At 51.5% G+C, this 105265-nt stretch overlaps 1 protein-coding gene across 1 annotated transcript; it reads right to left on the minus strand.

The window, feature by feature from the left end:
- Positions 1–413: 413 nt before the first annotated feature.
- On the minus strand, positions 414–70293 carry PRMT8 (protein arginine methyltransferase 8). Its single transcript, XM_065923458.1, has 10 exons — positions 70184–70293; positions 40022–40207; positions 32010–32165; positions 29366–29429; positions 22930–23072; positions 22253–22340; positions 13866–13981; positions 7761–7911; positions 1301–1422; positions 414–535 (listed from the first exon to the last, which is right to left on the minus strand). Exons 1-10 carry the CDS (start codon positions 70256–70258, stop codon positions 452–454), a joined length of 1185 nt encoding a protein of 394 aa, XP_065779530.1. The 5' UTR covers positions 70259–70293; the 3' UTR covers positions 414–451.
- Between the last annotated feature and the right edge of the window lie 34972 nt (positions 70294–105265).

A 105265-nucleotide genomic window follows, 5' to 3' on the forward strand; every position in this document is an offset into this window, starting at 1 on the left:
TAACCGGGAAGCTATCCGCGCACGCACACGCGCACCGCCGCACGCACGTAGAGTCTGGCTTATGCTATCAAAGACACTAGTCTCCAGGTTCTAGAGAAGCAATCTGACCTAGATGCCTGCAGCATGCAAAACTTGAGGATCCAAGAGTCACGGTTAAGGAGGACGATGGGGACACGCGTGGACTCCTCCATCGGGGCCCGGCTGCCGCGCTGGCCGTGGCTCAAGGTCAGGAAAACAGAGCCTCTGAGAAGGGCCCCCCGGAGCAGAGCCGAGGGGCTGGGGGCCCTTGGTCCAGGGGCAGGGCCCTCGGGAGGCCGGCGGAGTTCACCAGTCTCGAGGGCACTCCAGGATGGATCGTGTCGTCCTGCAAACAGGGTCCCTGGTGGCCGAGCTGCAGATGGAGGCGAGTTTCCGGGCTGGCTCGCTCACTCTCTGCAGCCTCCCACGTGTGCTAACGCATTTTGTAGTAATTAGATACAGATGTTTCGCACAGCTGTCCCTTAAAATCCAAGTCTACTGTGAAATCGAGGTCTCGCTGCAAAGGAGGAGGAGTTGGGGCGTCAGCGCCAAGGAGCCCGGGGACCACGCCCCTCCCCGCAGGCGGAGGGCCGGGCGCTTCTGAGCTGCTAAGGGTTTCCAGCTCAGGACACCCCACAAACAGCCCTCACGACCCTCTTCCAGAGGCTCCTGGGAAAGTCGTTGGTTTCTAACCTAAATCCTTCCTGTTAGAATATAGAGATGTCCCCTCCGGTTTCAACTCTGGAGGAGTGGAGCGGTTGCGTCTCAGAGGAAGAGGCCCCAGATGCCGCCCCACCCCAACCTTGGCATTTGCAAGGCCTGTACCCGCACCCGGAGAGTTAAGGGCCAGGCCCAGAGAAAACCACACAGCCTAGCCCACCAGGCCAGCTGGAGGAATGCGAAATTGTCTTTTAGGCCACCAGACACAGCGGTTTCCTGGCTCAGCTCATCCCAAACGAGGTGAAACCCATGGCCACAGCCTCTGTTCACGGAACCCCCATCATCAAGGGTTGGAAGCTGCCCTCATGGCTGGAAGGGTCTCAGGGGGCCCTGCAGGAGGGCTCCAATTCTCCAGTTTTAAGGGGTCCAGGTTGGGGTGCTTCTAGGATGCCATCACATCCACACCTGCCTTTCTACCACCTCCCCTGTAACGTTCCCCCCTGCCAGCCAGTGGGGGAACCCCCCTCCATGTTCCTCCTTTCTGCGCCACCCCCCACCTCCCCACCCCCCAACACCTTCCCACCCCCCCAACAACACCCCCACCCCCTGCCTCAGCACTCACCACGTTTTTGGCATTTGGCTTCATGGATATAGTCCCGTAGATCTCCTCCCCTCTCCGGACAGTGAGGTAATCTTCCAGGTAGAAGACAGTCTGCTTCCAATGGGTGTAGGGGGCATCAGGGGCTGAGGGAGAGAAGGGAGAGTCAGAGGAGATGCCTCCAGGGGCTTCCCTGGTGGTCCCCTGGCTAAGACCTCTGCACTCCCAGTGCAGGGGAAGGTGAAAGCCACTCAGCTGGGTTCAACTCTTGGCGACCCCATGGACTATACAGTCCACGAAATTCTCCAGGCTAGAATACTGGAGTGGGTAGCCTATCCCTTCTCCAGCGGATCTTCCCGATCCAGAAATCGATACAGGGTCTCCTGCATTGCAGGTGGACTCTTTACCAGCTGGGCTACCAGGAAAGCCCCCAGTGCAGGGGGCCAGGGTTCAATTCCTAGTCAGGGAACTAGGTCCTACATGCTGCAACTAAAGATCCCATGTGCTGAACTAAGACCTGGCGCAGTCAAATAAAGAAGTATTTTTTTAAAAGACAGAGAGAGATGTCTCAAGAAGGGCTGGAACCCCACCCGGAAGCTGCTGGGTTTCTTCTGGGACACTCTGAATACTCTGCCCAGCCCTCTCGCTGGGTCAGGTGCCCAGCGCCAGCGCCTGTTCCAAGTTCTGGCAGGTCTCCCCATTCAGCTCAGGGGCTCAACTTGTCATCGACTCCCCACGCCCTCCAGACTGAGGATCTCAGTGGAGAACCAGAGGAGAAACAAACTGACATTACAAGGTCATACCAAGGGTGGTATTAACACAAATGAATCTCAAAATGCTGCTATTTCATTGGTTCAACAGAGTGAGGACTTGCAGACAGGTTCAGGGGAGAGATATGGAGGGCAGTCCATCCAGTCTCCTGTTAAATGACACCACTCACGCCAACTCCACGGCTAAACCAGTTTCCCCAATTTCACGGATGTTCCAACGCTACAAACAGTTTTCTCTGCCTGCCTCTCTGTCCTATCAGTGGTTCCCAACCTTTTTGGCATCAGAGACCAGTTTCGTGAAAGATAATTTGTCCACAAACCGGGTGTGGGGGGATGGTTTCAGGATGATTCCAGTGCACTACATTCATTAGGCACTTTATTCCTATTATTATTACATCAGCTCACCTCAGATCATCAGGCATTACATCCCAGAAGTTGGGGACCCCTGCTATAACCCATCCTGCTACCCTTGGCTCAGGCCTGCCGTGGGGTTTTAGCCAAGCCTTCCTACCTAGATAGGATAAAAATTCAGAATGATTCTCCTTCTATGAACCCAACGCTGGTCTACAGTTCACACCTCATGCATGAACCAAAGCCACACTGACACTTGCACCTCCCGTGAAATCCCATCCATCCTCTGGGCTCATGACAAATCCTACAAATAGATGAGGGGTCCTGGCCCAGGAGCTGCCATCCCTGGGACACTCTTCCCTCCCTAAGCACCAGCCTCTCCCTTCCTCATCCTCCAAGGTCAATTCTCGGGAGAGCCTTACCTGACCACCCAGCTGGATTAAGGGTGTCCTGAGCCCGTGTGATTACTGTAGCGGTCACACGGCTGCATAACCATCTCTGTCTCTTTTTACTTTCTGTAGTCTCCACAAGACTGCAACGTCCATCAGGACAGGGGTCTGATGGACCATTACTACTATACCCTTGGAGCCCATCAGCACACTTGCTAGGTCTGTGAGCACCGAATACATGACAGATAGTAAAAAGCCAGAGGGGTCTATTGTGAGGCTCCAAGGTACCCAGGGATGTTCACCAACATTGAGACTTTGGAACCAAAGAGTTCCTCTTGTCCTGCAGGCTCTTACCTTCCTCCACCAGGAGGCGTGACTCATGAACACTGATTCACTCTTTGCTTACAACCAGAGCTAAAGGTGGGAAGCCTTGGGGAGGACGTAGTAAGTGCCTTTCAAATACTTCAAAGGCTGTCACCTGAAAAGTCTGTGGCCTTATGGATGGCTTTGGAGACAGAACAAAGGCTAAGCCCTGGGCACCATCAGAAGGTAGAGTTTTAATTCGCAGGAAGAATAGGGGCTGTCCCTCAATCATACTGGCCACTGGTGGTCCAGCCTGAAGGAATTCACACACAGCCTGCCTGGAGATTTATTGCACCCCCAGTGGGATCAAGATCATTCAACCCTCAGGATCTATTTTAATGGTGGTGAAGAGTCTGTGTCCTTCGTAATAGACTGGCTTGATCAAATGTCAGTGGTTTGAATACAGATTTGAGTAACCTTCAATGTGTGCATTTGGGAAATCGATGCAAAGTCAAGGTCATGGAGAGGGGAAGCAGCCTGAGCACTTGGAAAGGCTTGAAGGAGGATCATGAACATGGAGTCTGTGCTGCTCAGATTGTGAATCTGCAAACACATCCAGCCTTCCTGGCCTCCAAGGCATACTGCTGTCCGTGAGCAAAGTCCAACTGTTCCCAGTACCTTCTCTGCCAACGGCACCTAAATGAATTGTCAAAAGATAGTTTCTGGGGTGTGCGGAGAATGGCAGTGAGTGACTGACAGCACTCTCGCCCCCACCGCCACTCACATCAGCCCACACAGGTGCCTCTCCTGTTCTTAAAGACCTTCAGGCAAGGAGATTCCAGCAGCTTCCTTCTGTCTCCTAATCAGATGCCCTGGGAGACTCCTAGAGACTTCACTGACTCAGATCTGCCAGCCAGCGAGCCCAGACCATCCGCCTCTGATGCTGGCCCCCCAAAATGTGCCAGCTTTGAGTTGCAGGAAAGGGATTTTTTTCCTTCAACATCAACATCAAAAGGTTAAGAACTTGCCCAAACATCCCATTTCTGTGATGGGTCCACAGAATCATTGTCTAAAGCAGTTTTTTCAATCTGAGGTCTCCATCAGGGTCTCCAGGAGAAGCTGATTGCAATGTAGATGTTTTGACTCTGGTCCTAGGGGTTTGAAATCAGTAATTCTAGGGTGTGAGAAGGGGGCAGGTTTGCCAAGACATAAAAATCTTGTGTAGATAAACAAACAAGGCCACAATGGCTGTGCAGACCCAGTCCTTCATATCCTATACATCTTTTGGGTGGGTATCAGTGGAAAGGACATTTAATGAAGCAATAAGAGGTCCAGTGTCCAATCCTCTTCTGCACTGTGACCCTGGCACTCATGCTCTACATCTGCAGAAGGTTTATCTCCTGAAGGACTGTGAGGATTAGAAGACGGGAAGGGGGGTAGGACACATTGAGCGTGACCACCTCCTGTTGCGCCCAGGTCCATGTTCCCAGCGTAATTATCAAGAGCTCTCCTCTTTACTCTCAAACTGTCCTCAATTGAAAGATGAATTGCATGGTCACCATATATATATATGTATATATGTATGTATGTATGTATGTATATATATAAACATATCAGGCCCAGATCAGGGTATTGTTAAGCCATTGCATTAGGTGGTTATTTACTCTTTGTGGAAAATGGTATATCATGTCATTTATCCAACAACTATGGCTCTGGCTTATAAAGCAGGGCTGCCACACTATCTTGGTCTGGAATGTTCTAGGATTGATTCCCCAGAGAGTTGCTGGGCCCAAGGGTGAGAACTCAGCATCACTATGGACCACGACATCCAGAGAGCTGGTCAGGGAACAGGCCTTTCCCTTACTCCTTGCCTCAACTACAACCGTCAAGGTCATGTCAATGGCTTTTAAATTTCCGTTATGATGATACTGTCATTCATGCACTCATTCATGCATTCACTCACTCATTCATGCGTTTGCTCATTCATTCAGCAGACATCCACTCAGGATGCCTATCATCTGCTTGACATGGTCCTAAAAGTGGGGAACAGCAGCCAGCACAGCCTTGCCCCATGAGATCCGACAACCTAAGTGAGAAGACACTCGGGTAACTGGCCGTAACGTCCAGTGGGAGTTGTGACTGGTTGTCACAGAGGCTGGGAGTGGGGCACACAAGGGCCAGTGGGTACGAACAGAGGGCCCTCTCACAGGAAGACTTTTCCTGGTGCTTTTGGAGACAGAGTGGAATCCTGCCTCCCGGTCTCTTTCCAGTGGTTAAGGGGATGGTAGTTCTTTCTGGAATTTAATACTTCTTCTAGCTGTAAATTTGTAATTCTATTCCCTAGGGTTTTCACAAGCATTTTGGAGAATTCAAGACTATGCATGAAGAAGCGTCTTTGACCTGAGAAGCTGACTCAGTGTCACAGGGAAGCCAAGCCAGGAAAGGGGATGCCAGGCCATTGAGGTCCACCCAGCCATTTCACTCATGATGAGCCCAAGGCCCAGAAAGGGACCCACTCAAATTTATCTCCACTGCCCGCCGCCCTCCCTTGCTGATTCCTGGAAAAACTAGTACTTAACCCCAGGCCTGCTTCTACTCAGTACCGCCCGTCCACCCACACAGTCTCCCCAAGGGGCCCAGTTCACATTTCCTACCCCACACGCAGAGGATATGGCCAAGGGGCAGGGCCGCTGGGCCCGCCGGCTGATTGGCACAGCCCAGAGCTCTGAGTGGCTGTGCCCATTCGCAACAGCTTCTGCCCAAAGCTTCAAGGGGAAGACACGGGCAGAGCCATTAGCAGGGATGGTTTCCAAGCTGCACAACGTGATGTGCTTTCCAGCGTCTCCTGGAGCAGCTGCAGCCCCCGGGGGCCCATGAGGAGGAACCACTTAGAACAACCTGCATTTCAACTCAAGTTCAAAGCTACCTGAGACCAAAAATACCTTATTTAGGTCTACACATACACATGAAACAACTTTTTAAAAACAGCAGGGGATAATTAACCCAAAATTCAGGATAATGTCCAGCTGGAGGCGATGTGGGGAGTGGGATAAGGGGACTCCGAATTAATTTAGTCGCCTATGTGATCAGTCATGTCCAACTCTGTGACCTCGTGGACTTTAGCCCACCAGTTTCCTCTGTCCATGAAATTTTCCAGGCAAGAATACTGGAGCAGGTCACTTCCTACTCCAGGGGCTTTTCCCGACCTGGGGAGCAAACCCATGTCTCCTGCTAGGCAGGCAGATTCTTTACCACTGAGCCACCTGGGAAGCCTCCTGAATTAATTGACTTACATTTAGTAATTATAAACCTTATTGTATTATGCTTGTTAATAATGTATTTCAGTTTAATATTTATATTCTAATTAACAATATTTTATCTCTTGATATTAACTAATACATTTACATTCTACTAATAATAAACTTACTTCTAGTCACTATTTCATTTGAATTAATAATACTTCATTCACAATCTAGTTACTGAGCTAGGTGGCAAGTTCACGAGCGTTTGTTATATTAATTAAAACATAAGCAAAAAGTGAACCGTGCGTGGTAGTATGTCATAGTAATTTATCATGAGCCACAAGTTAGGATTAGTCTATTTCTGCACATCTGGGGTCCTTAAACACAAAGAGGAAATACGCTTTCCTCAGCGATCAGAGTGCAGAGGGTCTGAGTAAACCCAACTGCCAAACCCATACCAGCTGATAAAGATGGTAAGACATCCGTGACACGCTGGACCAAAACCCTACGCTGACATCCACCAGAAACAGACCATCTCAGGGAAAGACAGACCACAGCTGGGAGCTAGCCACAGGGCTTCAGCCCAGGCGTTAGAGACAGAGCTCTTTCCAGAGAATCCTTGCCCCCTGACTTTCTCATCTCCGGCAGCAGGGTGGGTGGGCCCTGGGGGAGGCAATCCCGGGGATGGAAGAGGGAGACACAGCCATGTGGCTCCACCCTTGGCCTCCAGTCATAGCCGTGATCCTCCAGCAGGCTCCTCCTCAGCCTCACTGCCCCCCACCCCTCACCACTGAAAGGCTGAGTCCCACCCATCTTTCAAGATCCAGGTGAAATATCCCACCCCCTGCGTGCTGTTCCCACAACCGAGAAGATAAACTGGTCTGCTGCTCCTAAAGGAAGCGGAGCAGCTGATAATGACGGGGGCCGGAGTCCTCTGGTTTTCCCGGGATGAGGAGGCACCAGGGCTGGCCTGGCTGATAAAGACCAGAGGACCCTGGTCTTGGTGGTCAGGAGACATCGACTCTGGAAGAAGCCCTCCTGTGAGGAATTAAGGTAAGTCTCTTGCCTGCTCTTTGCCACAAGGAAGTCTCACTCCCCTCCGTAACCTCTCCTGCACAGAGGAGGTGCTCAGGAAACACTAAATGAATAAGCGTGCATTAAAAAAGGCAGCCCAACACCTGCCCCTGCCCACCCGACACTGACCCTCAGCTCTGGCCACGGCCGTTGCAGTGTTTTACCTCCTCCTCTAGCAGCCTGAACTGTGGGGAACGTGCCATTCCTCCAGGGCTGGAGAGGCTTGCGAGGTGCCAAGTGAGGATCCCCGAATGATGCCCCCCGGCCCTTGGCCCATGTCCAGGCTGGGGAGGTCACGTCCCACAGGGCCTGGGCACCAGGCCGGGTGGGTCTGGAAGGCCAGCAGGAGGCTCACCTGTGGAAAACCCCATTTTCTTGTGGCACTTGGTAAACTCGATATTGAAATAGGTGACCAGGGCGTGGACGTAGTCGTTGCGTTGTACCTGCAGGCAGAAGGCGGACGTGAAGGACAGCTCCTCCGTCTTCACCGTGTAAATGTCCACCTCCTGCAGTCCAGAGGAGAGAGAGTGCGGGTCATCCCCCGGGGAGACTATAGACCGCAGACTCCCCTGGGTGTCACATTTCTTGGGACCACGTCCCAGGCCCACCTGCCACCCTCCCCACAGCCTCTCCCATCCTTTCTAGGGGGGAGTCTGCTCCGTGCGTGCATGTGTGCATGCTCAGTTGCTCAGTCCTGTCCGACTCTTTGCCACCCCATGCACTGTAGCCCGCCAGGCTCCTCCGTCCATGGGATTCTGCAGGCAAGAATACTGGAGTGAGTTGCCATTTCTTTCTCCGTGGAAATCTTCCCAACCCGAGGATCCAACCCGTGTCTCCTGTCTCCTGCACTGGCAGGCGGGTTTTTAACCACTAGCGCCACCTGGGAAGCCCCATACTGGGGGCAAATTCTAAGGGGTGGGGCAGGGAGGTGGGGCACCCCAGACCTACAGCATTAAAGCAGCCACCTGCTCCATCAAGCCCTCCCAGATTCCAGCAGAGCTGGCTACTCATTTCCCGTCAACAGGAGGCCCTGAGTACCGAGCCCACATAGTCACAGGCTGAGCCAAGGGAAATCTGCTGACCATTTATCACCAGTCGGACAGTTAAATACATAAAAAGAGGAAATAAGAGGCGAGAATTTTTCGGTTCTAGCTGGGAATGGAGAACACAAGGAACTGATAACTCTAACAGTTTCAGCCAGGAAGTGACTGAAAATCAATCTTGGCTGGCAGCAGGAGTCATGAATGATGGTTTGCAGTGCGGTGTTCTCTTTGGGCAGAGGATGCTGACCTGATGTGGGTCAGCCCCAGTGAGACAGCACAAAGCTCCCCAGGGATCCGGACCACTTTCGGGGAGGCCTAAAGGGGAACCTCCCCCTGCTGGGTTGCACAGCAGGGACCTCTGTCCTGAAAGCTCTGCGCGAGCCAGACAGACACCTGTGTGCCTGGAAATGGTTCCCAAGGGTGTGCCTGAGACTCGGATGATGGAAGATGCTGGGAATAAGCAGGAGAGAGGGGTCTCAGGGGAGGGGGTAGGAAAGACAAAGAGGCTTTTATCTCTACAGGTTTCTAGGATGAAGAAAGGAATCCCAGGACCTTCAAAGCCAAGTCCTGCCTCCACAGGGTGGACAGAGGCAGAGGTGAGGCCAATGCGGCGGCCAGCCTAGAGCTCTATTACGGTGCAGGGTGGCAGCTACAACACCCGATGACCTGTTGGCTGGGAAGAGAGTGTGAGTGCTGGTGTAGGGGACTGTGGGAGCCCTCGGTGTCAGTGCCATCACTTCAGATAAGCCACGCTATGCTTCTAGAGCCCAAGGACGGGGAAGAAGGACTAAAGGTCCTTGTGAGGCCGGTCAGGCATTCAGAATCCACTGGAGTTAGAAAGCTGGTCCCCTGTTACCCTGGGAATGCGAGAGCCCTAAGAGCATCCCCAGGAAGTCAGTGGCCCTGGACACCTGAGCACCCCCAGGCCGGATTCACTCACTGCCTACCTGGTGGCCAGTCCTCCCTGATGCCTCCAGTCAGTAGGTCCTGCTTCAAAACCATGCTCTGTAACTTCTACCCATGGAACAAGCCAATGCCCACTCCTGCTCACATGGATCCCCCAACTTTCTCTTCTCCAGTGTAAATGGCCTCTTCTAAGTCGTGATTTCCTTCTCCCTCCTCCCTGGGGCTTCCCAGATGGAGCTAGTGGTAAAGAACCCGGCTGCCAATGCAGGAGATGTAAGAGACACAGGTTCGATCCCTGGGTCGGGAAGATCTCCTGGAGGAGGAAGTGGCAAACCCACTCCAGTGTTCTTGCCAGAGAAAGTCCATGGACAGAGGAGCCTGGTGGGCTATAGTCCATGGGGCTGGAAAGAGTTGGACACAACCGGGGACCCACTTCTAGTAGCTGCGTGCTGTGTGTGTGTGCTCAGCTGCTTCCTGACCCAGGGATCGAGTGGGCATCTCCTACACTAGCAGGTGGACTTTTTCACCACTGTGACGCCTGGGAAGCCCCACTTCTAGCAGCCTCTGACCTCAAGGACCACCCATCCCGCTGGTCCCTATGGCCTTTAGGCAGACAAGACCCTCCCCCACTGAGTCCCTATCAGAATCTTCCCCCTTTCCTCCTGGGACCAGAGTGTGGGGGCTGGAGGCGAGGTGGAGGGGGGAGGGTCCTTCATTCTATGTCACCCTGTTAGCTTGGGCCATTGCCCCATCGGGGAAGCGTGTCTAGCTCCAGCACCTGTCAGCTCACAACATTGGTCATCCCTCCCACGCATGAGCCTGGAGGTCCCTCCAACCCAACAACTCTCAGAACACCGGAGCTTAACTGGGTTTTTGTTGAGGCCTTCAGCTCAGTCTCCAGGGCTGGGCTCATGGTGTCTACTCTCACCAGCTTCTCCATCTTTTTCTCCGTTGGGGCCAGCCCGCCTGTCTCCAGGCTCCTCCCAAGGTCCCTGTCCCTGTTTCTTGGGTGCCCTTGGCCACCAGCCCAGCCTGGTCTTTGTACACTGCTTCTTGCTCAGCTCAGAGGTTTCACCGCCTCTGCCCCCATCCCCACCACTAGACCAGAGCTCGTTGGACCCGGGGGCTGGACGTGATGGTCTGTGCGCCCTCCGTGTGTGACCTGGCCCCTAAAACTCATCATTTTCCTCCTAACACTGTCTTCTCGCCTGACGACTCTCCCTCCCATCCACCCCCAGGCCTCCCCTTCAGTGTGAATTTGTGCGTGCTCAGTTGTGTCCGACTCTGCATGACCCCACGGGCCATAGCCCGCAGCTCCTCTGTCCACGAGGTGCTCCAGGCAAGAATATTGAAGTGGGTTCAGACCAACCCACCAACCTCTCTAAGATGAATTCAGACTATGCCGCTCCCTGGATCTAAAGACTTCCAGAACTTTCCAGGACTCACCTATAAATATCCCAGCCTCTGGACCTGGACACAGTGAGGGACCTGGGAAGTAGGCTGTGTGACTCACCTGAACTTGGTCCCTTCCTCCTCTGGCCTCCCCTCACTTCCTCACCACTCTCAGCGTGCACAAGAGCACACATGCATGCATGCACACACACACACACACACACACACCACCCCATCTATCGGGGATTCTGTCTCTATGGGGGTCTCAGATGTCCATCAACAAAATGTCAGCTGCCAATGCTGACAGCATTCTCTAGGTCCTCCAGACATTTGCCTCTAAACAGGGGCCTCTGCAGGAACAAAAGCCGTCCAGACTGCAAGTCTGATATACATTAAAATGGGTGAGACCGAGGGGCAGCTGCTCTTTTGGAGTGACCCCGCCCTGCCATCTGTGCCTCAGAGACACAAGGCCCTCTGGGTTGGATCCCCCCTCCTCTAAGACTCAAAGTCTCCAGAGTCAGACCCATCACCTACCCCCCAGAGCCCTGATCCTTTTGCCGGAAAGCTTCCTTTTTCTGCAGCAGCAGCAGCTCTGAGACCCCGGGGGGGCCCCTGACTGGGCCTCAGGCCACCCCACCAAGCACAGGGCTCCGCAGGCGTCGGTGACTCTGAGGAGCCGGGCCGCTGCTGTCCCCACTAACTCATGTTATAAACGGACGTCTCAGAGCAGAAGGCTGGTCAAAACAGAGTCTTCATTATCATCAAGTGTCACAAGCCGCAACGTTAATAGCGATGAAAATAGCAATTAAGTGTGTGAAGAAGGGCAAGTGTTTTCCCAACAGACCCGGGAAGACAGTGCTGAGCACATTAGCAAGAGCTGATGGACGGCTCTCTTGGTGGCGGAAGCAAATACAGCCGACCTTGCCCTTCTCAGAGCGCGCAGGAAGGAAGGTGACTGGCCGGGGAGGGCCCGGAGCTCCAGTTTCTGCCATGCCCCCAGCCCAGGCTGCACTCAGGAGAGACCCTGGCCTGTTCCTAGCTGGGAGGGGGAGAGGAAGGAGGGGAGACAGAGCAGGCCAGTCCAGGACCAGCAGAGGACGTGCACAAGGGCTGTGGCCACCCCTGCCAGGTAGAGGCGGAGAGTGACCTGGGAAGGAATTTCATCCCATGTGGGCAAGTGCCTCATGGCTCCATGCAGCCGCCATCTGCCATTTGGGCAAATTCGATGGCACCAGGCGATTTCCACTCATACTACAATATTTGCAGGAATGTTTTGCACCATGGGTGAATTATTTGGGGTGTATTTTGCTGGACCTGGGCTTCCCTGGTGGCTCAGATGGTAAAGAATCTGCCTGCAATGCAGGAGACTCAGGTCCAATCTCTGGGTCGGGAAGATCCAGAGAAGGAAATGCCTACCCACTCCAGTATTCTTGCCTGGAGAATCCCATGGACAGAGGAGCCTGTCCTGTAGACCCCCATGGCTACACAGTTCATGGGGTCGCAAAAAGTCAGACATGACAGAGCAACTAAGCACGTGATAGTCTGCTGGACCTTGTTTGGAGCGCCAGAAGGAAGAAGCTTCATGGACAGAGGGGCTGGTGGGAAGAAATAAAAGGATGTTTACTCATCATCAGTCCTGCCTGGACTCGGAACCGGCCAAGCTAACAGGTAGCAAAACCCACCAGCGCGAGGCCAAGGTTCTCAGGCAGGGTGTTATAACAGGCAAGCATCCTTTATTTGATGGGACCTGTATGAGGTTCGCTAATTTTATTTGTCCTCTGGGGTCCCTTCTAAATCCAAGATGACAAGGGTTGTGCTCCTCATGAGGAACACAGTCCCCAGGCTCTCGCCTGGACAAAGCAGCAGTTTCATTCATCCTGCAGGAAGCTTCCCTTCCCCCAGGGGCCCTGGGCTCTTCCCTGGCCCAGCCACCAGAGCTCCTGGAACTGCAGTGATGCTCACTGGACCAGAGCTGGCAGGTGTGTTTCAGCACAATGAGGGCTGGGGGGAGGGCCGAAGACGACCGACAAGATGAACCCGCATACACAATGAACCCAGATTCTTTGATTAAAAAGTGAACTTGAACCCTGTGAAATGGATGACTTTCTGGACTTTAAGAAAGCAGTCAAGTACCAGGAGTTTTCCTCGGGTCAGGAGGACAGAACAGCATATGTAAATACAGATACTTAGACAAAGGGCTGGAAAGGTTAACCCATTGTATGGACAGTGGTTACCTCCTGCAGGAGTGTGGGACTGGAAGGATGGTGAGGTCAAGGGGGGGTTTTATCGGTACCCTAGCAAAAGGGGATTCCCAGGTGGCATTAATGGTAAAGAATCTGCCTGCCAATGTAGGAACCACAAGAGATGCCGGTTCGATCCCTACGTCAGGAAGATCCCCCGGAGGAGGAAATGGCAACCCAGTCCAGTGTTCTTGCCTGGAGAATCCCGTGGACCAGGGAGCCTGGCAGACTGCAGTCTATGGGGTCACAGAGTCGGATAGGAGTGGGTGCACAAGCACACAGCAAGGCTGGCGTGTTTGGAAATTTTGTAATAGGAATGCCCTGGAGGAGGGCCTGGCGAGCAGTTCTCCATCTGCACTGAACACAGAAAGCCGTGGAGGACAAGACGTGAAGCCGTGTACAAACCAGGGGGCCCGGGACGCGGTGAGCCCCGCTCGGCCCTGTCACAGGTACGCTTGGAAGTGGGGGAGTGTGACGCCAACTGCATAGCCGATTGAGGTTAGGGATTTCTTCCCTAAAGCCGCCATCCTGCCCTGAATGGAGGGGCTTCCCCCGACCTGAGCCTCCAGGACTTCTCTCTCTGATGCTCCCCAGCCCCCCAACACACAGCCCCGCTCACATCACCAGAAGAAACGCACTGACCACCCCCAGCTGTGCCACCGTGGAGTCCCGTGGTCCTCTTTCGACAGCTCTGCTCAGGGCCAGTGGCTGCTCTCATTGGTCACCCTGGGCTGCCGGAGGCTCCGGCCGGCCGAGATGGCCTTGCCTGAAGCCTGGGGCCCTGCAGGAGGCTGCGTGGCCTTGACCCCAGGCCCGAACATCCAGGTGGCACAGCCGGCTTCCCGCACCCCTGGGCCCATGCAGGACCCGTCTGCAGACCTTTATTAAACAGGCGTTGGTCACCACTTGCTTTGGATCCACGATGTCCACCAGGGGCTCCTTCATGGCAACATCCCGAATACAAGTCATGTCAAAGCCATAGACGTTCTCCCACCCTGTGGGGAGAGAGCGAGATGTGAGGGCCAGCAGCGGGACCCCCCAGAAGTCCCTGGGCCCCCCTGAGTCCTAGAGGGTGGGCGGCAGCTCATGTTCCCCAGTCTGACGACAGGAGAGGTGCTCGCCTGGTGGAGAGTTTCACAAAGTGCCAAACGTTGGTTCCCACCATCTAATGTGCACAGGTCCTGATTTAGGGATTGGAAAAGTAAAGGTCAGAGAGGGTGAGAAATTTCTCCGAAGTCACACAGCTAGACTTGCATCGGGCCAGGACTAGAACCCAGATTCCTGACTCTATCGTATCTGCTCTCCTCCCTTCTCTCTGAGCCTCAGCATCTCCTATGAACTCTCTCCTCCACCATCCCCACTTCTACCCCGCTGCCTCGACTCCATCCCACCCCGTGCCTAGAAGGCTGTCTCTCTCCTTCCTCTCATCCCCACCTGCTGAAGCTCTCATGAAGCAGAAAGGAACATGGGCTTTCCTGGTTCATGAAACAGGCTGCCGTCAGAATCCCAGTGCCACCTCTTACTAGCCAGGCCCTCATGCAAATCTCCTAGCCCCTCTGATCCTTCATTTTCTCAACTGCAAAATGTGAGGTAGGGATCAGGGGTGAGCTTTTCTCATACACCACAATGTCCTCACTAAGGACCCATCCTGTGAAACATACCCCCCAGGTGGGTGCAGAGCAGCCCAGCAGTGCCCCTTTGCCCCCGGGGGCTGTTCATAAGATGCTTTAATCAGGGAATGGATTCAGGGTGCAGAGTTGGAAGTCAATGAGTGCAAGTTTGATGGTCCAAGTGTTGGTCACTCAGTCATATTAGACTCTTTGCAACCCCATAGACTGTAGCCCACCAGGCTGCTCTGTCCATGGGATTCTCCAGGCAAGAATACTGGAGTGGGTAGCCATGCCCTTCTCCAGGGGATTTTTCCGACCCAGGGACTGAACCCAGGTCTTGTGCATTGCAGGCAGATTCTCCACCATCTAAGCCACCAGGAAGTCCATGATGGTGCCAGTCACTGGTAAATGATGGTCATCACCGCTACCACTGATTGATCACCCAGCCCTGGCCAGATCCATCATTGACTTTCTCCAGCAACCCCATGAGGATGCCTTGATACAGCAGATGAGAAAATGGGGCTGGCAGAAGCTGGTGCTCAGCTTACATGCATGTGGGATACTAGGCTGGTATCCCACAGCAGGAAAACCGTGGCGCTGGGGCGCAAACCCTGTGTCCTAACCCTTCAGCTGACTGATACAGTTGTGACAGCAAGCAGGAATGCCATTTGCTCTCCCCACAGTGCAGAGAGTGCAGTCCTCAACCATTTTGGCACCAGGGACCAGTTTAGTAGCTCAGCTGGTAAAGAATCCACCTGCAATGTGGGAGATCTGGGTTCGATCCCTGGGTTGGGAAGATCCCCTGGATAAGGGAATGGCTGCTCACTCCAATATTCTAGCCTGGAGAATACCATGGACTGTATAGTCCATGAGGTTGCAAAGAGTCAGACATGACTTAGTGACTTTCACTTTCACCGGTTTCATGTAAGACAATCTTTCCCTGGACAAGGTTGGGGGAGGTGGTTTCAGGATGATTCAAGTGCATTACATGTATTGGGTGCTTCATTTCTGCTATTATTACATGAGCCCCACCTCAGATCATCAGCATTAGACCCTGGAGGTTGAGGACCCTTGCTTTAGCGGAGTCTTTAGTTACTGTGGGGCTGAATCTTGCTTGTTCGTTTACTCAGAGGAGTTTAGAAATACATTGAAATAGACTTGCTTTTCTCTGAAATCTTACAGGATTAAATTATTTGTAAATGTTCACCAAACAAATGGAACCATAGGGAACTTACGTCCCTCTGTGTGTTTAGGAGATGGGGGTGAAATGAGGGAGGTGCGAACAGTCAGGGAATGCTGTGTTCTTTTCCTCAGGATCTTTTCAAGCGCACACAAAGACTTTCCTCAAAGAGAAGAGGCTGAGAAAATAATCATCTCTCAGAGGGCAAGCACTTAGGCAATTCTGGCTTGAGGATTAGATGCCAGTCAGATCCCATTTTATACCTGCGGCTAGAGCCAAACTTCCAACTGAACCTGTTGGGGGGCTTCCAACAGGGGGCTTCCCTGTTGGCTCAGACAGTGAAGAATCTGCCTGCAGTGTGAGAGATCTGGGTTCGATTCTGGGTCCAGGAAGATCCCCCTGGAGAAGGGAATGGCAAACCACTCTGGTATTCTTGCCTGGAGAATCCCATGGACAGAAGACCCTGGTGGGCTAGAGTTGATGGGTCGCAGAGTCAGACACAATTGAGCGACTAATAGTCAATATTTGGGGAAGTGTGGCGACAGCTCCAGAGATCCCCTGCTAGAATCTGGAAAGAGCTGTCCATGCTTACCCAGGTAAAACATGCACACCCACACACACTGTCTTTTTTTAAAACCCTTTCTCAAGACACCTACTGCTACATACCTGCTCTTGCCCTCTGCCCTGCTTTAAGTTAAAAACTGAAAGTGTATCTGAGAGTCCATGTTAAATGGTTAAAATCCTGGGTTTGGGTTTCAAATCTTGGCTCTGTTTATTTGCTGTGCGACTTTAGGCAAGAATTTAACCACTCAAAGAGCTGGTTTCTTCTTTAAAATAGAGACGATGAACTTATAGTTACCAGGAACACAGGGGGAAGGATTGGGAGAAGGGATAGTTAAGGGATTTGGGGATGGACATATACGCTTTCCTATATTTAAAATGGATCACCAATACAGCACAGGGAACACTGTTCAATGATATGCAGCAGCCTGGATGGGACGGGGGTTTGGGGGAAAACGGATGCAGGTATATGTATGGCTGAGTGCGTCTATTGTGCACCTGGAACTATCACAACACTGTTATACTGCAATAGAAAATAACAAGTTTTTAAAAATGGAGATGATGATGATGACGACAGTTGCTCTATAAGGTTGTTATGAGGATTAAATATGATGATACATGTGAAGTACATAACAGGGTCTGGCACATAGAAAGCCCTTGAGATGTGATAGTTACTGTGGTTATGTGGTTGAGCTCGACCGCTTTGCCATCATCCAAGCTTGTGACCCTGGCAGCTTAGCCCCCTTCTTTCCAAATTGTAAAGTGAAGAGTTTGGTCCATTGGTTCTGTGTTCCAGAATCATCTGAGACACTTCTTAAAATACAGATTCCTGGACCACTACCAGACCTATTGAATCAGAATCTCCAGATTTAGGCCCCAGGGAGATGGGATTTCCAGGTCAACATAGGCAATTCCAACCAGTTGGAAATCCTTGGGCTCTGTGATCATTGAAGTTACTTCCAGTTCAATTTTCAAATGGACTTAAAGTCTCACATGGCCATTGTGACACCTCCAAGCACCCCCCCCCACCGTGGGACCCCTCTCCTTCTGTATCCTCAGCATCTGCAGCAGAGCATCTGGCACAATACAGGTCCACCGATATTTGTTTATTTTTAATGAAGTTTATTCCAAACATTTAATGCCTGCACTGCTTCACAAAATCTGGTATTTTAGATACCTTCTTAGGAGTTAATTCATGTCTGATCTTCCCGGCTAGACAGCCCCACTTCCAGTTATTCAGTAACAGATTATCTAGGACATTAGCGTTTTTTCCTCTCCAGTCCGCTGACCGTGCATTTCCCACTAGCTTCTCTACCATACATGAAGCAGGGATGGGAGAGGATATACATCAAGCATACTAATCTTTTGTTGCAATTTTGTCTTATTTATTAAGTGAGTGAATGTGGGATGAGGGTCATCAACCACCAGGAAAGTGTTAACTAACTTTATAGGGACTAAAAAATAACAACAGAAAGACCTGTGAAATTTAGTTGATGGATTGAAACAACTCTTGAAGAGGACCACACTATGGTGCACTGACTATAACTAAAACAACAGCAAAGTCCAGACCCCCCAGCTCGTCCAGACTAGGCGGACTAAAATTCCCACTTGAATGCACTGGTAGAGGAAGAGGCATGCTCTTCTCCCGGCATAAATTATTCACCTGTCTCTACTGTCCAGCACTACTCACAATGTCCAGCATTAATAAAAAATTACAAGACACATGGAAAAGAAAGAAAAGTATGATGCATTACCAAAAGGAAAAACAGTCAATAGAACCAGACTCAGAGTTCACGTATTGGGATCATCTAACAGGGATGTTCAAGTACTTTAATAAATATTTTATAGAATCGAATGGGGAAAAAACATGCATGAACAGATGCAGAATTTCATCAGTGAGATGGAAATGCTGGAAATGAAAAAAATCACGATATCAAAGATGGAGAATTCTTCCAATGAACTTATGAGCAGAATGGATATATTTTAGAGGAAATAATAACCTGAAAACAAAGACAGGAAAACAAGCTTCACTTTTCAGTGGAGAGATCTGTAGCTACATTCCCCCTCCCTGCCCTGGCCCCAGTCATTTGAGTTTCTCTGCTGGAACTAGTGGCGGTGCCTCAGGGAAAAACAGAGCAGGCAGCACCAGGAGTCACTTACAACTTCTCTAGACAGAAAGGAAGGTGTGTATAACAGTTTAATACATTTTATGCTCTCAGATCAAAGTCAACTCCTTGTGTAAATAGGCTAGAGCCAGGAAATAGAACTCTGGATGTCGGGGGTGGTGGAGAAACCCATAGAAAAGACCCGAACCCTCAAAGAGGTCCTGCCCTCCAATCTTCCAGCTACAGGCACCACCATCTCTACATAAGAGGTCCCTCATCATCTTCTCATCATCCAGGAAGTCGGTGCCCACCCTCTGACCCTCAGCAGATTCTAGAGTCAACTACTGGGTAAGAAAATCACATGCACTATCTACCCAATTTCCTTCCAATTTTGAGATTCTAGAAATCCTCAGAGTAAAATTAATGATTGCACCTCTGTCTGGGAATCTTCACTGGATCACTGGTAAAGAATCTACCTGCAATGCAGGAAACACTGGTTCAATTCCTGGGTCAGGAAGATCCCCTGGAGGAGGAAATGGCAACCCACTCCTGTATTGTTGCTGGGAAATCCCACGGACAGAGGAGCCTGGTGGGCTACAGTCCATGGGGTCACAAGAGTTGGACATGACTTAGCGACTGAATCACTGTCACTCACATATTAGCACTTGCCGTGGGTGCTTGCCATCTACCTCTACAAGGATTAAATCATGCGCTGCTGCAGCAGCTGCCCTCCAACACTCCCTGAAGAAGTCCAGGGTGGAGAGCAGAAACGAGGCACTCTGTGCTCCAGAAAGCTGGCAGGACAGGTCTTCAGAGAGATGTTCTCAGGAGCTGATTTTATGAGCCCAATTCTAGTACCTCCTCGTATCTAGAAAAACACTAAAATCCTTCATGGTGACGACTGTTTCTTGTGACTAGCAGAAGCTTCACAAGACCAGCAGAAACTTTCTAAAAAAATAAACGTGCTTGACTGTATCTATTCCCCTTTACCAAAATCACATATATACTGTTCTTCCCCCGACGTCTTTGGAGCAGTTTCTCAGAGCCGTCTGAGGTGCTGTCTCCCAGGCTGTGGTCCTTATATTGCCCTAAATGACACTTAACTCCTAGCTCTCACGTTATGCCTTTTCTTTAAGTCACCTCTCTCAGCAACATCACTTGTGCATTCCTCTGCTGGTTTACTTCTCTTCCTTCATTCCTTTTCTCATTCATTCACTCGTCAAACCGTGCGTTGTGAGCCTGGTACACGCCAATGATGTCTCTGTGTGTGTGTGTGTGTTCTCTAGCTGTTGGTTAGGAAATGGAGGGCAATTTCTGAGTTCCATCCTGCTTGTGTTTCCATGTTGCGTATGGTTGAGAGAAGAGGAGAGAAGGGCTGAGAGGGGGGAGGGGAGGGGACAAACTTTTCCTAACAATTTTCTTTCTGAAAGGGATTGGGCACAACTCCTTCTCCTGCCCTATTTAAGATTTTTCTTTTGTAGCCGGTTCTTGAGTCATCAGAAATTTGCTTACAATGGTTCCCTTAGCAACCAGCAACCTTTCTGCGTTCACTTTGGATTTAGGACTCTGAGTAACCAAAATCTCTGTTTATTTAAAACAGATTTCTAAATGGGCTTGCTTCCTTTCCTAAAAACAGAAACAGGTCATTTTTTAAAAGAAATGTTTAAATAGAAAACTTGAAGACTATGTTAAATAAAATGTAAAGGTGCATTTGATTTTGAGTTTGCGGGGAACGCTATTGACAGACTCCAGAGATTCCACAAGAAAAAAAATGGGGCTATCTTTCAGTCTTTTTTTTTTTTCTTTTTCAGAAAGTATGAAAATTGCAAAAAGCAGGCGGAGACTCAATCCCATGGTCTCCGGTCCGGGGCTGGCGCCTGAGTAGTGGCCAGTCCCCCAGGGCCTGTCAGGGCTGTTCCAGTCCTCACCGCAAGGTGCGTGAGGTCAAGGTCCCGAACAGGATCCAGGCAAGGAGGAGGGTGAGGTCTGTTTGTCTTTTTTTTAAACCATGAGGAAGTTCCTTAAAGAGCGGAGCCGGGGGTCAGAGTTCAATCAATTTAGAGCGCGTGAGAACAAAGAATGTGCCTGTAGGTTCTCCTCCAAACACAATTTAAACAGTTATAGCAAGAACTCCAAAGGCAGCATAACCACACAGCTCCAGGGCAAAATATGTCCTATTTATTCATGCATTTGAGCAACATTTGCTGTTGAGCTGTTTTTGAAACCTATCACGAGAGTGCATCTGGCCTAGATTCTGAGCCCCTGGGGGCCAGCGTGCTCGGCAGTCAGGCTCGGGGCCAGGGCCACAGGCAGGAAGGGGCTTAATGACACAGCTGGGGACCAGATCCAGGTTGCCATGTGCGGCATCAACAACTGTCACACCCCTTATATACATTGTCTCACTTCAGCCTCACGACAAGTCTACAGGTTGGGGGACTTTTATCTCAGACCGAGGCTCAGAGATGTTAGGTGACTCGTTCACGGTCACCCAGAGGATGCGAAGTCAGAGCTGGCCACCTTCAAAGCACCATCATCTAACCTCCTACCTCTCCTTGTTCACTGAACATCAGAAATGACGCCAGATGGGCCGGAGGGCTCAGACAAATGTCCCATTTCTGTCTTGTCCTGACCTGCCTCTGAACATGCTCTGAGTTTATATTTCTAGCAGCACAAAGACTAGACATTGTTGGACTCTGGAGTCCTAACCTCTGGAGGCCAGAAGCCAGTCTGCTCGATCTGGGAACCTCTCCATCATAGGGAGTCTAGACGAGGGGTGTTTAGCACTGCGCTGGCAGGAACCCAGATCTGCGGAGCCTGTTGGACCGTTTGGAGTTTCTGCTCATGCTTGGGGTTGGATCATGTGTGTGCTCACTTGTATGTGTGTGGGGGGTCAGGGGAGGGCTGGATCATGTGCATACTCACTTGTAAGTGTATGTGGAGGTGGGGAGGTGGTCTTTGCCCTTTGTCGCTTTAGTTAGTTCTGGCTAAGGACACAAGTCTGTCTCTAAACCTTGTGTGTATGTTCAGATGCTAAGTCATGTCTGACTCTTTGCGACCCCTTGGACTGCAGCACTCCAGGCTTCTCTGTCCTTCTATGGAAGCATAATCTTTTTAATCACATAGAGGACCAGGCTTGTATCCCTTGAGAACGGTCACTCTTTAAATGAAATAGAATCAAACAACTCTTTGGGGACCAGATAAAATGTTGGAGAGTTGTGCGGGGGTGGGGGACGTTTATTCTAAGAGAGTACCTTTTCAACTGATTAAGCACAAAGAGCCCAGATTCGGATGAGCACCCCCACCCCCGCCACCCACCGCCGCTCCCCCATCCACATGCTCAGCTTCCATCTCCCTCTGTATCTTACTTATATGAAGGAGAACCAATATTATGCTGACAAATTTCAGGGATACAAAGGCGGAGTTCAAATGACTGGCCTGGCTGGAGACCCTCCCTGTCCTTATGTGGATGTTAGGGAGAAATGACCTTTAGTAGCTTTCAACCACCTGCCGGCTCTGCAAAAAAACCTCAGCTTCTGCCGCTTCATTCATTTTCCATCCACACTGCACTCATTCTCTCCCTGCTTTACCTCCCACTAGCCACATTCTTATTTCCTCTCTGTAGAAGCCCCACCCTTGGGACCAGCGGAAAACATCCAGAGAGAAGAATCCGAAAAAGGTCACAGGTATAAACTCCTCAGAGGCACAGCAGCTGTGTCCGCGAGACTGACCACTTACGCCCAGCCCTCTGAAGTGCTTCCCTCCCCCAAAAGCTCCCCTCAAAGCCCAGCAGAGAATGAGAAGGTGACTTACAGTGGATTTTGAAGTCCTTGTACTGTCTGTCCTCAATTGCTACCACGTACAAAGCCGCCCGGTCTGGAAACATAAGCCCTCCAGGTTTCTGTTGATGAATTGTGGGGAAATGGGTCTCGTAATCTATTCACCTGACAAAGACACACATTTTTGAACTGCACGTGGAGTCACCAGACAAGCACCCCCTCGCCAGCATTCCTCATGCAGCAGACTGTCACCTCGGCCGGGGAGAGGGCTGGGCGGGGAGGCTCAGTGTCGATTTTGGTACCAGTAAAAACCCAAGGGGCGAGGTGGGGTCCATGGGACAAATGCGGAGGGGCAGAGGCGTGTTCAGTGAGGGCGGTGGAAAATGTTTTGACTTCTCAGTCTGGAGAAGCTAAGGATCAAAAGCACACTGGCTTCCTGGCAGCCGTGCAAACTCTTAGTACTTGTTGACCAGCATAGACTTTGGACAACAGACAATGGGTGTCTATTATGTAAAAGAGGCCAAGGTTAGACCTATGAACATTCATTCTGTCCCCCAAAAGGAGATCTAGTTTAAAGAGAGGGGTCTGGGAGCGGTGACCCTGTAGCCCAGGTCCTCTCTGAAGTCCTCATAGTCTCCCTCGGCTACAGGCGGGGGCCGAACAGCCAGGCAGCCGGCGGGGCAACCAGGGGACAGCATGCAGCAGGCTCACCAGCCACTTGTCCCTGGCGAAGATGACGGTGGTGAGCATCGACTCGTAGAACAAGCAGTAGCCCATCCACTCGCTGATGATGATGTCCACCTTGTCCACAGGCAGCTCCACCTCCTCCACCTTCCCCTTGAATATGGTGATGACTACAAAATAAGAACCCCACGGCCGCACATTGCAGGGACCCAGGCCGGGAATCGTGAGCACCCCGCATCAGGATGTGATCAATCTACAGGGGTCAGCACAGTTCTGATTCCCTCTGCCTTCACCACGCCAGTTTATACTAAGGAATGAAGACTCCTTGTGTGATTCCTCCTAAAGTGTATTGGGCAGTTAAGATCAAACCAGTCTATCCTGAAGGAAATCAATCCTGAAAATTCACTGGAAGGATTGATGCTGAAGCTGAAGCCCCAATACTTTGGCCGCCTGCTATGAAGAGCCAACTCATTGGAAAAGACTGCAATGCTGGGAAAGACTGAGGGCAGAAGGAGAAGGGGGCAACAGAGGATCAGACGGTTGGATGGTATCACTGACTCAATGGACATGGGTTTCATCAGGCTCCTGGAGATGCTGAAGGACAGGGAAGCATGGCATGCTGCAGTCCATGGAGTCACAAAGACATGACTGAGCAACTGAACAACAGCTAAGGGCCTGTGCTGTGCTAAGCCCAGGATGGGCACTAGGTCCCAACAAGTCCTTGAAGCAGACACAGCATTCTTATTCTCATTTTTAAGGAAAGTGAGGCTTACAGGGGGGTTCAATGATCACCATGGAAACAGAGTCCAGGTCTGATAACCAAAGACCCACACCCTTACCAGGGCCCCCACCCCATGTCAGGTTCCCGTGACAACTCAAGCCCACAGGAGGCTGAGAGGCTGACACCGCAGTGTCTGTTCACAGCCCGGGCTCAGCCCCAGGGATGCCTGACTAGTACTGGAGGGGAGGGAACTTGGTGTTTTGACAAGAGCATGGGCTTTGCACTCAAGGAAACTGGCTTTAAGTGCTGGGTCTCCTCATGATTAGCTATATGACTTTCCGCAAGTTACTTGACTGAACTCCAGTTATCCAGATAACAACCAGGAGAAGTGACATCTACTTGGCGAGAGGCTGTAATGATGAAATGACACAGGTGAAGGGCAAGCTCACAGTCGGAGCTCTAGCAAAGGCAAACACTGACACCATCTTCTTGGTGACCAGGTGACTGAGATGTTAAGGTGGACAGGATTTAGGCAAACCCCTGCTCTAAACATCCTCTGCCCCTGAGTCCCTTCCCAGACCCGTCCATCCCTCTATGGAAGGAGAAACTTCTCAGTTGAGTTTTTGATCATTCAACAGAGACGTACACTTTGTTAGGGGGCTCATTTTGCATTCATTGCTGTAAAGATCCCAGCAAAAGCTATCCTAGGTGCTGCTGTGCAATTGACAGGATGATGGATTAGCTGGCTGCTTCCATCAGAACCTTTCCTCTGGAAGGAAACTCATCCTTCACCATCCTCTGAAAGACCACCCGACGCCTGAGCTTTTCTGGGGAAACTAAACAAAGACCTGCGTGTGTTCAGTCATGTTCAGACTCTGCGACCCCCTGGACTGTAGCCCGCCAGGCTCCTGTGTCCCTGGGATTCTCCAGGCAAGAATACTAGAGCGGGTTGCCATTTCCTTCTCCAGGGGATCTTCTTGGCTCAGGGATCAAACTTGCGTCTTCTGCATTGGCAGGCAGATTCTTTACTACTCTGCCATCAGGGATTCTCCCAGGATGTCAAAAGAGGATGCCAAAATCTAGGCCTGAGCCTGGAGGGGAGGGGAGTTTGGGGGAGAACAATATATACAGCTGAGTCGCTCTGCTGTGTACCTGAAGCCATCACAACATTGTCAATTTGATTCCCTGGTGGCTCAGTTGGTAAAAAATGTGCCTGAAATGTGGGAGACCCACGTTCGATGCCTGGGTTGGGACAATCTCCTGGAGAAGGAAATGGCAACCCACTCCAGTATTCTTGCCTGGAGAATCCCATGGACAGAGGAGCCTGGTGGGCTACAGTCCATGGGGTTGCAGAGTCAGACACGACTGAGTGATGTACCCTTTCATTTTCAATATAACATAAGGCTTCCCAGATGGCAGAGTGGTAAAGAATCTGCCTGCCAAAATGCAGAAGATGAGGATTTGATCCCTGAGCTGGGAAGATCCCCTGGAGAAGGAAATGGCAACCCACTCCAGTATTCTTGCCTGGAGAATTCATGGACTGAGGAACCTGGTGGGCTACAGTCCATGGGGTCGCAAAGTCAGACACGACTGAGCCCACACACACTAATATAAAATAAAAAGTTGTAGAAAAATCCAGGCCTGCTGTGCAACCTGGTACAAGCCACTTGAGATCCCTGTCTTGCATCTGCGAACGGACAGGATCATAACCTGATCACCCACTCCCGTCTGTGGTGTAGACACTCCCACCCTCTCCCTGTTCTGGCTCAGCCGTGATGTCACAGGCAGCGGGGCTGGGAGCGAAGCCCTCGCCCATGGTATGAGCAGAGTCCGACATGCCTGGGCGGCCACCCCATCCAAAGTGGACCCCAACTTTCTCAACTGCTCCCTCCTATCCTCCAGAGCACCGTCACCATTTGTGATTCTATTGGGATGCTGTGTGTCCACTTGGTTTTGTGTCTGTGCCCTCCCTGAGACTGTAAGCATCATGAGAGCACAGACCTCATCTGTGCTGTTCTCCCCAGCTCCCCTGCATCTGGCCCGGGGCCTGGAGTGTGGTGACATCCCTCCCCCAGGGGTGGGTGCACGAACCCAGTCCTGAGATTATTCATGGGCTGCCTCTGAGGGAAGCAACCATTGCCAAGAGCCACTACAGGTTCATTAACAGCCATTATATCTGATTAACCTCATCCTTTCTTTGGACCAGCCTATTAGTCAAGTTAATGAATGAAATAATCATAACAATAGCTAACACGTATTGGCTGCTAACGGCACATGCACACTGTTGTGCTTTATGCAGGGCTGTGCTGGGAGACACTAAACAAGGGGATTCTCCAGGAAGGATGCCCCGACTTGCAACATCTGCCTGTTTCTCTGTGTAAATACTCCCACTGAGGCCAATTTCAAGTCACCAAAAGGCCTGCATCCATTTCTGCAAATTCACTGAAAATTTACTAGGGGACCCAGCACGTTGTGGTTTTACATATGGTAGCCACGTGAAACCCTCTGTGGTCTGAACCACTGTCATTCCCATTTCCCAGAGCAGGAAACAGAGGCGCAGAAGGTCAGGTGCCTAAGATTACGAGCTGATCTGTTGGAATTGAGTGTGAACCTGCCAGAGTCAACCACCATGCCGGGCCCCATGTGTGGATCTGGGAAGGCACCTTCTCCGTGGCCTCTCTGGAGGGGAAGCTGACCAATTCTTGTGCAAATTCACAGCTGCTCCCCGACTGTATTCAAAGGTGCTGGTTCAGAGCTGAACTGGACTAGATCAGCCCACCGGGGCCGCCCCACTGCCCCCTCCCCGGCTCCTGTCCATATGTAGATGACGCCACACAGAGAACAGTGATCCCCAAAGAGCAAGGCTCTGGGGACTCCTGTGTTCATGCTCAGTCCTGTCGGACTCTTTGCAACCGCATGGACTGTAGCCCACCAGGCTCCTCTGTTCATGGGATTTTCCAGGCAAGAATACTGGAGTGGGTCGCCATTTCCTCCTTCAGGGGATCTTCCCTACCCAGGGATTGAATCCACATCTCTTGCATTTCCTGCATTGGCAAGCAGGTTCTTTACCACTGAGCCACCAGGGAAGCCCCTGTCTCTGCCTGGGGACTTCAAGTAGATTATAGTGAAAGTGCCAAAGTGAAAGTCACTCAGTCGTGTCCGACTCTTTGCGACCCCATGGCCTATACAGTCCATGGAATTCTCCAGGCCAGAATACTGGAGTGGGTAGCCTTTCCCTTCTCCAGAGGATCTTCCCAACCCAGGGGTGGAACCCAGGTCTCCTGCATTGCAGGCAGATTCTTTACCAGCTGAGCCACAAGGGAAGCCTAGTAGAATGTAAGGAAGAACCAAATCTAACACCATGTAGATAAGGTGTGATTCTCAGTTTGGATTCAAAGTATCCACAGACCAGAGAGAGGTGAGGAGTTGCTGTTGGGCAGCCACACGTGGGTAGATTACAGATCATGGCTGATGCCAGCTGAGCGCCAAGTGTGGCCTGAGGTCCCCACAGCTGCTAAGGAAGCCAGAGCATCCTCTGCCAGGGTGAGAGGGATGCTGGCACGTGGCCAGAGGAGAAGGGGGCTGAAACCAAAGCCACAGGTGAAGGAACTGGGGGTGTGTCCCTGCCTCTGCGGGATTAGGGCTGCCAGGTGAAGGGGAGCCCCCTTACTCTGTGTGGTCCCAAAGTGTTGACCCAGAGCATTGTGGTCAGGGTGCAGGGAGGCAGACTCCAGGGGAAGGAAGTTCTTCAAGCCCTCGCAGCCCCAAGTGACTGCTGGTGGGACCCTCATCAGGGGAATTGTCCCAGGACTGGATGGCCACAAGCACGGAGGGATGCCATAGGGCAGAGAATTTGAGCATCATCTACAAAACGCTAGGGATGTGTGACCAGAATGAGCAAAGTGCAGAACATAAAGCCGGAAAGATCTACAGTTAATGCTTGCTGTACAGACCGCTCGTGTGTATTCTCTCTAATCCCCCCATAATCCTGTGAGTTGAGTGTGGCGGCGTCTCCTGCGCCAGGAGCTGGGGCTCAGAAGGGGAGCCACCTGATGAAGCCCTTCCTGCTGTCCCTCTGTGCCTCACACTCTGCTCAGGCTTCTGCATCCGTGACCCTCATGCTCCAGGGCAGAAGAAGAGAAAGGAGGAACCGACTATTCCCTTTAGTGTTCTGAAAAGTCAATGGATTAGCACTTGTCTACTAGAACTATGGGTCTCCTGGGCGGGCAAAGAAAGGAAGTGGTGGCTGTCAGCCCTGATGTCCAAGAAGTCACCCTGATCTGAGCACGTGTGTGGGCCACGCGGGTGGCAGGAGCCACGTGAAGGCCGCACGCACGCCTGCAGGTGGCCGTGTGGAGGTGCGCGTCTGCCTGGGAACAAACCCATCCTGGGAGCCGTATGGAGGTGGAGAGGGAGGGAGATTGATTGATTCTGGGTAGCAGGTATTTTATGTCCTGGGTTGTTATTTATGTCTCTACACCTACGCTCCCGAGACCCACACAATTGGCTGTTGCCACGTTTCAGAAGCATTTCCATGGAAGCCAAGCTGTCCTCTTTCTAGTATACATGCCAAGGCAGAGCACGCTTTGCCTTGAAAAGACCCCCCCCAGGCCTGTGTGAAGAGGAGGACAAGCATGGGCCAAGGGGGTGGCCATTCACCTGGGGATAATGGTTTGTCCCTCCCGGGCCTTTGCCTCCATAGCGCAGAATCAAGTGTGAGTCATCGAAATACAGAGCAGGGAATGCTTCCCTCCTGGAGCCACAAGGTGGGCTGAGCAGATGCCACCAGCAAAGGACAGGCCAGATGGGGTCTGAGGCCACGTGATGAGCAGGGGCTCACGCTTGGAGGGGCGTGGTCAGCAGGGGCGGCCTGGTTCCACCCACCCGAGCCTGAGCCCAGAGATCAGGCACCCATGCAGGGGCCTGCCCAGCCACAGGTGGGAGCCCAGCACTGCATGGCAGGCGGGAGAGCAAGAGGTGGTGACCACACACAGGAAACGGACCCAGTGTGTGCATGCAAGCTAAGTCGCTTCAGTCGTGTCCGACTCTTTGCGACTTCATGGACTGTAGCCCACCAGGCTCCTCTGTCCACGGAGATTCTCCAGGCAAGAATACTGAGTGATGGGAGATACAGGAGTTATTCTGGTCAGGGACCCTCGTGAGGGTTAGGGTTAGGGTTAGGGAGCGTGTTCAAGATGAGTCCCAGGGGGAGGGGCCGAGGAGATCACAAATGCCTGGCAAAGGAGTGAGGAGAGGAAGGGAAGGAAACCCAGCTCCTCTTGTGCTCAGACTGTAGCTGTAAGAAGGTCCCGCTCCCAGGGGCAAGCTACTTGCCAAGACAGTCCTTCAGCAGCGGGGCCTGTGGGCGTGAGAAGACAACGTTTCTCCAAATACAGAGCCTGGGGTCTGCTGGGATGTTGCTCAGTGGACATAGGGCTGGAGGCATTGAGGGGGAACGGGAGGAGAAGGGACAGCTGGGGCCAAGCAGAGGGCTTGGAAATGAAGGTTTTAGCCTCAGGCTGGGCTCACAGAGGCTGAGTTGGGACAGATGTGCCCTTGGCAGGCCAGACAGGGACTGGGAAACTCTGAGCCCTGTGGGCAGAGTCCTGCTAACAAGGGCAGCAGCTGGCCTCCACCTTTTCAAGGCCAAGTGGTCTTATAGCAGTCTCTGCCACCCAAACAAGGAAGTACAAACCCCTTGCCCCCTCCCTCCATGGGAAAGCAGGCGGAGGTACTGCTTACTGTTGTCCAAGTGGTTGGCCTTAATGATCTTCTCTGAGTAGTCAGAAATACTGGAGCATTCAATCTGGAGGGGATACAGAGCAAAGGAGCCAGGTGTCAAAAGAATCACAACATGCAATTTAGGGCCAGTAGAACAGACGGAGGTGCTGAGGCCTGGGGGTGCGGTGGCCTGCCCTAGGCCACACAGCTATTTCGTGGCAGATGGAAACCTAACCTGCAGCCCTTCTGAAGCACAGGCCAGTGGCTCTCCCACTAAACTGGCTGCTTTTGCCCCGCGATGGAAGGCCTGGCCTCTGAGTTGGGAGATCTGGTAGGAGCGACCAGGCCTCACTCTCCTGGCATGGCCACTGTCCTGGGGGTGGTCAGGGGAGGAGGTGGGAAGGCAGAGCCCCCAGAGTGACTATGAGCCTCCCTGCTGTCATCCTCCTTCCCCTGGCCCTCCCTGGCTAAACGGGTACCATCCACAAGAAGGACCATCGGAAAAGCGCACGTCAAGGCTTCGGGGCGTCTTTGAGGCCCTTCCCCGCCCCATGGGCAGACCTGTGTTAACTCTCACTCCTTCTGCAATCTCCACCTTTGAAAGAATTGATTCTTCTTAATCTAGAAGTCTTGCCAGGCTCTCCAAATCTCCTAAGCAAAGGGTGAGAGTGTTGGTTGCTCGGTCGCGTCTGATTCTTTGTGACCCAATGGACTGTAGTCCGCCAAGGCTCCTCTGTCCATGGAATTTCCCAGGCAAAGATACTGGAGTGGGTTGCCATTTCCTCCTCCAGGGGATCTTCCCGACCTGGGGATCGAACCCCGGTCTCCTGCATTGCAGGTGGATTCTTTACCATCTGAGTCACTGGGGAAGCCCCTCCTAAGCATAGGGCTAAGATATTTGAGAAATTCGCTGACTTTCAGCTGAGAGTAAGACCTTGTGGGAATAGCAGGAGAACATGCCCCAGTCTGGCAGTAGAAAACCTATCTCCCGGGCTGGAAACACATGGGCAGCTGCCAAGACCAGCAGCTGAAGCCCCCTGACGTAGAAGCAAATGATGGCTGCCCTGCCTTGCTCAGCTCTGCCCTGGGCTTCTGTCTGGCTCTGAAGCTGGGCTGAGACCTCAGAGACCCCCTGAAGGGAGGACAGAGGGAGTCACAGGGGGTGTACATCAGGCCCTGAGGCTCTGTGACACCTTGGAAGGGAATCAGTCCCTTGACCAGAAGCCCCCATCTTGAGGAAGAGGCTTCATAAAGGAAGGAAGGTTGGAAGGTGTGAAGAGGCAGTGCCGTGGAGACAGCAGGACTTGACCGTGGGCAGCCGGGCAGACCCTGCACCCTCACATGGAGCTCAGGCAAGTACATTATGGCTCTCCTGGTCAAGGCTACACCAGAGGGGCCTTGAGACTGCCCTGAGACCCCCTCCAACAAGGACCCAGGTATCTTTCAAGTCAGGCATGTAAAGTGAAAGTGTTGTCGCTCAGTCGTATCTGACTCTTTGCGACCCCATGGACTGTAGACTGCCAGGCTCCTCTGTCCATTGAATTCACCAGGCAAGAATACTGGAGTGGGTTATCATTTCCTTCTCCAGGGGATCTTTCCAACTTGGGGATCGAACCCAGGTGTCCTGAATTGCAGGCAGTTTCTTTACCATCTGAGCTATTAAGGAAGTCATGGAGGGGGATGCTGTTCAGGCAGTGGGGTGGGGGTTCACTGGGATTTGGGGAGCTCTAGTCAACCAGGAGCCTGGCAGGGGGCGGGGTCTTGAGACAACCTGCAGGGTGATCCAGCTAATGAAGCCCCACTGAAAGCTTCCAGCCAGCCTCTGCATTGGGCCGTCCCGTGCACACACTGTGTTTAACTGCAGCGTGCCTTGTATTTTAATTGAGATGAATTCTCGTTTTCCAGCCCTAGACCCACTATGTCAGCCGGCAGCTCAGAGATCTGCTTTCTCAGTTTCTCCCCAGTTCTGGACCCTCCCAGCCCCCTGTCCTGGGGCTGCTCCTAGATGCATTGCGGGAGCTCTCTAATGGGTCCCCCATCACCACCTCTAGCTGGAGAGGCTGCAGGAACCAGAAGAGCAGGATGAAATCTATCAGCTTGCCTTTAAAGAACAGAGGAAGGAGACTGTCTTGTTAGTGCCCAGGGCCCCCTCCCAACTCTACCAATAAAGACTAGGCATTTGACTTGCACCAAGCACTGTGCTAAGCACTTGATTTAGGTATTAAACTCATCCCCTCCTCGTAGTCACCCTGTGGGCAAGGTACTGTAGTTATGCCCACTTTACAGATGGGGAAACCAAGGTACAGAAGAGAAGTGAAGAGTCCGGGTCATACCTATTGTGAGTGGAAGAGCGGAGATTCCAACCAGAGCTCACAGGTGTAGCCACCCTGCCCTGCCTCTCAAGCCCACGTAGGACTAAGGACTCCAAGGTTATGATGACCCCAAAATGGTTTCAGAAAAGTAAAAATTCCTCCAAACACATCAGCAGTTCCAGGGCACGGCCAGGAGCAATGCCCAGGTGACAGGGAGCTAAGGAGCTTGCCTGCCTCCCGAGAGCCACGCCTGACTGCCTCCAGGAGGGTGTGTGTGACCCCAGCAAGGACGGGAACTGGGAAGGGCCAGAAGGACCGGGAAGGGCCAGGGTCCCCGCAGAGGCCATGCTCACCCCAAACACCTTCTTGGCCCCTGCCTTGGCAGCAAACATGGAGAGGATCCCGGTGCCGCTCCCCACGTCCAGGACCACCTTGTCCTTGAACACGTGTTTGTTGTGGTACATGGAGTTCCGGTAAGTGAGCGTCCGCACCTCATCCTTCAGCATCTCCTGTGTGGAAGGAAAGGCAGAGTCGATGTGTTCAGGGCACCTGGCCACACACATATAGGGTCATGCGCCCAGGGCTGTCCTGCCAAATTCTTCAGGGACCTCAGCTCTGTCATGAGGACAAGCCACGGAAGAGGGTGGCTAGGTCAGGGCCCCCCGACTAAGACACACAATGCCCTAAAAGTCTGCCCCAGAAAGTTCGCTTTGTACCATCGAAGGAGAAACTCCCATCCAGACCTGGGAAGGCTCCAATTTCTCAAAAACCAAAATAAAAAAGGAGCAGTATGAGCACAGCGTGAGGGGTTTAAGTTAGACCTGAAGCAGAACTTTCTGTCGTGGTGAGAGAACTGTCATTCTTACTCCTTTCCTGATTACATGCCCTGGACTTCAACTCCACCATCAGACATGGAGACAGTGACCTTACACAACTGCATGAGGTACCAAGAATAGTTCCCAAGGGATAGAGCTTAAGGATGGGTTCTCTGAATAGGTTCTGAGTTTTCTGGAATTGGTTCTCTGATCCGATTAGATTTAAAGGCATTAATGAATCTGTTCCATTGGTGAAGAGGGCACTGGTGAAATGGCAAAAGAGTTACTCAGATTTTAGCCTTAGATATCTGTGATAAAGTTCCTACAAAAGACAGGACTCCAAGTGACCAAGTATTTCCAACCTTATAGGATTTTAGTGGGGTGTATTGGTTGGTTGGTTGGTCGTTGCTAATTGTACTAGAAAGCTTAAAGGAAGAAAATGATGAGCTGAGGGACTTAAATTCCCAGCTCATTTAGCACCTGAAAACTTCTATGACTTCTAGGAGGAAAAAAAAAGGAAGAAAAGAATAAAAGTGGGGTGTGAAACCCTTATTTTCTTGCAAGGTCAAGATTTCTGAAAAGCAAAGCCAAAGTCTAATCTTGTCTGAATGACAACACAGATTGAATCCCTTATCCTTGCAGGGTCTCTTTGTTAAAGTTGAGTGGTTAACTGGAAAAGAACAGAGTCCTGAGAACTGGAATGGGAACATACGGGCAGATTCGGGTGAAGCTGGGACCTCAAGTTTCTAAATTACAGTCTTGTCTGCCAGCAGAAACACCTTCTACCCCTGCCCAAGAAAGCTCGTTTTCCTTTTCCTGAAGAGCCTCACCCGTATGTGCTATGCTAAATCACCTCATTTGTATAGGACTCTTTGCAACCCCATGGACTGTAGCCCACCAGTCTCCGCTGTCCATGGAATTCTCCAGGCAAGAATACTGGAGTGGGTTGCCATTTCTTCCTCCAGGGGATCTTCCCGACTTGGGGATCGAACTCGTGTTTCTTACAGTCTCCTGCATTGGCAGGTAGGTTCTTTTTATCCCTAGCGCCACTGGGATAGGGTTGGTGAGGGTGGTCCTGAGTATTTGTATTACTTTGCAAGCAACTGTACCAGTATGGGGCTTCTCAGGTGGCGTTAGTGACAAAGAACCACCCAGCCTCTGCCAGTACAGGAGACGCAAGAGACGTGGGTTTGAGCCTTGGGTCAGAAAGATCCCCTGGAGGAGGGCATGGCAACCCAGTCCAGTATTCTTGCCTGGAGAATCCCGTGGACAAAAGAGCCTGGCAAGCTATAGTCCATGGGGTTATAAAGAGTCAGACACAACTTAGTGACTAAACAACAACAAAATAGCAAGACACAGACAGTGACCCAGGAGGAGGTGTGATACACACCAAAATAACTACATGATACTTCTAACTTATACAGATTGAAATCTGGGGAATAGCTGGTGGGGGGGGGGGGGGAGCTGTATAGCAAGAGTGAGAGAACAATTTGAAGGGAACATAAAGTTGGATTGAGCTGAGTCTATTGACATGGGTCCACTGAGCAAAGATTGTGGATTCACTGTTTTACCTCCAGGGGCTTGGAGCGCATCTAATAGTTGTGGTTGAGTGAAGCCAACATGGTCAAAGTTAGCTGACACTAAATGAATTGGAAATGCCAGCACATCTCTGATAAGCAGGAAAAAAAGGTATCCAAAAAGAGTCAGGGAGAATGGAAAGGTAAAATGCATCTGTCATGTGAGACCCACACACCAATGCCAGAGAACAGACCCACCGCTATGAGGCAGAAGTTTACGAGGGAAGTCCAGCATCCTTGACCAGTTCTGTGTGCCCTTCTCTCTAGGTGAGAAATTACACTGGGAACTGAGATCCAAGTTACCATGGGATCAACATCCAGCTGGGATCCTGGGGTAGCAGGGGCCAACTTGTAGCATGTAATCGCCAAAGATGAGGAGGGTGTGGTCACTGGGAAGGACAGGAGAACCAGAGCAGTATTTGGAAGAGTTTGGCTCACCAAACCCTAGGGGGTGACCAGTTAATTAAAATACCTCTAGAAAATAAGTCGTGAGACGCATACTAAATTCTTACTTGTTCTGATTCAGCAAAAAAGTTATAGGTCTAGTGAATGGAAGTCTGGCTTGAATCACCGAAACAGGGTCATCTCCCCTTAATCGATTCCCAGACTTAAGCCAGTTTACAGACTCAGGACCCCTCGGATAAAAGTGAGGCCATGTTATAGGAGAAGAAAACTTGTCATGCTGCCAAAGATGTGTACTATTCATCTTTCTCCAAGTCTTCCTCCTAGAAAACCTGCAGGCATTTAGTAGTGTATCTTCATTGGAGAAAGGAAAATAAACAGATTTTTGAGGATTATTGGACACCAGCTCTGAACTATTGGATCACTAGTTTCAAGAGATCCATGAGACCATGGGACTAATTCCAGGAAACCCACATCTACATTCAATTTGTCCATTTGGCCTGTGCAGAAGAGAGGTGGAACTTCGAGAGTGACCATGGATCCTCATAGTCAGGTGAGGACTATGATTGCAGGGGCTGTCTCAGATGTGGTTTCACTGTTTGAGCAAATCAATCCAGAAGGTTACTGGCCTTTTTAAAAATCAATTTTAGACATTTATCCATCCATATTTCTTCAAACATTTGTTTTTCTGTCCCGTTCTTTCTCTTCTCCTCTTGAACTCCAATTACTCACATGTTTTACCACTTAATTCTGTCTTAACAGTTCATCAAGGCTCTGTTTCACTTGTCAATTTTTTTCTCTACATTCTTCAGTTTCAATGATGTCTTTCTTTCCTGTCCTCATAATCATACATATTTTCTTCTGTATATTCTATTTGTTATTAATTCCATCCAGCAAATATTTGCTTTAGATACTGTGTTTTTCAGTTGGAAGATTTCAGTTTCACCTATTACATCCATTACTTCTCCCTAGAAATTTTTAAAAATCATTTTTATTATACTGATAGCTATTTACAAATCTTTATCTTATCAGCCCAACACCTGGGCTGCCTGTAGATCTGTTTCTATTGACTGATTTTTCTCTTGACTGTGAACCAAATTCTCTTGTTTTCTTCTCAGGTCTTGCTACTTATCTTTTATGCCACGGATGGTATCTAAGGAACAATAGTAGCTGAAGTTAGTTGTTTCTCTAAGTGGGAATGGCCTTTCTTTCTAGGCAGCTAGAATGGTGAGTTGGCCGGCTCAGTCCAATCAAGGGTTGAGCAGGTTAGGAGTTGAGTAGGATTCGTTCAGATGGGGGAATTTAATTCACCTATCAGGGCCTTGGAATTCAACTACAAGAGCTAAAAGTATTTGTGCTTGCTTTTCAGTCTACACACTACTTCCTGTGTTGCCCCAAGGCTCGTCTCTTTGGTTATCTTAGAAGCTGAATAAGGTGATGGCTTGGTTAGACTGAATTCATATCTCAGTCTAAATATTTTGAAAGTGAGTTCGTGCCTTTCCTTCCAGAAGCTCTCTGGGACCAAACACTGCAAGATCCCTTGACATTAAAAAAACAAACAAACACAGGGTCTCAAAACTGAGAGCCTACAAGACTGAAAGATGGCATCCTCAGAACCAGGCAGGGGCACAGTGTGCAATCCGTGCTCTATAAGGAAGGGGCCGGGACACCTGCACACAAACCGTAGCTCCAGTGAGCTCTCCGGCAGGCCCAGAGTATCGTTTATCCTTCTGGGTCTTAGTCTCATTTGAAAAATGGGATAATGAGAGCAGCTATTTCATAGGGTCGTTGTCATGGCCAAATAAGGGAAGGAAGTGTTACAAAAGTGCTTAGCTCTGGGTTTTTGTGAAAACGAGGACCCTTTCCATCTCTGGGAGGAGATTGTTGAGGGTGAGTAGGGAATGGAGGCAAAAAGATGACAAAGATTCAGAAGTCTCCCAATTACATGCATAGTTCCAACTCCTCACTGCCTTTCCCAGTGGAATTAGATCAGCCCAGGGTCTCTGCAGACCCTGCTGTTGCTAAAAGGGATCTCCCCAGGGTCCCCTTCAATTCATCAACTTTTGTCATTTCTTTGGCTCCCTTTTCCCTTCCTTAAGGCTTCAGACCACAGGAGTTCAGTCTAAAGGCACTAGTTGTGGGGGAAGAGAAATTGTGGCATAGCAAGGCTATCTCCCTGGCTCCCCAGCCCTCCCTGCACACCCTTGCTTTCATCCCTACTGAAAGAGAACAGCCCAGAGACATCTGCAGACACTCAGACAGGAGCGGGCCACTCTGCAGTGGCAACAGCTCCCACCCCCAGCTGGGGGTGACTTTGTCTCCTGCCCACTGAACACATGGCGGCACATTGACTAATGGCTGGGAAACGCGGCCCCGAGGAATCTATCTCAAAAAGAACCTGCAGCCAGACTGTCAAAAGAAGAGAGCTGGCTGGGAGCGGGTGGGGCACCCAGGGCTGGGGGAGGCTGGGAACACCATTCTGCAGGTCTTGATTCTTCTGGCAGCTGATGCAGGATCTCACAGGTCGTGGGGCTGGGTCGTGGGGCCAGGCCCCTCCCCTCTGCACACGAGGACATCTGTTGCTTCCACTCCTTTCCTCTCACAGAGGCCGTGGGACAGGATTCACGGTCCTCCTCTCCCTGTCCCCTGCCTTCCCAAGGCCAAACATGGAGTCAGCTCTGGGGGAACCATAGGATGCAAGACCAGAAGTGTTCAGAATCACTTCCCACTGTGCCTCCCAACCTCCAGCGGTGCCCCCACCACCACACTGGGCACTTGTTTGTATTTTCCGACTAATCAAACCCAAGCCTGCCCACACCGTGTTTCCTAAACACTTGCTGGTCACTATGAATCAGCGAGCTGGTGGCACCGCTGCCGGCCCACGTGAGGGTCTTGTTGACAACCGGAGAAGCCCGCTGAGTGGCCGGCTCGGTTCCGGGTGGGCTGTGAGATGTGGGTCTTGTCCAGACTGAGGAGGTAAAGGCATCTCCACGAGCCATCTGGCATGGAGAGGGGATCTCTGGTGTCTGATAACAGAGAAATGAACAGGTGCTCTCTGCAAAGGATCACAGGAGGAGGCCATCCACCCGTCCCGACCTCCTTTCACAGAGGACAGTCACGGAGACGAAAGGGCTGGAGGGGAGCTTACAGGTAAAGGGAGACCAGTTAGCCCCCACCACTGTTAAAGACCCCTGCGTTTCCCCAGGGGCCAGGATCTAGGGATGTCCCCCCAGGGGACATCAGACGCTCCAGATGCCCGGCCATGGAGGGAGCAACAGTGCCCGGGTGAGTAGATGCGTCGCTAGTTCAACAAACCTGTACGAATCAGACAGTGTGCTGAGTACCTGGGTCGGAGGCTGGGAACCCTGTCCTGAAGGAATCATAGAGGCGTAACAGCTCAGAGAGAGCATCCTGCCCACGTGTGTTGTGGTGGGCGGAGGGGTCAAAGGGAGCGGGGCAGACGGGAGGGGCTCACCACAGTCGGTCCCCTAACAGGGGGACCGGGGTGGGGCTTGGGGGACTCCTAGAACTATTGCCCCGGTGATTCAGGCGGTAAAGAATCTGCCTTCAATGCAGAAGACCTGGGTTCAATCCTTGGGTTGGAAAGATCCCCTGGAGAAGGAAATGGCAACCCACTCCAGTATTCTTGCCTGGAGAATCCCAAGGACAGAGGAACCCGGCGGGCTGCAGTCCATGGGGTCACCAAGAGTCTGACATGACTGAAGACTGGCACAGAACTGCTGTCTCTTCCTAGGAACTTGCTCTGAGACAGGTGCCCAGAGTCCCAGGCCGCTCCTTTAATTAGAGGCAGGGTCCTGAGGAGGGAAGCTCTTGAGAGCACCCTTCCTGCCTCCCTAGGACAGGGCTCCATCTACCATCCCCATCCAGATAGAAAAGAAAGAAGAAAACGTTAGTCGCCCAGTCGTGTCTGACTCTTTGGGACCTCATGGACTGTAGCACACCAGGGTCCTCTGTCCATGGGATTCTCCAGGCAAGAACACTGGAGCGGGTTGCCATTCCCTTCTCCAGGGGAACTTCCTGACCCAGGGATCGAACCCAGGTCTCCGCACAGCAGGCAGATTCTTCACCGTCTGAGCCACCAGAGAATGCTAGCTTCCCAACCCCAATGGGAACCGCCGAATGCTGCAGGCTCGGCTGCCCAGGGCTCCCTCGGCTGGGACCCTGGAGCTAAACACACGGTCCAGCCCCTTCCCTGCAGGCCACATGCTCTGATGTGGAGAGCCATCTTCGGGGGGTCAGACCCCTCCACCCTCTACCTCCTTGGGAAACTGCGAAGGGACCAGCAGGAACAAAGGCAAAGTTAGAAAGAGAGAAAGAAAGTCCCATTTAAAACGCTGTACGGTCCCGGGGCCACAAACGTGAAGGTTTCATTTCTAGCTCCGCCAAGTATCAGCTTGAGCACCAACAAACCAGCAAAGATGAATGGAGGTTGATAAGAATCTTAGGTCGTATAGCCTCATCTGTGAAATGGGGACAAATAATAATACCAACCTTGTTGTCTTTTTTGGCCTGAGGAACCAATGAGTCAGTAACATAAAACACAGGGAGCAACACCCAGTGTGGATGGAGTAGGCACTCAGGAAAAGAAAAAGCTGCCTATGACTTATTAAACATGCTTTTGGCAATGCAGCACCACTGTTTGGATACAGGAAGGGTTTACAGAAGCATCTAATTGAAAGGGGAGCTCTGTGACTCCTTTTGAAAAAGCATTTGCATAGCAAGCGAGCCTTTGTTCCTTTTTCAAAACGTTTTCGTACTGTAGGGGGATCATAGAAACACTTCCCTCATAGAGTGCTTGGGGCTTCGACGCAACGAAACAGATAGCTTGCTGAGAAGAGTGGCCAGCCCTGAGTACGCGCTTGGCTCATCTCATGTCCGTTGTTTATCTGGGGTGAGGAGGTGCTGGAGGTGGTGGGGGAGGGAGGTAAGAAATACTGCCTGTGCCCCCACTGCAGCCAGGAAGCGCTCGTTAGAAGGCTCTGTTCTGTTCCGCAGCTAACATCAATCTCCCCTGCTATGGAAGAAGACAGCATTTAGACATAAGAACTTCCTGAGAATCAATCAGGGTGTCAGACAGGCCCAGGTTCCCAATGAAGCCTGCTGACCCTGCCTAGAGATGCTCACTAGTCCAGAGTGAACTTGCGGACCCATGTCTGCCTGAAGACAGGACATCAAGATGCCAGAAGAACCCCCAGCTACAAAGCACCTGGTAGTAAGGACCAGGGATGTCTGGTCTTCTTGGACCTCCAGACTCAGGCTCAGGAAAAGGCGAGGATGCTGGACCATAAAACAAGGACCCCAGAAGAATCTCTTCCTCTCCGATTGAGAAACACCCAGTCACGTGCTTTCCCGTGCTCACCGGCTCCAGGCCTGGCCCTGATCTCTTACATGGGGAGCCCCCAGGATGAAGACAGGCCCTTGGCCTTGAGCTTTGGGGAGATCTCCCTTAATGACAGCACAGAACTGCATGCGGGATGCTGCCCTAGGAAAAAGTGCGGTCACTGCAAGACCCAGCTCGCCTCGCTTGGCCAACAGCGCAGAATGCCGTACCTCGTGGATCCCAAAGTGGGCGTAGGAGTCAAAGTAGTAATCCCTCGAGGTCATCTCCTCCGGGTTCAGCAGCTTGGACATCTTGCCCCGTCCCGGGCAGCTGGGCTGAGTGGACACGTGGTGGACACACTGCACAGGCTTGGCTGGGACGACCGGCTGCGGGGGCTGAGATGGGGGGCTGCTCACCTTCGGGAAAGAGGAGGGGCAGGTGTGAACAGCGACCACGTCGTGCCCTCTGAGACTCCGCGTTCCCTCTTCCTCTCCCTCCCCTCCCCCAATCCAGCTTCCATCAGCCCCAGCAGCCAAGGTGACGAACAGATGGTATCCCCAAGCTGATGGTCGTGCTGTGTGGTCGGCAGTGTGCTTACCTAGGAACCAAACCTACCTGTTGTTTACTCGCCAAGTTGTATCCGACTCTGCAACCCCACGGGCTGTAGCCACCAGGCTCCTCTGTCCATGGGATTCTCCAGGCAAGAATATTGGAGTGGGTTGCCATTTCCTTCTCCAGAAGATCTTCCCGATCCAGGGATCAAACCCGTGGCTCCTGTGTTGGCCACTGAGCCATCAGGGAAGTCTGAATTTAACCCAATTCTGTCTCCTATTAGTTGGTGACCTGGGCCGATGTGTGCCTCAGTTTGCATATCTGTCAAATGGGGACATTAATACCTTTCCTTAGAGCAGAATAAAGGGAAAGAGGTAATAGTGTCACATAGCAGAGTGGCTGGAGTAGGGCCAGCCACTTAAGGGCCAGCCCCCTTAAACATGAATCCCTGCCACTCACCAGCTGCACAACCTTGGCCAGAGTTATTCACCTCTTGGCACCTCAGTTTCCCCAACTCTAAAATGGGAATATAAAGGTCCCCACCTCGTAGAGCCGTCCTGAAGACTAGTGAAGGTGGTATCTGGAAAGGGCTCAGAGAAGGGCACAGGGCAGCATGAATGTGTTTGACGAAAAAAAACCCCATCTGTGTTCTTAGGCAGCTCAAGCCCCTCGACTTCTCTCCACCACACAGGCAGCCCCCGGCCCCCAAAATGCAGGTCTCTTGGGTTCTGGTTTCTCATACCTGTTGGCTGCCCTCCCCCAGTTTCTGGTTCACTGCTTGAACTTCAGCAGAAGTTTGCTCTGAGCTGCGAGTGCCCTCACTGATAGACAACCTCCTGTGAGCGCATGGCCCATCCCTGGTTCCCTGACCTGACAGCCAGCTCAGCTCCACCCCCCTCAGCTGTTGCTCGGCACTGACCAGTCCTTCCTCCTCCACTGGCTAAGGGGACAGCAGAGGAGGAGACGGAAGCCCAGAAGTTTAGGCTTCGCTGCAGAAGCATGGTTCTGCCAGGAGAAGATTGCCTTTCCCAAAGTGTAGGAAATCCAGGCATCCCAAATTTGTAAAAGTCTACTTTAAGTGATGCGTTAATACGTATAAAGAGTTTAGAACACTTTTTGCATATAGTAAGTGCTTTATTATATGAATTATCATTGGTTAATTAATGCTGAAGCTGAAGCTCCAATATTTTGGCCACCTGATGCAAAGGGCCAACTCATTGGAAAAGACCCCAATGCTGGGAAAGATTGCAGGCAGGAGAAGAAGGGGATGACAGAGGATGAGATGGTGGGATGGCATCACCGACTCAATGGACATGAGTTTGAGCAGACTCCAGGAGATGTTGAAGGACAGGGAAGCCTGACGTGATGCAGTCCACGGGGTCACTAAAAGTTGGACATGACTTAGCCACTGAACAACAGCAACAATCAGTAGTAGTAGTAACAATATTCTGAGTACACTAACATCTCCTTATTTATGCCTCAGTTTTCTCATCTGTGTGCTGGGTCCACACAGACTTACTATTTCCTCTCCAGCAAGGGAAACAGGGAGGTCCTAGGACAGAGCAAGATCAAGAGATCCGAGTCCATCCCCTCCACTGTCCTGCAAGCATAGCCCCAAGACTGCCCAGAGCCCTGGGCTGGAGGGGAGCGAGCTCGAGGGGGTGGTGATGGTCCCGTTTTCCTGGCGTATCTAGGCTACAGCCTCTGGGAAATAAGCAGACTTCCCAGTTTAGCAACATCAGATTCCAGGTCGGCACGATCCCGGGCTGTCTGGCAGAGGAGGCAATGGGCTGCCTCATTAGAATGCAGCAGGTGCACCCACCCCCCGCTTGGGATGTTGGTCACGGCCTCTGGGAGGCTAAAAATAGACTGTGTCAATTGCACACTCCCGTGCTGGCTGCAGAGTCACCTCTAACGCTGGAGAGGGCTCTGTGCATGAAGCTGACCCCAAGCTTGACTCCGTTTAAATATATTAAGAAGACAGAGAGTCCCAGCTGGACTGGGCTCTCCCACCGTCAAGGTCACAGGGGTCTCCTGCACCCCTGAGCTCCATGCCTCTCTGAGTTCAAGGTCCTTGCCACGGGCTTCCAACTTACAAAGTGCCACCATGTGCCTCCCATTGCATTGCGAGGCAAATGATGGGTGGATTCGGGGCTGTTCATCTCAATAATCACAGGTCCAGGGGACAAAGAATTGGCTGTGACCCAAGCCCTGGTACCAAGGCCGTCAGCCCAGCTTGGGTTCCTGCAGAGAGAGGGGACTTGCGATCTGCCTATTGGCGACCAGACCAGAGTGCCCTGTCCCAGGGGGCTGGGTTGGGCAACAGCAGTGGTATGTTACCTCCAGGCATTGCCGCCTGTTTCATTCGCAAACACTCACTGAAATTTGGCAGCCATGAGTGCTGTGCATCCCATGGAAGAAACAAACATGCAAGTACCGTGCCCTCAAAAGACACGATCTAGTGGGAGTCGGAGACCCTTGAGGCTCCACTGGATGGTGGAGAAAGATTGGTTTTACAGGAAAAACTCAAGCTGATTGCTCTGGGCCGGGGTGGGTGGGGGTGGGGTGTGGGGTGGGGGTGTGGGGTGGGGGTGGGGTGTGGTGCGAGTTCCAAGTACAGAGAAGTCACTTCAACTTGAAGACTGAGAGAGACCTGAGATCGTGGGGCTTTCTCCATGGATTTTGGTGGCTGTGGATGATGGGAGGGAGTTGACTAGAAGGACGTGAGAATTCTAGGAGGGCGTGGCTTCGGCAAATAGGAAGAGGGTAGAGAAGCAGTGGAGCTTGTTTGGGGAACATGGCGGGGATACTGGGAGATCGGACTGGAAGAAATTACAGCCAGGCTAAGAGGTTGTAAATAAATACGAGATAGAGAGGGAGCTGTTGATGGTTTGCAGTCGGAAAGCTCAAAGGTTTGAGCTCTACTTGAGGAAGATGATGCCCTGGCAGCCTGCGGGGGGCATGGTGGGGAGAGCTGCAAGGAGGAAGGATGAGGGGGAAAGTGGGGCTGGGAGGCATAGTATGAGCCTCCGAGCCCGGTTCCAAAGTCCAGATAATGAGCCACTTAGCCACTGTGGTATCAGAGGGGCTGCCTGCCAGAGAAATCGCAGAAATAGAATCCACAGGAGTTGGCAACTGTCGGAAGGGAGGGGAGAAGAGAGATGCTGGAATCAAAGATGACTTCAACATTTCAAGCCTGGCTGACTAGGAAAGTGGTGGTGACACAAACAGAAATAAGCAAGTCAGCAGGAAGAGCCTGCTGGGGCCGGGCGGGGTGGGGGGGAATAAACTTCGATTTGCCTGTGAGAAGTTGGACACGTCACTGCACCATATGAGGAAAGATGTCCGGCAGGCAGGCAGTGATGTCGTCCCAGCCGGGAAATGCCATAAACACAGCCGAAAGGTCAGTGGGAAACTGAGAAGCACGTCTCTGCCACACAAGGCAGCGAAGGTTAATATTCTTCACGCGGCGGAAGTGTTAGCTGCTCAGTCGTGACTGCTTCTTGGCGATCGCATGGACTGTAGCCCACCAGTCTCCTCTGTCCACAGAATTCTCCAGGCAAGAACTCTGGAATGGGAAGCCTTTTCCTTCTCCAGGGGAATCTTCTCGACCAATCTAGGGATTGAACTCAGGTCTCTTGCATTGCAGACAGATTCTTTACCCCTTCAAATGGAGGGAGCCCTTATAAACCAGCCAGAACAAGAGGAGCATCTCCAATTTAACACTGAACAAAGGATCTTACAGCCAACTCACATGAGGATCACCACAAATGGCAAATTAACATGCTGCCAGAATATTCAATCTCTCTGGAAACCAGATAACATCCAATGAACACGAAAAAGTTATAACTTTTAAATTCCAAATAAGCGCAACTCTCTCCCTACCCACTCCAAAAAAAAAAAAAAAAAAAGGACTAAAACTGGATTTGTAATGATTGCAGAAAAATAAGTGCTTTCAGATACTTCTAGTGCTAGTGAGACTTTTTGGGAAAATAGTTTGACAAATGCATTAAAAGTGGTAAAAAGCACAAATCCTTTAGCACAGCCATTCCATTTTTTTGGAATATATCCTAAGGAAAGAATCGTGGATAATCATAAGCACGTGGTTGTAAGAATTTGGTGATGACTCTATTCATCATGGCAGGAAATGAGTCAGGGGCTTCCCTGGTGGTCCAGTGGTTAAGACTTTGCCTTCTAGTACAAGGGGTGCAGGTTTGATCCCTGGTTAGGGAGCTTAAGATCCCACATGCCTTTTGGCCAAAACCACAAAACATTACACGAAGCAATATTGCAACAAAATTCAATAAAGACTAAAAAAAGGAAGAAAGAATATGAGCCAACCTGGGGTTTTCACAGAACAGAACTGATTGTACAAACCACGGAGCATCTACACAGCCATTTCAAATGTGGCGGAAGAGTGTTTAATAACAGAAATGTGATCATGACGAACTGGGGGTTGAGGAGCGCCAGTGGGAGAAGAGAGAGCATTTTTAGAACTGAAGCCTCTTCAAGCCTGTGAGTGAGGAGGGGAGGCCCGGGGAAGGTCCCAGAGTCGGCGGCAACTGTCACAGCGTGTTGGGTTGTTGACAGTTCATTCCTTCCGTCCTTGTGTTGGTTCATGTATTTTTAAATGTACGCCACGAACCAGTATGAGTTTTGTGAAGAGCCAAAAGTAGAAACACTGGAACTGTGACCCCAGACCTCAGATGGAAGCTTAGGCTGGCTCTCTAGATTTGGAGGCCATCTGCAGAGGAGGGGGCCTGAGGGGTTCACTTGGGAGAGACCTCAGGGAAGAGGGTAGAGGGGGTGAGGATGGGGCAGCGAGAAGCACCCTCCTCTGAGGACCTTGGAGGCACCAAGGGACATGGAGGAGAGGCTCAGGAGCACGTGTCCTCACGCCTCTGGTTCTGGGACGGCCCCTGCTCTGAGGACATGCGACCCAAGCGCTGCACTCCAGCAGCCAGACAAGGGTGCCAGAACAAAGCCAACCTCTTTCAGCCTCTCGTGTGCAGAGGATCCTGTGCTCAGGAAGCTGTGTAGTCAACTAACGCAGGAGAGGGCTCTGTGCATGAAGCTGCCCCAATCTTGACTCCACTTAAATACACTAAGAGAGAAAAAGTTCCAGCTGAACCAGGCAGTTGCATGGTCAGGGTCACAGGGGCCTCCGGCACCCCTAAGCTCCATTCGACTCTGAGTCCAAGGTCCCTTCCACAGGGCTCCCTGAGGCTCTCTCTGTTTCTGGTAACCATTTCCACAAGGCTGTCTCTGGTCCTGCCCTGCCCTGCCCTCCCTGCTCCTCCGCAGGGCCCTGGGCTCAGGGCACTGCTCTTGTGGAAAATCTCCCACTGCTGCCTGCTCCCCAATCTGCTCAGGGTCACCTTCCACTGAGAGGATTTGTGACTTTGTCTTCTATTCTTAGTGCCCACTGCGGATCAGGACTCCTCAGATGCTGTGACCTGCCCCCAGCTCTGGCCTCTCTCAGGGCATCTTCAGCACACAGCTTCTCACCAGTACTTCTCACCTGGCATCTCCCTGGCCCACCACATTCCACTGCAGTCAATAGGCCCAGGCTCCTAAAGGCTGATATATTAGATAAAGGGCTGTGGAAACACTGAAGCTGGAGACTGGAGTAGGGCTCCCTGCAAAAGTGGTGTCCAGCTGGTCCTTGAAGGGTTGGTGAGAATTCCATGGGCAATGCTGGGGATTCAGACACAGAATTTTTTACCTAACCACACTTCCACCTGAAAATGGGGGTAGATGACAATGGTGTTGATAACGGTGGTGGTGGTGGTGATGGTGGTGATGATGATGGTGGTGATGGTGATGCTGGTGGTGATGGTGGTAATGAAGGTGATGGTGGTGGTGATAGTGATGGTGATGGTGGTGATGATGATGATGATGGTGATGGTGATGATGATGGTGGTGATGATATGGTGATGATGGTGGTAGTCATGATGGTGGTGATGGTGGTAGTGATGATAATGGTGACGGTGATGATGGTGGTGATGATGATGATGATGGTGATGGTGGTGGTGATGGTGGTGATGATATGGTGATGATGTGATGGTGATGATGATGGTGATGGTGATGATGATGGTGATGGTGATGGTGATGATGGTGGTGATGGTGATGATGATGGTGATGGTGGTGGTGATGGTGGTGATGGTGGTGATGATATGGTGATGATGGTGGTGATGGTGGTGGTGGTGATGGTGGTGATGATGTGGTGATGGTGATGATGGTGGTGATGGTCATGATGGTGATGATGGTGGTGGTGGTGGTGGTGGTGATGATAATGGTGATGGTGGTGATGATGGTGGTGATGGTGGTGGTGATGATGATGGTGATGATGGTGATGGTGGTGATGATGGTGGTGATGGTGTGGTGATGGTGATGATGGTAGTGATGGTGATGATGATGGTGATGGTGATGATGGTGGTGATGGTGTTGATCCTTAACAGTGACTGAGAGCACAGTGTGTTCCAGGCACTATGCTAAAGACTTTACAAATATCCCATAAAAGCCTTGTGATAACTCAATGAGGTACTGAAATTTACAGGTGAGGAAGCTGAAGCTCGAAAAATTCAATCACTTCCTAAGCCCAGAGTTACCGAATAACAGCGCCAACACATGAACCAGTTATTGTCTGTCTGACAGCAAAGCCGTGCTCTTGACCCCGATACTGTGGTTGGGCCAGTTCTGTCCCACCAAGCTTGACAGCTTCTGCTGGGAGCCAGACTCTGCACTCAGAAGTGGGTAGCAAAGCCAGCCCAGGCAGGAAGCCCACGCTGGGGTTTGGGGGGGAGGCTCAAAGGCCATGTGGAAGCAGAGGACAAGCCCTCGGTGGAGACTGGCACAGGTAGGCACCTCGCCAAGGTGACTGAGTTCCAAAGCGAGCGGACAGTCAGCACCGCTGGCGTAGTGGTATCATGCAAGATTCCCAAAGCGAGCAGACAGTGAACTCCAGGAGAAGTCGCGGCCTATGTGAGGAAGGGGATGTGTCTAGGGTCACATGGGCAAATCTAGAACTGGGACCTCTAGGAAACAGGGGAGGGGCAGAGAGAGGAGAGCGAGGATAAGGAGGGTGAGGAGCAGGGAGACCGAGAGCCTGCAGGTGGGTTGGGGGCAGGGGGCAGCCAGCCGTTCTGCACCAGGCAGCTGAAGCCACCTAAGCCCGCTGGGCTATAAATGGCTGTCACTGGCGCCGGCCCAAGCTGAACGAACGATTTTCCTGAGAACAAAAGGCGCCACTGGAGGTGCCAAATCCTGCTCTGTCTCTAAATGTCAGGAGAGCTTTTTCTAACCTGAGCCTGTCCTCCGCAGCCGCCTGCCTGGCCTGAGGCCCCGCAGAGGGACAGAAAGGGACCTGTGAGATGGGGACGCTGGAGGGGGAGCAGAGGAGGGCGTGGGAGGAGGAGGGCTCCCGGGCCAGGCCTCACAGCCTCTTCCTTCCCAGCTGTCTTCATCTTCTCCCTAGCCAGCCTGGGGTCACCCTTTTCTCCCCCTCACCCATGTTTACTCCCAAGACTGCGATCTTGACCGTGGTCCATGCAGCTGGTAGTGACCCAGAGCAAGGTCTTCTAGCACCCTCTGTCTGCCTCTAGGAAGGGTGTCAGAGCTCTGCTGCAGGGGGACCATCCTAAGGGTGTGTGCTGGGCAGCACCCAGGCAGGCATGGCTGTGTCGGGCACCCGGGACTCCCCTGTTTCCCACCACTGCCATGACCACCCCACAGATATACAGTTTTCTTGCCTGCCTTGGGCCAAAGACGGGCCTGGTTCCACTGCTGCCCCTGTGTTTCCTATCACCTGGGTTGAAAGAGGAGGTATCAGCAGAGGAATATCGAAGTCAGCCCCGACCCATCACCCTGGAAGGAAGCATGTGCAGTGGAAGCCAGGACCCAGCTCCCTGTTCCTCACCCTGCAATGAGAAGCCTGCACAACCCAGAGATGGATGGGGAGAGGGGTCTAGGGGCCGCCGGTCCCACAAGGCGGAGTTGTCTCCCCAGGCATGGCCTCTGTGCTTGTTCATTTGTCAACAGTCACCTTCATGCACCTCCCTTGAGTTGGCTTTTTAAAGGCACAGAGACCCCTGGGGTAAGGCCAGACTCTGATCATGTCACAGTCTGGCATCTCTCCATGGTGTGGTGTGAAAGTGTTAGTCACTCAGTCGTGTCCGACTCTTTGCTATCCCATGGACTGTAGCTCACCAGGCTCCTCTGTCCATGGAATTTTCCAGGCACGAATACTGGAGTGGGTTGTCATTTCCTTCTCCAGGGGATCTTTCTGACCCAGGGATTAAACTCAGGTCTCCTGCATTGCAGGCAGATTCTTTACCATCTGAGCTCCCAGAGAAGCCCATTGTATGGTGTCCCTGACTGCAGCTCTGGCATCTCAGCAAAGCCCATCCCCACATGCTTTTTTCTAACTTCAGACTCATGCCCCTTCCAAGGCTATGCTCCCAGGAATGCCCTACCCCCAGGTCATGCTGCCCAGCCTTCTCAGTTCCTACCCACTCTCTCTCCCAGGGGCTCACAGAGGGGTCTCAGGGTGGCTCTCGCTGGGAGGTCCCCAGACCACTAGCAGCAGCAGCCACCACTGGGAGGCTTGTAAGGAACCAAGTACCTGGACCTCACAGGAACTACTGAGGCTCTGGGGTGGGTGGGGCCCCACGAACTATCCCAACAAACCTCCCACCTCCATCCCGGATTCTACAGCATCCAGAGACTGAGAACCACTTGTCCACAGCTGCATTATTTTCATATTGTTTCCCACAGAAGAGATACTCCTGGAATCAAGGGTTCTGTGGTTGAGTGTGGGCAAAAAAAAAAAAAAAAAAAAGCCAAAGAATTTTCTTTTCTTTCCCAGCTTTCTTGAGATCAAATTGACATATATCATTGTGGAAGTTGAAGGCATATATGATGTAACAATTTGCTATATGTATAGACTACAAAGTATAAAGAGATTTCTTAATTGCAATCCTCTTAAGACTTTAATTTGCTAAAACAAATCCTGAATCTCTAAGAGGCAACAAGGGTGTCTGCATGCGTGTGTGTGTGCTCAGCCATGTCCAACTCTTTGAGACCCCATAGACTTGTAGCCTGCCAGGAGAAGGAGATGGCAACCCATTCCAGTACTCGTGCCTGGGAAATCCCATGGACAGAGACGGGTGTCTAGTGCTACCAATTTAATAGCTGGGGCATCTTTTTTTTCCTGAGAGAGCTAGATAAATGTCTCTAGAAAGCAGTGTTCTGAGGGAAATCATCTGGGGACTGACTGACAGGACAACTTTGGGGTGGGGGTCAGGCCCCTCCCCAGACCGACAGAATCTGATCCTCCGAGGGTCAGGACGGCCAGCCTGCACTTTAACCAGCTCCCCCAGGGCTACCCACGAAGCCTGGTCCAGGCAGGACTGGGGGCAGCTGCCCACCTTCTCCTTCCCTCGGTGACCCCCTGCTGCAGCCCTCGGAGGCCAGCCCGGCCCTGTCTCAGGGCCACTGCGATTCCCAGGCAACGCCAGAGCCGGCCAAGGTCACCTGAAGGAGAGGCAGCCACGGCTTACGGAAGGCATGTTGGCTCTCACAGCCAAAGGACCGGGGCTGGGTGAGGGTTCAGCCACCTGCAGGCTGGGTGACCCGGGCCAGTCCCTAACTTACGGTCACGGCCAGGGTCACAGTGCAGCTCAACTCCAAGGACGTGCACGGTATCCTGTCACTTCCTGGCAGCACTGGGCCATCTGTTTGTGGCACAATAGCCACGCCTGCTTCATGTCAGGGGGGCACTGCCACCGCGCAGTACCCCCTCCATCTCCCAGATCTGGAACTGCTGGGAAGGAATCTTTTGGAGCTGTTGGGCCTGACCTATTTTTTTTTTTAATAAACTGGGGCTGTTTTCCAGCTATTAGTCACTTTTCTCCCAAGCCTCCACATATTAAAATTTTCTTCTTATATCCTCAGATATTTTGGCTGCAAGAGATGTCAGGTTAATTGGATGCTTGGCTCCTGGTTCTTCCTTCTTAATGGACTTAAACAGCAGACCTGCCATGCGCCCCAACCCCTCTCCCTACCCCCCCATCCCCCCCCCCCAAGCCGACAGGGGCCTGTCTCTTCTTTGACTGGAAGGACATCACCAAGCTCCTCTCTGCTTCCTTTATGGACAGATGTGCAGAAAGACCATCTCCTCCCCCGACCCTCATCTTGCCCAGAGTTGGATTAAGCCCCTCATCCTGGATTTGGATCACAGCATCCACGTGGGATCTGAGCTGGGCAGGTGACTCTACGCTCAGCCAGGGTCGCCATGGAGGCAGAGGGTATCAGGCAGAAGTCACACATACACGGGGCACCTGTGGGTTCCGCTCTTCATTCTCTCTTTCCCAATTCAGGTTACGATGCAAACTCCATTTAACCTTTCTGACCTCCAGCTTCCTTCCCTGTCAAATGGCAATAATCATGTTTCCTGCCTTTTGCAGGGTTTCAGTGATGACTAAAGACACCGTGTGTATAAACATTCAGAGGAGATTTTGAAGTGTGGTACAGGAGGACAAGGCGTCCATCTCTGGCCATCTGACTCTCTGCCCTGGTACTATTTTTGGATGCTCCCTGGGCCCTTCGCTGGCACTGCACATGGTGGCTTTGGCTGCTCTTAGAGCTCTGTTCCTCTGCCTACCAGACTCCAGTCCTCACTCTCCGCGCTGTCTGCTCCCTGGGCTCCGTTCTGCCCCTCCTCCCCAGAGCTTTCTGAGAACTCTGCAGTTGCTGTCTTCAGGAACGTGCCCATCACGGAAAGTCAGTCATTTTCTCCAGCCCCGACACCTGGTCTCTCCTGCTGCTTCTCAATTCCCATGGCATCTGCTGGTCCAAAGCTACTGGTTACGTTCTGTTCCGTTTTGTTGGCAAAGGGTCTCATGCAAACTGTTTCACGACTGTGGGCATTGGGAGCTTCCCTGGTTGGTTCAGTGGTTAGGAATCCGCCTGCAATATCGGAGACGCAGGACGCGCGGTTTGATCACTGGGTTGGGAAGATCCCCCTGGAGGAGGGCATGGCAACCCACTCCAGTATTCTTGTCAGGAAAATCCTAGGGACAGAGGAGCCTGGTGGGTTTTAGTCTATGGGGTCGCAAAGAGTCAGACATGGCAGCAGCGACTGAACACACATGCTTGTAGGTATTGAGTCTATAACCAAGATGTAGATTCCTTCAGACCGGTAAGCAGACCTTCTGTGTCACTGTTTCTCTCTTCATACTTGGCACAGTACTGGGGCCCCATAAAGACGTGTTGATTACAGCATCCTTGCATTCAACTGGGTCAATGCTGCCCTTCATAAATATATTATGCAAGGTTCCTTCCCACTGTGCAATCAGAGACCTTTCTTTCCCCCTTGACAGGGCAGAGAGGTGGCAGGAAGAAAGACAAAACCAAGACAAATAATCACCAGAATCTGAATAATATTCGACATTCTTCAGAGGGTTCAGTGGTGCCCCAAATATCTTTACTGAGAAGTGTCCTATCTTCCGGGATTTCTAGAAGGAAATATCTTGCAAATACAGAATGCATTTACTAAGCCCCATCATTTCATCTGTAGAGTCTACAAGTGGCTTCAAGTACAGATTCAAGTGTGTTCCTTGTAGATGCTTTTCCAACAATCTCTTCACACCCAAGTGGTGCAAAGACAGAGCTGCAGATAACAGTGCCAAGGTTCAGAGGAGCTGACTCAGCCCCCGTGGAGGACTGGTCAGGACCCTGGAGCTGGCCCCTCACAGAGTCTCTGGTTCCATGATCTACCCGATACACCAATGGCTAGACAAAAACAAGCTACAGAGTCTTAAGTCACAAAGAAAATCACAAGTTGTTGTTGTTGCCATTAAGCTGCTAAGCCACGTCTGACTCTTTGAGACCCCATGGCCTGTAGCACGCCAGGCTCCCCTGTTCTCACCATCTCCCAGAGTTTGCTCAAACTCCTGTCCATTGAGTTGGTGATGCCATCCAACCATCTCATCCTCATCCGCAAGTTGTCAGCCAAAACCAAAGCCACATCTGCTTAATCCAGATTTTCGTCTGGTTTCCATGGACTCCTCCAGACACTTTCTACCCAGTTCCTGGAAACTCATTTGCTTTAAATATTAATAAATATCTCTCCACTCAGATTCTTAGCAGAAGTGACTGACTCCTTTAATCAGAGGCTCCCAATGTGAGTATGAAAGTACAGTTGCTCCAGCTAGAAAGGGAACACTGTCAGCCACCCAATAATATCTAGATCTACTCCAAAGTGGCCTCAAATTAGCCAACGGTAGATCCAAGGAATCTGGGTTTTTCAAAGCACTCCCAGGCAATTTCGATGACCCCTTTAAAAGCTGGAGAAAATATATGAAATAACATTTTCAAGACATTGAACACCAGGCAGTGAAAAACTAGATCTCTGAAAGACAATAAACAAGGCAAGCCTACAATGACCCAGCCTATTGCCTGGCGAATCTGAGCTGTGCTGTGGGGAATGGGAAAATTCAGAGGCAGAGTGAAACATCTCTCTTTGGTGGAAGAGACAAAGATGCAAGTTAGGACAGCAAGGCAGCTAGTCTGAAAGGCAGAGTGCTGGAGGGTGGGAAGGCTCCACAGTGAGGGGGCTTTGGAGAACTGGAGAGAGAGTCCCGCTAGTCTTCAGCCAAGGCTGACCAAATCATGTCTGCGAGGACACTACCTGAGACCAAGAATATAACTGCAAGCAAGATAAAGGGACTGCTGGGACTTCCCTTGCAGTCCAGCGGTTGAGAGTCTGCCTTTCAATGCAAGGGTTGCAGGTTCGATCCTTGATCAGGGAACTAAGATCCCATGCATTTTGGGGCAACTGAGCCAGGATACTTCAACTAGGATGCAACACAGCCATAATTAATTATTTTAAAACTTCTAAAAAAAAAAAAGATAAAGGGACTACTTTATGGTACTCACACAGAGCCAGGAAGAGTTCTTGTCCCTCTGAACCAGAGTGGAAAACCTCATAAATCCTGAATACTCTGAAGAGTTTTTTTTTTTTCCCCCTTCAGTGATAAAAAGTCAGCCCGGTATTAAAGACTGCTTGAGAGTCCCTTGGAAAACAAGGAGATCAAACCAGTCAATCCTAAAGAAAATCAACCCTGAATACTCATTGAAAGGATTGATGATGAAGCTGAAACTCCGATACTTTGGCCACCTGGTGAGAAGAGCTGACTCATTAGAGAAGACCCTAACGCTGGCAAAGATTTAGGGTAGGAGGAGAAGGGGCAACGGAGAATGAGATGGTTGGATGGCATCACCGACTCAGTGAACATGAGTTTGAGCAAGCTCCAGGAGATGGTCAAGGACAGGGAAGCCTGGAGTGCTGCAGTCCATGGGGTCTCAAAGAGTCAGACACGACTTCAGTTCAGCTCAGTCGCTCAGTCATGTCCGACTGTTTGCGACCCCATGAACTGCACCATGCCAGGCTTCCCTGTCCATCACTAACTCCTGGAGCTTGCTCAAACTCATGTCCATCAAGTCAGTGATGGCATCCAACCATTTCATCCTCTGTTGTCCCCTTCTTCCCTGGTGTCATCCATCAGGGAAGCCCAAGAATACCGGAGTGGGTAGCCTATCCCTTCTCCAGTGGATCATCCCGACCCAAGAATTGAATTGTGGTCTCCTGTATTACAGGTGGATTCTTTACCAATTGAGTCACCGGGGAAGCCCAGACACAACTCAGTGACTGAGCAACAATAGCAGTCTCCACAAAAGCCAGATGAGAATGGTGAGCCCAGATGCTAACTCACCATGTCCAGCAGTTGCAGAATGAGCACCCACCTTGCTCCTCTGAACCAGCATCTCCACCCAAAACTCATGCGTTCGTCCCCCCAGCATCCACTGCAGCCTTCTGGAGCACAGGCATCCTGCTGTCATGATGAGGGTGGCCTGGCCAGGGCAGGGGCAGAAGCGGGGCAGCGGGCCCAGACAGAGGACAGTGACAGTCTGACCAGAGGCAGCAAGAGAAAGGGGAGGAGGTGCAAGTAAACGATGTGAACAGGGTAGAATCAGCAGGATGCTGTGACAGATTCTCTAGGGTTGGGGTCGGGGAAGTGAGTGTAGGAAGGCTGCTAGTGTGAATCCTGACTTCCGGCCTGAGCGGAAGGGAGGAGGCACTTCGGGTAGGGACAGATATGCAAGCTCAGAGGTAAACGTAGGGAGCGTGGTTTGGGTTGTGTAGGACTTGAAGAGCCTGCTGAACACTGAGAAAGAGGAACGTAGCCAAGAGTGCAGGTCTGGACGTCACAAGATATGGAGGAGGAAAAGGTCACCCAGGGATGGGGAGCAGGGGTCAGCATCACTCATGGAGGAAGGAAGAAGGATCCAGGAAGTCAGAGTTGTGGGAGCAGCGGGAAGAAGGACACAGGAGCCCCAAGAGCAGAGAGCATCAGGGAAAACAGAACACCAACAGCATCTGATGCCACTGCCATCGATTGATCGGGGAGATTAGAAGCCATTGCAGTTGGTAACAAGGGGGTCTCCAAGGCTCGTGGTAAGAAAATGTCAGAGGAGGATGATGGCAGAGCTGGCTGTGGCATTCTCCCTCCTTCAGGTCCCCGGCCTGGCGCTCGGCCGCTGGCACCGGCCAGGGTACCGAAGAAACACAACATCCTGGCTCCGCCTGGATCCTGGGAGATAAGCCAGGTCCCAGCACTTCAGAAATAATGGTCCAGCAGTGCACACTGGGGAAGACAAAGAAGCACGGCGCTAACAGACTGGAGATTCAAACCTTCTCTTTCTTCTCCTCCATCCCATACTCGTTCACAACAGGCTAGGCCCATGGCGCATCAAGTGTCTGGGGGTTAAGGCGCAGCTGCTCGAGAATGGAATCGCTCCAAGATCCAGGCCCACAGAGTCCAGAGACAAGAAGCTGAGACTGCCTCCCCCAGAGCCACCCGAACTGTGAGCCCTTCACATCTCTCAGACTTTATTTTCTTGGGCTCCAAAATCACTGTGGACAGTGACTGAAGCCATAAAATTAACAGACAATTTCTCCTTGGAAGAAAAACTATGACAAACCTAGACAGCATATTCAAAAGCAGGGACATCACTTTACTGACAAAGGTCTGTATAGTCAAAGCTATGATTTTTCCAATACTCATGTATAGATGTGAGGGTTGGACCATAAAGAAGACTGAACTCCTAAGAACTAATGCTTTTGAACTGTGGTGCTGGAGAAGACTCTTGAGTCCCTTGGACATCAAACCAGTCAAGTCTAAAGAAAATTGACCCTGAATATTCACTGGAAGGACTGATGCTGAAACTCCAATACTTTGGTCACCTGATGCGAAGAGCTAATTCATTGGAAAAGACCCTGATGCTGGGAAAGATTTAGGGCAGGAGGAGAAGGGGGCAACAGAGGATGAGATGGTTGGATGGCATCCCTGACTTAATGGATATGAGTTAGAGCAAACTCTGTGCTGCAGTCTATTGGGTCACAAAGAGTCAGACATGAACAACAACAGCAACACATCTCTCCTGCCTAAAAAAGAAATAGCCCTGGCTCTCAGCAGCTCAGAAGCCCCAGCCTGGGGAAGGGAGGCGGCTAAGCCAGCAGGCGGGGAGCAGAAGAGGAGGCGGAGGTTTCCAGAAGGTTTGCTCCCCAGCCTGGATAAACACCTCCCTATCGCCCTTTGTTCAAGTCAAGACCCTAGGAGAGGTCAGCTCCCCACCAAGCCCAGACTGGCGGCACCTTTTCCCTTCCTCCCAAACCTCCACTTTCTGCGCCACCTGCCACCGAGAGGGGAAAACATCTCTCGTGTTCAGCAGCATGAGTCCAGCACACGTGGGCACGTCTGGAAGGGGAGCCACGTGGAGCGTGGCGATGAGCTGTCTCCACCTCCGCTGACAACCCAGTAAAGGGGAAACGAATACAAAGTTGCCCGGGGAGGCACCTGGGGCAGCGGCGGAACCACAGCAAGGTTCATGACTTGCATAAAACATCCCCCGTTTCCAAAGGTGCTCAAGATCTGGTCTCCACCTAGTTCAGGGGTTCCCCGAATCCCCACGGACAGAGGAGCCTGGTGGGCTACAGCCCACAGGGTTGCAGAGAGTTGGACACGACTGAAGCGACTTAGCACGCACACATCAGGTGGGGTAGACGAGGACCAACTCAGGCATTTTTCACACGGGCGACTGAAACGCAGAGGGCAGACGGCACCAGAGTCAGGGCCTCGGGCTTCTGGGCTCTTTCCACACTACCTGGTACCCACCTAGGACCCGAGGAAACAGAGGGAAAAATACAGGAAGGCTGGGGCTGAGCCTCCTTGGGGCTTAGGATGGAGCCCAACTACCTGGACTAGGGCACACGCAGTACCTTCCAGAGGCGGGGTGGGGCCAGAGCTCTGGGCTCTGATGCTGAAGCAGAGCCACAAGAAGCAAGGGAGGTGGGCACAGGCTTGGCCGAGCATCAGGGAAGCCTCCAGTAAAACCATCAGAGCTGCCCTTGTGGACAGAACCCCAGGGCCCGGCTGTATCGGCAGCCCAGTCCGCTGGTTTGGCTTTCTTTCCCTCCTGGAGTTGGAAGCATCCTATTGTTAACTTTATAAACAGAAGAGTAAGTGGCAGTGCCAGTCTAAGACAACCATGAGTAAAGGAGACTCAGGAGAAGCTGGGCGAGAAGTCACGTTCCCCTGCAGAGTGCCAGCCCTTAAGCCGGAGCCTGGGGCTCCCAAGAGGCTGGGGCTGGGAGCCAGAGCCTCAGGGCAGTTCAGACCCCTGGTCTGGGCACAGTCACCCACTCGCCACCACAGCTCCTGCTCACATCAGCCAATGATGAGCATCAGGCCCAGTGGGGAAAAAATACACCAGCTGATGCAAACTTCTAACATCTGATGCAAACTGTGGTGCTGGAGAAGACTCTTGAGAGTCCCGTGGACTGCAAGGATATCAAACCAGTCCACCCTAAAGGAAATCAGTCCTGAATTTTCATTGGAAGGACTGATGCTGAAGTTGAAACTCCAATACATTGGCCACCTGATGCTGAAGCTGAAACTCAAATACTTTGGCCACCTGATGCGAAGAGCTGACTCATTTGAAAAGATCCTGGTGCTGGGAAAGATTGAAGGCAGGAGGAGAAGGGGACAACAGAGGATGAGATGGCTCAATGGCACCACTGACTCAATGGACATGAGTTTGAGTAAACTCTGGGAGTTGGCGATGGACAGGGAGGCCTGTCGTGCTGCAGTCCATGGGGTCACAAAGAGTCAGACATGAGTGAGCAACTGAACTGAACTGAACTGAAGCAAACCTTCAACTCTAGTGCTTCCAGTGATGTTTTTCAGGGGAGGCTTCATGGTCTCTCTGCCTCCTCCTTCCACCGCAGAAGTGCAGGGAATTCCCACAACCCAGGCACAGCCCTGACCTCCCCCAGCCCTTTCTGAGACTTAAGGCTTGCCTGTTCAGGAGGGTATTAAACATATGCCCTCCCAGGTGGCTCAGTGGTAAAGAATCCACCTGCAATGCAGGATAGGCAGCAGATGCAGTTTCGATCCCTGGGTCAGGAAGATCCCCTGGAGGAGGGGCAGGGCAACCCACTCCAGTATTCTTGTGTATAGAATTTCACAGACAGAGGAGCCTGATGGGCTACAGTCCATGAGGTTGCAAAGAATCAGATAGGACAAGCGACTGAGTACGCACACACTTGTTTATCTGAAAATCTCTTCCCCAGTTTGCATGACCGTCCCCTTCTCTCTGCAATCCTGCCTTTGCTGCTTGGCAGTAAATATCTTTCTGGGGCAACTTACCTGCAACCTTTCTTTGGGTTGGGGGATGATGACTATGACCTCCTTTTTAGGGGTTGCCATGCGACTGACTGACAGTCCCAACCAGTGTAGAAGGAAGGGGGCCATAATTTAAACACCAGCATCCATAGAACAGGCTTCCCTGGTGACTCAGTAAAGAATCTGCCTGCAATGCAGGAGATCTGAGTTTGATCCCTGGGTCTGGAATATCCCCTGGAGAAGAAAACGGCAACCCACTCCAGTATTCTTGCCTAGAGAATCCCATGGACAGAAGAGCCTGGAAGCCTGCAGTCCATGGTGCTGTAAGAGTCAGACGCAACTCATCAACTGAACCACCACCACCATCCATATAACACTGTCCATGCGGGAAAAGTACGTGTCACAATGGTCATTCATAGGACAAAAGCTTTCTAACCTTTAACAGGCATCAGCCCTTATGCTGGGTGCTGGGATCCAATGGTGAACAGCACAGACAGAGCCCCTGCCTTCACAAAGCTTATGGTGGACTTGTCAATGAGGAAGTCAGCCAGTGAGTACAGAGTGCTACACACTGCGACCAAGAATGCATGGGTAGGATCACATGGTGGAGAGTGGGGAGAGCTAAGTCTGACTTAAATGAGGGACTGGAATCAGGGAAGGCTTCCTGGAAGAGGTGGCATCTAAGGTGAGATCTGAAGGAAGAATGATGAAGGAAGGTGATGAGGGGAGGGAGGGAGGTGAGGGTAGCTGGAGTAGAGGGGAAGGACATCAGAGAACAGTGCTCTGGGGCATGAGCTTGCAGTCATCTAAGTCCTGGCAAGGAGGTGGGACCTTCTGCAGTGATAATGGAAAAGCCATTGAAGGCGTTTAAGGAGGGGAGTAGCACAGTCAGGCTGCCACTTCAGAATGCGGGTTCATGCTGCTATGAGGACAGACCAAAAAAAGGGGCTGCTGACGGTGGGGTGGGGTGCGCACCCAGGAGCAGATGCAGAGATTCAGGCAAGAGATGGGCGACTTGCCCAGGATGGCCAAAGTGGCATCTGAAAGAGGAAGACAAAGTCAGGGCAGAGGACAAGCCAAGGAGACGCAGCATCACTGGAATCGCTGGGGAGACGGGACTGGAGGCTTGTTCCTTGGGTGACTTCACACCCCAGGATGAGGACCAGGAAGAGGGGGCAGACGTGGGAAGAGGTGATGTTCCCGAGGGACCCTGTGAATCTGAGGTCCCCGAGAGGCACCGGGGTGGGTGCGTCCGGGGGGCAGCCAGACAGAACGGTCCAAGCTTGGGGCCCAGGTCTGGGCTGCAGCTGAGAAGCACCAGCATATTGGAGACAGGGCGTGAGGGGGTCTGGAGGTGGCGTGTAGAACAAGACAGGAAGGCCACCCACCCAAGGAAAACCCACCTGAAGTCACCCACCTGAGGAAAACAGCATCCGAGTTCCGTAACAAAGGTCGTGCACTGGCTGCAAAGCCGGGACTGTGGACCTTCCCGCCCCTGACACTCAGATCCCTCTCTATGATGTCTCCTCCCTGAAATCTTGTGCCCCACGTACAACACTCCCCACCACACTGGGTCACCATTCCCTGACTTTCTCAGAGCTCCAGGCCCGTGGTGAAGTGTGTATCTCATTCGTGTTACCTGCAATGAACTACAAACCACGAGTGATAAGTTCGTAAGCGCCGGAGCATGTGCTTCTACAGATGTCTGTCCATAACCCGCCCCCGCTACCTGGATGCGGTGGTTCACACCCACTCTGCACTGAAATCCGAAAGGACGCTTCATGCTTTGAACTGTAAATCTTCCCCTAAAAGCAAAACAAAAGCTGAGCAAATAAACTCAGAGTTACTACAAGGGGAGAAGGGAGAGAACATGTGTCAAGTTTCTTTTATTCTGTCGTGATCGTATTTAATCCTTGTTTGTGGACTGTGACGTGGGTTTTAATCCCACGGGGATGAAGATGAGACTCAAACTTGAGGCTGCCTCCAAAACCCTCCCCACCTGCATCCTGGGACCGCAGCTTTCATTCTGGAAAGTGGGGAGCAGAGAGACTTTCCAAGAGAAGGAAGTTGGCTGGTGTACATGTGACGCGCAGGTTTATCTCCTTTATTCATTCAATAAATATTCATCAGTTCCGCACTCGGTACCTGAAGGCGAGAGTTGAACTAATGTGCATTAATAGAGAACATCCCTTAATTAGGAGCCCATTTATGCTGGTGATGGGCTGCAATCATTTTCTGGGGATCCTCTGATTGCGCGTCCTCGGAGAGCGGCTGTCATAACTGCCTGTCAGGGCGCAATGAAGCCCTTGGAGGTCACAGGCTTGTGAGAATTGCAGCCTTTCATTTCCTGGCAGCCCCAGCCGTGAAGGGCCACCCCTTTCCCTTCCTCCAGCTAACAAGAGAGGATCCTTCACAACAGAGCTGCAGGTCAGGCCCTGATGGACACGTCTGCTAATCGCTGCTCCCTTTAGAGTGGTCTGCTCTTGGCAGTACCACCCTACAGTCAAGCCTCACCCCTGGTGAATACGCTCTCCTGGGCCCATGGACAAGAGGGCAGTGTGTTTAAACCTGTAATTAACACTCGACATGTGGAGGGAGACTGGGCCACACCTCTGTCCTCCCTCCCCTTCCGCCAGGCCTCAGTTTCCCTCTCGGGAATGTGGGGAGGGGAGCTCGATCAAGCCACTGACCAGTAGGAGTCACTCTCATCCCAGGAGCAGGGTTTGAGGGGGTCCCAGAGGAAGCTGAGAGGTCTGCAGTGGGTGCTCATCACTCCCCCCTTCTCTCCATCTCTAGGAGCTCCATGAGATTTTGTTTTCATGCTCTGGGTCTTGCGGACACCAGAGCCCTGGACCCCAGCATTAAGTGTGCATGTGGAGTGGGATAGCTAGGGCAGCCTGTGGGGCATGGAGGACCCCATCCCTCTTGAGAACGTTTGAACTTGTGAGTCCGTCACATCAGCAGGAGACAGCTTTTATTCATCTGTGTGTCCCCCTGCTCCTTCGAGACAATGCTGGAGAAGCCAGGATGATAAATCAGAGCTTGTCTTGAGCATCCCCCTGTGTGCCAATGTGAGCTTTACGTGAAGTCACTTGTTTAATCCTGGCAACAGCTTCATGGGAAAAAGTGCTACCGCCACGTCATGGATGATTAAACGGCACAGGTGATGGTGTAACATGTGCATGCCTGGGGCCCAACCGGGCCGAGGTCTGCACCCGGGCATGAACCCCAGGGCCTGTGCCCTGAACCTCCATACAAAACTGCCTTGGGCCCAAAAGCCAGTGACCCATGTGGCTTAATTGTTTGGAAGGTGCCCACAAAGTCTTCACCCCTCCAGTCCTCCAGAACAGCCCTTCATGGAAGCTGGCAGTGGGCTCATGATGCTACCACCACAATAAGTCTCTGGCTACAGGAGGAGAAGAGGATGACAGAGATGAGATGGTTGGATGGCATTACCGCCTCTATGGACATGAGTTTGAGCAGGCTCCAGGAATTGGTGATGGACAGGGAAGCCTGGCTTTCTGCAGTCCATGGGGCTGCAAAGAGTCAGACACGACTGAGTGACTGAACTACTGCTAAGCCAGACTCCTGGGAGGACCAGTGGATTGAACACAGGGAGCCAGGTACAGGCTGGAAGGCTCCGCCCTCTTCCACCCATGGATGTCACTCAGTACCTTCCAGCCCTCGGGCGGTGAGAGCTAGTGTGGAGCAAAAGTGAGGACAAACTTCCTGGTGGGATGGGGTAAAAGAGGAGAGAGAGGCCCCCATCAATAGCAAAGCCCCCGGCTCAGGAGCAACTCCATTCTGCTACTTAGGGCCCTATGAGTTTTGTTAAGATACCCAACCACTGTGTTTCCATTTCTTCAATTACAACACAGGAACAAGAAGAGTTGCTTTGCAATTTGTGCAAACTAAACAAGGCAATACACATGAAGCACTGAACACCATGTCCCGCACAAAATACAGACATGAACATGGCAGCTCTTGCTATGATGTTGCTGCTACTCAAGGAAAGCGGGCCCGGCCAAGGTGCTGGGGAGGTGGTGGAGGAGGTGGACAGTGGGTGGACAGCAGAAGAGAGACCACCTCTTTGATTTTGTAAGTATTTTGAGCCCTGTTCATTGTCATCTGCAAGTCACTCTCCACTCAGGCCTATGATGTGTTGGCTGAGGTCATGGGTTGAGTCGTCCCCCCAAAAGATGTACTGAAGCCCTAGCCACTGTCAGGGCTTCCCAGGTGGCTCAGTGGTAAAGAGGCCTGCGAGAGACTAGGGTTTGATCCCTGGGTCGGGAAGATGGACAATCCCCAGGAGAAGGAATGACAACCCACTCCAGTATTCCTTCCTGGGAAATCCCAGGGACAGAGGAGCCTGGTGGGGCTACAGTCCACAGGATCACAGAGAGTGGGACATGACTGAGCGACCAAACAACAACCCCTGTGACCTGTGAATCTGACCTCGTTCGTAAACAATGCAATCGAGTTAAGACGAGGCCATACCTGACAAGGTGGGCTCTGGTTCAATACGACTTGGCGTCCCTAGAAGAAGAGATAGAGGCATACAGGGAGAGGGCCAGGTGGAGGTGAAGGCAGAGAGGTAGTGCTGCACCTACGAACCACCGCATAGCTGACAACCACCAGAACCGAAGAAGAAGTCAGCAAACACAACCCCCTCAGAACCTCCGGCAGGATCCCCACCCTGCAGACGCCTGGATTTCAGGACATCTGGCCTCTGGAACCGGGAGACAATAAATTTCTGTTGTTGACGCCACCAGTTTGTGGTATTTTGTTGCAAGAGCCTCAAACAATGAAATAAATCTACAAAGATAAATTTTTTTAAAAAGTTCCTGTCGTGAAGTCTCTGCTATTGACTTCATCCCAAGAAAGAAGCTGGATAAACGTTAAGATTTAACGATGATCAGACAATGGCCTTTGGTCTAACTTTCAAAAATGTATACTTTGTTAGTCAAGAGCTTTTCCTGGCCCACTGGCGAGGATTTTGGGCTCAGGGGCATCACGGAACAAGAACTGTCCTGGCCACAGGTCCCCACCACCCCTGGGGCACAGCAGTGAGAACCGTGAAAGCAGGAGAGCAAAGTCTTTTCTTCAACTTTTCTTCGACTTCTTCCCAATCCACCATTCGTGGTTTCTCCAATTAATTTCTTCTCTTCATACTTGTTTTGAGTATCTACTCTGGTCCTCCTGCTGCCTTCACAGCCCCATAGAGTGAAGAAACCACAGGTCTCAGGGGCTAGAAAACCAGAGTTTGGGTTCCATCACTTACTCTCCGTGGGATCTTGGGCAAGTCACACTAACTTTCTGCGCTTTGGTTTCTTCATCTGCCCCATGGGAATAGGATGTAACTTGCTGTGTTATGTATGGTGTACAGGATGGAGCCTAGGTATGCACGAATGTAATATAGGATGGCACCCCTTACATGAGACGATAGATGCCAAAGCATTTGGAGGGTCATATGAAAGGGAGAGATATCTCATTATGCACAATTCCTAGATCTTACATAGGGTAACAATTAGTTTTTAGTATTCTGTATCAGCATACACCAGAAAACTAGTGCCAAATATAAAAAGCAATCAATTAGCGGCTGAAGAAGGTGGAAATGTGTTGACTTAGGAGGAGATATGGTATCGACACCAACACTGAGGAACTTTGGTGTTGGAAAAGTTTTCCCGCCTCTTAAATAACTTAAAGTTCCCATCCGGCTCTAAGAGTCCATGACTTTATGAAAATGTATACATTGAGCTATTTGCTTGTATAAAATTACATTTTAAAAAGAAATCCTTACGGACTTCCCTGGCAATCCAGTGGTTAAGAATCCGCCTGCCAATGCAGGGGACATGGGTTCAATCCCTGGTCCGGGAAAATTCCATATGCCGCGAGGCTACTAAGCCTGCGCTCCACAACTATTGAGCCCACTGTCCAGAGCCCAGGAGCCACAACTACGGAAGCCGGCATGCTCTAGAGTCGCGCACACATCTGCCACTGCAGTGAGCAGCCCGCACACTGCAACCAGAGAAAGCCCTCATGGAGCAACAAAGACCCAGTGCAGTCGAAAATAAAAATGAGTTAAAAAAAAAATGATCGTTACTTATGGGTCACCCGTTACAAATCTGGGGAAAGTTGTGATGCCTGAGGGACTTCTAATAACAAAATAGAAAAGCCTTTTGGTGTGTGGAACATCCAACCATCTGGGTACCCCTGGAGGGGTATATCTTCTCAACCCCACCTCTCCTGGTTAGTCCAGAATTTCAGAGGAAGGGGCTGGCATCACTCAGAACAGAGTTTAGTAGAGAGGGTGACAGCCCTTATGTAGCCCCAAATGCAAAGGCAACCAGACAGTCTTTAATTTCCTTTTAGAACAGAATAAACCAAAGTGACTCCCGTGGCAATGAAGAGGTGGAGCTCAGACCTAAGAACTTCCTGACTGAAAATGCACAAGGAGTTTGGGGAAGCTGCCTTCTCTGAAGCTCTGTAACTAGCAACCAAGGGGCCAACTGCATCGTGGGTGCAGGAAGTGGGCTCGGGATGGTCCTTGCTGCCCGAGCTTCCTCTCCTCTGGCCAAACCTGTGGACTACTGGACAGCAATGCCTGCCCATCACACAGCACCACCATCCACTTCCAGTTACCTTGGCAGCTCACATCTCGCAACGCTGCCCATTCTTCCCCTGCTGGCACAGGAGAAGCCAAGGTGTAAATGCTGTTTTTACAGATTTTTTGCATGTTCTACGCCGGAATGTGATAATCACTTCACATCGCAGTTAGCACAGAGGAGGAAATGAAAACCGCTCCCGAATCAGAGACAGGAGTGTGGTTTCACCCTCTCTGACAGCCAAAAGCCCAATGGAGGACACTCTCAAGAGCCAAATTTCCCAGGAGGAAAACAAAACAAAACAAAACAAACGTGAGTACCTTCTTAATTATCCTGAGCTCAGTTCAGGACTAAAATACGTGTTTGATGAGGGAGGAGAAATGCATGCAGACCATGGTTTTGGGGACCATTTCAGCTGGAGAAACGAGAGCAGGAGTGAGTCCATCCTGTTGGCACTTTCCCGGAGAGGCTCTTAAAACCTGACGGCTTGACGGTGATTGTGAAGGCCTCTGGAGCTCACGAGGCTCTAAACCCTTTGCATGAATTAATTCATTCAATCATTGCAACAGCTTTACGAGGCCCAGAGAGGTTAGGGGCGCCTTGTTCATCACAACAACACATCTACTGAGTTCAGAGTAAAAGCCAGGCAGTCTGGCTCCAGAGCCCCACGCTAGTTAGAAAGAGACACAATGTGGATCCCAGAGAAGTGGACTTGGGTCCTGCCAACTCTTGTCCTCTTCCTCCTCCTCATCCTCTCACTTTTGTGCTATAGGACCACACACTTAGGTGAGAAACCCTGAGAAGAGGGATCCATCAGCCAAAACCACCAACTGGCCCCACATCAGAATGCAGCCCCAGTCTCCCCGTAACTCACAGGAGCAGCACCCGTTGGTACCCCAACCCCTGTGCCCCAGCCCGTAAATATTCTCTCTCTCCTTGGACCAGTAAGTCAAGATGACATTCAAAAACCAGTCTCCAAAATGACTCCTTTGCTAAAACTGTTTTCACACCCATGGAGGCTTCCCTTTGAGATGCTGAAACCCCAGTCGGGGAAGTCGGCACCATAAATAATGCATCAGGCTTTCACCGAGAACTGGTAAAGCAAGCTGCAGCCTCCAAAGCGTCCACCATCGCCCACGGCTCCTAATTGGGCATTGTGATTAATCCATTTATTTGCTATTCAGACGAACACCCCATAGGAAGAGTCAGTCATTACCAACCATTAAGTAGGAACACGGGTAACCAAAATGTACCCTGGCTTGGAGCTTTGCAGCACCTTAATTCCCAGAATCTCCTCTCATTTTGTGTTTTCCAAGTCCACAAGAACCTAAGCACAAACGTGGGAGATAGGAGGCCCAGTTTGCAGAAAGTGATTAAGACCCAGAAGGCTCACGAATTTGTTCATAATCCTATGAATCAGTCAACATTTGTCAACGATTTTAATTTACTCTGCGTCAGGCCCAGTGTCAGAACAGGGTAGACCTGCTCCCCACACCCTGAAAGTTCTTTATCCAACTGGAAGTGATGTCGCCCTGTCGTGTCTGACTCTTTGCGACCCAATGGACTGTAGCCTATCACGCTCCTCCGTCCATGGGATTTTTCCAGGCAAGAGTACTGGAGTGGGTTGCCATTTCCTTCTCCAATCCAACTGGAGAAACAGATATATAAAAATGCAATTATCTTGTAACAGGCAAAGTGAGAGATAGGTATTAGGAGCACAGAAGAAGGAGAGGAACACTCCATCTCCATAGGGATGCAGGATATATGGAAGAGCTATTTAAATCCGTTTAAATGGAAGGCTGCACAGAGGAAGTGACCTTTGTGTTGAGTCCTGCAAGTTGAGGAAGATTCCCCACCACCACCCCCAGAGAGAAAGAGGGGGAAAGAGCAGCCCAGGTAGAGGAACCAGGATGTGCAAAGGCATTCAGGCATGAAGTTGGTGTTTGCAGAGAACCGCATGGGGCAGATACGGAAGGGTTAAGGACATCAAGCTTTATCCTGTGTCCTAAAGGGAACAGGGCGACAGGGTAAGTTTTGACAACGCTGTCTGCTCTTGAGCAGATCTGTGCTTCTGAAAGCCCATCGAACAGTGATGACAAGGCTGGACTAGAGAAGAGGACAAGGGGAAAGTGCCTGCTGCCTGAGTGAGGGTGTTGGCTTCGCAAGCACGGTGGGCTGAAGAAGAGACTCTCTAGAGTCTGGTGGACACTCTAGGAGGTTCTGAAGGCACGTGTGGAGCAGGGGAGAGGGAGAAGAGGCTGCCAGGAGGGGATGCCTGGGGGTTGATGCCTTCAGCTGAGGAGGAGAAGCGCCCCTGAGGGAGGGAGCTAGAGAAAGTGGCAACAAGGTTGGCTATGTCCGCCACTCCCCCCCCCCCTTCCCCGAAAGCTGCACCCAGAGTGCCCTCGGCCCCAGCTCCAAACCTGTCTGGTCAAGGGAGGCTCTGCTCACAGATAAGTTTTATTCCCTGCTCTCCTTCCTGCATAGCTATTAGAATATTTCTCCCTACCTTTACCTTGTAAGTGATTACTTGCTCCCTGTCCTCCTTGCCTGTCCCAACACAGCATCTCTTCCTTCCCAAACATCCTCTCTCCCCATCCTCTTGCCTGCTCCCATCCACACATGACATTGTTTTAGAAGTAACCATGTAGGGACTTCCCTGGTAGTCCAGTGGTTAAGACTCTACACTTCCATTGTGGGGGGGGGGGGGGTGGCAGTTTCGATCCCTGGTTGGGGAACTAAGATCCATATGCTGCATGGTGCAGTGGAAAAAAGAATTGAGGTAGTAGTATAGGGCAAAGGGCAGCGAGTCAGAAGTAGGGGCAGTCTGTGCTCCAAGGCTGTCCTAGCCGGTCAGGTAACATTTAGAACTTGCTGGACCTCTCTGCCTCAGCATCCTCATCTGTAAAATGGGGCTAAGCAATGAATTCTAACCTTCTCTTATCTCACAGGATTATGGTGAGGATAAAATGAGATAAAGTGCTTGCAAACCACACCAACAAAAGTCAGGAAAAGGTGCTACTGAATGATCTAGATCAGTCAGCACTACTGTCCACCAAACTGAGTTCCTTGAGGGCAGTGGCCTAGTGTCTTTATCTTTGGGTCTCGGGAACCTAATTATTCCTGGCACAGAGTTAGTATTTGATAAAGATATGCTGAATTGAGAACAAGGAGAGCTACCACCATAGACACACACACACATACACCCCAAAGCATCCTTGCTTCTCTCTCACCATAAATTCAGGCAAACCCACAGCACCCCACTTTTGGAAGTACTGCTCTAGTCCTGGCTCATTCCAAAAACAGGCAGTTCCTGGAATAAAACCAAGCGATTGTCACGCTGCCTGGATGCCTCCACCGGGCACGTTGGCCCAAGTCTGAATTCCTCCCTTTCTCCAGGAAGCTGCGAGGAACTGAACCCCAGACTCACTCCCCGCCCGGGAGCCCCAGCTGGATCTGCCCCTCCCCCTGTGTGCCAGGCGTGCGACGTGGGTTGTTATTTTTTTTTTTCCCCTCACAGGAGCTCGGCCGCCTCTACTGCTGTTTTCATTGATGCCTTGAGCAGAGCTGGCATGTGCAACCGCCGAGAAGGGGGAGCGTTGGAGCTGCGGGGGAAGCAAGTAAAAATAGCCTGGCGCGCGCACACGCGGCGCTCTGCCTGCTCCGGACGCCTTGAACCTTGGCCGAGGTGGGGAGCTCACCACAAGGAGCTCACTGCGGACGCTGGCCGAGGTCTGTGCCCGCACCCCGCGGGCAACAACAACAAGAGTGCGGGGGCCAGAGACCCGTGAAAACTTTTTTTTTTTTGGCGGTGGGCCGGGAAAAGCTGTTCCTTGCTGCCACAGGGCTGCAGGGACTGCTACGTGCCCGCTGGGCCAACGGATTACAGAAGTGCGGCCTTGACTCGGAGCTATTTTTAGAAACCACTTCTGCGGGTGGGCGATCGCAGTGAGGAGGGCGAGGGGTTCAGTACAGGCGAGCTCTCCGCGTCGCGCTACACAGCATCCTAAATGCCCGCTCGCCGGTGGGGGACCGGGAGGAGCCCCACACGCGCTGGCTTCGCCCTAACTCAAGGAGACACTGTAGCTCCTGGACGCCCCACTGCTCTCCCCCGGAGCATTTTTTGCTTCGAAATCGACAGGATGCGTGCTGCTTCTAGTTTCTTGGAGAACGAGGGTTTATAAAAGCTTTGCTGCCTCCGCGGTGGGGTAGAGGGTTAGCTGCAGTTCAGACCTGGAGGGAAGACGGTTGGGAAGGGTCTCTGCCGCTTTGGGCATCCCACGGACGGAGGGACAATCCCCGCGCGCCACACCTCCGTCCCCGCCCCACGCTGCATATGGGCAACCATCTGTGAAAGGCACGGCAGCCCCACCAGACACCCGGCTATTAATAGAGCCCGGGAGTTTGTTCTCTGTCTTTTTCCTGCCACCGAGTAAGGGATGATCTTCACACACACACACCCCACTCCGCCCCCGCCCCGTCGCACCGTTCCTCCAGGAAGGTAAGGGGGCTGCCCACGCGGATCCCCTGCGTGACTACAGGTGCCCGGAGTCTATGGGCTGAACCAGGGGTCATGACAGCAGAGTCAGAGCGAGGACAGGAAACCCAGCCTTTGGTCGGTCTCGGGACGCTGGGCTCTTGGCGGCTCCGAGCCAACTCGAGAGTCGAGAAAGGGCAGCTGCCGGGCTGCCGGAGGCGGGGGGGCCAGAGCGCAATTTGCGGAGCTCCCACGACCTCCTCCTCCAAGCTGCTGCGGCGCGGCGCGCAGCCCCCACCGCGCGCGCGGGCTCGGCTGCGGCAGGCGCGGGCGCTGTCCGCGGTACTGAAGGTGGCGGCGGCCCGAGCTCCCTCCCCGGGTTAGCGCCCCCCGAAGTGGCTCGTAGGTCCCGGTTTGCGGACCACTCCCCCGCCCGGGTCTGGGCGCCAGGGTCTGTCGGCGGTGCCCCTGCCCCACCCCAGCGCGGCTCGGCACTCCTGAGGCCCAAAGCTCTCCGCGGTACCGCGGGGGCCAAAAGCGCGAGCTTGAAGGGTGACGGCCCGGAGGGATGGTCCAGGCCCTGCATGGAAACAACCTGGCCCCTGGGTCGCCCATCCCGGTTTGGCACGGTCCGCCGCTCTGGAGCCCTAACGGAACCCACAGAGGAGAGGGCAGGGGAGCGCGGCCGCCCAGGGCTTGGGACTCGGGGTTGGGGGGTGGGGGCGGGCGCGAGCGAGCAGCGGGTGGCAGGAGAGGGAGATGGGGTAAGAGCGACTCTTTTGCATTTTTCAAGAGGGAGGGGTCCAGAGACAGGCACCGTCTTTCCCCCACCCAGCACACACACACACATCACGCACACACACACAGACGCGCAAGCGGCCGGCTGGAGCAAGCGGGATGGAGCTGAGAAAGTTTTGGCACCGGGAGCGGCGCGGCGCGCGCGGGGGTCTGGGCGGCCGCGGGGTGGCCCGGCGGCCGCGGGGTGGCCGGGCCGGCCTCTGGCCTCCTTACCTCGGTGCTCTCGGCCGCGTTCTCCGCCATCTTCCTCCTTAGGAGCAAGCAGCGGGAGGAATGTTTCATGCCCATAAGAGCCAGCGAGGGTTTGGTGGCACAGTGATGGGAGAAAGAGAGAGCGGGTGTCGCTTTAAAAGAGAGAGAAAGAGAGAGAATGGGAGGGAAAAAAAAAAAAGCCCAACCCAGCCCCTCTGCCGGAGCGTCGGCCGGTACCATCAACGGCGGTAGGGTCTTCCCTGCCGAGTCCACTTTGTTTTATTCTCTTCGGAGTCCAGTCCCTCGCACAGATCCGAGCGGCTCAGGCGCCCGCGACCCCCTCCCCGCCCCTCTCCGGCCGCGCTGCGGGCCCGGCAGGCGGGAGGCAGCCCCCGAAGGCTCCGCGGCGGCGGCGGCGGCGCCTCGCCGGCTGCTCTGCTCGCAAAGTCCGGCCGGCCGAGGCAGCCGGCAACTCCTCTCAACTTCTGCCGATCGGCGGGCGAAGCCACACGCTCCCTGCGTGTCCCTCCCGGGGGCTGAGCCGGTGAGTGGGGGCGGGGAGGAGGCTGGGCCGGGCGGGCGGTGGCTGGGCGCAGACCGAGGGCTCCTGCGCCCCGGGGCCGCCCCCTCGCCCGGGCTCCGGGGTCTCTGGGCCGCCTGCGCTGCCCGTCGCCGTAGACAACTTGCAGGGGGTGGGGTGGAGGGGAGCGAGGGCTGCGCGGACGCGGCTGGGCCGCGCTCGAGGCTCGGAGAAGGCAGGCGCGCCGGAGCTGGGCGCTGGCAGGTCCTCAGCCCCGGTGTGCGTCCTCCCCGCCCCCCAGGACCGGTGCTGGGCAAGGCTGGGCCACGGTCACCTCGCCCCCACCCCACCCCATCCCACCCCCTCTCCTGCTCCGCTGCCAATTCCTGGATGCTTCCTTGGCGTTTGGGGTTTGGGAGCAAAGGGGTGACTGTCTGGATGAGGGAGGGTCCTTAACTCCTTCAACTCTAGGGCCAAGTGTGGCATCACCATCCTTTTTTTCTCCCACTCTGCCTCTCCTAGGGTTTGGGGCCCCCAGCCTCTCTGGGAAGGTGGGGCGAAGGTTCAGCCAGAAGTGGCTTGGAAAAGAGGGTGGGAGGAAGTCAAGGGGTGACCTGCAGCCGACCTCCCCCTCCCAAACTTCAGTCTTCCCTGGCACTCCCCTGCCCACACATCTCTCTTCTCCCTCCTCACCCCTCCCCCAGCATCACCAGATTTTGAAGTCCCTTTTATGGGAGAGAAGGAGGATGTCACGTACCCATTAGGATTCTCTTGATCCTTTTTTAAGGGAGTTTGGGCGGTAGCAGGGGGTGTGAATTTTTATACAATGCATTCCTGTCTTCACTTTGAGAGCTTCTTTTTCTCTTAGTGGCCATCTGTCAGGCTGGTGGGAAACAGAGCCGGGCTGGGGGGGGGCGGGTGGGGGGCATTCTGTGTCTCCCATTTCAACAGGCCAACTTGGGGCTGATTCCTTCAAAGACAGCTGTACTTTTAAAGCTTTCACTTCACAAGTCAAGGGCAGGGACCCCAAAGGGGCTTCTTGGTCCTCCTGGTGCTCTACACTTCACCCCCACGCTGGCCCAGGGAGAGCAGTCCTGCATGCATGCAGGGGTGTTTTTTTAGCATCACCTTTGACAGCTGGGAGTCGTGAGCATGATTGTCCTCAACTAACCCCAGCATCCATTGAAGAAATGGGCCAGAAACTAAAGAGGTTTCCATCACCTGCTCCTGGGGGGAAAGAGGATGCCTTGCAGTAAGAGTGAGCAAGACATTTGAGTTCCTGGTGATTTTGTGTGTGTGTGTTTACTTAAGGAGTAAATTTAAACGAATGACCTTAACTTCCTTAACCCTATCCTTTCTCAGACCACAGACCTGGGTGAGTGACCAGAGTCTTTGGTGACACCTGGTCATTCTCCTCCCCTTTCACATCCTGCCAGTGTGCCAAAGGTTAGGGGTGGGGGTGGGGTAAATGAGCTGAATTTTAAAGAATGACCTTTACCCTCTGGAACCCTGTTTTCTCTAAGCATCTTTCTCAGAGACAGAAGATCTTGAGACATATGATCTTCCGCTGGGAGAGGCTCAGCACTTGTAAGATAAACGGAAACCAGAAACGATCTTCCCACTTCTTCAGTCCCATCCTGTCGTTTTTTCGGGCAAGGACCCTGTGATCCTTCAGCTCGCTGACGGAGAATCTGAGATGAGCTCCCCAGCCCCTGGCTTCCAGTCCAGCATTCTCCCCTCACCCCACCCCATGCCACCCCACACTGCTGCAGCCTGTGCAGGGAATCCATTCTGTGACTAACCGGGGCGGGGAGAGAGGTTCAGACAAGCTCCCACCAAAATAGGCTGCTGCCTGTGCGTGATTATGTTGCTATGAGAACCTCAGTGGGTGTGTTTCCTCCGTTCTCTGTTGAAATCTCTCGCTTGGCTTCTCCCCAGGCACAGCTCCCCTCAGAATGGGGAGCAGAGAGGCTGAGATGGGAGAGCTGTGTTCTCATGGCAAAGAGTGTCCTAGTCCAACGTATCCAACCCCGAGCCAGCCTGGGGTGGTGCCTCAGTTGCCGAGGCCACCAGGGTGGCTCCAGAGTGCCTGGAGGACCAGACTGGGCTGTCTGAAAGTGGATACTCCTGTCCTCTGCGGAGCCACCTTGGAGCAGAGAGCAGTGGCCCCTTCTATGCTCCCACCTCATTAATCGCTACTTTAAAAGACTAGGTTTGGGGGTAAATTGCTACACAGCAAAAGGTGACCTGAACACATCTCCTGGAGTTGTGAAAAGTCATAAGGTATTTAAGGTGCCCAACACACAGTAGGCATTTTGTGGTACCATTTCTCTCACCATCCCCACTGTTCACAAGGATTTCGGTGTTTCTCCATATCTTTTGCACAAGTATATCAGCATACTCCTTTGCAGGATTAATGTAGTCATTCCACCAAGCACTTACTGGGCAGCACTTTTATACCTAGCTCATGAGTAGGCACAAGGCTTTAGCAATAGGCAAGGACACTGGAATGACCATTGAGGAGGTCTTAATCACCTTGGATGCACCTGCATGTGTTCAGTCGCTAAGTTGTATCTGACCCTTTGCAACTCCAACGACTCTGTCCTTGGAGTTTCCCAGGCAAGAATACTGAGTGGGTTGCCATTTCCTCTTCCAGGGGATCTTCTCAATCCAGGGATCAAACCCCCATCTCCTGCGGATTCTTTATCACTGAGACAACTGGGAAGCCCTTAATCACCTTGGATGTTTTGAAATATACAGAACTTTTGTAGAAGAGCTTTCTTTGGAAAGGACTCTGGTGGCAGGCAAGCAGGCCTATGGCCAGGGGTATAGGGGAGCTCTCCAGGGTGTGAGTTAAATGTGTGGTCTGTACAGTAAATCCTATGTGGTAAAGAGATCCCTAAGACTAATTTTGCTGTTGTCATTTTTCTTACACCAGGTCTTCAATGCAACAAAATGGATTGAATAGTACAAGTAAAATGCTTAGAACATGCCTGGCTCATGGTAAGATCATGGACACTACACTCACATTTCCAAGACCCTGAGCTGGGGGGCTCTGAGTTTGACTCAATCAAGCCCTTTTTACTGGAGGGCTGGAGACTCTCCCAGACCTCATGAAGTTCTTTCGACAACTCTCTGTGAAGTTGATATATTGTCGCTGTCTCCACATCATAACAGATGACACAAAAACACAGAGAACTGCCCACGTGGTGGAGTGGGCTTGCAAATCCAGGATGCCAGCATGATCTTCCAGAGGTCACCCGGGGTTCCAGGGACAGGGGAGTGGGTCCCAACCTTGCTGAGAATCATCCAGAGAGTTTTAGAAACACCATGCTCTGGGTTCTACCCCCAGAAAGTAGGACTAAGTGAGGAAGAAACTAGTACTTGGATCTTTTTTTTTAAGTCCCCGGATGAGTCTAACAGGTAGTCATGTTTGAGGACAGTTGGCTGTTTAGAGATGAAAAGACCCATTTTAGGAAAAATCCCTAAGTCACAGAGAAGACCCATCCAAAGCTGTAAGAAGCCCCACATTATCAAAAGTCCATCCCTAACAGAGGTTCTTGAGAGAGTAAAGCTGTGCTGTGGGTTGGCTGAGTATGCAGAGGTTTTTGCAAGACCCTTGGGGAGGACAATGCTGTAATTGGACAAGTTATCCTGCCTTACCCCTTCATAGATCACTGCCTTGTCATGGCAAAGGGGCTTGCATAACTCAAAGAAGCTATGAGCCAGGCCATGCAGGGCCACCCCAGATAGATGGGTTGAGGTAGTTATATCTCCGGGAGATAGTGGGGGACAGGGAGGCCGGGCGTGCTGCAGTTCATAGGGTCATAAAGAGACAGACATGACTTAGCAACCGAACAACAACAATCCTTCTTTATGAGATGCCACAGAAAAGCCAAATTGCCTTTCACTAGAAGGGTTCAGTTGGACTCATTATTTGGCATAGATGTAGTAGCAGAGCTGCAATCCCTGGAAGGCTGAGCAATGCCTCTCATGTTCCATCCATCCCATCATCATCTCCTCCAAGCCCCACCCCCGTAGGATGAAGACTGTGTGTAGTAGATGTTCTTCAGAAGCAAGCCAACCCTTCCTCTGCTGCCTCCCAAAACCCAGCACCTGGGCTCAGGGTGCAGTTTCTCTGGCCTGCACACATACTGTTTAGGGAAACCCAGATGCCAGCTTGTTCAAATGTGGTTGCTGCAATAAGAGGGGATGTATAAGATGTGTCACATGGCTCCCCCTCCCCCCGCCACTCCTCCTCCTCGGGGGAACTCACACGTGGCCAGGGCTCACATATGGCTGAGACACGCTGCAGTGAATCCATGGCGCCTCAAGAATCAGGCCACAGTCGTTATCCATCACCACCTCCCAGCAGCAAACCCAGCAGTGTTCTTAAGTGTCTTCTGGGAGGTGGGAGCCAAGCCAAGGCTGCAGCAACCAGCTACCTGGCTGAGCCTTCACACAGCCCCTCACCTGGGGAGTTCTCCTGCACGAAAGCCTCCACAGTTCTAATTCTCCCCAATCCAAATTATTTCTAAGCTATGTTCCTCCAAACAACTTGAAGAGTGCCACCAATGCCTGCAAGGTAATTTGAGTTTCTTCCCTTTTTTATTTTCCCTTGCAATTAAAACCAGAATGTTATTTCTTCTTTGCTCTGATAATGTCTGATTAAATCAATTCATTGTGGTCTTGTACTAGATATGATCCTGTTTGACTTGACTACTTATTCTAACTATATTTGGGAGGCGTTTTCTTGGTAGTTCTTCAGTGCCTACTCCTTGGTGTTTAAAGCCCCTAAGAAGCTAAACCCCAGGCTATTATTACCTACCTTTCTCCCAAGGTGAAAAGTGAAAGCTGCTCAGCCGTGTCTGACACTTTGTGACCCCATGGATTATACAGTCCATGGACTTCTGCAGGCCAGAATACCAGAATAGATAGCATTTCCCTTCTCCAGGGGATCTTCCCAACCCTGGGATCAAACCCAGGTCTCCCTCATTGCATGTGGATTCTTTACCAGCTGAGCCACAAGGGAAGCCCAAGAATACTGGAGTGGGTAGCCTATGCCTTTCTCCAGTGCATCTTCCAGGCCCAGGAATTGAACCAGGGTCTCCTGCATTGCAGGCAGATTCTTTACCAACTGAGCTCTCAGGGAAGCCCTCCCAAGGTGAGAAGGACTCAAAAGACACCCACACATTTTCTCAGTGGCCTACGATGGAACCCAAACTTCTCTGGAGGAAGCATAAGAGGAATATAGTAACAGAGCCCTTAGAAATACTAAAATAGTCTTTCTAAAATGCTGTCACAACAAAAATCAGCTTCTTCTTCTTGGTGGAAGCTATACACTCCATTCCTTTCCTCTTTCTCAAGTCTTTCATAAAAGTTCACCTTCTTCTGCAAAATCTCTCCTGGGTCCCCCAAAGTCAGCTAGAAGTCAATTCCATCTATCTGGTGCCAGAACTCAGCACACATTTTCTTCCATTAGCCCTTCTACAGCAGCTACTCTAAGCCAAGCACTGTACTGGGTGTTCTGGACCAGAAGATGAAAAGACACAGCCCTACCCTGACGACCTATCTCTCAGGGGGAGATGGTTATGGATTCAGAGGTACTATCAGAGGTCATATGGATTGGTTCTTATAGGTTCAATACAGCTATAACCAATGGCTTATTGCCAGGGAGGCCCTGCAAGAACTAACCGCTGATGTAGATAGGAGACCCTGGAGGCTTTAGGGCCTGGACTAGAAGCATAATAGCTTCCATTCAGGTAAGGCTGGGGATACATTCTTTATCTAGGTACTAAAGTTCCTGTGTGCTTCCAAAACTTTTATGGATGGGAAGTTTTGCAGCCTTGTCCCCATCCCAAAAACATCAAGTACTGATATTTCTCGGGATATTTCTGTGACCTGCCCCAGTGCAGGACTCATCTTGAGTTTTAGGGATGGTCCTGCCTGGAGGTGCACAGTGAGCTGAGGTAGCGAAGAAAGCTGGGCTTGGTCCCACCTGTTTTCTTTCTGGACCAGTTAACTGCCCCCATCTATCTCTTCCCTTCCTAAGCATTTTTCTCTTTAATATAAACTCTGCTAGATTTTTTAAAATTTTAAATGTTATCCCTCTATGGTGATACTAGCATATCACCTTTGTTTCTCATGCAAATGTATGAACAGATCTTCCTTGACTTACAGTGGGGATTGCCTCCTGATGAACCCATCCCAGATGGAAAACATCATGAGTTGAAAATGCACTTACCCTCCTGAACATCACAGGCAGTTTGCCCTGCCTGCCTTAAGCATGCTCAGAACACTTAACATCAGCCTAGAGCTGGGCAAGATCATCTCACACAAAGTCCATTTGGTAACACCCCACCTCCCCACATGTAATATACTGAAAGCAGAAAAACAGAATGGATATCTGAGTACAGAATGGTTCTAAGTGCACCGGTTGTTCACCACAATTGCAGGGCCGACCAGGAGATGTGGTCACTGCCACAGCCCAGCATCACAAGGCTCTATTCGAGTGCATGTCCCTAGGCCAGGAAAAGATCGAAATTCAACCTTTAGAGTATGGTCCCTGTTGAACACGCATCACTTTCGTTCCATGGTTAGGTTGTAAAATCATAAACCAAAACTCTGCCAAGTCAGGGACCATCACTGTGTTGTACAGAAGTGGAATAACATACATCACTCAGCAACTTGGTCTCTGTTAAACACTACATTATTACCTTAGAGACTCCTTTCCAGGTTATTACATGTAAATCCAAGTTATTATTTTTAAAATATGCAAAATGTCTCACTATGTGGATAAAACATGCTTTTGTCAACCAGCACCCTACTGATGGATTTTCAAGTCGTTCTGATTTTTCTTGTCACTCTAAGCAATTTTGCAATAAATGGTCTTTTACACATACCCCTATGAACAGGCATTTCATTTCCACAGGATAGTTTCTCAAAAGTGGCAGCATTTTAATGTGTGTTGCCAGATCCTTTCAAAAATGTGATTCCTTGGGGTGTAGCCTGAACCCTTGGAAGGTGAAAATCCAGTCTTCCTTCCCCCTCCACTATTCCAATGTTAAGTACAAAAATATTTACTTACTGCATTAAAAGCCCTGGATTGGATACTTGAGGGGGAGCATCCATGAAATAAAGTCACAGTCCTTGTTTTAAAAGCATTCCTACACCAAGAGCTCGACAGCCTGGCAGAGTGTTCATGAGACCAGCTGAGGCGTGGGGCACTTTTCCCAAGAGGAAGCCAGGTTGATTCCAGGTCTAGGCAGCCAAGCATGGATTGGATGCTACCAAGAGGTTCTATGGTCTGAAAAATAATAAATACAAAAAAAATGGCATCAACTACCTGTCACTTGGGTGCAGTGTGCACAGGGGACAGCCAGGCCTGCATCTCAGGGCACATCTCATTTCCTGCTCCTTTTGGAAAGTTGTGCCAAGAAAACCTGGCTTGGAGGCCAGATGCCCCTGTTTCTTGTCCAGGGGACATGATAGAAAACCACCACCTGCAAAACCACATCCTTACTTCCCTAAGGAGTCTTGCTTGGCCCCTTTGAAACATCTGTTGTGTCCAGACTTGCCGATAAGATGCAGTCCACTCATGACTCACCTGTAACCCAAGGAAACCTTATACTGCTTAAAACCTCCCACCTTAGGCCATTAGAACCTGCTTCAGAGTGTGTGAGAGGCTGAGGGAGGAAGAAGAGAAGGAAGGAGAGACCTTTGGCCAGAGCCTGGGAGAAAGGGCCTGGGCTTTGTGGTCTTACAGACCAGTGGGTTAACCTCTCATTCCTGTAACAGTGGCTTCATGCAGAAGGCTCTCTGGCAGATGCACTGTGAGAATAAAATGAGCCAAGGTAGACCAACCATCTAAGACAACTCCTAGGAAATAGTGTTCTAGTAAAAGAGGGTTTCCTTCCCAGCATCTTCATAGAAGATCATGTCTGTCCAAATAAGAAGGAAACAGAGTGATGTGGGGGAAGAGGGTCACTGCAGGGGTCAGCAGATATGGGCTCTGGTCCCAGCTTTGTCAGTCAATGGCTGGGTGGCTTGAAGAAGCCACTTTCCCTCTCCGAGCCCCTTTCTTCTTCTTTAAAAAAAAGGGTTTCACATGAGATAAGCCCCATGTCCCCTTTCTGCTTTGTCCTTTTATGCACGATATGAATTATGAATCCAATTACACCCAAATGACAACCAAGACTGGTCACGTCTCAGACCAAAAACTCGACTCTGACTGCCAAAACAAAGGCTGAAAATTGAGATGTCCCCACATGTCGGAGGGATCAAATGGAAAATCCAGTCCTGGCCAGTCAGACATTTACAAAGAAGGCCTGCAGCTAATGCTCATTGCAATGGTCACTCCGGCACTGGGCTAGGAGGTCAAAGGGCACTCAACTTTTTTAAACTGTCCTCTTTGGCTTTAGCAGCCTCAAAGTCAGTAAGCAGACAATCATTATAAATAGTCATCACTTGATTTTCGAGATGCTTACCAGTGGGCAGAGGCCTGTGGGGGAACCAGCGAGCTTGACAGTCCAGGTTGTAGGGCTGTGGTCAGTCACACCCCCCATCAGGTCTCAGTGATCTTTTTTGACACATGAATCATTCGCAGCAGCAGATGATCCCCAAACCGCTTCTCTGACTCATGTATGTATCCAGGTACATGCAGGTAGATCTTCTACGTGTCTCACGATTCTTGGCTTCAAAATATATTCAAATTAATGTCTTGTCCCAAGTACTCAATGTCTGCCCTGGGTGATAGTCCAGACAACAGCCTGCTGGGGTGCTGGCAAGGCCAGCCAGAGTCTTCATCCCATCAGAAGCAGTTCCCCTGGAGGTGATTCTCCTGCAGGAAAGCAAAAACCAGTTGTCATCATTACACACCTCCCAGGGTTATTCTATGGGAAGAACTGCATAAAGCTTGGGTGATATTTAAAAATCACACAACAAGAAAACAGTGGCTTCAGCTTCATAGGCCATCCGGGTATCTGTTTAATTCAAATGCAGCTATGGCTTTCAGAAGGCAGAGCTTCCCTCTCCTGGGCTGGACCAGCCCTGGCAGGGCTCAGGGCCTCTCCAGAGCTTGTGCAGCCTCTCTCCAGGGCCTGGAGGGAAGGAAAGGAGCACGGTGACCTCAGAGCAGTGACTGCAGGCCAAATGCTTGCTCCAGGCCAGGTGCCGAGCCCACACTGACCCCAGAGCAGTGACTGGAGGCCAAGTGCCTGCTCCAGGCCAGGCGATGAGTCCACACTGACCCCAGAGGTGAGCCACGTTGTGCCCCTGTTTTGTGCATCAGGGAGGGATGGCTCAGGAAGGTTTCAGAGCTTTCTCAGGTCACACTCCTAACGGGGGACTAAACACAGCCCCCGTCTCCCCAACTCCACCAACAGAAGGAGCACAGACCCAGTTTTAAATCCAGATTCTGATACTTTCCGCTGTGACTCTGGGCACATCGCTCTATTTCTCTGAGCCCCAAGATGCCCGTTTGCAAAAAGAGGTGGGCCAAGTGGGTGCATGAAAAGATGCTCCACATCACTAGTTACTAGAGAAATGCAAACAGACCTACTTAATGAGATATCCCCTCATACCGCTAAGGACAGCCATCATTAAAATGTCTACAGATAACAAATGCTGGAGAAGGTGTGGAGAAAAGGGAACCCTCCTACAGTGTCAGTAGGAATATAAGTTGGTGCAGCCACTATGGAGAACAGATGGAGGTTCCTCAAAAAACTATAAGTTTCCATATGATCCGGCAATCCCACTCCTCCTGGGCATATACCCAGGCAAAACTGTAACTCAAAAAGATACATGCACCCTTATGTTCATGACACTGTTCACAATACCCAAGACATGGAAGTAACTTAAGTGTTCATTGACAGAGGAATGGGTAAAGACGATGTGGAACATAGATGCAGTAGAATACTACTCAGCCATAAAAAAGAATGAAATAATGCCATTTGCAACAATGTGGATGGACCTAGAGATTATCATACTATGTGAAGTTAAGTCAGAAAGAGAAAGACAAATACCGTATGATATCACTTATATGTGGAATCTAAAATATGACACAATGAACATATCTATGAAACCGAAACAGAATCATAGACAGAGAGAAAACAGACCTGTGTTTGTCAACAGGGAGAAGTAGGGGAGGGATGGAGTTGGAGATCGGGGTTAGCAGATGCAAGCTATTATACAGAGGGTGGATAAGCAACAAGGTCCTACTGTGTATAGCACAGAGAACTGTATTCAATATGGTAAACCATAATGGAAAAGAACAAAAATATAAAGAATAAAACATAATGTAAAGAATAGAAAAATGGAAAAACATATATATATGTCACTGTGCTGCACAGCCGAAATTAACACAACATTGTAAATCAACTATACTTCAATTAAAACAACAAAAGAGGCAGGCCGGGTTGTTGCAACATGCCTGACCCAGAGCCAGGCTCCCAGCAGAGCTCAGTAAACGGGCGCAATGGTGTGAGTGCGGCTGGAAGTGGCTGACTTCACTCTGCCAAAACTGCATCTCCAGTTCTGTTCAACTCTCCGGGTGAAGAGCACAACCCATCCCCCCGAGGTCACAGCATCCATCAACCAGGCAAATGGCTCGCGACAGGGCCCCTCCGTCTAAACGGCACCTATCAAGCTGTATTCCTGCTGCAGCTCCTGTCACATCTGCTTAGTACCTGCTCTGAGTGGTGTCACCTGGGTCGCATACCATATTTGCAGGCGTGGAGGACCTTGCCCTTTTAACTTCTGGAAAATTCAACTTATGCAAGGGGCCAGATCTGCCACTCCACGGCCTGGGGACTTAGTGGATGCGTCCTGCACCAGCATGGGATTAATCACAGGCAGGAAGGAGAGAGCCAGCGGGCTGGCAGGCCTATGGAGGAGGAGGTGGGGAGCGGGGGACAATGACAGCAGAACAACTCTGCTTATCTGCTCTGACTTTTCTCCAGCCTGCAGAGATGGCCTTTTCTTTTTAAAACAAATCTCTGTCTGTACCTTTCCCCGCTGGCCCATAATCTAGGCCCCAGGAGGTTCATTCAGGCCATGGTTTCCAGCCCAGAGCCTCTGAGCACACATCTTCCTCCTTCAGCCTCATTTTACCCTCAAGTTCATAAGGCAAGGTGGGTTAGGTTTCCCCCTTCCTCCTCCAGGTTGGATAATGAGGTCCCTGAAAACTCCGCCCTTTCCCAGACTGAGTTTGGGACAAATTCCAGTCCTGTAGAATCATGGCCTAGACATGGAGGGGAAGAGGAGGCTGTACCCATGAGCTCCGGCACTTTCTCCAAGCAGGGCGGTGGGCTCTATGCCAGGTCCCAGAATCAGAGGCTGTTTCTCAAGCAACATCTCAGGCAGGGTTCAGATGGTATAGAGCAACTCCAGTTATAACCAGGCCAACTCCACCCTGTGTCCCAACCAAGTAACGACAGCCCAGAGCTCTGCTTTTCAAAACTTCACGTGACAGAGGATCCCTCACTACCCCTCCCTCACCAAAGCCCCTCCTATGAGTTTCCAGGAGACCCTGCAGGACCACCCGTAGGCACTCACACGGAGTCTCTTTCTCCGTCTCTGCTCCCCTTCGTCAGCATCCGCTAACCTTGAACTTGCTTCCGGGAGCCTCGCCCGTGCCCACGTCGACCGTGTCCCTTGGAAGGAGGCTGATGGCCGTGGAGGGCTGTCGTCTCCCCGTCTACCTCACAGTTCTGGATGCCGTGCAGAAGCTGGGGGCAAAACCTGACGAGGCCTCAGCCCCCTCCTCGTGCTCGGAGTCCCTCTGAGCCTCCTGGGGAGCCGGCCCTTGCTGTTTCTGGCCGGAATCCTCCCACTCTGTGTCTGCAGGAACACATGGCCTGGAGTCAGGGCGGCAAGCATGCCATCCCCTCAGCCTCCGAGGCCCCTCCACTGCCTTCCGGTCACAAAACAACAGCTCAAGCACTTCTGTTCCCTCAGCCGGGGACCAACACACCACGCGGCTCAGTCCATGCAGACGAAGCTCTGGTCGTGTCTGTCCTGTGTGTGCTGGGCAGATGGGTGGTAGCCTGTAAGGAACGTCTGCAACAAGGAGGACCTGTCCTCACGACAGTCCCAGCTCCTGGTCCTTCTGCGTCTTCGTGCACGCTCAGTCGCGTCTGACTCTGTGCGAACCCGTGGAATGTAGGCTGCCACACTCCTCTGTCCGCGGGATTTCCCAGGCCAGAATACTGGAGTGGGTTGCCATGCCCTCCTCCAGGGGATCTTCCCGACCCAGGGATCGAACCCGCGTCTCTTCTGTCTCCCGCATTGGGAGGCAGGTTCTTTACCACTAGCACCACCTGGCAAGCCGTCCTCCTGCTTCAGCGAGTTTCAGATCTCTCTGTCCTGGCTTCTCCTCCACCCCCGCCACCATCAGATACCAACTTTCCTGCAGGAATAGCCCAAGCAGGTTGCTAGCTATCAGCCATGGGTGGCCTTTCCAGGGTTGTAGGCCAGCCTCACTTCCAAGTGACAAAGGAATGAATCTCTAATGGTGGAAGGTCAAGCATCAGCTACCTGCTAGGGGGAGCATCTTTCTGGGGTGGAAGCTCGCCCTGCACTCTTTAAGATCCTGTTTCACTCTCCTGCCTGTGGGTGGGTTGTGCCCTGGCTTACAGGCCGCAGAGAAAGCACAGAGCACTGGAATGGTGGGGGAGTAGAGAAGAGCACTCGGCTAGAATCAAGAGGCTCAAATTCTAACTCCAGCTGGGTCACAGACTGCTCAAGACCCTGGAGAGGGAGGTATCAGATAGAGGGAAATTGTGGAGAGCGGATGGCTAGAGTCTGTCCCTGCCCTTGGAGTCCGTGATGCTCCGTGTCATCACTCTTCCTCTGTTGAGTTGGGACCAGCTGAGCCAGGAGGTCACTGTCAACTCTCCATTCTGTCATTGGAAAGCCCACAGTGGTGTCCAGAGGCGAGATGCTGTCCCCCAGCATGGCAAATGAGAAAGAGAACAAAAAGTGCTGGGGAGCCTTGGCTTCATCCAAGGGCTCAGGCACATGGGCTACACCAACACCCAGCCCTACTCATCTTCAAAGTGGCTTTTCTATTAAAAAAAAAAAAAACACAAACAAACAGAAAAAAAAAAAAAAGAGAAAGCTGTAGATGCCATCTCCTGCCCCCAAGGATCTCAGATACTCATGGTCTCCTGGGAGGAATCATCTGCACTCAAAAGTCCATCCAAGTGCAGCTTGCAGAGTTGGGGGAGGGGGTGTCCCTCTAGCTGGGAATTTATGGAGAAATACACCTCATAGCTCAGTTGGTAGAGAATCCGCCTGCAATGCGGGCAACCTGGGTTTGATCCCTGGGTTGGGAAGATTCCCCTGGAGAAGGGAAAGGCTACCCACTCCAGTATTCTGACCTGGAGAATTCCACGGACTGTGTGTATGGTCAGTCAGACACGACTGAGCCACTTTCACTTTCATGCCATCCAGCGTTCCGCTTTCTCTGCACCCACTTGAGGGGCGTGCCAGCCCTAGGCACCCATGGACTCAAACTCCCGGGCATCTATTCGCAAGGCAGCCACAAATGACTTCCTGTTTCTCTCCCATCTCCCCCTGCTTACTCTCTGCTCCCACTGCCACTACATCATCCACTTGTGCTCAGATGTCTTTAAATGATTGGATAGAGCCTAAAGCGTGAATAACGAAATCGGGAGAGTCAAATCAGCCACTAACAGGTGACATGTAAAAACATGTAATGTACACGGCAGCATCAAGAACGCTCCAGGGCCAAGATGGAACACGGCCATCGGTGCCCAGTGCTCCTCAGGAGTGGGGAGAGTCCTCAGGCCGGCCTTTCCTCTGAGCCCAGTGGGGCTGCACACAGCAGTGTAACCTCTCTTGGCCAACAGCAAGCAAAGTGCAGGAAAGGCTTTTCAAGAGATGCAAAAGGACCTGTATCTTCAGTTTTTGTTTTGTTTTGTTTTTTTAAAGCAAGGAAGGCAGTTATCTAAAAAAAAAACATACTGGAGCCAAGGGGGCTGGATAAAGGGTCTCGAGGTCCCCCACTAGATCCCATATTCTAGGATTATAATAAGAGCATGGGCTGAGTCCCTGGTGCCCTTCCGAAGACAGCCGACTGGGCACAGCTGGTTCCCAAATTCAGCCCCACCTGGAGAACCAGGCAGAACCCAGGCCAAGGCCCACGAGGGTAAAGGAGGCTCAGGGCCAGCTCTGGCCCCCAGGGAACCAGTCAGGGCCACGGACAGCAGCCACCAGGGAGGTGCAGACTCCTGCAGGTAACATGAGCCCGGCATGGTTTTATCAGACACGATTCTACGGAGGAGAGACATTGGAGTGGGGGAGATGACTGTAATAGCATATGAAATTTTAAAGAGCTTCCAAACCCTCCTCAGTGGGTGGAGAGGCCTGCCAGGGGATCCAGACCATTCGCAGCCAGGACGGCTCTGCCAGCTCGGACTGCTGGGACGCCGGGGCAGCCCTGTAAGCCTCCTCTCTCACCCGCCCAGTGTCCTAGAGCAGTACCTTGGGTCTTTGTCTGGACTTCAGGTACCTGTAGCCTGTGACAGCAATTTTTATTTCCTTCCTTCATTCCTTCCCAAGGCCATCAGGGCTTCTTCCCAACGGATTGTTCTCCTCCCTCCAGCAGAGCTGGCAGACTCTCAAATTGCCAGGCCACTAGGCAGAGTTCCCAGAGAGGTCCAGGCCATGACCCTCTGCTCAGCCAGGCATACACCTGATGTTCTGAGCAATCTAAGGCTGTCATGGCACAGCTTCCAGTATGCAAAGGTTGCACAAGTGTGCCTACTACTGCCCTGAGCATCAGTCTGGGGGAAAGAGCCTCTCCCAGCCTCATCCCCTCTTTAATGCATATGGGATGAATTTGAGAATAAAGTGAAGCAAACACTCCACAGGATGGTGGCCACCCCAGCTAGGTAGCCAGACCTCTTTAGGCTTCAGAGAAAAAAGCAAATCCTAGGATGAGGGCTGAGAGGAGATGGCCAGCGTCATGCCCCGTTGCACACTTTACCACAGTGACCACACAAGGGGAGTCCAAGACCTTCTAGAGCTGTTGACAGTTGTTTCTCTCCAGCCAGCTGACCTGGGGAGATGCTCAGTCCGCTCTTCTCCAGCCAGGAGCAAACTGACTGTCTCTTTTTGAGACAGAAGTGTGGGTAGTCAGCAAAAAAAGGAAGTTCTTCATTCCCACTTTTCTTCTGCCTTTTTCTGAACTTTTTTTTATTTTTTAGAGAGAGGATGGTGAACTCTTTGAGACCTAAACGTCCAGAGCCACTCTTTCCCCTGCACACATGAAGGAGACTGTTACTGGGGACAGTTTCCTGGCTCGCAGTCTTCCCTACCCAAGAAGGGTTCCTATATATGGTTCCACTGCCTTTCTGCATCTAGTATAGCCAATGAGAAGTCTGTTGTCCCTCTCATCCTTCTTCCACTTTAGATCCTCTTTTCCCTCTCTCCCTGGAAGCTTTTGTTTGTTTTTTTGTGTTTTTCATTTTTAAAGTAATTTTCCTCTAACTTTGTTGTTGTGCTATATCTAGCTGCAGGTGTTTGTCACTCCCCCTTCTTGGCACTTGGTCATTCTGTTTCATCTTGCAATTTGGTCTTCAATGGTTTCTTTTCTGTCTCCTGGTAAGCTTCCTTATCGTGTTTCATCCTTTCCATCCCTCAGAAACTTCTGGACAGACTGTATTATCTACCTCTCTCTCAAGTGCTTCCATCCGTATCTCCATCTCATGGTCCTCTAGACCACATGCTGCAGAGAACCCCTCCAGCTCACCAGTTACTCTTCACTCTCATCCACACTGCCGGTCCAGCCCATCTGTTGATTCTTATGTGTCCTTGTGCACCGTTTCCATTTCCAAGTTCTCCTGCTGTTCATTTTACAGATCTGATAGTGGCACTTATTATTCCAAAGGCTCCAGAAAAGTCCCATTCTGTTTGTACTGTTAGCACCTGCTTCGGTGTGAACTTTGGCTTCCTACCATCAGAACATCTTTCTCACAGTTTGTTTTCTACAACTTTTTGGTGAGTCCTAGAGGCATGCCCCTGTCTGTACTGGAAAGTCAGGTCAGCAGTGGGAAGTGGGATGTGCCACAGGGTAGGTTTGGCTCCAGCCTTTCCAACCTAAGTGAAGGGGAAGTGCCTGCTGTTGGGGGAGTGAGTGAGCAGGGAGGGGAGAAGTGGAATCTTCCTCCTGGGCTTGTGTCAGCCACCCTGGAGCACTGCTCTCTCACCCAAGTATCCAAGCAGTCTCCACTGCCCACTGCCTGCCCTGAAGAGGCCGGATGTGGAGGTGTGGAGGGATTCAGTTGCCTACTGGAGCCTCCTGGTGACCTCAGCTCCTCACCCTGTCATGTACTCCCACTTCCCTCCACCCCATTATCATCCACTTCTGGACCCAGGGCGCAACTTTTAGTGATCCTTCTGCAGGGACATTGGAGTTGTGGCTTCCCTCATCAGTCTGATCTTGACGGCTCTCCATCCTTGGGGAGTCCTCAGTTTCTTCTGTACCAAGGACACCCCCCCTTTTTTTTATTTCTGGCACTGTTTTATGTTCTTTCATGTAATTTTATATAAGTATTCATTCTATTCTGTCATCTCTGGGACCTTGGGTTGGAAGGGTGAGGTGGCCACTGTTGCTGAATCCCTCACCTTGAACCAAACATGCTATGCTCTCAGTAAAGAGTGGTTGAATGAATGAATAGATCCTAATGCCTCTAAGTTTAATATCTTCCTCCATTTGAAAAATAGTTGACTCATTAATAGTGACTGATTTCAAGACACTTTTCACCTTACTCTAAGTGAATACACAACTGGGCATCACACGGAAGGGTCTTAAGCCCAGTTGCATGGCTTCCCCCCCCCCCCCTTTCCCTATTGTTCTAGATTTCCCAGGGATTTTATAAATTGAAAAAGACCCTCATGCTTTTTTGCTAATAACATATACCCACATAAGCTCATACCCATTGGTGGTTCCTGATTTCAAGTGCAACTTTGCCATCCTTCTGAAATATTAGGGCAAGTTGGGTTCCAGAGAAGGGGATGGGCCTTTGACAGAGCAAAGAGGGGATGAAACCAGCCCTCTTCCTCCTCTGCCTTTGACAGACACATGCAAATTCCATGATGCTGTCCCATTTTGAGTCATCAGAGTCATAGCTGGGGCACAAGTCTCTGCCCTGTGATTCAGGCCCACAATCTGGGCAGCACCCACAGCCAGCAAAGGCACCCGTGTGTGCTATGGAACACAGAGGTGCCCAGAATCTGCATAATAAATCCCTGCCTGGACTGTGGGTGGAAGACATGACACCACATAGAACCTCATGAAGAGTTTTGTGTACAGATCACAAAGACCCTCTGGTTCCATCACAGCGTTCAGCCTACTCCTTCTTCTTGATAAAGGGGCTGCCTCCTCTCAACTCACCAAGCCCGTCGTCCCCGTCCTCAAGGCCTAGCTAACTTTTTGTTCCATAAAACTTTTCCTAGGACTTGCCAGCCCCTGGGGAATTTCTTCTTTTTTTTTCTTTAAACTCTCAAAGTATTATACACCTTGTCACTCACTTTGACACTGCATCTTACAGAGTTTTGTCCTACTTTAGCCAGAAGTTACATCCAGCCACTGTGAGTCTGCAGAACACAGCTTAAGGCAAAGAAAACGCTCAGAACAGTAAGAGAACAGTCATCACCCTGTCTCTGCAGCACCCTAGCCACCAAGCCAGAACTCATTACCCTCGGGTTGAACGCAAGGTTCAACTCGCTCATTGAACAGAATCAGTTCTGTCCTTCCTCCAGTCAGTCTTAAATTCATAAGGGTAATGGCCAACTGGGGTATGGCAGCAGGGGAGCAAAAATAGATTGGGGGACAATCAAGGGAAGGGGAGATTAGGACCAAAGCGTTGAAAAGAGATGAGCTTGTGTTCTGGGGATTACATTTCCTAAGGCAGAGGGGATGTTGTTTTAAAGATCTCCATCAAAAGTGCTCAGATGACATGTTTCCAAACTTAAGAGGCTGGAAGAACATCCAACACAGGGAAATCTGGGAACTCAGCACCCCACGTCCAAACCAAGGGGAACAAGTGCAACCACTTCCCTACCTGTGCTAGAGGGGCTCCACCACATCCTGGCCATGGCTTTCAGTTTCCTCACGGTGAGGTGAGCCCCGAGAGAGCAAAGCCTGACCTTCTGTCTGTCCCCCCGCCTCCATGCTTGGACCAGTGCCAGGCACACAAAAGGTACTCATAGGTACTAGTTGAATGAATGAATGAATGAGTGAATGAATGAATGAATGGACACAGCCCAGTTATGACGCCTTCCTCTAACTATTTCCAGGCTCATTGCCTTTCATTATTTGGGAGCAAGATTGGAAAGTGGATTTTATTTTTCTAAATAATTTTTGTACAACCAGGAAGCCTTGTAAACGGACCCAAGCAGTGCTACAGCCCCCCAGGATACCCTTCCTTCTACTTCCTCCTCATATCCAGCACCACCAGAGGAAGATGCCTTCCCAACTATGGCCAGTCACATGCCAGGCAGATGCTACAGCTGTGAGTTCCTGCCAACACACATATGCACACGGGATGCCAATATACTTAAAAATGCTGCCTGGTTTCCCTGAGTCCCCGGGCCTGGCCAGCCCAGCTCCTGAGGGGCCGTCCCCCCCTCCACTGTCCATCAATGGACAGACTCAATGCCCCATCCCTGTTTGGTTCACAGGCCTGCTGCACGCTCGGTTGCTTGTGTCCAGAATCTGTGAACAGCTTCAGGCCTTCTGTCAGGCAGAGAAGAGAATGGGGGCAAGAGGTCGCCGTCAGAACTCTAGGGCGAGCATCCTGCTGAACCCAGCCGGAAGAGCTCCTCCAGAGAAGGCTTTTTTTTTTGTCTTGCAGGGACTCTTTTCTTGACCTGCCTGCACAGCACGAGCCAAATGCCTGGCCCAAAGGAGGGGAGAGGGACAGAGATCTCCCGTGTGCCTGCGTATGGGGGAGCCACCAACGCGGGGCTTCTTGGAGCGACTCCGCGCCTGTAGATACAGACACCCTATGTGGGCACTCCTCTGTTTAGATACTCCACTGTTTAGTTACCTGCCAACAGCAGAACCTTCACGCCGAGAGTCGGACTTGCAAGAAGACGTCTGCCTGGGACCGGCTGCCTCAGTTTCCCTCTCTCCCCTCCCCAACGGGCTCATGTTTCTATCACTGTATGTGGAGGAGGGCTTGTCCCCAGATCCACGGCATCCCTCATGCCCAGACACCCAGCTCCTAAGCAAGGAGGGCTGGGAGCGCCTGCCCTCACTCATCCCCACTTCCAGCTGAAGGGTCGCCCTGGAGGGCAGATAAAGGAATTTTTATTCACATCGGTCTTAGGACCAGTGACCTAAATGAGGTCTTCCCTCTACCAAGAGGCACAGATGTTCATTAGACTGAACATGACTCCTGAAGCTCGGCTGAGTACCTGGCCCAACCCCATTTCTCAGCAGATCATCAGAAGACTAACTTTATGAAAACTCTGATATGGAAAAAGGCGTTCAGAGCTAGGGGTACAAATTTCATGGCCCTCCGACTCCTGGCCCTCCACGTTCATCACACACCCACAGGACGGGGAAGAGAGTGAGCATGCAAACAAGAGTTATCCCTGAGGTGCCAGGGTCCACCAGATGGACACCAGCACAGCAGCGGGCTTCACCTCCCTCCCCCGGGATCAGCCCCCCAGACCACAGTGCTGGGCGCCCGGGGTGGGGAGGGGGAAGGTGCCCACCTTCCCAGAGTGACCAGAGGGGACAGCCCGCAGGCTCCTGCAGGGCCACATTTAGGGGAGCTTGTGCATCTTTCTTGCAGTCCACCTCCTCCTCAAAGCAAAATACCCCAGGAGTGCAACAACTCAGGGGTGGGAGGGGTGTGGGGGAAGTTGGTGGCAGGTTGCAGAGCCCAGGGCGGCTCTGAGGCAGAGGGTTGGCAGCTCGGCCTGGGTCCTCAGGCAGAAGAAAGCCCCCAGGGATCCATCACATTACAAACAGGCAGGTTCACCTGTTCAGCTGATGGGAAGTGACATTCAGTGATGCTCTGACCTGGTCTGAGAACTCATTTTACAACAAAAGCTCAAACCAGTTGGGTAAGAAAAGTCAGTCCCTGCCTGACATCCCCCGGTGCGAATGTCCACCACTCTCCCAGGAAACTGTGTGTTTCCTCCGGGCCTCGGCCCTGCCATCCTGCTCCCAAATGTGCCCTGCCCCCACCACCACTGCTACCTCTCATGAACAGTACCTCGGGGACAGCCCAGGACCCACCACAGCCACCGCGCTTGCTCTGCACACAGTGTGACTAGGACTCGGCCTCCCCACGTGACAGTTCCCTCCTCTCAGAAACTGGGCGGTCGGCAATACTGATGCGGCTCCCCGCCGTGTGCTCATTGCACAGGTCACCCCTCAACTGGAGACCTCATGGAGGTTACAATCTGATGGGCCACCCAGGCCCCTACTCCCCAGAGGAGCAGAAACAAACAAGAATGAGAGCATTATACACCGATAAATACAGTCAGGATCCCAGTATCATCACCCTGAGACAATCCCAAGTGGAAATTGTTCATTCAACAGAGATTTACAGACAGTCCGGGGTGCCTTACTCCATACTAGGGATATAAAGATAAGTAAGACATGATCCCTACCCTCTGGGGGGCTGCCACGAGGCTCAGCCAAGAGCCATCCAGGGGAATGCCTGGATAGACTCCCCTGGGGCATTTGGGAAGAGTCCCTAGTCTAGGTGTGTGCACGCAGGAGATGCTTCCCACAGGGGATCTTTGAGAAAACCCGTCAGGAGTGGAGAGGAGTCGGGCAAGCACCTCAGGAAGATGCTGGCCTGGGACGGGGGCTGCAGAGAGTGGCCGCTGAGTGGAAACAAAGGATGGGGACGGATCCGGGGCTTTCCTGAGAGCACTGTGGACATTCTGGGGAGGATGCTGGGCGGCAGCGCTCGGGCCGAGGCCGTCTGCTGTCCGGGGGCAAAAGGTGGGTGAGAGGCAGAGTGCAGGGTGCAGGCTCTGGGGCGGGGACCAGTGGCTGCATGCCTGCTTTGAGATAGACAGACTCGGCACCCGAGCGCCCTGGACACACAAGAACACGGAGGCTCACAGAGGTTAAGTAGCTTACTCAAAATCACACGGCAGAGGTGTGACTGAGATTTGAACACAAGTCTCCTGGTCCCAGGCACCGCCAGATCCCGGGACATGGTGGGGGTGGGGGAGGGGTGGGCCTTGAACACCCCGCTAAGGAGTTTGGACTTTATCCTGAAGGCACTGGGGAAGCCGTGAAGAATTTTAAGTGGCAGTTTGCCATGAGCAGAGCTGCACCTGTAGATGTTCATCCTGGTAGCTGCATGGAGAATGAGTGGGAAGGGACCATACACGAGGCAGAGATGGCATGCACGGGTGGGGAGGCAGGGGCCCCCTGAACCCCCACGAGAGATGCCAGAGGGGGTCTGGAGGACACGGTGGCTGCAGAGTGAAGGGTGAACTCCATGGACAAGAAGACAGAAGCGTCGGCCGAGCCTGGTGACGCACAGAAGGAACCATCGGAGACGAGCAGGAGGCACCGATCGGATACCCTGGCAGGACGAGCCAGGCTTGGGTCCCAGGTCATGGTTGAGCTGGCCAGCTGGGTGACCAGAGACAACATCTACCCAGAGAATGAACTAAGACGAGTAGGAGCAAGCCAGGGGAGTGAGGGAAGAGTCCAGTTTGAAGGGATTGCCAGGAGGAGATGCCCTGTTCTGCAAAGTACCTGTTCCTCCTGGCATTCCCTCCTGGTCACAGGAGATGGCCTGTTGACAGGGGGCGCTCAGGAAAGACCCCTGGTGGGGTGCCCATGCCCGTGTTGGTGGGCTGGGGGAAGTCATCAGCATCATGACGGCATTTAAACCCAAGGAGAGGTGGACAATTGGGAACGGCAGGCGGAGAATTCTGGGAGACCCCAGTCTTTCAGCAGGATCAACAGAGAAAAAGGAGCGTGGAGGAGAAAATTGAGATAGACCGGCTCAAGAGACAGAAGTAAAACCAGGAGACAGGCCAGTCAGGGCTGGAGGAGGTCTCAGGGGAGCCTCGGAGGTGCGTCTGCTGGGCTTTGCAGTCGGAGACCGGCAGTGGTTGGTCGCACAGAATCTTCGAGAACAGGCTGGGTTGGGAGGTGATGGAGGGGGGGCACCTAGCTGAACGGCCGAAAGCTGGTTCGTGACATGAATGGGTGGGCGGGAGGGAAATGCCAGGAGGAACAGGTACTTTCCAGAACATCAAACTGTCAGGAGCGGCAGTGACAGGGCCCTGGAGTCAGGGGGACCTGGCGTTGAAAGAGAGTTTTGCCAGTAAATTGCATTGAATGAGCCAGGAGTGTGTTAAAATGCTAACAGGGAGGAGGGGCTGGCTGGTGAGGAAAAGGTTCAGGTGGGGAGAAGACCACTGAACCCAGAGTAAGACCCCCAAGCCACGGGGAGGGCGCTGGACCAGAGGGTCCTCCCGCTACTGAGCTTCACAACCTTTACCTTCACGTACAAGGCGAGGTGGCAGGGGGCTGGGTGGGAGAGGGGCAAGTCAGCAGGAAACAAGAGCTTAGGGAGACAGGTGAGGGTTAGGGGCAGTGACTGGGGTTGGGGGGCCAGCATGGGAGGTTGCGGGGGGCACTCGGGGCCGCACTGAGGACTGAGCACAGCTGGGAAGTCCTTGAGGCCAGAAGGAGGGTGGGCCTCAAGCTCCCAAGGCCGGGAACTGAAGGAAGAGAAGCTGGGCTGGGAGAGGCTCCGGGCAGGTGGGCCGTGATGGAGGAGCCTCGCTGGGGGAGGTAGGGGAAGGAGAAGAAGGACCGTCATGAGGACAGTCGTCTCCACCAGCGCACGAGCTCACAGCAGCAACCACAGTCAGTGAGGGTCCCTGCTGGAGCTTCTCTGGGCACCTGGGGCCCCTTCCTCACCCCTTCCCTCCCCACCTGCCGTCTGCACCACCTCAGAGATTCAGACTTCAAGAGCCTGCTTGGCATCAAGAGGGGTGGATGGAGGACTCCGGGGACGGACAAGGAGGTGCTCTCCAACTTCTTAGGTGACACCCCAGGCAGCCAGGGTCCCCCCACCACAGCCTCGGCCTTTTCCCTGTTCTCTGATCCTGCTGGCTCTTCACTTGTGGCTCTGCCCTCCCCTTCTCCACTGACCGCAGACTTGGTCTCTAACTCTAAGCCTCTGTAGACCCCACGTGGATTTTTGGCCCCACCAGGGCTGTCACCCCTCTGTGGGGTCCTGCTCTTCCCCACAGCCCTGCCCCCGCATCTGCCACACGTTTAACCCAGGCCTGGTTGGAACTGGACCGCATGCCCTGAGCCCAGTGGGCCCCTCTCTCACTCCCTGGGCGTGAAGAGGATTCAAGCAACTTGGGGCTGGCCCTGGCCTTCGCACTCCTCCTGACACACACACACACACACACACACACAGGCGAGTGACTCTTCCCGCAGTGGGCTCATGCCCCTGTGCCCACACGTGGTAGGTGCGCAGTCCCCGCCCGCCAGCCCCCTGGAGCCAGCCTGTGTCATTACAGCTCTCAGAACCCCGGCGCCCGGTGTCAGGTCCCGTGCTGAGAACCTCCGGCTCACGGGAAACCCCACAGCCACTTAGCACTGGACATTAACCTCACCTTACAGTTGAGGAGAGGGAGGCTCTGAAACGTTAAGTTGTTCTGATGTCACACAGCTTGCAGGGGGCAGAGCCCGGACTCAAAGCAAGGCCTTGCTCCAACCAGAGCCCAGGCACCTTGGCCTCTCCCCGTCGGCCCCTGCTTGAAGTGCCGATGGCTTTCCCCCGTTCATTCATTTGCCAAACACTGACTCACTCACTGGGCTCCGAATACTACTTTGAAGCTAATGAGCGTTAAGTCTGGCATCCAAGGGACTAGGTTCTGATGGGCCAGAGGGTCAGGTGGACAGGGCCAGAGTGCAGCCCGTTCCTTAGGACTTAAAATCTGAGAGTTAGTTCCTGCAATCAGAGAAAGCCCTACAAACACTTAGGGTCACCTCTTCTTGTTCTCACTCACAGGACCCAAAAAATGGAAAGGTTGGGGGGAATGAGGGAGCCCTTCCCAGCCTCACTTGGTGAGACCAGACTCGAGAAACAGCACCCAGGCAGGGCTTTGTCCCATTGATCTGGCTTCATACATGTACACAATTTTTTTTTTTCCTTTTTGCTGGGGCAAAATTTCAAACCAAGTCTTCGGAGACCTGCTATTCACTTATTCAACACAACCCGCGCACACTGGCCCCACCACCAACACAAACAGTCTCCATCCACCTAGGACACCCAGCTATCAGCTGCCACCATTCCGTCATCCAAGCCACAGCTGAGGGTGACGGTGAGCGTCTGACTTCAGGACAGCCATGTACCATGACAGGAGCTGGCTTTGTGTGACAGTGTCCATGGTGACAATGGTCTAATAGAACTCCTTCCAGAAGTTTGAAGGTGAGAGAAAAGGTGCTGGGAGTGTGACTACAAGCTAAAAGACACAGAGAGAGGCATGCCAGTGAGCCGGGGCCAGGTGCTCTTGTGGCCAAGATTGCAAGCAGCAGGGCTGGGAGGGTATAGAGTTGGCGACGGCACAATTCACTATTACCATACCAACAGAGGATGCGAGAGAAGCTCGTGCCAGGAGCTGCTAGGGATCCAGAATCCTGTTCCAAAACCCTGGAAACCTATCTGTCCTCAGTGTTTAAGGGAAATCATCCAGTTTCCAGAGATATCCTTACAATACATCCCTGTTACTGAAGGGAACACTCCCTCTGTGCCCCTGAGAGGGTCTGACCAACAGACACCCTTGGCTCCTCAAACCTGAGGGGGTCGTGGGAGGGGATGGAGGAGGAGGGCTGGGGACAAGGGTGGGTCTCCACACTGGCTTTTCACTGCATCCTGCCTCCCGACTCCTGCCCAGAGCCTAGCAGGTGACAGGGCCCAGGAGAAGCCCCAGGCCTCCATGCAATCTCTGATGGGCCATCACTGACACCAACCCCCACCCCCACTCAGGCGTCTCCGTCGCCACCACTTGCTTATCCGTGAGGAAGTCGTCATGCCTTCTGCCCGCCTCCCCTCACCTCCTGCTGCCCCGCTCCTGCTCAGCTTGGCTCTAGCCTTCCCAAGACATGGGTCCCCATCTCCTGGTGTTCAGCCTCTGGATCCCACCGAGCGTGGCCCTGGTAGAAAGTGGCAAGGTAAGGGGCGGGGAACAGGGTCTTCTCTTTATATGTATCATTTCCAGTAGTGGGTCTGAACCTGTGCCTTTCAAATCTCCCAAATGTTTCTTTGAAAAGCCCTGTGTCCCAAAGCCTGTGGCAAAGTCAGAACCTATGGTTGCTGGCAGCAGCCTGAGTACCAAAATGGACATTCTCAGCTAAGGACCCACATGCCCAGGGCTCGAAAGAGGCCTCAGCTCTCCTCTCGCACGTGCCCAAGGCCCCTTCTTAAGCCGCCAAAGACAGCTGTCCACCGAGGCTGTGATTTAGAGCAGTGCACAGTTCTTCCTTAGAGAGACACCAGTCCCGGGGTGGGGAGCAGGGGCTCACGTGGGCCCTGCTCCCACCTGCTCCCTCCAGGATGTCCTGCATATGAAGGCGCACATAGTTCTCCGCTCTCTGAGGAGCACCGAGGGTGGAGAGCCCAGGGAAGGGGAGGCAGGTTTAATCAGGTCCCAACCTCAGCCCCATCTCCCGGAGACTTTCCCTACATTTCAGGCTTTCTGTGTCCTCTGCCCTCTCAGGGAGACACACATGGAGCCTCTCAGGAAAACAACACAGGTTAGTACCCCTGGGGAAGCGGCCCTCAGAACCCAGATGCCCCGGGAGGCTGGAGGAATCGCCGGCCGTCTGGGGTCAGCGAACTGCGTGGGGACATTCGCCTTTCCGCGAATGCAGCGAGGACCCCGCTTCTCTGGGAAATGAGTCATTCCACATGCATTATCCTTCTAGCTCCCTGACACTAGTCACCGGCAGCTTCCACATTTCTTTAAAAGGTTGGTGGTTTCAAAAGAAACTTTTTTTAAAAAACAAATTTATCACCCATGACCCACTCCTCTGCTTTCTTAAACTAAATAATGTTAAACTACAGTCAGCTGCCTCATGATGGGGTCACCAGTGCATATGCCCACACTGCTGTGTGGGGGTCACCTCCCCAACTCCAGGCAGCAGGGGCCGTGTCCTAAGTCGTCTTTCTACCCCCTTGGCACCCAGGTCTGCATGTGGCCAGCCGGGACGCCATGTGCATTTGTGGGGTTATGATGACGAAGACGGTGGAGGCTCCAGGCAGAGCTTGAAGCTCTAGATGGGTCTGATTCCCTGAGTAAAGATGTCTACTGTGCTTGGACCCTCTCTTGCCATCAGATTACCAGGTTGCCAGACAGTCAGGCTCTCCTTCACTCTAACGTTTTTTTTTAATCAAAACATAGATCACCTATCACTAAATGTACCCTTTTAAGGGGTGGTTTTTAGTATATTCTCAAAGTGGCACAACCATCACCACTAATTCCAAATATTTTCATCCACCCCACAGAAGAAATGCGCGTCAACTGTCACTCCCCATCCCTTCCCCCAGCCTTGGAAACCCTTACAGTCCCCCCTCCTCTGTCCTGGACTTGCTTCTTCTGGACATTTCCTTAGAAATACGGTCTTGGTATCTGGCTTCTTTCATCAGCATAGTGTCCTCAGGGCCCACCCACGTCTGACTGGTCCTGTCACATCGCCTTGTGTTTCTAACCTTCTGTGAGCAGCAAGACAAAACCAGTTAGAGCAGAAAGACTTGTGTAAAACCCTGAGGTCTTGTAAACACGTGGGGCATTGAATGGGGGGGGTTTATTTCAGGGGCTCAGAAGTGTGGCCTGCTTGCTTCCAGTCTTTGGCTACTTTCTCAATGGCCAAGGCTTGTGGGAAGGTGACTCCCAGATAAGGAAAGTATCAGGGTAAGAATTATCGATTTCTCTTGTGCTCTTCATTTTCACACATCCTTCCACGGTTCTCCTGCTTGGAGTTTCCCAGTCACACTGAAGAACTGGTCTATGTGAGACAGAGAAATGCAGCCCCAGACCCTCAGGAACTGCACCATTTACCCACACAGCTTGACCTCCATCTACCAGGAGAGGGCATAGGGCCCTGGACCAGGGGGTCCTGGTGGACATCATTTCCCAGGACACCAATGTCAGACGTAACCACTGACCACAGGGGAGACCAAAAAAAAAAAAAAAATTTACTCCTTCACAATCTGGTCTAAGCAGACACACAAACATCAGATGTCTCCCCATCTTAGTGACGCACCCACTGCACTCAAACCGTCCACCAAGCATCTCACCTTCTAGGTGATTAATTGAGATCCACAGTCAGAGCCTCCCACCTGCTTATCGATGCTATTCAGAAAGAGACCCTGGCACCCCAAGCTACACCCTCCCCAGAATCGTCCAACACAAGCCCAAGCCCCGAGAGTTCCTTCAAACACTTCTTCTACAGGTGAGCGTTCTTCCTTTTGGAAACAAGTCAAGGAAAACCCACTTTTGCTCAACTTCAGGCGTGTTCTGGATGGGTTTTGGCAGGAGGCACCTGGCAGAAATGGGGGTTCCCCTGCGGGGTGAGGTGAACCACCACAGCCTCACTTCCCAGAACCTGAAGACACCACCCAGCTGTGGACCTCACGTCAAGCCTCCAGGCCTCCCACCGGGTGGCCCGTGGCTGGGGATGAAGCTTGACCCAAAATGAGTTCCTGGATCTCCTGGAGAGCCCTTGGCCCTGAGCCACTTCTTTCCTCCTAGGAGTGAGATGCTGTGGGACTTGTCGGTTGTCTGGTCAGACTTGGACTTCTCCCTGAAGAAAGTGTTTCCAGCCTTCTAGCGGCTGCTCCTGTGTCTGTCTGTCTGTCTCTGTCTGACTGTCTAATGTCTTAAGTGCTGTTTGTGGGAAAGCCAACAGGAAGAGCACAGACATGGAAATCAGCAAGTCTGTCCTGGCGCTGGCCTCCAGGACGCAGTTCAGGAGACCTCTTCAGATCAGTGTCCCTTCAGATCAACCCACTTGACCCTCAGGTCACCGTTTTAAAGCCAAGACCCTTTCCCCAGTCCCGACTTTCTGTTGTTCTGGGGAACCGCCTCCCTTAAAAAGTTCCACCTGCCTGGATTCTGGAGGATTTGGGGTCAGCCCCTGACCACTGACGTCCAGCCGTCAGCCTCTGACCGTGGTCCTGAGACACAGAGCCTCCTTCCAGATTCTTCTGGTTTGCTCGAGGTCTTTCTTCTTAAACCCAAATGACACTTTTGGGGCATGACACCTGCTAATTTCATTTTCTCTGTCACCTTGTCTAACGCACCTTGTTTCTCTAACGCAACCGTGAGAGACAGTTTGGAATTGCAATGGCCCCTTGAGGGAAGTTTGACACAGATGATTTGAGAGGAAACTGCGTGAAGATTGTCTTGTCTAAAACAAGACTATTCAATACAGAAGACACAACCCCCACCCCCACCTTGGTTTCCATACTTTGGGGATAAGTAAGTGCTGGCTTTTTGCCATGCAGCTTGATACAACTGTCAAGGGCCCATGCTATTGTCTCAAATGGTGTAAGGCCATTCGCTTTTAAGTGCATATGTCAAATTCTGTTTTTCTATGCCTAACCTTTCTTAGCTCTCTGTGCAGAAAAGACTCCATTAAGCCTGGTCATGATAATTTCATATTATTGGAAGCCAGTTTCCTCCATTTTTAAAAATGTCTATCTTTCCCTCTCTTAGAAAACTAAAGGTAACCAATCAAAATATCAATCTGTAGTTGTGTGTGCCTTCCAGGAATAGCTAGAGTGCAGATAAACTGTCAAAAAAGTCTGAAAAGGGGAGTGATTCAATTGTGTTTCTTTCAGGAGACACTGAAAAGACACTTATCTACATAATAGTCTTCTCATTTTTACTACATTGTTGAGACAATTATAAAAGGCTTAAACTCTGAGATAAAGGGCCTTGGGTTTGATTCAGCATCTGTAAAAAAATTAATTTACCCTATACAAATAATGTCAGCACAGTATTTTGCTTTGAACGAGGTCCTGGTTCCAATTCTCATGATTCAACCTTCCTAGGTTTTCTATATTGGTTTCATGATTTAAGTAAGTTCTGCTGTTTTCATAACTTGTTTAAAAAGAAGAATTATATGTATGTGCACACATAATATTCAACTAAGTAGAATGATGATAACGGCTCATGTAGGGGGTGTGCAAAGCCCTGGAGGTTCTCATTCATGTGTGTGTCATCTTCTGCTTTCTGCTTATCACTGTGCTTTGCTCTCTTTTCTCAACATGAGCTCCCATCCCTTCCTCCTCCCACTCTTTTACTCCGTATGATCCTCTTAGGAAAAATCAACACTCTTATTTTTTTTTCAGCCTTAGCCACTGCCCTGAATTTAACTGATTTTTGACAAAATTTAATAACGCTTCTTTAAACATCCAAGAAGGTGGATTTCCTTCTGTGGGCACCCTTCTGGTTCTTAAGTTTCTCTCCCATGACTGATTCCAAACTTGAGTCTCTGAAAATGGGAAACTTGCTTTTCCACTCCAGCAAGATGTTTCTGCTGTGGATATTACAATCCTATCAGCAGAACCTAGTCCACCAGGAATGGAAACTAATATTGGGGCTCTTGGAGCTATAAGAACCAGACTGTTCTTGCTCTGCGGGAATGAATTGAATCCACTCAAGGAATCTGTCTGACGTGAGGGACCAAAGCGTTTATTGTGCTAAATAATGTTCTCCTAATCCAGTGTGTGCCCCACTGCTTCTGCAGACATTAGGCTTTCACCCACCTGCCAACACACTGACTTTCTCTCTTCAGGGGAGCTGTTGGGAGAATTTCAGTTGCATCCAAGGGCCACCCCTCCAAGCTTCCCTGAGGAATATACTCAGAAACCTCCAAAAGAGGCAAGCATGGAGCACGTCATGCCCTCTGAGAGCCCCAGTTGCCATGGTAGGGATTAACACAACTGAGAAAGGTGGTCCAAACTTATCTCTGACCCTAATGGCATCATAAATGACAGCACCCTCAAACTCAGAAGTCCAGCAGGTCAGTTCAAACGTCGCTAGCCAGCACTGGCTCATTGTGAATAATCACAGACCCCTCAATCTCTTTGTAGGTAGGGAAAGGGAAACTGACATCACAGCCAACGCGTCTTGCTATCCCTGTATTGCCCACTATAAGGCAACTAGGACAGCATGTGACTAGGCACAAGAGAAAGCCCCCAGGCTCTAAAGCATGCCCAGATGGATCCTGGGACCTGTTTTCATCACCTGAGTTTCACAATCGAGGCCCACTGGCCCCCTTCGAGACCAGTTATAAGAACTAACCAGCCTTTTGTTTTGAGAGGGTGCCCGTGTTGCAGTTGGTCCATATACTCTGCCCAGGGTCTGTGATGCTGCTCTGTAGCCGTTAGCAAGTCACAGGGGCCAGCAGCTCTCCTTGTAGCAAAGGAACCAGAAGAAGACTGGTCCCCTCGACCAACTAACACACTACATTCTCTGGACCACTTTCCTGATCTAGACAGCAAAAATTCAGCAATGGGCAAGATCTGGGTGTCAGAGATGAATGTCCTACAGCGTGGCTCTCTCTTGGTCAAAGGAAGAATGTTTGGCTGGAGGGCATGGCCAATAAAGTTATCCACTTTTTTAAGAAAGGGAAACAGACTCATAGAGGTGAAGTGATTTGTCCAAGTTCACACTACTGACCTACAGCTAGGCCAGAACTTGAACTGGGGTTGTAAGACCTGGCTGGAGACCTAGGGGAGAACACCCCCTCCCTATTGAGCTGTCTTCCTTGGCACCAATGAGAGGGAGGAGAAGGCACTTGGGGACCATGTGCAATGCAGGAGGGACCACAGCCTCGCTTGGTCCCATGACCCATAGGATGTCAGAGCTCAGAGGAACAAGAGACCACCCAGTTTCACCGCTCAGTCTATAGAGGAGGACATTTCAGGCCCAGAGAAGTGACTTGTTCAAGGTCACACAGTGGATTAGTGACAACGTTCAGACTTGAGCCGGCATCACTAGACTTTGGTGCCCTCAGTGTCCTGCCCCCTGCCCCATCAACATGCATTCATCTTGGTCATGGAGCCTGTTACCAAGCCCTGCTTCCATGCCCCTCCCACCCGCCTCAGGAAGAGACATCTTCAGGCTAGGGAAGCCACTTCTTCCTATCTAGTATTTTTAGACACATCCTCTAGGTCTCTCAGTTGTCTGAGGCCATCTCAGTCAAAAAGGGAATTCCTAAAGAATCTAATTCTTTGTACACGTGCATCGTTCTCCCTGCCAAATAAAGAGAAGCGGCAAATGTGACATTAGCAGAGGGGCAGCTCCCTGTTGCTGCTCTCTTTCAAACATCCTCAAGTCACTTTTCATCCCCCTGTGCAATTATTGTCTGCATTCATTCTCAGAATCAAGATTCCAAATTTTAGGTCTATATAGCCAGACCATCATGCTACTCCCCTGCTCAAAAACTTCTCTATTACTCCCCACATCTTTAAACTTATAAATCATTAACCTGTTATCCAAGGCCACTTGTGAACCAGTTTAACCGTACCTCTAGGGTTAACTCCCACTCTCTCTTCCCATCAGCCACTCAGTCTAACTTCTAACAGCTCAGATATATAAAAAATAAACACTCCTCTTTTTGATTCCAAACCTGTTACCTTTCCCCACAAGTCAGAGATGTTGGGGTGTATATCTTTTCTTCCCAAAGGAAAGGGTCTTTTCAGTTTACTTTTATTAATCCCCACCTAGGAGACAGCTCAAGAGGTGATAGGTCTTAATAAAGAGTGAGTAAATGAATGAGTGTGTGCTTAGGGAAAATTACATTTATCTTCCCCCTGGCACCCCTGGGAAGAATCAGCTACTACTGTAGAGAAAAACAGATAATGCCTTGAGATTTTCTCAACAGAATATAAACATAAAGCTCAAACGAGATAGCAAGTTGGAGAAAGTGTGACGCTGCTTTATTTTTAGGAAATTTTTTTCTTTCTTAAAGAGGCGCACTCAAGAAAATACATTGCATTAGGAGTGCAAGAGATGGTATAGATCTTTGTGGTTTGTGTGCACTTTTTAACCAGCACTCCTGGCTGGGGAAACAAAAGAGCCTCTTTGCCTGTGTAATCGTGCTCTCTTCCTTCATTGCTTTAAATAGGCAAGATGTGGTTTGCATTCTTTTCACCGCTAATGTTTGCTTTGTATTCCTGAACAAAAATAACTCATCCATTTTATATGGCTCTCAAAGGTTGATAATTATCCTGTCTCCCTCTGCATTCCACTCATTTGTAACCAGGGTCTCCAGTTTTGCTAACAGAGGCTCCCCCAGTCCCACATCCTCTAGGATAAAGCAGTAGGTGGTGGGTTTAGGTGTGTGAAACTCCAGACAACAGCAGCATCCTTTAACCTGACTGGAGAATCCTCAAGTTAGAAGGATTATCTTGTACATACATTTGCTCTAGACAAGACCGTGCACCAGCATCCCAGGGTTTAGTATAAAGCTCCTCACCGTTACCAGTGCAGGGTGATGACAGCTCTTTACAGTAAACATATCTTTTTCCTGGTTTTGTTCCCCCTTGATCATTAAAGGTGTCCCTGTAAAATAGGTGTTACTCTCTAGAGCACAGTCAAAAATGTTAAATGGCTTGTCCTAGAGCACACAGCTTGGCAGGGCCAAGCTTCAAATTTAAATCCAATGCCGTCTCCTTTATGCTGCTGCAAACCTCCACTAGCGTTTATGAAAGTCCAACTGCTTGGCAACATGGAGAAGAAGCAACTATAACCTTCCTTGATATTGTAACCCAGCTAACAATCTTTGGCCTGGAGACAATCTTCCAGAAGTCCAAGACAGATAGGTACTTCTGTGTCCCTGCAGATGTGTACTTCCCCCTGCTGACCACAACCTTACGTCTCAAGCCCAAAACTAGAAATTCTCAGGGCAACATTGTCTCAGTCATGCATCTCACTTTCAAAGCCAATAGATTCAGGTTTCTGTCTCCATCAGAAATCAGATGTCTCTGATTTTACCATAACCAAACCCTGAACCCTAGATCGAGCCTTTCTTCTGCTAATTTCACTTCTTGTACGCACATTCCTGTGATCTCCACCATTCCCCAGTAGGTACTGATCCCCACCCACACTTGTGCAGTTTTGAAGGCTCTCCATGTCTTTTCCATCCACCTGCATCTATGCTATAAGATCTCAGGACAAAGGACCAGCCCACTCTTCCTAACAGATGCATTTCTGTGACTTCACTGGCTTTGACCAGTTCAGTCCAAAGGGACCATGCTTTTGAATGTCGGTGGTAATCAGGGGACCACTGACCCTCCCCAAGCACTTAAATTTCTTGGCACCCCTCTTCTTGGCTTATCTCTGGCCCTGCCAGAGGTTGTTTGTAGGACTAGTCCTGACATCCATATGGGAGCACACTGATGGGTAAGAATAAATAAAACACCCAGTTCCTTCCTCTGTCTGAAACTTGGACTGCACAGAAGAACACTTCCTGCTCCAAGACAGGAGGCAGGCAATCTCAGAAGAAAGAGGAACTTGTGTCTGCTGAGGACACAATTCTGTCCAATGAGGTTAGGGCAGAGCTGTTGGCAGCTTCCGTTAATTCCGTTGGGGCAAGTGAGTGGCAGCTGGCAGTTAGTTCAGAGGTTGCGCTGAGGATGCTGGGGTGGAGTTTTAAGTAAACAGTTAGTTGGCCCTTATATATCATGAGCCTAGCTTAAGTGCCCAAGGAAATGGGATAGCAGAGTAAAGGGATATTCACAAATAATGCCAAAACCTCTTGTTAGTCTTTGGCTTCCATATCCTTCCCCAAAACCGGAGCTCAAGTGCTTAACAGGCTAGCTTCTCTATCACTTCCGCCTTCCTTCATGTAGAGGGTCTGGCTGCAAAGCAATAGCTGAGAAGTGGGAAAGATAAAGGCTTATTTAAAAAAAAAAAAAAAACTGCTCTGGAGAATCTACAGAAAGCCCTGCTGGAATTAGGTTATGAATTTCTGAATCTGAGCTAGGTTTGTTGGGTTAGTGACTTCGCCAATTTATTGGCTCAAAAACTGACAGGACAGGAGGTGTTTAATAAATGCTCATTGGATGGATAAACAGCTACACGAGTGTTTACCTGAACCTGAAAATTGCTTTTATAGGCGCAAACATAAAGCCCCAGCATCCTCAGGCCCATACTTACTAGAAAAATTTCTGTCTGTCGGCCCCAGAAAAACGTGGGAGAGATGAAATAAGTTCTGAGCATGGGTAATCCAGGGAATGTCTGTTCTCCTCTTCTTGCCCTCACTTTCACTGTGGTCTTAGAAATCCCATCAAGACAGCAGCAGTAGGAAGTTAAAAAAGAAACATTCTTTGCTGAGGCCTCTTGGGAGTTTCCTAGACACCTGACTTTCTCCCTCCAGCATGGCCCCATGAACATGGTGATGACAAGCTTCGGCTCTGAAATCAGGGTGCCCTGAGTCTGAGTCACAGGTGCTCTTATTACTTGATGTGAGACTTTGGGCAAATTACTTAACCTCTCTAAACCTCAATTTCCTCGGTCTGTAAAAT

Source organism: Muntiacus reevesi, chromosome 1 (genome assembly GCF_963930625.1).
Source record: "Muntiacus reevesi chromosome 1, mMunRee1.1, whole genome shotgun sequence".
Taxonomy (NCBI): domain Eukaryota; kingdom Metazoa; phylum Chordata; class Mammalia; order Artiodactyla; family Cervidae; genus Muntiacus; species Muntiacus reevesi.

Coding starts and splice junctions, on each gene's coding strand:
- PRMT8 (XM_065923458.1), bottom strand. CDS start 70,258: ATGGGCATGAAACATTCCTCCCGCTGCTTGCTCCTAAGGAGGAAGATG. Junction 7,912..13,865: donor CCAACGCCTGTTTAATAAAG/GTCTGCAGACGG, acceptor TCTGGACTGCAG/GAGGTGGACATTTACACGGT. Junction 536..1,300: donor AGCCAAATGCCAAAAACGTG/GTGAGTGCTGAG, acceptor CCTCCTTTGCAG/CGAGACCTCGATTTCACAGT.